Consider the following 144179-nt stretch of genomic DNA (forward strand, 5'->3'; position numbering starts at 1 on the left):
AAGGGGGATATCCATGAGTCTTATGGAGACTCTGAGGGAGAAAGGAGGAAGAATGGTTCTTTGCAGTAAGACGTTTCCTGAACAAAAAAAGGAGGGCATTTTTAGCCTTGGGTGATCCCAGGAGCAGAACTCAAGTTAACAGCTTTATGTTATCAATGTCAATCATTTTTCCCTTGTGCTATTTTTCACAAAATACAGTCAAAACCTCTAGCCAACTCACAACATACTTGCAAACAATTAAGAAGTGAAAATAATATAAGCTCTTTTAAATCAATTAAACAAGGAGGCCATTAGACTGAGTTGGCTCTGATGACTTGGCAGCCTATGTGAGCAAACCAGAATCTAAGCCAGTAAGTGTCTCGAGCTTTTGAAATTGAAATCAAAGGACAACCAGTAATAAACAGCCAAGTAGGCTTTAAGCTGTGGTTCATCAATAATGTCCTTACGTGGCTTCTACCCTTTCTGTAATAGTCTTTCCCCGGCTCCTGTCGGGGTAGTGCTCCTAACCACTTCCTGTTTGGTACTTCAGATTGCTTTTTACTCAAGTAAACTAAAAAATTTAATATGTCTTAGTTTATCTTTTAATAGCTCAAATGTTGAGCATCTTTTCAGGTCCAACACACTTAATCCTCCAACTACTGAGAAGTCTTAACTGTCAAGACTTGTTCCTAAGTCGGTGTATTCAGGACAAATTACTCTGTATCCTTAGGCCATATATTTGTGCCATGCTGTCCAAAGACTTGCTTTCTGAGGGTAAGAGAGAAGGCTTTTCACCAAATATTTTAGGTACTCAAACAAATGACAATTTAATTAGTTTTAGAAATGTTTATAAATCTTGCTTATTTACTGATCTGAGATAAGCTTTTATTCAATTAGTTTGAATTGCACCACTTGACCACACTGGAAGGATGTCTGTATCACAGGATTGTTTGAGAGCAATTAACCAGTCAAGTAAAATAGGCTGTCTAAAAAGTTAATGGACTTTATATTTTTAACTTATTCTCTGAATCAGGCTGCATTCAAGTTGGAGAAATACTATTTGACAGCATGTGCATTCTGAATATTCTAGATATCTCCAGAAGGGAAATTTAGAGAAAAGCTGGGAGAATTAAAGCGAAACGGAGGACAAGAAAGAGAAGAAAGGAAATCAGAACAATTCCTTCCACATTCAGAAATAACAGCAGTAACAATAAATAATTGTTTATCAGCTCTAAGGTGCTTAATTTGTGCCTGGCCCTTGTCCCAGAACTTCATATAGCACTTCATTATCTAAACTTTCTTTGCTTTTCTGGTCTAAGTTATAGGACACTGGACTGCTGGTGGCCGCCAAGCATTTTCTCTTCCAGTCCAGAAAACAAAAAGAGACTCTCCTGTCCAACTTTAAAATTCCTAGGGAAGCTAGTCAGTGATATGACTATATATGTCTTCCCCTGGACATGCCAACCAGTGATTAGGATTTGGGATATTATGCAAAGATGATTTGCACCTGCAAATCTCACGCCCATTATTAAATGAGCCTACTCTTAAAGAGTTGCTTTGTTACATAGTTGCTTTAGTTATAACCTTCAGTATAGTAAAAATAAAATTAAAAGCCATTTCCTTATAAATTCCAGTGGGATGTGTGGGAGAGAGAGAAAGAGAGAGAAAAGGAAGAAAAAAATAAATAACTGCACATGCAGTACATCTCTCTCACTAGTAGAATTAAACTTTTCACTGGCACTCATTGTTTGCAGTATGATACATTAAATGTTTGTCCTTGTTTTTTTCTGTCTTTTGTTTCATTAAAAATTGATATTAAGATTGATATTGTTGATCGCTTCCTCAGAAAAAGTGAATTATTGAAGGGTCGTTATTGAAAAAGTCATTATTGAAGCTCGTAACATGTTAAACATACAATTTTAAATGGATTATCTCAACATATGTTCACAGTCCAAAGAAGCCTATTACATCCTATGGCTGCAGGAACTTATAGCCAAAGTTAACTCTTCTGAATCATTTTGGAAGATTTATTCTGAGAAGAACTGCTTTTCTTTCTCTTTCTTTTAAAAAAGTTCAAATCACAATTTTAACTGTGAATTTCAAGTTCCAAATTTGATATAAAACAATATCTAATGAGCACCTGAAATAATGTCTTAGCCATTCAGAACTCTAAAACAAATTGTTATTTGAATATAATACCATTTCATAATTCTAAGATTGGAAAGGAAACAGGTATAGTAAAATTTGAAATTAAAAGACAACTTAAGGTAACATATTTTATCATTTAATTGAAAAAGAAACATTGTGAAATTTTATAATTATCCATGTATCCATGGTTCTACCATTTTTTTTACAGCCTATTTTTTTTCTCATTCCTACTCCAGTACTCTTGCCAACACACATTCTATTCCTTGTGTAAAATTAAACTCTCAAGTAACCTACAACATAAAAAATGCCAAAGGTCAGTATATGATAACTATCAAATCATTACATAGCATTCTTCAGAATGAAATAAATTCTTATTGTTGCTTGCCCTTCGAAACAAAAGTAACTAACTCTGAAAAGTGTCTAGAGAAATAAAGAAAATAAAGAATCAAGGAGGAAAAATGAAAAAGTATAAATAGGAAGTATGTCACTCTTTATTTTCCATTTGGATATTAGGTTTAGGTCCAAGTATTGGGACATATACTATAAATAAATATTATAATAGCTACAGAAAAAAGAAAGCAAATAACTTTGGCAATTCAATTGTTGCAATGATGGAGAATCTAAAACAACATAAATGAATTTCCTAAAATGTATTGCTACACAGACTACCTTAACATCTTAAAAAGAATCTTGATTTTTAAATTTTTTTTTATTTCTTTGCAAAGGATGGGTCAAATGATAATGCATGATAAATGGGATAAATGTTTTTATCCCAACAGAAGCAAATGATAAGTGTTGAGGGAGAAGATATTGGGTGGAATGGTTGAGGGCAAGTGCAGAGGCTGTGTGAGGATACACAAGAAGCCTTGTAGCACAAATTGGAGGACTAAGAACAGATAAACTTGAATGAGTAGACTGGCTGGATTCATTCCTTATATATTTCTTACCTTCTGTTTTTGACTTTCTAGAAGTCATTTAATAAACCCTTCCCCTCAATATTACAACTCTATTTGCTAAAAGTACATTCTTAAGTTTTATCATTAATCCACATCCAAACTGAACAGAAAGTGTGGAAAAACTTATCTGAAGAGAAAAATTATAATATATAGGTATTCAGTTTGTTATTTACAATTTTTTTTAAATTTAAATCAATTGTCATTTACAATAATAAGTTAGGATCGCACACAAAGTTCTGAAACTTAGATGGCTAATAAAATTAGTAATAAGCAATTTACGTTAGCTTTCTCACTTAAATTTCATCATAGTTTTATTGAACAAATGAAGGAAACAGGATTTCAGGGAGGTCATATAACCAATCAAAATAACATAGGGAAAAGAAAGCTTAGAATTTAAATCAAGAATGGTCTGACCATAAAAGTTAGGCTGTTATCTGTGAAACTTAGATGCTGTGTCCATCATCACTAACCGGTTTTTCACTATCCGAGGAGATCAATAGAAAAAGACTATGGATAACAGAATTCTATCAAAATTCTATCAAAGCAGTTATTAATTTGTACTTATAGCCACCAAAGTATTACCTTCCCATTGTATAGGTTAAAAGAAAAAGATTAAATAAGCATAAGTGCTTACTCAACAACATATAAAATAGTAAATAACTGATTCTAGACAGGGACCTCATCTTCTAACATGTAAGTTAATGTATTACCACAGCACTAATCTAAAGTTATACTTGCCTTAGGCATGGCTTATCTGAATTTTTTTTGAAAGATTGTTTTTCAAAAATATTTCTTCTGTACATTATTTCCTACTTCTTCAGAAAGCTTTCAGTAGATGGAAACACGGTCCACAATTCATTCACTTAACAGAAAATAACCAATTACTTATTAAGTGCAACGTACTTGATATAACTTTTACCATGTAATCACAAGTGTAAACCCATGATGCAGGTAGTATGTTATCCAATTGTATTGCTCAGAACACTGAGGCTCAGAAGGTTTGTGCAAAATATTCATTACCCACAGTTAAAAGTAATCAATTAGATATTTAAACTATTTCTTTTGAATATTAAAGCAGAAACACTTAGACTCTGTTCCAGGGAAGACTGCAGGTAGGAAGACTAATCAGGAGATTTTTGATGCAGTTCACGTGACAGGAGAGAGTTTTCCGAACGAGGACATTCGTCATAAGTAACCAAGAGCCCAAATAATGTTTAGGACATAAAGGCACAAAAATTTGCAAAATGGATGTGAGGATTTAGGGAAAGACAACAGTAAGACTTTTGTTAGATATGAAACTGACTGGATGGTAGTGTTGACAGTATTTAGAGTATGAAACAAGAATAAAAATCTATAAAGGAAATTTCATATTTTCATAGTTTAAATTTGGGATTCCAGAGTGAGAGTGTTTCCATAATCATGGAGGTGATCTAGGATGAAAATAGTAATGTGCAAATTATTAGCACATAGTCATTAGATTATAGCATGGGTTTAGTTGAGATCACCTAGGGAGATGATAGAATGAAAAATCATTTGACTTTGGATGGCATTCTATAAAAAAAAATATGTGGTAAGCCAAGATGTAGTACATGTAGCAGACAAAGAAGGGTCAGTTAGAGAAAATTTTACAGTATGTTACAAGCAAGGGAAGTAGAGGTTCTCAATAAGAAGGATTGAGCACAGGTGTCAAATGAAGCAGAAAATTAAGACCTAAAAATATCCTTGGTATTTGACATGCACTTCTTCAGTAAATATATACTGAAGATCTATGTGCTATGTACTACTAACACAGAGGTGGGGGAAAAAAAAACAGATATGTTCTTTTTCACCATGGTAATTATAGTCTAGTGGGAAAGAAAATCATAAAATAAAAATTATTACTCTAAATCATGATGAGTGCTTATTAGAAAAAGAAGAGTCAGGGCAGAGAATAAGAGGATTTCCTTAATTATGTTGAAAGTTAAGACAGGCTTCTCTGAGACAGTGACATTTAAATTGAGATCTATAAAATGGCAGCTTAAAAGTGACCCTAGGGATTATATGTTCAAGGAGACCTTAGGGTACATTTCAGATTGCAGTGGGTTGAAAAATTAATGTTACATGAAGAATTCAATTCAATTCAAAGAACAGTGAAAACAGAAGAAAAGTTAAACTTAGTAAAGGTGATCTGGAATGTCAGGAATATTTGGAGGAAGAACCTTCTAAAAGAGGGACTGTTTTGAGCTTAAGCCCTCAGTTAAAGTATGTGTTGGACGAACACCATAGAGGTTGAGTGCAGCTAGAGTATAAGACACTGAGAAGGGATGGAGAGAGAGGAACAGTAAAGGAGGCAGTGATTCAAGGAGGAGGAGGAAATAAGGCAAGGCTTTATAAATCATTGTAAGGACCTCAGGTTTTACTCTGGGGAAATGAGGAGTCTAAAGATTTTGAGCAAAGTGGCATAATCTTATTGAAATTTAGAAAGACTATGTTGCATGCTATTTTGGGGATAGGCTGTAGAGGGCAAAGGTAGAGGGAGAAGACCTATTTTTCGTATATATATATTTTTTTTATTGAAGTATAGTCAATTTACAATGTTGTGTCAATTTCTGGTGTACAGCATAATGCTTCAGTCATACATGAACATACATATGTTTGTTTCAAATTCTTTTTCACCAGAAGTTACTACAAGATACTGAATATAGTTCCCTGTGCTATACAGCATAAACTTGTTTATATATTTAATGTATATATATTAGTATCTGCAAATCTTGAACTCCCAGTTTATCTCTTCTCACTCTCTTCCCCCCTGGTAATCCTAAGTCTGTTTTCTATGTCTGTAAGTCTGTTGCTGTTTTGTAAATAAGTTATCTTTTTTTTTTTTTTTTAGATTCCACATATAAGTGACATCATATGGTATTTTTCTTTCTCTTTCTGGCTTACTTCGCCTAGAATGACAATCTGAGAAGACCTTTTAGGAAGCTAAGTGCAAGACAGCTAATAGCTTGTACTGGAACAATAATAGTGGAGGTGATGAGAAGTGACCGTATTCTCCTTACATTATGAAGACAGATTCAACCAAATGTTCTAATGTAGAGGATTTGAGAAACAGAAGAATTAAATATAATTCCAAGATTTTAGACCTGAGCCATTAGGAAGATGTAGTCTCCATTAAATGAAACATGGATTGAAGAAGTAGAGTTCAGATTTAAACATATTAGGCTTAAGATATCTTATTAAACAAGACCTTTTATATATGAAACTGGAGCTTGAGAAAGAGATTTAGGCTAGAGATATAAATTTGTATGTGGTAAGCGAACAGATGTCACTTAAATGGATGAAACACGATGAAAACATTTAGGGAGAATGCTTGTCCAGAAAAGAAAACCCAGGGTAGAACCCGTGGTATCTCCCATACCCAAGAGACCAATCAGAGTTGACTGAGATCAAGCAACTATTGAGGTAAGGGGAGAAACAGCAATGACAACAGAAAGCCAAAAGAAAGCACATCTAGGTGGAGGAGGAGATACCACTTTGTCAGATGCTGCTTGTTAAGTCTAGTAAGATGAGGGCCAAAAATAAAGCTTTAGATTCTGCCACACATAAGTCACTGATGATCTTGATGGGAGAATTTTCAATGAGGTGATGGGGGCAAAAACCTTTCCGGGAGTGGATTTAAGAGAATATTGGAGACAGGAAATTTAGGGGAAAAAAAGTCTCAAGATGCTCAGAGTAATAGGACAAAAATCATCAAGCGAGGTGGAGTCAATAATATTTGTATGTGTTTTTAAAGATGAGAGAAATGTGTTAATAAAGATGAGAGAAATTGCTGACATTAATGACTGGAGAGGAATAGTAACAAAAAAAAATGTTGTGTGTCAGAGAATTATTAGATGAATGTCTTTGAGAAAGTCAGAGGAAGGAATCCAGTGATCAAGTGGAGGATCTGGTTTTAAAAGGACCGTATATACTTTGATTTAATTTTTATAGTGGACACAGTTTACATGGTGGAAAAGTGGAGTAAAGTATGTGGAACCAAATGCTGAGAGAAAAAAGTGAATTCAGTGAGTATAGAGACCAGGTTTTGCTAAACTACAGACTGTGTGTCACACCAGCTCACCATCTGGTTTTGTAAATAAAGTATTATTGGAACAAAGCTGTTCCTTTACGTATTGCCTATTGTTGCTTTCACATAATAACAGAAGACTTGAGTAGTTGTAGTAAAGACGGTGTGGACTAATGCCTAAATACTTACTGTCTAGCCCTTTCCTAAAAAAGTGTGCTAACTCCTGGTATAAACTATTCTTTCTAGAAGCTGTACTTTGCTGTGGGAAAATAAATTTTATACTAAGTGGGGATGACACGAGGTCCAGTTTTTTTTTTCCTTTTGTTTGTTTTAAAGGACAAGGTATCAAGTTTATAGGTTGAAAAAAGGAAGAAGTGAGAGGAAGAAATTGAAATGATATAGAGAGAATTAATAAAAAGGAGAAAAGATAAAACTCTGAAGGAGCCCACATAAACCAGATTTTTAAAGGAAAAACAGATTTTTAAAGGACAAATGTCAGCAGCAGATAGACTTTGTTAAAACAATGAAGGAGAGGAAACCCATGCATGCCTCAGTGAGGGAACAGATTTTTCCCTCATGTCATGTAAGGTCATTTCCATTATAAATATCCAGCTGATTTTTTCCATTGATTTATGTATTGTTTCAAAGCTGAGTATTTGTTAGTGTGCTTTTTAAGGTAAAATTATATTTATGTTACCTGTTTGTGTGCATATTTGGAACAATCCTCATCTTCCAGCCTCATTTTTTGAGGAAATTAGTTCAATACATAATACCCATCAGCTTCAGATAACTTCTTTATAGGCTCAGAATAGAATTGATTAGAAATTTGAAAAGAAAAATTGCTCATTTGTTAAAAGGAAGTATCCAGAGAACAGGAAAAATGAACAAATCCCCCCCAAAGCATATTTATTCCCAAATAGGAGAATACAGAATGTCTTTGAACCAGCCAGACTGAATGGCACTGCTTCCCTCCTGAGAAGCCATGCCTGTCCTTTCATCTCCAGTGGATACCTGTGACACTGGGTTACCCCTCTTGGACCACTCTGTCAACCTGCTGATAGATTTTTGACCCTTGGTTCACTCTGAACATCTCCAACTCATGTTCATCGAGAACAGGTATCTGGCTTCCCATCGTCTTTGTGGACTCTCCTCTGACCTGCTTTCCATGTATGTCAGTGCTCTGACATTACTTATCACACTATAGAGTGTGTCGCTTCCTTTATCTTAGACCCTGGCTGGCATGACCTTTGTACTTGTACTGACAGATCACAAAGGTCAGAGTGTATCATCTATCAACTCAACACCTGATTTTAAAAGAATAATATCCATATCTTTGCAGTAATTTAAGCAGTGGAAAAATGCTGAACTGAGCTTGTGATACTGTTACAGTAAGAAGGTCTAGGAATATTTAATAACATTAGAATAACAAGTAATGAGGGAGAAAGGAGACAGTGATTTTGTGCACACAAGAGAAACTGTAGAATTGATCAGCTTTTTCTTCCTGCTAATTATTTTCTTACATTAGCAAGTCTCCTTTTGGGCCATCCTATTCTGATCCTTGTTCCTGTACTCTCCATCTGTGTCATGTGATGGTACTTCCAAATAGAAAATGCTTAGTTTAATTCACTCTCTTTCATTAAAGCACTGTACTGAACACCAGCTAAGGCCCCCAATTGGGCTTTTCTTTTTCAACTTAAAGCTGAAAAATGTCCGCAGTTCCTATAAACATAATCTAGAAATTCTACTTTTATCTAAGTTGTAGATTTTATATTCAGGTTTGAACTCTTGTTACGAACCATCTTAGAAAAGGTTCACTACCTAAATATTTCATTATCTTGATTAAGATTTTTAAAGAAATATATAGAGTTTCACAGATGCATTTTGTTTGACTCATCATGGGTTTGGATTTGTGGTTCTTATTATGACTGCTTTGAATTGTTACCCTACTTTTTTATCAGAATACTGCATGCTAAATACTGTTTTGTCTTGAAAATAGGTCCAAACGTCATCCATCGTAGAGCTCGCATTCCTTCTCAGAAACATAAGGTAAAGCAAGAATGACCATCCACTTTGGATTCTTGTGTTCTGTACAGTGCCCAACAAAGTGTATTTTTCATCCACTCATCCAGAAATCTCATTTACATTAGCTCCTTGGTTCCTACGTTTCTTGACAAGCAAAACATGTTAAATGAAGAGCTCCCAGGGTAAAAGATGGTCTTCTGACATGTGTTTAACAAAATGACAAAATATACACTGGCATTTGGAATACTTGATAATATTTAATCTGTGTTTTACATGGTCTTCTGTAAATGTGTTGTTAATCAAATTTCATCTCAAAATGCCAGCATTTTTTTGTATTCAATGTTCTGTTAATTGTACTCTCAATAATTTAATAAGTTTATTTTATATAAAAGAAACCTCACAAAAGTCATGCAGTTATCACTCTTAAAATTTTATTGTTTTACTGACATCTTATGTGCATTTTTTAATAAAATATAAATGCTTTGATATTGCTGATATTTGAGGGTAAAATTAAGAATGATAGTAAGCTATATTGATTTTGATTTTTTTTAAGTTTTTAAGAGCAAATAAAAATAAGTCATATATAATCTCATGAAACAAAATTGGTGGAATACATAAATTGACTCATTACTTTCCTTTAGTCCTTAGAATCTGAACTCACAAATATTTCATGAACTGATTCATAAAAATTTAGTCTTGGAATATACTTTACAGCTCCTCCCATCTAATACTTCCTCTTTCAGATGAAGACAAATTCAGAAAAATTAACTTGTCTAAGGTCACAGAGTTGAATCAGCCAGATTTCCTGATTCCAGTTCATAAAGAAACACTACTGTTTGTCTTTAGAGATAAATGGATTAATGTTTCTTTTTTATTTTTTTAGTTGACATATAGTTGATGTACAATATTATATATTTGAGGTACACATAGTGATTCATAATTTTAAAAGTTATATTTCATTTATAATGATTATAAAAATTGGCTACATTATTTATATTGTACACTACATCCTCATAGCTTATTTATTTTACATATAGTAGTTTGTATCCCTTAATCCCCTACCCCTATCTTGCCACTCTCCTCTTCCCTCTTCCCACTGGTAACCACTAGTTTGTTCTCTGTATTTGTGAGTTTGTTTCTTTTTTGTTATATTCACTTGTTTTTTGTATTTTTTAGATTATACATATAAGTGATATTGTACAGTATTTGTCTTTTTCTGTCTGACTTATTTCACTTAGCATAATGCCCTCCAAGTCCCCATGTTGTTGCAAATGGCAAAATTTCATTCCTTTTATGGCTAAGTAGTGTTTCATTTTATATATATATCACATATTCTTTATCCATTCGTCTGTTGATGGACACTTGGGTTGCTTCCATATCTTGGCAGTTATAAAAATGCTTTTGTGAACATTGGGGTGCATGTAACTTTTCAAATAAGTGTTTTGGGGTTTTTTTGGATATATACTCAGGAGTGGAACTGCTGGGTCATAATTGTAGTTCTATTTTTAGTTTTTTTGAGAGACCCCCATACTATTTTCCACAATGACTGTACCAATTTACATTCCCACCAACAGTGTATGAAGGTTTCCTTTTCTCCACATCCTCACCAACATTTATTATTTGTGTTCTTTTTGATGATAGTCATTCTGACGGATGCGTGGTAATATCTCATTGTGATTTTAAGTCGCATTTCTCTGATGATTAGTGTTGTTGAGCATCTTTTTATATGCCTGTTGGCCTTCTGAATGTTTTCTTTGGAAGAAATATCTATTCAGGTCTTTTGCCCGTTTTTAATTGGGTTGTTTGTTATTTTGCTGTTGAGTTTTATAAGCTGTTTATGTATTTTGAGTATTAACCCATTATCAGTCATATCATTTGCAAATATTTTCTTCCATTCAATAGGCTGCCTTTCGTTTTGCTGTGCAAAGCTTTTAACTTTAATCAGGTCCCATTTGTCTAATTTTGTTTTTATTTTCTTTGTTTAGGAGACAGATCCCAAAAAAATACTGCTACAATTTATGTCAAAAGTGTTCCGCCAGTGTTTTCTTTTAGGAGTTTAATGATTTCTCGTCTTACATTTAGATCTTTAATCCAGTTTGAGTTTATTTTTGAATATGGTGTTAGAGAATGTTCTAATTTCATTATTTTACATGTAGCTGTCCAGTAAATAAATTAGTATTTTTTAATTGATTTTAAATAAAGCAATTCATGCATAAATAGACTAAAAGCCTAACGACTTTTATTTATTTACAGCTTTTGATCAGATTTTATACTTCCAAAAATTTTAATAAATAAATTTGGAGAAGCAATCAAAATATCTTGATATTGAAGATAACTTCACTTCTTATTAAATTCTCTATAAGTGATGCAATATTAACTATGAATCAACAGAGATCTTTATAATAGATTATTGGCTAGTAAGAGCCGAATAATATTATTTGTTGAGTTGATTTTTAGTTTTAAGTCTCTAATGTTTCTATTAAAAAAGAGTTTTAAGTAAGCACATGTTCTTCTGAGGCTTTGCTGTGTATAAATAACAGTCTTTTAACTCGCAGATGGGGTGTGTAGAACACACCCATACGGGTATATATGTACTGTGAGTAGTCAAAGACATGGAATTATTTATTTTACAGGTCTCATAATTCCAATTATTTATCATGATTGGAACTTGTTAAATAAATGTAGGTCATCATAATTTTAATGTGTATCTTGATTGTTTTGTCTTTTTTATTTTTGCTAGGTAAGTGTCCCCTCCCTGTCACTAGTATTACAGATTTGCTTAAAACTGAAAAGGAAATTATTTACAAACAACACATATGAAATAATAGTATTATTTTGCCTCTAGTTTTCTCTAAACTACTCAAGAGTCACTACCCCTTAGTCAGTGGATTTCCTGTGAAGTTGAGCATAGTGACTTGGATACAGTACATACGTAATAAATATCCACTGAATTGCTTGGCGAGCCAGAGGGACATGGGGTACACTTCAGAAATAGTGAATTAGCCATCCTACTTGATAGTCTGAGGTATAAAAAAGAAGTTGTACTCCTTCATCAAGGCTATAAATTTAATTGTGTAATTCAGAAGAGTTTATTTCTACAACCTCTTTATTGTTCTAAATTATGCTGAAGTAAATAGCCCAACTTCTTTGGTTTAACAAACATAACAGTATTAGAAGTATTAAAACTTATGGAGGAAATATTTCTGGAATACACTCATGCCTTATTCATTGATTAATGATCATTATATCTGATGATTTGTGGTGAAGATTTTATACATTAAAACATGTGTAAATAAGAGTAAATCATTCAACACTGGTTTAATTTTTCTTTCATAAACTTTTTGAAAGTAAAAATATAATACAGAAAAATTCATAATCATAAGTATGCATACTGATTACACACACACACACACACACACACACACACACACACCCTTTTGCCTTTTCCCAGCCACTAACTTCTCCTCATTTGCCTCTTCCTGAACTTTATATAAATTCGATATTTTGTATCTGGCTTCTTTCTTTCAATGTGATCCTTGTAAGATTCTTCATACAACTTAGTTTAGCTGTATTTCATTCATTTTTGTGTTGTATACTTTCCCATTGTATAAATATACCAGAAGTTATTTTATTTATGCTGTTGTTGGATATTTGGTTATTTCTTATTTTTTGGACATTACTAATATCTCTGCTATGAACATTTTGAACATATCTGCACATAGTTATTGGGTATGTACCAGGAGTGGATTTTCTGGTACATATGCTATGCATAGGGCCAACGTTAGTATCCATTACCTCCAAATTCTCCAAAGCAGTCGTGTCATCTGACACTCCTAAAAAAAGTGCATGAAAGTTCTAATTATTCCACATCCCTAATTAAATGTAGTATGATCAGTCTTTTAAATATTCAACTATTTTGTTGTTTGTATAGTGTTATGTAAGTCCTAATCCTTTTACCAGATTTATCTACATATTTTTGCCTTTCCTTGGGTTTAAAGGAAGCTCTGCTCATATAGATTAATTCATCCTTGTAGTTTGGAGATCATCTCTTAGTTATTTTTAAGAATATTCTAACCATTTCCAAGAAAATGTGGAGGCTGATAGAACTAGGAGTCATATTTGCTATTTCTAAGATATTCCCCACTTAAAAAGAAAAAGTAAGAATAGAGTATTCCTGTGTCCATTCTCAAAACCTGAGCACTAATTGCTCAGTAAGGGAAAAAAAAAAAAATACTAGGGAATGGCTGTCAAAGAACTGCAGGTCACAGTAATACAGGCAAGATCAGAGAATCCAGCTAAGGAAAGAAGAGGTTGTCAGGAAAAAACATATGCAAGTAAGCAAGGATTTATTTGAGGAAAATAAGCAAAGATAGAAAGGACTAAGAAGAGAATGCTAAGAAACCAAAGGCCTGGAACCTAAGACAGAATTTTGGTATCCAAGAGTCAGAGTAATAATGAAAACGCCATTTAAAACTTTGACCCTGAGCTAACTAGCCATGAACCTGGTTAATCTCTAAGCGTGACGGTGCAAAGTTTGACAAGTACATACATCTTATTCGAGGTGAGGGTGCTAGGGAAGGAGCCTGACAACAGGCGTTCTTAGCCGCCAATCAAAACACAGGAAGGAAGAGCCATGTGGATACACACTACTATAGAAATAAGCCATGACTTAGTCATCAAAGGTAGAACTCCATTTCTTCTGCAAGTTTATAGAATCCTAGTTTCCAGCCAGGCTTATTATGGTTCTCCTTCAACTTGATGAGTCAATTAGAAGGTTTAACTTTGCAGAAAGCCAAAAGCTCAGCAAAGTTCGATTTTAACTACACTGAGTTGCCCTTGAAAGTTTTCTAATAACAGAAATGGTGTCTCATTCATGGGAATTAATGCAGCAAATGATTTTTAACACGCAATAACAAAGTAAACAGTGGCAGGTAAGAAAAGGCTTTATTCTTCTTTCACTAACATGTCCACTGGGGTAAATTTGAAATTCTTTTATAGCAAGATCCCCACTTCAGAAAATAGAACAAAACTGAATGTTTATGTTTTAGAAGATTTCAGCAGCATCTCCCAAGTTAGTTCTTTAAAGCCCAGTTTGGAAACTGAAGGAGAATTTTAAAGTTTCGAAGGTTAAAGTCTATATATATTTTTAAAATTCTTTGAATATTACCTCTGTGTAAGGAATATGATGGCACCTGAGTATTTTCATTATCTAAAAATTACAAAAAAAACACTAATTTCTAAGAAAATCATGCCATTCATGGCATATAGTCACATTTATAAACCAGTTTACAAAATTAAATGACAATTATATAGATTAAAAATAAAATTTTTTAAAATTATCTGGAAATTTTGCAGTTTTTTATTTCAGGTATTAAAAACATGTATGCATTTATTTACACTCATATACATGCACACATGGTATGTAAATACATATATATATATTTAACACATATATTTTCAAAAATGATAAAATCCTCGATTAACTTAGATATTAAAAAGTAATGTTTTATATTTCCCCTGTGTATAGGTAGGATAATTTAAGCTGAGTGACAGAAGCCCAAGATAGATGTTTACTTCTCTTCAGTGTAAAAGTCCGGGTCAGTGGTCCATAGCTGGTGTTTGCTCTACAATGTTAGGGACTACATTCTTTTGATGTCATTTTTTCTTTGTGTGCAGTGTCCGTCCCCAAGTAGTTCAAAATGGCCTTTCCAGCTCCAGTTACTAAAAGTTCTATTGATGTTGACAAGAAGACAAAACAGAGAGAAGAAAGGCCCTTTCTTGCTAAGACATTTCTGAGAGTTTGCACTCAGTTTCTACTGATACTCTTCTTGTCACAATTTAAACTTAAGCTCATGTTCTGAAAAAGAGGCTGAAAATACATTCTTGATTCTGAATGGTCAGAGGTATAGGTGAGCACGCTACTGTTGTGAGAGTGGGTCATTAAGGAACATTTTGCAGGCTGAGCTACAGCCTGCATTGGTGATGTTGGCAAGTGTATCTACATATATTTTAGTGTGATATTATACCAGAAGCATGTGAAAAATATATACAGTATGTATCACCCAAAGTAGAAAATAAACATTGTTCTGTTGTTGAAGTTATTGAATTAGAAGACTGATACTTTAATTGATTATATTAGAAATGTATGTATGCACTTGGGGCAAAAGTAACACTAAGAATTTTTTTTTTAAGGCAACATTAATCCTTGAAAGCCAACTTTAAAAGGATAAAAAACAAAACAAAGCAAGACAAAACTAGTGACATTTAAATGACACTCTGGAGGCTAACATTGTTTCAATGTCACTTTCAATGTTGACTTCGGCTTCAGATGAAGATACAACTTTTAAGAGTCATTTGGGTATTATAATGAGAAAAAGACAAGTAAAGCTCTATAAAAAGCCTCTAAACTAAACACTTAATTAAGAATAGAAGGAGAGACGAGACTCTTACTGTTTTACAACGTAAAAATTTACAACATCAAAGCCAAATATATTTGTTCACAAAATTTTGATCCAGAACTTACACTTTTATGAATGTAAGCACAAAGGTAGACCCACCACAGTGCCCTTTATAACACTGTTTATAATATCAAAACATTTTTAGTAAGTTAAATGATGTATAGCAGTCAACTGATTGAATAAATTATAGTTCATCTGAAAATAATACATTAATCATAAAAATAAAGTTGTTAATGTACATCTGTTGGTATAGAAATATATTTAGACAATGATACAATGTGAATGGAAAGAGTATAAAACATTATATGTAATATGAATCAAATTTGGTAATACATGTGTGTAATATAATATGGATTCACATGTATTGACATGTCTAGAAAAAATAGAACAAATATCGACAGCACTATCTCTATGTAGATTTTGATAATCAAGATTTTGTATTTTTTCAGGCTATGAGACTGACATTCTGCCTGCTGTGTTAAAAAGACGCTAAGATTTTTCTATTTTTTTCAACACTTAGTATGTATTATCTGAAAATTATTACAAAAAGCACAAGATATAAAGGAGTCAGTAGGATAATTTTAATGAAGTAGGAAATATTTAAGACATCCATTTAATTGAAAGGCAGATTATATACAAACATGCGTGTATGAATCCTCTTTAATAAAAATAATGTAATGTGTGTTATGATGAATCTATAGTATGTACAACAAATATTATCTATGGTCAGTTTTGAGATTAAGACCCATAGATGATTTTTCTAATGAAAATAATACTATATATTTTAAAACCCAGCTATATTATTAAGCATCACTTTATGATTGTTAAGATGTATGAGTTCTACAGTTTCTGCTAGAATTAAAAAAAAAAAAAAGGTCCATTCATGTTCCTTCTTGTTCTTACCATCTTCTCATACTTGACCATGAGGGCTTAAGAGAAGGCTGTTTCTGCCCGCACAATTACCTGACTGCTGACAGGGAAGTCCTAGGTAATTGACCTAAGCCTGAAAAGCAGCTCTGGAGGCAGGAACCAGCATGGCGCTCCCTGCGCTCTGAAGCCTGTGCGGGCTGTCGGTCCCTCCAGAGAGCAGTGCTGGTCCCCTCCTTCCCTGCCCCGCACACTGTTGTAAGAGGGGTCAAAACCCTCTTTACAATGTTACAGTTTGGCCAGGAGCCGAGGCATAAATTCAAGTAGCCACTAGAAATGGTTTCTGGCTGCTGAGCTTGTTAATGATCAAACTATTTACATTTGGAAATTTTATTTTGAAATGATACTGCATTAGTATTTGCCGAAAGCTAGTCGTAGAACCCGTAGGGAAAAATGAAAGGGAAATCTTCTGGTTCACCTGATCAAACTATGGGAAGTGCCTAGGTACAGTTCGTTTCAGGGACCTGTGGATTCAGGATCTCAAATGACCTGTCTCTGTTTCTCTGTCAATCTATCAGTCGCTCTCTTTCTCCCCTTTTTTCCCACCCTACGTCCCCTTATTTCTGGTTGGTGCTAATTAATTCTCTCCAACTGTTAGTAAAATTTCACCACGTCCGTAGGATCCTTTCAGAACCTTTCTCTCAGCTTTGATACGTACCATATAAAATTTCTGGGGAGGATGCAATCTACACATCCACAGCCTCACACGCCCCACACGTGAATTTTATCCTCCAGACACTGCCTGACTATGTCAGCCTCTGTGCACTTCTACCATTCCCACTTGGGTCAGCTGTTGTCATCCCTTGCCTGGTTTCCTGCAGTAGTTTCTAAATGTTCAGCCTCCCTCATCCCCACCCCGCCATGCCATCAATACAGGTCGCTAAATAATTCCAGATTTGTACTCACTCCCCAGAATCCCCCCCTGCACACATAATCATTCTTCAGAGTGAAGTTAGAGACATATTTCAAATTACAAGTCTAATCACACCCTATTCACATAGTCTCCTATTAAAGTGCATCCATGGCCTTCCAGAATCCTGACCTTGGCCTGCATTGCCCTTTGGTATATGGCCACTGCTTCCCACTCCCATTTCTTCTTTTGGACTGCTTTCCTTATCTTTCCAGTGACCTTCCTCCTCAGTAGACACTGTCTCTTACAAATGGATCTTCTCCCTCTGCATGCACTTTTCTTTCCTCTTCTCTTTGGCAAATTAATTCTGATTAAGTTTTTTAGATCTTAGATAAATATATTAGTTTCCTATTGCCACTTAACATTACCACAAACTCAGAGGCTAAAAACAACATAAATGCATTCATTACCTTACAATTCTGGAGGGCAGAAATCTGTATCAGTCTCAAGGGGTTAATATCAAGATATTTCGGGGTTGGTTCCTGCTGGAGGCTCTAGGAAGGATCTGTTTTGTTGGCTTTTCCAGGTTCTAGAGGTTGCCTGGATTCCTGGGTTCATGGCCCCTTCTCCATCTCCAAAGCCCACAGACTAATGTCCTCAAATCTCTCTCTCTAACTGAACCTTCTCTTCTGTCATGTCATCGTCTCCTGTGAATTTGATTCTTCTGCCACTTTTTATGATGACTCTTACAGTTATGCTAGGCATACCCTGATGATCCAGGATAATCTGCCCATTTCAAAATTCTTAATCCAATAATGTCTGCAAAGCCCTTTTTGCCATATTGACGCTGCTGGAGATTAGGAAATGGTCACCTTTGAGGGAGCATTATTCTGTCTACTTCAGTAACATCATTTCTTTCTGTGGAAAATATCTTAGACCTCATTTATTTGATGAAAACTCCCTAATATGTATTATCAATCTTCATTTACTTGTATCCTTCCTAAATGTAGACTCTTGGTGAACAAATTAATTTGTCCAGTTAGTGTCACCTAATATTTGATCTTATTGCCACAGCCACTGACAGGCAGCACTATTGGCTTATCTTAAGTCACATGCCCACCTATAGAGTTGGGTGCATCGAATCTGTTACCAGAAGGGTGAGGAGGAGGTTGGCGTTCACAGACATAAGCTACTATATTGTCATTTTGTATTCTGTCTTCTAATTTGCTAGCATTAATACAACTCTCTAGATTCAAAGAAGGCCAACAGTACTGAAAAGGGGAAACTGAAAGTTGACTTACCAATAAGTATGGACTAGAAATTTCAAGAGTTATTCCACCTTTAGGAAAATTCTTAGAAGCTCTTCCAGGACAGGTTCTGGGAGGGAATACATATAGGGATACTAGCTGGTAGTTCTTAGAGACAATTTGATCAAATATTCAAAACTATCCCATCTATGGGGACTGAACTTGGGAGTCTCAATGTTGGGTACAGCTAGGTAGAATATGGAATTACAAGCAGAATGACAGCTATGTCCTTTATTCTTAGGATAGAAGGGTACATTTTAAATCGGAGCTTTAGTGTCACAGTGATTCTTGATAAAACCAATCCTTGTTGCTTATCTATTTTATATATAGTAGTGTGTATATGTTAATCCCTCCCCCAGTCCCTTTACTCTCCTGTAACCAAAAATTTGTTTTCTTTGTCTGTAAGTCTATTTCTGTTTTGTATGTAGATTTATTGTATTATTGTTTAGATTGTACATGTAAGTTATATCATATAATATTTATCTTTCTCTGTCTGATTTACTTCACTCAGTATGATAATCTCTTAGTCCATCTATGTTACTGCAACTGGCAACATTTCATTCTTTTTATGGCTGAGTAATATACCTTTGTGTGTATATACAACATCTTCTTAAACCAATTGTTGATGGGTACTTGGGTTGTTTCTGTATCTTGGCTACTGCAAATAGTGCTGCTATGAACATTGGAGTGCATGTATCTTTTCAAAGCAGAGTTTTCATTTTTTCAGATATATGCCCAGGACTGGGATTGCTGGATTATATGGTTAGTCTACTTTTAGTTTCTTTAAGCAACCTCCATCAATGTTCTCCACAGTGGCTGCACCAATTTACATTCCCACCAACAGTGTAGGGAGGGTTCCTTTTTCTTAACACCTTCTCAAGCATTTGTTATTTGTAGACTATCTGATGATAGCCATTCTGACAAGTGTAAGGTGATGCTTCATTGTGGTTTTGATTTGCATTTCTCTAATAATTAGCAATATTGAGCAAATTTTCATGTGCCTGTTGGCCTTCTGTATGTCTTCTTTGGATAATATTTTTTTAGGTGTTCTGCCCATTTTTTGATTGGGCTGTTGTTGGGTTTTTTTATTGTTGTTGTTATTGAATTGTATAAGCGGTTTCTGTATTTTGGATGTTAACCCCTTGTCAGTCTATTGTTTGTAAATATTTTCTCCTATTCCATGGGTTAACTTTCTGCTTTGTTGATGGTTTCCTTTGCTGTGCAAAAGCTTTTAAGTTGATTGGCCCCACTTGTTTATTTTTGTTTTTATTTCTTTTGCTTTGGGAGGCAGATCTAAGAAAATAATGCTATGATTTATGTCCGAGAATGCTTTGCCTATGTTCTCTTCTAGAAGTTTTATGATGTCATATCCTATTTTTAGGTCTTTAAACCATTTTGAGTTTATTTTTGTATATGGTATGAGGGAATGTTCTAACTTCATTGATTTACATGTAGCTGTCCTGCTTTCCCAACAACACTTGCTAAAGAAACTATCTTTTTTCCATTGTGTATTCTTTCCTCCTTTGTAGTACTTACTTGACTAGGAGTGTGGTTTTATTTCTGACCTCTCTATTCTGTTTCTTTGAGCTATTTCTGTTTTTGTGCCTTTACCATGCTGTTTTGATTACTGTAGCTTTATAGTATCAAAGTCTGGAAGCATTATGCCTCCAGCTTTGTTGTTTTTCCTCAGGATTGTTTTATTCACATGTCCACAGAAGTATCACTGCTTCTAGCTGTACAGTGTTGAAGAAAGCGTATTTTTCAAAATACGTGTGGTTTGCCTCATGACTCTGCCTCAAATCTATTTAACTTAATTGTTTATGTCATTTAATTTGGATCAATACGCAAGTAAATCCCAAACAGAATTAAAGTAAATCTATGACACTTCAAACACAAATGACTCTTTTTTGAGACTAAGGATTAACCATTCTTATCGTTAGAAGAATTGTCCCACACAAGATATAAGTTGTATCCTGAAGGTGGTGATGATGCCACCCCTGATTAGAGGGACAAGAAATGAGCTACAGCATTATTCATTAGTTTAACTCTGGGCCAATCAGAGCTTGGGGCCAGGTAAATCATTTGACCCCTACTGCACATCCAGTAAAGGTCTCAAATTTAGATTTATCAAGTTACATATAAATGAGTTGTGTATAGATAATCACAGACTGTTGGATTTAAATAGGATGTTTCTCATACAACTTTAAATTTATATACCATTACTAGATTTACCACCTAGAGCCACAATTATTAATTTTATTTAAAATTTATCTAGTTAAGGAAAAACTGTACTGTATTTTTAGTGCATATGCATTAAACATATTTCTAACTGCATAAATTCCAAAAGATATTAGGGAAATCCTAGTTTAAAATAAATAATGATCATTTCTAAATAGCAAAGGACATTAGGGAACACCCTCAGGCAGAACTGGGCCAGGAACTGGCCCAGAAAAAGAGAGATTGAGAGAGAGAGAGAGAGATTGATTACCCTTCCACTTACAGATATAATAGCAAGATTTGCTTCCTGGAAAAGCAAAAATGGGGACGAAAAAAACAAGGGAGAATTTGAGCTTAGATTTGGATTTATGTTGTAACGATTATGTATGGAATCCCAAGCATAAGAGCCAAAAAGGTCAGAAAGACTTTAGACTACATTGATATAGTTAAAATAATAATTTTAGAGAATTTGTGAAAAGGCAGGTGGAGTAAGTAAATTCAGGTTTTAAAAGACATGCTAAGGGGTTAATGTTAACACTTTTACTCTTAAAATTCAGAATTGAGCTAATGGCGACTTTTACCAAATCTTATATTGGTATTTTATAAGTTCTCAGTTAAATGATCAAAGAAGTTGGTTTGTAGTTATATTTTAAAGCTGGGATTTCTAAGATATAACTTTTATTGTCTTCTCATCCTGTGTTTATTTGTGCCAAGAGTTTTCTAAGGACATGGTCTGTATCTGGAAATGTTCTTGGAGTCTTCTTGTGTCTGGTTGTATAGCTTCCTATGTACAAGTTAGCAGAAGGAGGGTCTAGACAGAGAGGTTGGGGTGGAAACCACAGATAAGATATATATTTAAATAAGGAATACTGTACTTTATTATTCTGAAGTTGAAATGATGTAAATTGTACGAGAATAATGCATTTTTATTGAATATTTCATTTTATTTTATGTCATGCTACACCTATAAATATGTCAATGGTGATTACAGTATGGGGGTACTTTTATACCTACATATGAAGATACTAGACTTCTTGAAGGCATGATATCAAGTTTTTTATCGTATTCAGATTACTTGAATTATGTTCCAAGAATATAGGTTGAGATTTTCCGGGGCTGAAACTCAGAAATAAGTATTTTTTTTAACAGTAAAAGCAGCAGTCCATTCGAATGAGATCATAATGCTAGACATAAATTGTCACTATTAAGCAATGGTTGAGCTTCTCAAAATCACACTGTTATAATTCAAAATGTAAGTTTAAAAATCAAAATTCCAAATTGAAATTCAAACAATTTCCATCCATGAGAGCATCGTTTATATAAAGCACTATTTTGAAAGAAATTCTGGAAAAAAAATTTAGTGTGTTAAAAATAAAACAAGAGGAACCACCAAAAAAAAAAAAAATCTAAAATTGGTGTATGACCCAATCAGATAAGTAATAGTTAAGTAAAACTTGGACAAATTTGTCAAAATGATTTTTTGATACTAATCATCTATTTTAAATGAGAAGCTGTTGGCCAAATTACTTCTATAAAAATTAAAGTAATATTATACAGTAAGATTAAAAAGGTGAAACATATGTGGTAAAGAGAAACAGAGACTAAGATGTTCCAAAATCTAAAAACAAACAAAAAAAGAAGTTCCAGTATCTGACAATGGGTACATCTTACGAATCTATACAAGCAAACGTGAAATACAGATTATAATCCCCTGACTCCTAGAACAATTTACTAAAATTTAACTTTTCTTTTTGGCATTGATTTATTGTAGTAAAAAAAATAATAGCTCACAGCAAAAAAAAAAAAAAAATTTGACAATGAATATATGTATGTTCATGTATAACTGAAAAATTGTGCTCTACACTGGAATTTGACACAATGTTGTAAAATGACTATAACTCAATAAAAATGTTTAAAAACAAAAACAAAAACAAAATTTAGCTTCTTAATCATTGTTAAACATACTGTTCAGTATTATTAGTGCATTCACATTGTTGTGAAACATTTGCAGAACTTTTTCATCATGCAAAACTGAAACTCTATGTCTATTCCACAACCTCCTTTTCCCTCCCCATTCCCCAGATCCTGGAAACCACCATTCACTCTCTGTTTCTATGAATTCGACTACTTTAGTATTTCATATAAGTGGAATCATACAGTATTTGTCTTTTTTGCAATTGGCTTAATCTACTTAGCACAAAATGTGGTTTACACATATAAGTAGAATATTAAAAGGAAGGAAATCCTATCACATGCTATAATAATCAGCCTTTACTTTTATATTAAACTCTAAAGTCCTTGACTTTATACTTATAAATTTGATATTTTTGTATTGGCTTAAATGGACATCTCAATAAATACATTTTAAGAGGGAAAAACACAGGACAACCTAATCTGAAATTCAGTGTCACTAATATCCTATATAAGTCATCCTCACTTTATCATACACTGCCATAAATAGAACAAAGCATAGATAGATAAATAGATAGACAGACTGAGCCATCAATAAATCACTGGTTTGGACATTTCATAGAAGGTAAAGATGATATTTTGCATCGCTTTTCAGTCACCTTCAGAAGTTAGCACAGTGTTCTTGAGACATTAAGTACAAATGCAGTGGATCAAATGTCATTCCAACACCCTAACTCCAGTGCATTTGCTTATATGAAACAGAAGGATATTGAACCTTGAAGTAAACAAAGCATCGCCTATGATGATATATATTTTAGCATAAATGCAACTTATACGTTTGAGCACAAGCCCACTTGTTGAAAGTCACTTTGGGAAATGAACTTTAGAATATGCTACTTCAAAATCCACTCTGTTTAGTTGATAGTCCATAAATTCTCTTTTGGAGATATTATGGTCTACAGTGGATTCTGCTTAATTGGCACATCTCAGTGGAAATTGAAATATGCCAATTAGACAATGATTGTCTCATTTAAATACATAATTGCTTATATGAACTATCAGATACATTTGAAATTAGAAAGGATGTTTGAAATGCAAAACATTGACCAAATTGTATATGTACATAATTAAGACAAATTAGACATGCACATGTTGGGCATGATAAAAAGCATTATCATCAAGGCATGGTCCCATTTTTTGTTCAGCAGTTTAATGAGTATTATAATCTGTTTGGTCATTGCAAACCCAAAATATACCTAGTAACTCACTCTGGTCAATAACTGAATTTTAAGTCTGTGTTTAATACTCTGTACTAATATTATTTCAGAAATCCACCAAAGCCAAAACCTGCAGAGTTGCTGCTCTTTCATACTTAAATGTTGTTAATTAAGGCATTGTTTTAGAGTGAACTTCTTATTCCAGGGACAAAATAATTTTTTTTACTTTCAGAAGAATTTTTACAGAGTGTTAAGTCCATAGGATGCTCCTCTAATGTAGGAACCTGTTACTAAGATAATGAATATGGCAACGGTATTTTATGAAAAAATTTCCTATTTGCTGAAATGGATCTTTACATCCTGGAGAACATCAAGAAATTCATGAAGGGGAAGATATTGAGAGCTTTTCCTAATTGTTAGTAAGGCACTGATAATGATTTAGCAAGAATTTTGCCCTTAATTCACTCCACAACTGGAAATTTTTGTGTGGCTCTGTATATATATTTGTGTGGCTATAGTATACATATCTATACTACAAGTACCCCATGAATATATATGTATATGTATTCATAGACTAGTCGTAGTATACAATAAATTAATTTTTCATGCAATTGCTTAGAGATATATGTGTATTTTATGCAATACCTACAGCCAAAGTGTCTTATTAAAAAATCCTAACAAGTAATGTTATAGTATTTTCAAATGTTAAAATTTAGAAAACAACCAAAAGAATTTAAACAAATGGCCATTAATACCACCAAATAGGACAGTTATTTACCAGCATTTTCCTTGTGTTAATTAATATCCACATTGACTACTCTCATTTTTTCTGTTAGTATTAATCAAATATTGAAAATATTGAAAATATGATTTTCATTACTGTGTGGAGCTAAAAATAAACTATATAATCAATCAAATATCCTTCTACAGTTTTTTTAATCTTATTTATATTAGGAAAGAATGAGTTCCACAGAAGACTATTTCTTCAGAATAAATCTTAAGTATAAAATTGTGGATCAAATGATATGAAAAGTTGAAGAGTTTTGATACAAATTTAATTACAGATGTTTAAAATCAATTTATAATCCATAACAAGTAAATAAGTATTCCTGTTTTCCTAATCCCTGATCATTGCTGTAGGCAAAATTCTAAAATGGCCCAGAACAGTCCTGCCCCCTGGTGTTCAACTCTTGTATAACCGGGACACTTGGGAGCCCATGGAGCCTGCGGCAATGCTGGGATTGTGGCTCCACTGACTAGGTTGTTATAAGGCAAATGGTGATGGGATAGTTATTCCCTTAGATAAGATCCTGTAGCTGACTGGAGGTGAAGGAGTAGTCAGAGAGAAGGGATCCTGCTGGCACAGAAAAAAGCAAATAGTCATCCTGGGAACTACCCATGGGGGTGGGAGCCACATAGCAAAGAACTGAGGGCAGCCTTTGAGAGATAAAGGTGGTCTCCACCTGAGAGATAGCATGGAAACAGGAACCTCAGTCCTACATCTGCAGGAAACTAAATTCTGCCAAGAACCACACGAGCTTGAAAGGGGACCCTGCCCCTCCCCTGGCCCTGGGCTCCAGAAAGGAACATCGGCCAAGCAACAACTTGATTCAGCTTTACGAGATCCCAAACAGAACCCAGCTAATCCATGCCCGGAATCTTTCCATCTAGTCCAATTGCTCATGCACTTTCATTCAAGTCCATGTTAACTGCAGAAATTCACTGCATAAAGATACCAGTATTTCTGGCCACAGTGCCCTCAGTTTGAGGACCTAAGTGCACCTCAACCTCATCAGGACCAACAGTACATTACCCCCTCCAACTACATCTTGTCAGCCCGCCCCTGCCTTTACTTTCCTCCTATTCAACTCCGACTCAAAGTTGAGTCATTTAATAACACCTGTAAAGGCTGTTTTCATTTTCAATTGCTTTCTAATAAGTTACCACAAACTTAAAGACTTCAAATGAAATTCATTTATTATCCCATGTCCAGGAGCCCAGGCACAGTTCATGTAGCTCCTCTGCTCAGGCTGTCATAAGGTGCAACGTGACGTCATCTGAAGCCCAGGGTCCTCTTCCCCACTTATGAAATTATTGGCAGGCAGAATTCATTTCTTTGCACCTACAGAAGTCATAGTAGCTTGCGTCTTTAAGGCCAACAGGAAAGCATCTTTAAATGCAGGGAAGGCCTGCTTAAGTCCTCTTTTATAGAGATAAACAGACTGAGCAAGTAGGTTAATCTACCTTTAACTCAGTGTCCAGCCAATTAAGATCTTAATTATATCTGAAAAAACCCTCAAATCTTTGCAACCTAGTCACAGCCGCACCAGAGGTGGGACTCCTGGGGGCCACCTTAGAATGTTGCTTACCACAAAATGGGTCGGCAATTATGTGTCTATTTCTTTGACCCTCTATCCTTTCCATTTTATGCCCCTAGCAAAAGAACAACCCTGAGTGAACTGAAACATCTCACTTCACCTAAAAGCACTGTGCTAGCTCAAGTGAACTTGGCTGCTTCATATTACACACCTTCAACCCAGATACTTCTTTTGGGTCATATATATATATACTGCCTTTTTATACCTCTTCCTAAACATCTTAGTGACACTTTATATTTAGCATGTATACACCTAATTCATGTGCACTCTTTTTAACACCTGATCCAACTCTAGTCCCCTCTCACAAACCCTGCTTTCATTGTAAAACACCCAGGTGCTCAAACCAGATATCTGGGAGTCATTCCCGAAATGCCATAGTCCCTCAGTCCCACATCCTCTCAGTTATCAAGATCTAATAATATTATCTAATTAGTATATTTTAAAATTACACATTCTGTCCAGGAACTGCTACTTTGGGCTGTTTATCAGCAAGAGATAAGCTTCTGATGTGTGAAGCATAGATATTTGGAGCTTTTACTATGATAGTTAGCATACCGTGAGCAATGCAGCTAGAGATTCCTTGGGGTGGGGGGTTGCAGTAATGAAGCAATTAAATTATATAACATTGGCTTAATAGGAAAGTTGTAGCTGGACAAAGCAACTAATATAGGAAGTCTGAAGTTTGGAGAAGTATTAATGCTATGGCAACCTTTAGTAAAAAATCAAACTCCCAAAATAAATGGAACTGGTTGTCTATAATTACTTAAAAGGTAGAATGCCCAGAAGAAGAGACTGCAAAAGAAAATCATGGATATGTGTGTTTGGTCATTCCTGGCAATATTGAACAAGGTACTAGAAGAAAGAGATGAGCTCATGAAAAGACTAAATGGTTTGAAAAGAGAAATGAAAGAAAAGAGTAATGGCATTTAATAATGGAGGCTTGCATGTTTGGTGAAGCTTCTGCTTCTAGACACCAAATAATTTGAAATAACATTGAAAAACTTGTAAGCACAAAAGTCCATTAAGATTTGCTATCAAATTAAGTGTGTAGATTTCCTACCAAAGTAATGCCATTAAATAGTGGAGGGGACATTGAGACTGAAAAAAAAAAATAAGTTAATGACTATTGAGAATTATATGTGGCTAATGAATTTGGTGTAATAATCTACATGTTACTGACTGGAGACAAATGAATCAGAAATGCTCATCTGTAGATTTCCTGACCTTGAGGAGGTGGAGCATAACCCTTCACTCCTTAAGTATGGGATGCCCATTGTCACTTACTTCCCTAGAATACAGTATGAAGATAAGGCAGGAGCAACTTTCAGGTGGAGAGATGTAGCACTAATTCAGCCATGTAGCCAAGGTCAACAGCAGTAATGTTATGTTGATGGTATGCACCCTTGATACAGTGTGATTAAAATGGTACTTAAGACCTTTATGGTCTTTCTTCTCAGAACTCAAAACCACATCTTATCTTGAGGAAAACACCAGCTAAAGCCTTATTGACAAATATACAACAAAAAAAAACCTAATTGAAACTTAAAACTCAAGGTCGTCAAAAGTAAAGAAAGTCAGAAGTTGTCAGAGCTTAGAGAAAACTTCACGGCTGAGAGAGTCTTCTCTCTCTCTCCTCTCTCTCGCCTCTCTCTCTCTCTATGTGTGTGTGTGTGTGTGTGTGTGTGTATATATATATACACTTTACCCCTTTTCACAGTACTGATGTCTGTAAATGTGAGAGGATTCTATAGTTTTGATCATGTGGGGAAAAGACTACCATGTTTTTCCATTATGAAAAAACTATCTCTAAATTTGGTAATCTGGTAGATTTTTTTTTTTTTGATAACTTCTGTGTCCTAAGTTCAGGGTAATCTAGTTATTCTAAAGAATGGAGTCTCTTAAAAACAGAAACATGTTATAATACTTTGATTTTTTTGTCCATGAGTTTTCTTTAGAAATGGAGATCCACTGAGATGTATAGGTAGTCTCACATCCATGAGCCAACTGAGCTGTGCTGCCCAAGAAGTACACCTAACATATCTCTGCAATCCAGGCCCACCATGATATATGAGTCAATAATTTCCCATTATTGTATAGGCTAGAATGCATTATGTTCTCATTTTCCACTGAGAGAGAGCTAACTGATAGACCAATAACAAAGATTGCATCTTTAATGACATTTTCTGGGTATTTGAATAAATGTTTACTAAGGTTATTCAAAATAATAGGTATGGTTTACTGAAATTTAAATCTGTGAGATCATTTGTACATAAAACATGTTGCTGTTTTACACTGAGAATACTGTATTAGAATGCAGAATCTAAAACAAGCTTTTTGGAATGAAGGATTATTCTGAAAATGACAGCTTTCCACATTCATCCAAGCAGTTGAATGTCAGGATGAAGCAGGAAGAAAAGGTCTACACAGATTGTAGATTTGAAGCTCTATCATGTCAAGAGGTTTTAGAGCAGTAAAAATATCTGCAATTTTTGTGTTTTTCCATTGGTAAATCATTTAAGTATCTCACTTTTTCTTTTTTATAAAGTATCTTCAGATCTCTGAGTTATTTTTAAATTAACAAAAACATATGGAAATGGTTTAGTGACATCAGCAGAGGTGAGCGGACTAGAACAGAAGAGATAGTGCTTGATTATTCTTCTGTGCCTTAACCTAGATTAAGTTCTCAGATGAACAGGGTTGGTAGGAGGAGGCTGGCTGTTTTAGCTGCAGAAGTACAAGTTAATTTGCTGCAATCCAACTGAGTATGCGATAGAGAAGAAAAAAATGTTTTAAATAGGTTGTGAGGTCAAAATATTTTAATAATTATATACATAGAGTTACAATTTATCCAAATTACTAAATCAGGAATTTATTTTAGACAATCAGGAATTAATATAGTGAGCATTGTGATTCAATGTTCACTTTTTGAATCTTAGCAAATTCTAAGTTAATCTTCATATAAGGCATAGCTTATTCTTTGACTATCACTACATAGTTTAGCAATTAAATGTAGTATAATTTAAGTTTTGAAACATATTTTAAGACAGACCATTTGATTACTATTAGATGCTTTCATTTTCTAGTCCAGTTGTTCAGGGTAAAACGCTGGAATCATCTTTAATCCCTCTGTCTTTCTCAGTCCCCGTGTTCACCCTCAACTCTTGTTGACTCTGTTCAAAACTTGTCTAGAATACAATTACTTATATTCACATCTTGCATCATCACTCTGCCAACATCCACTGTCATATAGACTCCAACATGGTAACCCATTTTTGCCATTCACAGACCATCGACAGCATGACAGTGAAAGTAATTATTTTAACATATAAGCAAAGTTATATGATTTTTCCACTCATCAGCAATGGCTTCCCATCTCACAATCAAAGCCAAATATCCTACAGTCGTGTAAAGTGTCCTGTATGACCTACACCCTTATTATTTCTTGGCCTTCATCTCACCCTCCATCATTCCTCTCCAGTCATTCAATCTTACAGGTGTTTCTGAAATATCCCAGGCGATTTCACAGCTTGGAAGTGTTCTCTTTCACCTTTATATTTTTCCCTAACATGTAAACATACAACTTGCTCCCTGACCACATTCAAAGTCATTATGCTTATGTCACCTTAGCCACAGATGAATATTCTATTTGAAACGTAACCTGCTTCCTGCTAACATCTCATTCCTCTCTAACTTATTTGTTCTCCGTGGTATTCACTATGTAAAATACTATGTTTTACTTTTTTAACTCTCTCCCCTACTAGAATGTCTTACTTTTTTTGTTTATTAATTCCCTTTCCTGCTAGAATGTCTTGTGCATTTCAAGATGGCTGCATTTCTTGTTTTATTTACTGTATCCCAGCATGTAGAATCTGCCACATAATAGATGTTTATTTGATATTTTTGAGTGTGTTGATAAACATAAGTCTAACAAATGTAATGATTTTTTTAAACTATAAAACTAAAACCAATTTAATATATGATAAATTGTCCTTAGGATATACCTTTTATATATTGCCTATGGTTTCTAATTAAACCCATATAAATAATGTAAACTAGAGCTCAGGGGATCTTAGTATTAATTGTGCTTTTAAAAGCCATGTAAAAGAAGAGAGTGAAGTTAAAAAAAAAAGTCAGAGCCAAGTAATTATTCCAGTCAGTTAATTGGTATATATCAAATGCATGAATTGTCTGCTAATGAAATTCTCTTCATTATGCTCATCATTAATATTTTCTTTAATCCTTAAGGTCACTGGCTGAATATTCTCTGCTCTCTACATTCTTTTACACAATCTCCCCATGTCATGCCTAGAAGGTCACCAAGTTAATTGGCTGTTGAGTACTTAAAGTAGCTAATTCCATCTTATAAGTTATCTGATTTTTAATTTTAAAGTTCTTTGGTCAAGGTTACAAGATTAGCATAACCTCAAATCAAGAACATGTTACCGGGCAGGGCAATGCTTCTCTAGTCAGTAGCTCAGTGAAACTATTGATGTTGATATAATTGCATGAAAATTCAGCCGCATTTACTCAAATTGGAGAGTATGACATGCTTTTCCTTATAATTTTTATGTTAGGCTTATAACAGTTTTCAAGGTGTTGTGACTGGGTAGTGAAGAATCGAAGGGTTTTGAGTAAGTACATATCATAAGTTAGGAGTTTTTCAGTGCTTAATTTATGTCAGTAAATAAGCTTATGTAGTTAGTCATGTTGGTTTGTTATGAAGTGGTCCTCTCCATCTGTACCTCTAAGTACAATTTTTTCAGAATATATTTACTTCCCCTCTTTATCTCCATTACCTAGAAAAAAAAATCAAAGATCACCCTTTAAGTACTTGTCTTTCTCCAGCTGCTATAACCTCTTACGAACTGTGCTGGCTGTTGTTTTGTGGAGAAACTGAGGAAGACAGTATTTCTAGAATTTTGTTTGGGCTGCCAGCAAGTTTAAAAGCACCAGACAGAAAGCAGCAGTCCTCTTCAGGGGAGATTACAGCAGATTGCCTGGCACCCTTTCCTCCACTGCTTTGTTCTTCCCCATAGCACATGTGCACCTCTGATACTCTATATGCTCTATATAAATGTCTCCCCTTCTCCCAGCACCACCACAATTGAAAAAAATTTCGTGGGGGCAGTATCTTGTCAGTTTTGTTCAGTGTACTCTCCTCAGTATCTAGAACAGTTCCTGCTACAAGAGTAGGCACTGAGAAAATGTCTCCAGAATGGATGAGTGAATTCCTGGAACTGATTCAGAAATGATAAAAAGCTGTGGTTTTACTGATGTAGCTAAGATTGCCATTGGACTAGACCCACAGCAACATCAGCCCTTCTTGTGCTTTCTGGCTGGCTTGGCTGCCCTCTAGATTTTGGGCTTGGCAGCCCCCACAACTGCCTGAGGCCAATCCTAAGAGTCTCTTTCTCTCTCTGTCTTCTCCACCAACACAGACAGGTACAGACACGCACACACACTATTAGTGCTGTTTCTGTTTCTCTGGAGACCCCCAGCTAATCAATATTTGGATATGAGGAAACTTAAACTGATTTTTTTTTTCTTATTAACTTGCAACACAGTGCCCCTTTCTCCTGCTCCTAGTGGGGTTTCAATTATGGGAATTCAACTTAAACATCATCAAAGCCATTATTGAGAATCCGAAGGCTTCCAATAATGAAGAAACTAATTGGATCCTATTGGGAAACCAGCCTAACCCCATCCCCGGAAAACTAAAAATAACAACAGCAACAACAAAGACCAGCCAGTCTGGAGTACACGCTGGATCCTCACTGAGATCATGAGAGGCGGTATCTGTCTCAGTGACTGTGCCATGAAAAATTTGTAATTAAACCGTTACCTGAATATGTTAACCCAATAAGAGGTGTTTACATTGCCAGTGACAAGATCACAAGTATCAGTCAAAAAACTTTACCCTTGTGAAACCCTTGTAAACCGTAAGAATGACTGAATCTCTGGTGTTTTTCACCAGCCTCAGCCACAGCATTTCAGGAATCCATAACCTGCTTGTCTGCCTTAATTCTAGTGTGTTATAATCCTTCTTCCCCCACTCCTGACCCCTGCCCAGACATCAACAATCTTCGTAGCATTACTCCAGTAGATATAAAAACCAATGACCCTATGAGTATCGAAGCATGCTATTCACAGCAGAAGGCAGTTACATGATGGGACCAGAGCCGACTAATCAGTGAGTGATTTAATATGTGGTGACTTGACTTTATGAGAGTCCAGTCCTTTTTTTTTTCAAACATCTGAACCCTCAAACTAGAAACAAGATAAGCAAAGGAGAAATCTCAGGATTATGAAGCAAATACATTTTTTGAGCATTGTGTGCTGTCCCTTCAGTAGAGACCACAAAAAGAGGACCACTGAGCAGATGACCTTTCATTTAAGTAGTGCATCAATGAAAGAATATCAAGAGCTCATCACACTTGAAAATTTGTAGATTTTCCTTTTTAGCCACATCTGAAGATAAGCTATATCAAGTGGCCAAAATAAAGCAATAGCTACACATACCAACCCCTGGGTTAAGATCCAGAATGAGCCATCACGTACAAGTGTGTCACTGACTTACTGATAAGAGCTCTACTTTTTTCCATAATCCCATCTTTGAGGTCAACATAGTTTATTAAGAATGTTAAATGTACTTTACTATGTCTTTGAACATAGTGGAATGATATTCCCAAATCCTGCCTTTTATGTGTCCCAGACACAGTTTCAAAAATCACTATTCACTGACATACTGAGTACTCTGTGACATTACTATGACATTTATAATCAATCTAATCTCACCCATAATTTCTGTTAGGATATGGCCTCGTTAGTAATATCCCTGTCATCTCTGTGGTTTGCCTCAGCAAATTCATCTCATTTTATCAAAGAAATGTTATGTCTCCAGAAACTATTTTATCACCAACAGTCATTGTAGGTTTTATTATGATACTGAAAAAAAAATTGTTCAAAACTGTCCCTGTCTGTAGCTGCCTGTCCATTAACCATCACTCATAGTCCAATTGCTATATAGAAATATCAAGTGGACCTTGGGAAAATGTCTACACTATTACAGCTCTGTTAGGATTAAATCGAAAACTACCAACCCCACATCTTCTCTGGCCATGACAATGTTTTCTATGGCAATTCACTGTATATACTCCCACTCATGAAACACCACTCCATGATAAATGTACTTTCTATCCTGCCACTTTTCTGTAACAAGATTGCAACAAAACATCAATGTTCAATCAGTACCTCAGTGATATTGAGTGAGAGTGGGACACACAGAAAGAGCAACAGGACATCTGACAATATGTCAAGAAAGTTACCTGTTATATGCTGATAGAAATTGAAATCTCCGAGATAAGATGTGATTTCCAAATGCGACCTGGCCTTCCATTTGACACATTCATACCACTTGCTTCTGATGAAAATGGAAAGATTGCTTGCTAGGGCTGGTCAACATTATCAAGTCAATCAAATACGCTGCCTCCTATTCAGTTGCCTTGAAAATACAAATCATTTCCATGTTCCTTGGTCACATGCTACTCCTAAGTGCCCTAAACCCTGTGTTGCCTTCCATTTTCATCATCTGAGCTCTCCAACATGGACATAGTAATTAACCCTAGAAATTTGACCATGAAAACCTGCTGAAGTTGAAGTAATTGTTCGAGGACACTCCACCCCACCTACCCTTTCCCAACTTGTCTGCCATTATGTTTTTTAAGCTAACTTGAAAATACTTAGCTCTATGACTCTGATGTTAAACTTTCCTTTAGTGATTTGAAATTGTTTGCATTAGATCTCAATGGTATCTGAATTTTGATTTGGCCTAATTGATTCTGACTTTGCTTATGGCTCTATTCTGGGTTAAAAGAGTGTGATATGTCCCTGTTTTTCTGAGCCTTACTTGGAGGAAAAAAAGAGAAGCAGTATCTTAAATGATTGAGCCATTCATGGACTACAGCAAGAATAAATATGATTCTTATACTGAGAGGCCTTGGAAAGATCATCCTAGTAGTGGTCCTGTCCTTTTAGCCATTTTTTATGAGTTATAGATAAAGGAATCTATTTGTGGTGTCTCTAAGAAAGAAATATTTAATTTCCATATTCTGAATTATTTTTATTAAGTTTTTTATCTTAACTTCAAACCTGCCTGTCATTTTCAGCAATTTACAAGAGTGCTTGAGGGACAATGAGAATTTGGGAAACATGCTAGTAATGACAATTTTCCATGATTGCCTGGAGAGTTTTTGGAAGAGGACTTGATGAAGATTTTGATATTGAAAGTAGTCGGTCTGCTGAGGCCGATGAAGGAAGGAAAATTAGAGCAGGATATTCAGTCAACTTGTGCTGTCATCTATATTGACTACACTTGCTGTTGAAGAGATCAGATTAATTACAATGTAATATCTGTCCATCAGCTTATATGTTTTGCAGATACAGCATTTATATTTGTGCCCAACAAACATTGGTGGTAATTACAGTCTATCTGTAGAATAACTGATATTATCAAAATATGAGGACATTATCAGTCACTGTCTGTTTCTACCTATATGTGTTTTTCCTAGGAATTCTGAAGCAAATGACCACATATACTAATTCATAAAGATCAAATGAGAATTAATTTGCTAATTACTCGAAACTTTCAGGGTGTGAAAACAGCCTTATTTTCTTTTTCTCCTAAGTTTTAGGGCTGATTAAATTAAATAGTTCTTCAAGAGTGGCTTTACCTAAATAATTAATGTGATGATTTTTAAAGTATTTACCTCTAGGTTAGCCTGCCCCATAAGCTTAGGGATACCTATGTCTTACTTTGTAGATAAACGTTTAGAGCAGAAATCCGTTAAGACTAATCAAACCTGAGGCATTGTTGCAGGACGTTAATTTACCCAAACCTATTAATTCTTGTCTGTTTTCAAACCATATTTACTTAAACAAGGGTCAGGAAACTGAGATAAAACCAGTGCAAAATGCATATAAAATGGCACATAACTTCATATGTATATGTGTATACAAATATTTGTTAGGAGTTTAAATCGAATGTAGATTTACCTGCAAATAAATGTTAAAAAGTGTTTTGTTATGATCTCAGAAATTTATGGTATTTTTGGTAATCTGTTACATGTACATTTGCTCCAAATGTAAAATGAGGATTTAACCAATTTGTTCATATGTTAACAATGTAAGTGCCACCTAAAAACAAACTGTTCTACATAAGATCTGGCAGTTCTCTGTAGCACCCATTTGCATACTAAATATGAAATCTAAATGCTGGCATTTCCCATATACATTAAGAGCAGGGATGGGCCTGCAAATGATGCATTTATTTTATTTACTTTCCGATGCAGAAAGTATTAACTGTTGGTATATGATCAAGGTCAACTGAATCCAATTTCAGTTCTTGACTTTCTTTTTTGAGTACTTGTGACTCTTTGTAAGCATTGTTACTTCACCATTTTTATTCTTTCTTCGAGATTTTCAAAAAAATAACTAAATTTTTAAATGAAATTTAAAACTTACTCCACATTATAATTGCCATGTGGTCTCATGGATGATCTTGTAAATCTAAGATACATTATAAAAAACTGGAATATTAATTTTTCTAACTATTAAAAATTTGATGTGTAATTATCCTAAGAATTAGTTACTTATTACTCAGCAATTATTCAAACTATGCTAAAAAAGGGACTACAATAATATGAAAAGGGAAGAATGATAGAATTGCCCAGAAGATGATATAGTGCTGAAATAATCAGTTTTCAATATTCTTAACTTTTCTTACTGCGTTGCCAAAAATTTTGCATCATCTTTCAAAAAATGTATAAAGGGACTCTGGAGACATTATTTGTAGTATTATTTAACTTTTTTTTTTTTTAGGCTTCATTAAACTTAGGTGAGAATTCAGAATTTTCGTTTTCTTCCATAATCACAAAGAGAAGAAAATTGGCAGAGGAAGATTTATCGCAGTTATTAGACAAATTATAAGATGAATGCAAAGGGACAGAGAGCTGTACCCTAACCTCTAATGATGGTGGTAAAACCGATCATATAAACACAATCTCAGAGTAGGACTTTTTATATGATACTATCTTAATTGATGTTTTTATACTTGAGTTACTTAAATGAACAATGCATTTCTAAGAAAAAATCTTACTCAGTTAGCTATGCAATAGGAAGAACTCCATTATATATTTGCAGAATGACTCTGAATGATTGTTATGCCAAAAAAAAATGTGAAAATTAACTTTTATAATAACCAAAATTGACTTGACACTATTCATAAGTGGGCAAATGGTGAAGGCAGGTACGTGCACGGAAGTGATCTGGAAATAAATAGATGATATAGAAGTGAAAAAACAATTTATTAAGATCAGTTTGATAAATATGAAATACAATTTTTTGCAATTATAGACCAAAGAAACTGGTTCATTGATGGGCTGTCTAAAATGGAAAAGATAAGGAAATAGATTCACCTCTACAACCACAAAAAAGAAATACAGTACCTCCAACACATTGATTTTAACTAAGTGAGTGAGTTGTTTTAAGCCATTATGTTTGTGGTAATTTGTTATGCAGCAGTAAAACGTACATGCAGTATATGAAGGTGGTTTTCTCAGATCATGTAACTCCATGTTCTAGAGTTTAACAAAACTGAGACTACCGACGTGAGAAGAGAGGGTGTACGTCAAGGGCAAAGCAAGTGGAAGACAATGATTTGGACAGCGTTCTCCTTCTTTGACTTGGTAACACACCACAGCTTTATGACTTATTTAATGATTCCTTAAACAACACTTAGCTCTAAACTGCATTGCATATGGGCCATTAATTGTCTTTTACAATTCTGCATGCTTTTCAGATAGTTTCCCAAATCCATCTGTCCTCTTTTAAATCCTTCTAAGCACAGTCTTTCAGTTTGTGAATCACATCAAGAAGCAAATTCACAGCATTTTATGTTTATGCCCATTTTTATATATGTTCTTTGTTTAAATAGTGTGGGCATAATTCATCATTAATTAACCTTAGAGCATGATACTTGATGTATTTCCTTCAGATCAGGGCTATTCTTCCAAATGTACATGACTAGTTTTTTTTCAAATATTTAAAGCTTGCAGAGAACCAATGGTGATTTTTTTCTGTGGAAAGCAATATAGTGAACTCTGAAGAACTCACTGATAAACAGATTATGTGTGAAGGTGATTCATTATGGAAAAAGCTGAGAAAAATGACTGTGTTTGTGAAGGCCTGCAATTCTGTATGATAGGAGGAAAATTAACTGTTCTTTTATTAATTGTACAAACATATTTTAACCGCCTACAGTATTTAAAACACAGTTGTATACTCAGGGATGCAGAATGATCCAGGGGAGCCTGGTTCAGTCCTGGGGAAGCTATACTAGGAGATACTTAAGTAAGTTTTCTACATATATTAACCTCTTATACACAGTATACATTGTCTTAGGATTCTAAAATCTGAAACTTGATTTTACAGATCCAAAGCACTGCTCCTCCACTTGCTACCTTGAACAGTTAGTTTCACTATTTAAACATCAGTTCCTTCACTTACAAAAATAAAAACAATTCTAACTGTACTTACCTGGCAGGAAGGGGGTGAAATTCAGAGGTTAGAGTGTTCATCAAACATGCAGCACAGACATAATTGAGCTAATATTCTGCACAATTGTCTTCCCACCTCTGTATGCTGGAAAAACTCAAACTTGTCAATTAATGCCCCATTCCTTTCTGGTACACAGTTTCCTTTGAGTTGTCACACATACCTTAGAAGAAATTCTTAGTCTTTGAGAGAAAATAGTGTGTGCTGAGACCATCTGGACTGAATATGTGACTGCACCCAGTTAAATAAACTTTTAAGATTCCTGCAGGTGAGTGCCAGGATCCACCTGTCTTTTGGCCACCAAAGACAAGCCTGGTATGTAAGTTCCTTGGCTTTTTAACCCTGCCACCTACCCATCTGGAGTGATCTGCTTCTTTCTTTGTACTATGTTTGCCCTCCATGTACAGAGGCCAGTTTCAGATTTCAGCCTGGGAAGCTCCCAAAATGCAAACCAACAATTGACAAGTCAGGTTAGAGAATGAGATCGTTGTTGAAAAAGAGGCATTTGCAGGGGAAATCTTCAGTTAACCATCTACTTCTGTGTGAGGAGAGCTGGCCTGTGTGTTAGATGTTTGTGGACCACTGTGTGACTACTGAGATGCTTCAAAAACTCAGGCTGGTTTGATGCACTTATTTGAGGAACTGTGCAGAATGCCCTGCGGCAAAGAAGGGGGATGAATTGCCTGGGTAGTGGGCTGGCCTCTACTGTGGGCAGGTTCACTCTCTGCTCATGCCCAACCGGAGGTGAAGTTCAATTCCAGTTAGAAAGTTGGAAGAAGAGCTGCGGTTAGGGAAGGGCCTGCAGGTGTCCACCACTCTGCTAGCTTCGGGCTGGCAGACAAGGTTGGAGAGCAGGATGATAAATTGGAGACCTTAGCCTGAAGTTGCAAAAGCTAGGAGTGTTACTGACCCTCCGGAGTTGGTCCTCAGCAGGTTCCTCCCACTGGGGGTTGCTCACGCCAATAGAATGTGACCAAGTTTGGTTCAGAAGCAAAGGAAAGCTTTACTCTTTGATCAAAGGATGAAGAGGTGCCAGCTCTTGCTCTAGAACACGAGGTCTCCCTGACGAGCCATGGGCGGGGCTGCTGTATGGGGTTCCTGCGGGCGGGAGGGGGCGGAGCGCTCTCAGTGCGGGTGCAGGCGCAGCTGCGCGGCTCACGCAGGCAGTGCCGTTGCCGTGTCTCTGCACATGGCCTGCTGGGCTGAAGTGTCCATGCAGCCGTTTTGCATTATGGATGATGAAAGGCCAGGTGGAAGCAAGTGACGACTAAGCACAAAGGATAAGGAAAAAAAAAAAAAAGGTTAGATTTGTATTTTATAACCTAGATTCTATTTTTATTTCCCAGTAATTGTTAATGGGTTTTGCTGGTGATAAATCCCTCCTCTGTCTTTTGTCCTGCCCCTCATTCTTGAAGGGCTCTGAGGGGTGCAAGTCCATATTCTGTAACTTCTTCCTGCTGATTTGGGGCATCATCGTAACCCCAGGTAGAGGAGCAGAGCTTCCTCCAGCCGCCTTTAGATGTGTTTGTCACAAGGCCTCAGCCCTGAGTGTTTGTGTCCCTGAGTGACCACCGTTTGTCTAACCCTTTGGAGACAAAGGATACTAGACAGTGGCCCAACTATTATCAGGACAATGATGGTCACATATCGACTTTTTCCAAAAAATGAAGGCATCTAGGACTTTACCTGCAGGAAAAGTGTGCCCTGATGTCAAGGCTCACTGCCACGGCCTGAATCTCCCTGGTCACATTTCAGTTGTTTTTCAGAAGAGAAGCTTCAGATCAGAGAGAGGTTCGCACAACTAGTCAAGGGGCCGTTGCCCCAGGTTGTCCCCGGAGTTTGGGGCTCGGGGGGCCCTCTTCACTTGAGTGTGATTTCCCACGGTGCAATCTCCTGCAGCTTCAGGGCAGCGCAGCTGGTCGGGATCGCCAAGTGGGGTCTGTTCTACTTATGAGTGAGCTGAATCTGTGGGCTGGTGGTTTTCCAGGATTTGGGGTGTACCTGGTCTCCAGGCCGGGAGGGGTGGAAGGCCTGTCAGCGGGGGCAGGCAGCACCTGGTAACCATATTCCCTGAGAGCTTTCATGGTTTCTCCTACCTGGAAGGCACACTTGAATTGTTCCATTTCAGAGGACTAAGATACCCCTTCTCTCAGGCTTGGAGAATGGGTCTACCCTACGTGAGTTCAAATGCACTTAAACTTATCGCTTGGGGCTAACTGCATACAGAGCAGGGAAATTGCGGTTTCCTGACACATAGCTTGGCCAAAGCCTGTTTCAAGGTCTAATTGGATCTCTCTACTTTCCCAGTGATTCAGCTGCTTTTTCAGTTCTAGTGAGGAATGCTTCTATCTACCAAGAAAATGTGTCCATTAGCACCAAGAGACACCTGAAGTTGCCCAGTACTCTTGGCATGACAGTGAAATGAATCTGGAGTGTGCTCCAGGATATGTCTTTCTGATCTGAACGGGACGTATCTGGGTGCCGCTGGGGACTCTGGTATTGGGATTGTCATTGTGCAGAAAAGGCAGGTCTCATCTATCTGACTGATTATACTTTTCATGCAGAAGTTGCTGTGACCTCAACCAAGTAACTATACAGGGCTTCCCTCCCATAGTGAGTTCCTTGTGAGCCTTCCTGATGGCTTGACAAGCCGCAGTTCGGGGAAGGAAGTATTTGTGTAGACTGAGGAATAATTGGATGGATCTGGCCCTGGAGGTGAAGGAATAGCTGCCAAGTTACTGGTTCTAGGTCCACCCTTTTGGCAGTTGTGTCCTCCTTGTTTCCCTGTATTACCTCCACATCCCCCTTTTGAGGACCCCTTGATGAATCACTGGCACGTTTTTTGGAAGCTGTACTGCTTCTAAGAACTTTAATATGCTTCAGCCATGTTTCGCCTGTTTATTCTGCACAATAAGCACACCTCTTTCCTTTCACATAGCCCCGTATGTGTGTGTAGGATGGCATATGCATACTGCAAATCTGTAAACATTTAAGATTTTCCCTGTCCTGAGCTCTAAGTCTGGGGTGAGGGCTACCAGCACCACTTTTTGGATGGAAGTCCCTGAGGGTAGGCTTCTTGCTTCCATGACGTGGGTCTGGGGTCTGGGAGGTTACTGCATATCTTGCCAGCCTTTTTCCTTCTCTCATAGAATTATTCTCATCTGTCAACCCTTCCTCTTCAGCATTTGGGAGAGGCTCACTTCCTTGGTCAGAGTGGCTGAAATAGATTATGTCTACAATTTCTATATGGTCGTGCTCCAGGAGCCCTATTCCCGTGGGTAGCAGGGTGGCAGGATTTAGCTGTGACAGTTTTGTATGGTAGCCACTGGGTTATCTAAAAAGCATAGCCTGAGCTTGAGTCAACCTTCTGTGGGATAGCCATTCTGTTCTCTTAGAACTAACTAAGGCCTGAACCTGGTGGGGAGTCCATATAGTGATTGACTGGCCAGATGTTAACTTTTCAGCCTCCTTTCGCAGGGTTGAAGTAGCTGCTACTGCCTGTAGGCAAGGAGGCCATCCCTCACTGGCTTGACCTAATTGTTTAGATAAATAAGCAACCACCTGAGTAAGGGGTCCCAGTTTTTGAACTAATACCCCAAGGATGATTCCCCTTCTCCAGAGCTAGGGATCCAGATGCAGCAGAACGCAGCCATCCCCAGGAAACCCCTAAGCTGTCCTCGAGTTTTAGGAGGGATGAGGCTGCAAATGGCTGCTTTCCTGTCCTGGGGTAGGTTCTTTGACCTTCTGTGAGAATGAAGTCTAAGCAGGCCACCCTGGTTTGTAGTATCTGAGCCTTTTTCCTTGGATACTTTGTGTCATATACTGGTTAGGTGGTTCAGAGTAGCTACAGCATTTCTGTCAGAGGCCTCCTTAGCAGGACCGGCAATCGGAATGTTGTCTACATAATGGGAGAGGCTTCTCTCCTCCAGATGTAGATTTTTTTTAGGTCTTATCTAAATTTTCCCCAAAGATAGTAGGGGAATTTTGAACCCTCAGGGCAGGATTATCCATCAGTATTGTTTTTGTCCCATGTTTTGGTCCTGCCACTCAAAAGCAAAGATTTCTTGTGACCCTGGGGCTAATGGGATACAGAAGAAGGTGTATTTTAAATCTAATACTGAATACCAGGTGCTGGTAGATGATAGAGTGGCCAGCAGGATGTAAGGATTAAGGATTATAGAGTGTATGTCCTGCCGGCTTCAGTGACTGCCCTGAGATCCTGTTCCATCTGGTGTCTTTATGGGCAGAATGGGGGGTATTACAGGCTGATAGGCATGGTCTAACAAGGCCTGGCCAGTTAGGCCCTGCACAGTGGGAACAATGCCCAACGAGGCTTCCCGACAGGGCGGGCAGTGTTTTCTACTGTGCCATGCAGGTCAGAGTTTTAGATGGACCACTGTGGGACTGGCTTCTACAGATCGTCCCACCCATCACTGTGCCCAGACCTCAGGATTTACTCTGGGGTGATACCTGAAAACTTCAGTTCTGCAGGATGCACCCTAATGGGCTGTCCTTCAGTGTGGTGGATGTTTTGGTTCCATTCAGACATGTTCTGGTTTTGGATTTGTTTCTAAACACCAAAGTGGGGCAGATGGAGTAATTTGTTGGCACACAAATGCCACAAGATTTGACCCAGATAAGATTTCTGGTTTGGAAAATTTGCATTCCTCCAAAGACCAAAATAAGAGGCATCCAAATGGTGTGGAGACGTATAACTGGGGGGTCCCCCTTGAATCTGTAAGGTTTATGCCTGAGACAGGCCTCGTCAGTCAGTATGTCCCACAGGATCTTAGACAGGACGGCGTCCAGGCCAGAGCAGCTTAGCTGCGTCAGTTCCTGATCAGCTTGCTCTGTTAGGGCGGGCACACTGTCTGAGGCAGGGTCTTCTCTTTCTTAGTTTCAGCCAAAAAGCAGGAGGTTTTGGACGTCCCAGTGGGTGAGAGCAAAAGCTCGACGGGCTCCCACAGGGTACTCCTCAGAGCCCTGGGGCAGAGGATTTCCTGTGCTAACACAGGGCGGCGAGCCTGTGGATCCTCGGTTGGTAAAGAATCACTCAGAGTACACCTCTGGAGCAGAGAGGGGAGGAGAGGTTGCATGGTGGGTGTTTCCTGGTCTTGTAAGCAGCTCATGGGGCTCCCCAGCCCACTTCAGAGAAACTAGCACTGACCAGAAGTGGTCAGGTCGCCTGTTGCACATCTGCCTTGGGATCCTTTCCCCCTCTAGTGTCCTAGTGCCTTTTCCCGAATTCAGATTGAGTGACTTTCTGTTTTGTTGAGTGGTGCTTATCACCTGGGCCTTTTCCCAGTCCCCCCTCTTGGCTCTCGGGGCTGGCCACCTTCCTTTAACAAACCAAAAGTGACTATGGAGAATGCTAGTGTTGACCCCTGGAGGTCAGCAAGGAGGGCAGAAAGCCCTGTTGCAGTCTCTACTGCCTTGTACAGGGCGGGTCAAGAGCCTGGTGCTACTGGCAAAACAGTGCAAGACTGCTGTGGCTCCCTCTTGTCCATAGGTCCCCACTGTCCCCAGGTGTCCAGTACCATTGGAAGGCCAGCCAGAGGCAGCAGACAGAAATGTGTAAGTTTCAGTCTCCAATCCCCAGTGATGCCACAGTATGATCCCCTCAAGGAGGTGCAGTCCAGATTATTCTGGGGGCTACCCTGTGTGTGCACCACACCCAGGTATCAAGCAGGGTGCTGAGCAGGGTTGCTCTGAATTCAACTGAAGCCTGCTCCATCCTACTCTGTCAGAGTGTACTCAACTATCAGAATCACTCATCCTCTTACAAACCTCCCAAAGCTTCCTCTGTCTTCTTGCTGGAGCCAGGGTGAGCCCAGAGCCTAGTGGATAGGTGCAGTGAAAAGGCCATGGTACATCCCACCTGGGTTGCCATAACTCTATTATTAACCCTCTCAAGTTGGTCCCCAACTCTTGTTGCCTTCTGCCTGGCATCATTGGAGCCAATAGAACAAGACCGAGTTGGGTTCAGAAGCGAAGGAAAGCTTTACTCTTTGATCAGAGAGTGGAGAGGTGTAGGCTCATGCTCTGAAGTGCACACTTTCCTGCAAAGGCCCTTGGTGGGATTGCCTTATGGAGTCCTGCTGGTGGGAGAATTCTTGAGGTCCTGATGCAGCCGTGCTGCTCAGGGCGCTCCAGATCGAAGGCCTGGGTGCAGCGTCTCTGCACAAAATGCACTGTAGCCACCTTGAATTGAAGTGTCCTATGCAGCGCTGCTGCACAAAGCCTGCCAAGCTGGTGTCAGGAGCAGCCACTACACACTAGGAATTCTGGTCTGAAGTAGTAGGGGGCAAGGACCCTGCACAAGGCACCCTGTGAGCAAGTGAAACTAGACTGAGTGCAAAGGAAAAGGGGCAAAAAAATGTTAGATCATTCTACTACCCAGATTCTATTTTTATTTCTCGAGAATTGTTAATGGGCTTTGCCAGTGACAGGAGGACACAACCTGCTGCAGATTAAGGTCTTTAAGGTTGCAGCACTTATGACAAAGCCCGACTGAGACACTAAGGGGTGGGATCCCTGTGAAACTGAGAAGAGCCAAGAGGAGGTTGTTGTGGTGATTGACAGTGAGACAGACGAAACACATGAAATGTAGGTGCCCTCAGCCCACATTACAAAGGAAGGCAAAGCACAGCAACAACCCTAGCCGTGGTCCCTCCTCCAATTCAGGAAACGTTCATGATGAGAGAATATATTCCCACCAAGTTTACTGATATGGCTGCCGAGTCGGAATAAATGATAACCAACAAAGCCTGTCCTTACTGAACACTAAAATATCTCTAATGAGATAGATTGTCGATGGCTTTGGACATTATTAGTGCTACTCCAGGAGGCACCTGTGCCATTATCCAAACAGAATGTTACATGTTTATACCTGATGTATCATCTTTATTAAATCCTGTGAGGACACAGGTGAACATCCTGAGTGATCTGACCGCCCAGCTTAGGGAACGTAGTAAAGCAGTGCTTTGGATCATGGACTCCTGGTGGAAAAAAATTGTTACTTATTTAGGAAATCGTCTTAATCTGTATTCCTCTTACATGTGCCTATATTGCTGTGGTGTCTGCCTCCAGTGCAGCCAGATAACTACCTCCATGCTAGTGAAACCCCCAGCTGGCCTCTCAGTGCACATTGTGCAAGAAAGGAAACATGTAAGATTTTAAGAGCAAGTTAGGAGGGTTGGAGAAGGTTATCTAGAGGACATGACCGAAGATTGATCCTCAAGCTGGACCCGGGTAATCAGCTCCACCCTCCACCCCCCCGTCGTTGGAATGTACATTCCACCCACCATTCCCACAGTGGGAGTCGTTTTCAAGGACACAGCCTCAAGAGAGTGCGTGTTGTTGTGACCATCTAGGTGGCATACGTGACTGAACCCGGTTGAGGCCTCTCTTATATAGAAAATTTTGCTGGGCTGTTGTGGAGATCTACTCATCTGGCAGCCAAGACAAGCCTTGTAAGTCAGTCCCCTTGCTTATTAACTCTACCAGTCAGAGTGATCTGCCTCTTTCTTCTCTTCTTGCCCTCCAGGTATAGGGGCCAGTTTCAGATCACACCTGGGAAACCCCGGAGGTTTCAAACCAGCCGTATATTATATTTACATGCTCGTATAAGTATAATGTGTACCTTAGCCCAAACGGTTATTATTCTAGTTTTACAGGTGAGTGATGTAAGGGGACAGTGCTCCATGAATAGTTGGACATTTCTGCAAACTTGGGCATTTTTTGAGCAAAGAGCATTGGCATCAAATTTACAAGGAGAGAAAAATTTACAAGTTTTAGCAAAATGCAAGTACAAATTACTTCAGGTGAAAAGAGGCTACCCTCATTTGAGAAGCAGAAAGGTAGCTGACGTGGTTGAAGAATAAAGATCTCTGGGAAGCTTATAAGGTGGAGTCAGAGGTAGGCAGACGGTGCAGGGCTGAGAGATGTGGCAACAAGATGAAAGTGTTGGTGCAGTGGGAAGCCATTTGATTTTTAAGTAAGAAAGAAATACTTGGTTTTCGTTGTGTGAGGAGCTCCCTGGTAGATACTGTTAGAAGGGGGAAAATGGCAACCGAGAAAAAACAACTAGAAGACTTTCTGCAGTAGCTCAGGTTAGGAAGTTTTAAGTTGCCCCATTTAGCCCACTAAATATTTTGCAACTTCTGTGAGCAAATTTATATTTGCAAAACATTGTTTTAAAGTCAAATAACCCTAGATGACTTTTCTACAAGAAAATTGCAGCTTTCTGCCTCCTTTTATCCCTTTATTACATTGCTGCTGTTTCATGTGATGTTCCACAGCTTAAATACAATGTATAATTTGGAATATGAGGGTTTGGGGCTCTTTCCTCATCCTGTTTTCTCTTCTTCTCACCCAACACTAAAACAAGATTTCATGTTTTTCATCACCTGGATTTACCGTAAAATAGGCCAGAACTTGAAACTCAAATGCCTAGCAAGCAGCTGGGTATTTTACTTTTTATATCACTTGGGTTTATTTTCTTTTTAGGCATGTTTGTTTGCTTGTTTTGGTCTAAATGTTTTCATTCTGATAAACAAGTACCTAAATTATAACAATTTAAAACTGCTCTGAAATTAAGTCATGCTTAGGAGACAAGTGCTTCTCTTTGTCACACAATATTTGCATTACATTTACTATTACTTCATTATTTTATATTTCTTTAAGTATAATTTACTGAACAGTTATTTTATTTGTCTTGCTTGGTAAAACTCATGTATAAAATGACATCAGAAAACGAAAACATGTCACTTTTTTTTAAAGTCAAATTATAAATTAATCTATATATATTAAAGAGTTGTAATGACTTCCTACAGATGTCACATATCATCAGGAAACACTATGAATTGTCTAATATGGAAATCTGATGGTGATATTTCCCGACTTAGAAATCTTCATTGACATCTCTTGCGTGGGAGGGGCAGGAAGAAAAGAAGCCTTGCATCACTTTTCTGGTGCCTAAATTTTAAAATTCTTCGTAAGCCATTTCCAAACCTTCCTTCCCACTGTGCTCCTGCCGCTAATGGTTGTACTTTTCAGAATATGCCATTGTGTGTTTACTTCACGTTTTTGCGTATGCAAAGCGTGTTGTCTCAAATGCTGTTCTCCACTTTGTGACCAATCAGTATCTATCCAAATATGAAGCCCTCATTGAACATTTCTGACCTGTAAAGCTTTTGACAATATTTTGGAAACAAGTTCAGCATTTTTGTACCATCAGATATCTTAAATGTGACCCCACTGTAGCACTTAAAATGGCTACCATGATCAATGTTTCATCTCTTCGTCTGCAGTTCATGACTGAATTCCTAAAGGGCAGTTATGATAATATTTCATTCACTTTTGCATACACAGGTCTTCGCTCTGATAAAGACTTTGTTTCAGGGAGAAATGTTTAATGACTAACTGATTGAAAAAATAGATTGATTAAACAATGTTGATCCTTTCTTGAGGAATACATCTGTGTAATAATCTACTTTGCTTCAGAGAGGTAGCCATACTTAAGGAATTACTAAGAAAATTTAAATATACAATAGAAATATTTTTGAAAAGACAATTTTATAACATTTTATAACCTTATTTTTATAACTTTATTTTTTCTTATATCTTTAATGTACATATGTGTATTTATACACATAATTTATAACTTAATGTGTAACTTTATTTTATAACTTTATGTGTATATGTATTTTCCCCTTAGCAAATTCTTAAAAAAATGTGAAAATCAGATTTTATTTCACTCATCTTTTTGACAAATTGCTTACTTTAAAAAATTTTGTTTCTGAGGTGAAACTTTATTTTATCCGTGAAAAGTGCAACAACCACATTGCTTGACTAACCTCATGGTAGACTGTGAAAAGCAAAGAAGCAAAGACTTTATTTTTATCCTTTTATCTTTGCCTTTGCCTCATACCTTTTCATGAATTAATCACTTTGAGATAAATTGTGCAGTCATTATTCCTCTTGGAAAAACTTCTAACTGAAGTCAATTAATGAATCAGCTGAGAAAGCTGTAGTTTTACTAATTCTTACAGTGTTTAATCAGAAGGAAAATCTGTTTTAATTTTATTTTATTTGGTCAGGGGGTCAGAATCAAGCAAATATGCCAATCTCTGGACAGTTTCTGAATCAAATAACTATTAACTTGAATTAATAAGAAGTTAAATCAGAAAAGAACATCAACTAGAAAAATGAACAATATTGCTTTGGTGATAGACTTCATAATTGAGAAAAAAAAGTATCTTTCCTGAGGCTGGTTGAAGGCAGGAACTCTCCCTTACATGTCTATTATATATTAGCCCCTGGACTAGACACTACAATTTTTCATATTAAATTCCTTAAGTCTCCCTTAAAGAGAAAATTGCAAATCCTGATGAAAGGTTAAGAAGTTTAAATACAAACAGAAAAAGCAAACGTGGTATTATTACATGTGAAATTTATTTTAAGAGTCTTACATTATTTATGACCTCATAACTAATGTAAATAAATAAAATAATTATGAAATATGTTATGCCTTCTAGAAATCACATTTCCAAACAATAATAAGTTCAAACATCACCTCCTCTACCATCAATTATCTAATGGTATATAAGTCATCTCAAAAGTTAGAGGATTAAAATATCAACCATTAATTTACCTCACATGTTAATGGTAGGCTCTTAGGCTGGGTTCAGCTGGCTGGTTTTGCTAATCTGGATCACACTTGGCTAATATCAGCTGGTCTCTGTGTGTGTCTAAAGTCACAAAGTAGTTTGTTTGGCTTGAAACAGAGTATGAAAGTATGCAAGATATCTTGAGTCCTACACTCAAAATCAGAAAAGTATTGCTTCTGCCTCATTTGATTGGTCTAACTTAATCCCAGCTAAATCAGATTTAGGGGACAGAGAAAGGAGGTGTTGTAAAATCACACGTAATGAAAAGGCATTCATACAAGGAGGAATTGATTTGTGGCCGTTTTCACAATCTACAATACAATATCCTCCTTAAAGCTTTTGATAATCCCTAAGGTCTATTGTCTTCTGCCTCTTAACTTCCGTATCACTCGTGACATTATAACTGGGATGATGCCTTTATAAAAAATGAAAAACATAATGATATTATAGTGTTTTTTATTAAAATCTTTTGCACATAGGTGTTATTTTCTCTTTTTAGGCAATTATCTAGAATGCATAGACTTCATTTTTATGCATTGGATTCATCAGGGTTCACCAGAGAAACAGAAACAAGAGGATGTGTGTGTGCACACATGGGTGTATATGTGTTTGTGCACACACACACGTGTGTGTATGTGTGTCTTGGTTGGGGGGTGATTTCAATAACATGGCTCACACTGTTATGGAAGCTAGCAGGCTGGAGGTGCAGGAAAGAATTTATTTTGCAGCTCAAATCTGAAGCAGACTGCAGGTAAAATTTTCTTCTCTGGGGAGTCAATCTTTTTTCTCTTAAGGCCTTCAAGACTTCAGCTGATTAGATGAAGTCCACCCACTGCATGGAGTGTAATCTGCTTTAATCAAAATCTACTAATTTCAATGTTAATCTCATTTAGAAATACTTCACAGCAACATCTATACTAGCATTTGGCTAGTGAACATCTTAGTACCATGGTCTAACCAATTTGACACATAAAATTAACCTTCACACTTATCATCTACTATTCTCCACAGAATTTCCAAATATTAGCATTTTAACTACAAATAATATTTCTAATAAATGCTACTTAAATAAATAAAGCAATAAGTGAATGAATGAAAATGGTATCTAAGCAAATAAGAATAATTTCCAATTCAATGGAGGTAGAGTTAAAAAGGCACTATCCTTCTTCTCTTTCGAATATTATTCCTTAATAACAAGCTTGGTTAGAAATGCAAACTTAATTTCCATCGTCAATGATAATATGAATCATGGTATTTAAAAAGGGCTGCCAATGCAGTGAAGATCAAACCAGGGTGACAAAAATTGCCTAGAGAGGACAGCCTCTCTACACATCAAGCAGAGCCAGTAGAGCTCAGTTCTCCAAAGCAGACACCACACTAGGTAGGAGGAGAACAAACAAGCCCTTATTTGGAACCACTGGAAAGGAGTGCACAAGTTGGCATCATGATTCTCTTGGACCCTGTCACTAGTGAAGAGAAGGTGAAGACACATCAAAAGAGGAAAAGTAGACATGCCATCTGCCAAAAGCAATCTATCAGTGAGACTGAGTAAAGATAAGAGAGGGAGGGAAGGAGGGAGAGAGGAAGAGAGAGCGAGAAACACACACACACACACACACACACACACACACACACACACACACACACACACACATACATACACATGGAGACTGAGATTACATTTTAAGTAACCAGTTAGCTACTGACCTCTGTTGGCTGAAGAATAAAAGCAGATACACACACACACCCACACACACACGCGCGCACACACACACCCACACACGTGCTTAAGTGAGAACAGGCAGAATTTTTCTGTTAAACGTTGTGTTGGCTCCTTTATTCACTTTAGACATTCTACAAATGGCTTGGCAAAAAAAAAAAAAAATTATTTAATCCAAATCAGAGTAAATAAGAATAAAAGGATGCAACAGCAGATCTATACACAAACATCATGAAAAAAGAAGAAAAGATAACAATAAAGTGGTAGATGATGATCACTCATTGAAAAAATAGTGCTGTCCTTGGGCAGGTAAAACTTATGACCTAACATATTGCCATGAAGCCAGGGAAATAAATGAGTAAGCAATATGATTTCAGCCTACCCACTTCCAAAACAATGTGAGCCAGTTTCTTGAAAACAGTCTCTCTCTCTCAACATATAATTGACTCAACAGCCCCCACCACTGTAATAAAGCATCATGTCTATGGAAAACCATAAAACTGCAAACAAATTCCAAGGCTATCAATAAGCAAATGATTCATTTTTCAGTAGCATTGTTTTCACTTGATAAACTTTATAAAATTTTAGCCTTTGTATCCTTCTCCCAGGCTGCCTGATATCATCTGCCCAGCACCCCCATATTGTGCCTTGCCTGGGGATGGTGTTGGGGAGGGTGGGGAAGGAAATTATACCTATAGAGTTTGTAGACCTACACCAGGAGTGGGGCCAACATCTCACCCCACCAGTTGGGTCTGGCCAGGGCATGGGGCAGCTCCCAACATCCCTGAGACCCAGAGGCTATGACCAAGAGCTCCCATCCCCCATACCCACTCAAGACTTGGGGAAGAGGGGGATGGGGAGCATACCAAGATCCCCAGAGGCAGCTACAGGAGAGCAGGTCTTGCCAGGGAGAAGGCAAAGAACCAGTGAGATTTCTCGAGGTGCCTTTGTTTCCAGCCAAGGCTCCTTGCCCTCTCCCTGAGATAGTGCCAACTACCTCCCTCTCCTAGTTGCCAAGCCCGGAACTGGGGCACCCTGCCCCTTCCCACCAGCCAACAAGAAACAAAAGCACTGAAAACACCAGGCTTTGCTGCTAGCTTGTAGCTGTATCTAGTTGTAGCTAGACAGTAGCGTTTTCCTACTTGGGGGAAAAAAAGGAAAGTGATGTCTACCCTACCTCCTAGAGAAATAAACTCAGGAGGAATGAAAGTTTTGAACACTAAAAATAAAATCCCAAAGGGATTAGTAGAAAATGTGAGAATCTTTTATGTAAACTACTAGTGGGGAAGGATTTTCTGAGGATGTCTTTAAAATTACAAGGAAAAAGGAAACCAATAATTAACATACATACACACATTTCATGGACATATATACATGCATATTTATATACATATATGTATACATATATACATAATTCCTAGAAAAATCACTAAAAAACATGTTTTAAAAGTTTTTGTGGTAAAACCATCAAAGGCAATTCAAAATAAAATAAAAATATAGGAAAATTATCTTTGCTATGGACTAATTTTCTTAAAACATACATTTATACTTATCCACATTTGTTCACAGTATATGTATGTAATTTAAAAGTGTATATAATATATAATTATATATAATTCTATCATGTTTCAGCATATCATTACACTCTGTTTCGTATTAAGGGAATCTACAGATTAAAATTAAAATTTTAAATTAAATGGCTTGCTTTTTCAGATCCATAAAATATTCTCCAACAAATATTGCCTATTAAAATTTATCAGATAAATAACTTCATCTAATACTTACAGAGCCACAGAGAACAACTTCAGTGATTGCTATTTAAAATAATTCTTTTCCAATTTGTTATTTTCACATAGGAAACTATTTATACAAACGTTTATGTCTTTAGATATTTCATGATTCCTTATTCATCATATGCATTTAGAAAGATTAAAATTAAATTAATCTGTCTTGATTTGGGAGATAATATTTTCACTTTATAAAAAATGGTCCTATTTTGATTCATCTTTGTACCAGCTTGATAATTTGGCCTTGATATGATGTTATGAACTATGAAGAGAATCTTCTGATTAAAATGCTATCCTATGAACTTGATTTTGTTGTAATAAACTGTAAATGCTGATGGCTCTTTAAGTAGTTAATTAAAATTTTAAATGATTGATCTACTGAAAAAACAAAGTAGGTTAGATATTTTTCTAGCGACAAAGAGCCACTTAAAATAATTCTTACATTGTTTTTTTCCTTTGCTCTTACTCCTCACATGAACATTTTCTTTTAAAAACAAATCTTCTTTATCATTAGCCATAACCTCTCTTTATTTTCTCATTAACAAAATAGTATTAAAAAAATGAGTGTATCTTGGCCTAATCCATTCTTGAGTCAGTTTTGTTATGTTTTAATTGGAAATATGAATCTAAGGTAGCCTCCTAAATTGAAAGATAATCTTTTTGATTGTGCCACTGATAATCATCTGTAGAGTAAAATATATTCATGCCTAACCCTGGTCAAATATGTATCTTTACAGAAGAAAAATCAATGTAGTGGGAAGATTTTTAAATTGCATAAGGCTACTTTTTGTAATATGGCATTTCAAAATACAACCTACTTTTATGTCAGGAGTATTCGTTTTGTATTGCTAGCATTTGACCTCGATCATTTGTTCTTGGATTAGGTGTTCATACTGTGGTTTTGTGGGACTTTTATGGAATTACATTTAAATGAGTGCAAATTCTGTTTTATCATGAATTAGTTGTGACCTTGATTAAGTAATTTTTTTAAACAGTCACAAGAGATTTCTGTCTAATATTTTCTAATTAAACATATTTATGAAACTTTTAAAACTTCTTTTTTTTTTTTGCCTTAAATTTTATTTGAGCTGTTATTCTTTATTGTCACCATAAATACTTTCAGAAACAAAATGGGAAATAAGAAGCATAGAAAGGAAAGGACAATGAAAGAGAGGCAGGAAGAAAAGAAAAAGGGTAAGGAGAAAGGATGGAAGGGAAGTTAATTTGTGCACACATTTTCTGCTTAATTTCTGGACATCTGTGCGAATTTGCTAGATCTGTATATCTTATTATTCACCATGGTAGAGCCTACATTTAAAAAAAATACCAAAATGTAAAAGGGAAACCAAATAATTTCTTACAGAAAACTCTTCCACATTCATCTATATTTTGGAAAGGGAGAGTAGTTTCATAACAGTGAATCAAAATCTTGAAAGAATAATATGACTGATAAATTTGATTGCAATGAAAATGTGTTGGTAAGTCATATCTCTTGTGTGTGTGAGTATGTAAATCATATCACAGGTGAAAATCTAGTAGATATAGTGTGGAGAGTGTTCTAAAAGTCAATTAAAAAGAGCAGAACACTTATAGAAGAACAGACAAATTAGGGCAGTCCACAGAAAAATGAATTTGGTTACATGTCATTTAAACTTAGGAAAAATACTTGAACTCATGTAAGTGTGAATGTAATTTAAATTTAAACTGAGATCTCATTTTTGGCTCAGTTTTGTAAACTAAAGATTTGAAAAAAAATCCAAAAGTTTGTCAACACATGCCATTTTGAGACTGCGAGGATTCATACACTCTTAGGCTGGAGGCAAATGGTACAGCCCAGAGACAAAAATAACAATATCTAATGAAATACATGTCAACCAGAACTTTGACTCACAAGTTGTCTTTCAGCATTCCAGCTCAGTTATGAACCAGCAAATATGCAAAGTGACATATGCATAAAATAATACTTTTAATTGCAAATGACTGGAAAGAACTGAAATGTCCTAAAATTGTATATTGGTTGAGTAAACTATGAAATAACACGATGAAATACAAATGCAGCCCCCAAAACATTTACACTTTCAAACTGTTTCATCGTGAATCATAATTTATGTGACTTACCTATATGTTAGAAACGAATCCTCATTAGGAAAATAGCCACCCCAAAAGTGTATATGTCATTTTTTTTTCTGCACTATTTTTAGACAAGTTAAAGATCATGTAAGGAAGTCTTTGGGGGAGAACCTGAGCTTTGAACTGAATACTAAGAAATGATGGTATTTTGGAAAGTGAAAAGTATAAAGAGGTAAATCCGCATAGGTGGAAGGTACAAGCTGTTCTTAGGGGAGAGAAAGCTCAATAATTTATAAATGATCATTTTATCCAAAGGCTTGGGGAGTAGCAGGTGGGCAGGCATATTCTAGAGACGCTGTTAGAAATGAAATGACCACTAGCAAATTAAATTTTATTGGGCACAAAGTATATTCAGTTGCCACTGTTGCAAGCACTTTAAAAATCTTTCATTGAATTTTCATAGCAATATTTATCCCCAAATTACATTTGTAGTGAAGGAAGATTGATGTGAAATCAAAGCCGGCTCTGGTCATGACTGCCAGTGGCTTAGCACGCTACTTTCTTTTGCTCTCAAGGCTACATTTTGAGCTGTTCTATTTGTTGAGGGAAATAGTGAAATCAATAAGAATACTGTCATAGTCTGTAAATGACTTATTGCGAATGAAAAGAATGGGGTTAATGTTCCTTTATCTGAACAACATCAAAAGAAATACACAAACAAAACAAACCAGAATAGCTTCTATAGATCCATTATTCATAACATCAGTGTTGCAAAATAGAAAAACGATTCCAACCTGCTTTCTGTCATTCTGAAAGAAATATATTTATTTGTGATGTGTTTTGTATTCTAATCCACAGTACCATTATGAAATCTATAGAAATCACTTAGCTAGTCAGTTATGTCAGAATTTTTATGGGAAATGTAGAACAGTGACGATAAAAGCTTTGGATGAAGTGCCCCAAATTTTTGGAAGCCAGTTGTGGTTTTCCAGTTGGCAGAGGGTCTGCAGGGAATTTCCTAGTTTTTTCCATAAATTGGCTAAGATAGGATACTCACAGGACAGCTCTCATATAACCTTTCATCCACATTCAGTACTGAGAGCTTTAATTCCTGGGTTATTCAAAATTTGCACCTAGAGATTATGGCAAATTTTAGATAATTGCTGTTGTGGTTAATTTTATGGGTCAATTTGATTTGATTAAGTGAGCTCGTAAACATTATTTCTGGGTAAAGGTGTCTCTGGAAGAGATTAAAAGAGAAAAAGTAATTAAAGAAAAAAATTAGCATTGACTATATTTAGACTTCACTAGTAGATATACTTTTATTTAAACATTCTATCAATGTAGAAATTATTTCAATAATGGTATATGAGAATTATGTTCCAGATTCTTTCTCAGGTTCTGAAAATACAAGAAAAAATTGTACCTAATTTAGTGTAGCTTATAATGAGTTAATGAAAACTTTATATTACTGAAACTGTTGGAGATAGTTTTCATTCTTATAATATTAATAAAGTATGAGTCTGTAAGTAAAAGGAAGCATTGAACCAACAGTAATTTAACTACCACTTTTCTTATTTAACCAGGTGTTAGGGAAAATTAAGCTTCTTGCTTCTGATGTAACATGTTTGGAGGAAAATGACTCCCGAGAAGCTGGTCTGCTTTGTTGATAATTTGCAGGAATAAGGAAAGTGCTATAAAGATCTCAGCGTCGGTATATCACTAAACTGCTGCAGTTGGCACAAGCTGGTTCAGCTCTTCATGGCCTGGCCTTGCGTAGGTTAGAAGACAAGTGCGCTGCAGTTTTAAAGAGGGACTTTGATGACGTTTCCTGTCAGGCGTGTTCAGTCCACGTGGAAGAATGTCATGAGCTTGACAGGACTCTGTCCCAAGAACAGGGTTTAGAAAGTTGGATTGAGGGGCTTTGTTTCTGTCAATTCTTTTTTGATTCTCTACAAGCATTTATTATATTTTAGAGTATAGTGTGGATAATCTCAAATTTGAAGCGTGCTTTCAAGGCTAATGAAGATTTTAATAACCTGGTCCAAAAGTCTTTTGAAACAGTTTATCTTAGTGTCATCCAGTAGGATGACATTGAAGGAAATCAGTTGTTTTGTAACTGAAACTTAAGAGAATTAGAAAGCATGTGTATTAAGTGAGAGCTGTCAGTGATGAAAAGGAAAAAAAAGAAAAAACTGTCCCTCTAGGACTCACCAAGAGAAGTAGAAACACTTTGATGTGACTGAAAAAGAGGAGTAGCCCTTTAATTTATAGGAAGCTCAGTGTGAAAGAGGGGAGGACAAGATAGGAGTATAGATGAGGGTGCTTCTAGCTTCTCAATTAGAGAATTTACAGTATCTAAGATGTGCATCAGAAAACTTCAAAACATCTTTTTCATTTCTTAAAATTAGGAGTTGGTTCACATAATTTAAGAAGTTACAATGTTAGTGATGAAATTTCTCAAACTACAACTGTTTTAAATGAAGAAATTAACCACCGAACATATTGTCTTATAAAACTTATGGTCAGAAAGTGACATTGCATATTTCCTTATTAAAGAAGAAATTATCTTATAATTGACAAAATGACTTTTTAGAGATTTTAATATATGCTACATTGTGAAATTACAAACCTTCAGCTTCAGTTCATTATGAATTTGTTTCTAGATCAAATTTATGGTTTGTTCAGATATAGCTAGAGCCAAAGTACAATCACCTCTGAATTGTTTTTAACTTAGTGAAATGTCTGAAGTAATTGAGAACTGAAAAGTTTAAGGCTAACACTGAAAGCAAATCTAATTAACAACTATTTTTTTCTTAGTTTAGAATCTTATTTCTCAATGAAAGCATACATATGAAAATTATAGTGCTATATACTGAGACTTTAAAATTAATTTTACCTAGAGTGTTAGGAGAAAAAAAGGATTGAGATTAAAATGCTCACTCTGCAACAGTGTTTTGCCTTCTTAAATAAGTTCATAATATAAACATTTTATGATTCTAATTTTTAAATTCTAATCCAGTTATGCAATTTTCAATGTGTCATTTTTTTAAATGGAGTTTATTCAGCAACAGTTTATTCAGAAAATAAATATACCTACTTAATTTTAATAGACGTATTAAAAATAATAATTTTGTAAGTTATTATATTGAATTCCTGAGTTGATACCTTTTTTGTTATTTCTTGGCTTTCTTTATGGGGTCTTTTTTACACTTAGGAAAACTTTCCACTAAGAATGTGAAATTATGTCATAAGCATTTTATGTGTATGTATTTAATACATGGTGATTTGGATTTGGCTTTTACATCTTAATTAAATATATGAGTAGGCATATAGTGCCTTGTTCTAAACATTAAATTCATCTTTAAGTAAAGATATCATTGTTTGCTGAGTTACAAAGAATTGTGTACATCAGTTTGTCCTAATGTTCTCGAGAAGGGCTTATGTTTTGTCTTGTTTTTGTTTTCTCCTTCAAATACCCTTAACAGCCCCAGATTTTTTTTAAGGAAACTACTTTATCCACAATCGCTGTTGGACAAATCACCCAGCAATTCTTTATGCACTGGTGACCGTGTTGGTTGCCATGTAAATCATCTCCATAGTCACAGTTGAGTGGATTACAGGATAGATATCAATAAGGGACCAGGAGAAAAATCTTCCCAAAGATATCAGTAGATATTTGTGTCAAATGATATTCTTTATTGTGAGGACAGGAACTGACACCAAAGGATATACATACAGAAAAGGCAATACACAAATATCATGGACAATACAAGCCATGGTTAACAAAATTACATGTCATCAAAAGTTATGTAAGTGATAAGCAGCCATGAGGAATGAAATGGAATAAAGAATGAGGTTGTGTGTGGCCAGATTAGAGGAGCAAAAATTGACAGGTACTGAGGTATCAGGTGGAAATCCAAGAACACCAGCTGTTCAGGTACCAACAAGATGATCTGATTATATTATGTAGCATGTTGGAGACATGTGCGTGTTTGAAAGAGAGTTCCTATCAGAAACTAAAAACCATTTTAGAAATGGGGCTTAAAGAGTCAAATATTATGTATTATATAGTCTCTAAGACGCATCACTCAACTAGGAAATTAGTCTGTATTTCTAATTAATTAAAAACATTATTAAGTACTGAGGAAATTCTGTATGTTTGACATTTTAAATATAAAAACGTGAATTTTTTATATAACCATATTTCCATGGGGAAAAAAGTGTCTATATATGTATTGTTACTTATTTGGATTAATTTAGCAGAGTAGATCTCAAAATTTGATGTATGTCAAAATAACTGAGTAACTTGTTACATTAAAAAGAAAATGGCTGTGGCTGGCTCATTTCACTCATTAATGTCCTCCAGGTTCATCCCTGTTGTCACAAGTGGTGGAGTTTTCTCCTTTTTATAAGGCTGAATAACATTCCACTGTATGTATGTTCCACGTTTTCTTTATCCATTCACCTGTCAATAGACACTTGAGTTGTTTTCATATCTTGACTGTTGTCACTAATATTGCAATGAACATGGGAGTGCAGATGGCTCCTTCATATTCCTTTGGATTTTTACCCATTGATTCCACATACTTGGAAATCTAAGGTAGTCAAACTCTTAGAAGCAGAGAATACAGTACCAGTTGCCATAGGTAAGGTGTTGAGAGAAATAGGGTGTTATACTTCCATGGGTAAAAAATTTCTTACACTAGACAAATAATTTCTAGAGATCTGCTATAAAACATGCCTACAGTTACAACATGGTATTGTGCACTTCAAAATTTGTTAAGAGGGTAACTCTTTATGTTGTGTTCTTACCCAGAGACAAACAAAAAGCGAAGGATGCAGGAAACTCTGTGAGGTACTGGATGTGTCTACCACCTTGATTGCGGTGATGGTATCATGGGTGTTTACCTACGTGCAAACTCATCAGACTGTGCACATTAAACATGTACATTTATTTGTATATCAATTATATCTCAACAAAGCTGTTAAAAATAAAATGTGAATATGGCGGGGCTCCAACACAGAACCACTTAACTCAGAGCCTAAAGAGGTAGATCGAGGTCTGTTTTTTTATGCGACACTGGTAATTCATATACAGAGTCAACCTAAATTAAATATGATCTCATTAATTTTTCTTTAGGATTTGACTTAATAATTAAACTGTTAAAATATATTTGTTGATATATATCACAGAAAGAAATATTTTCATTTATAAATATGGTATGTAAATTATAATTTAGTATCCACATATTGAGGTATTACTTAATTCTTCTGAATCATCATTTATATTCAGAATTCTTACATTTCTTGAATCTAGAATGCCCAGTACGAAATTAATAGTTATTATCTTATCAATTTGTTGAAAGGTAAATTATATGTGCTTACTTTGTGGAGAAAGATAAGTATTATGGCACTCTTTCAGACATTCCATTAATAATCAAATCAAATCAAATCAATTACTTGCATTTTGCCTACATTGTAAGTCAGTAGGGCATAAGATTTAAGACTCAGGTTCTGCCCTTGAGATATTTTTGAATTGGGGGAAGATAAACAATTGAAAATGTATCTCTTCTTCCAGAGTTATCAGAAACCTCCCGATTTTTAATTCTAATGTGTGCTTCTTTTCCTGAGTTAACATCTTAAAACAGCATTTAATATAATTTCTCACTCCCCTTAAGTTGGAGAGATTTTTTTTTTTCTTTTCTTGGTACTCTCTTGGTTTTTCTCTTATATCATTGGCCATTTAAATATAGTTTTTGTTTGTTTGTTTTCACTCCTTCTCTTAAAACATTAGCGCTTTAAAAGCTCTTTCCAATCTATGTTCCCTCTCAAGGCTGATTTCAGTCTCTTCATTTTAAGTATCATATATGCATGGCACACATGCACACACACGTAAATGTTATATCTCCTGTTCACATCTCAAACCAAAATCATAGGAATCACAACCCTAATCCCTCTCTAGTCCTTCATGACCAGTCTGTCTTCAATTTGATTTCTTCTACCTCTAGAACATGGCCCTTATTACCCTATTACTCATTTTCATTCCCAAATTCTAGACAGAATTTCCCAAACCATGTACTGTGGAATGCTGTGCTCCATGGGAAAAAGAAAGTTGTAAGTAAATAATTTGGGGGAAACAATGTTCTGACTTTGAGTATATTAGCATATTGAATCACATTACCAATATTAAATATCAAGCATTTTAGCATATTAGAGACTCCAAAAAGATTTTCAGTAAATGCACATTTAAAAATGTATTTATCCCAATGTTTCATCAGTGTTTTTGACCATGGAACCATTTCATTTTACAACATAATTAAGTGTATTATAACCTATTAACCTTGAAACCCTGGGTAATGCAAAAATCTAAAGGTATTTTTTTAACTTATATGTGGCTATAGCCGTCATAGTCAGCAGGACAGGACTGAAGAGTTCTGCCTGTGTTCTTATTAATGATAAATAGCATCAATATCTTAAAAATATTTTCCAACTACCTCTACATACCGTTCACAAGTAAAGACATTTACTTAAGTTCTATAGTACAGTTCTCTAAGTACCAGCCTTTTAGAAGTTATACATCTCTAAGGAACTATGTCTCATCCCTGAAATTTGGTTTAAAAAATTAAAAACAATCAGCTTTGGATGGTTTAGGCATAGAACCCCTGAAAATGAGGAAACTAGGCATAAAAAAAAAAAAACTTGGCATGATTTCAATGCAGTGCATGACTTTTTTGGCCACAAATATGAGGCTCATAGAAGACAGTGGTAAATAACATGGGTTTGGAAGCTTAGAAAGTCTTCTGAATTTCTAGTTCCTATAATTTGATATGATCTCTGATAGGTTAACTTCTCTGTGCCTCAGTTGCCTCATCTACCAGATGGGAATTTTAATAGTACATTTCCTAGGATGTGAAAATTAAGTGAGACAATCCATCAAATGTTCTTGGAACAGTGCCTGGTTTATCATAAGTACTCAATAGATACTACATGATAATAATGGAGGATAACTTTAAAAATGTTTATTGGAAATAAGACTAGAAATTATAGTTTTGTTTTCATTTTAGCATATACATAGTGAACAACATCATTTGCCATGAATAAATTGGCAAATACATTCCAAGTAAATTACAATCGTCACTTCCGGGCACAGAGTGAGGAAAACAGCCATCTGCTTTAAAAGTGACACTAGCCATGTTAGAACTCAGTGCAAGAGATTGTAAGGCATTTACCAGTCTGCTTTAATTCAGTGTTAAGCTTAATAAGGTAAGAACTTAACACTTCGTGTTTCAGTAGAAATGGTATAGCACTGAATGTATATCTTTCAATATATCATAATGACTTCATCAAATAAAAAATCACTGAAATCATCCTGGGAGAGGACATAGATTAGGAAGAGCTTCTAAAGCTCTAATGTCTTACGAAGAGGAGTTAAAAACAAACAAACAAAAACTGGATATAAATGGCCACTGATATAAGAGAAAAACCAAGAGAATATCAAGAAAAGAAAAAATATATATATTGTCTCTGATATACAGAGATCACCTGTTATATAAAACGTTAAAATAATAAATATTACCCCTTCCTTCAAGAAACAATATCACTGTTGAAATAGTTGGGATACTTAAGCTTTGAACATAAATGTAGTCTGAGTTGGTGTGCAGTAGGGGATTACCAATTTAGCAAAAAGACTGAAATCAAGATAATGCTGCTTGGAGGATTCTATTGAACATTTTTCCTACCTTGATAATCAAGTTACATAATTTGCCATCTTTAACAGTTTTTTTTCTGAGAGAAATATTATACAATACTTTGAAGCTAATCTGTAAACCCTGAGGATTGTGTTTGTTTGCATGCTTGCTTTGTGATACTATGATACCCAAAGCAAATCACTGCTGTAGATACATTGTGTATAACAACCAGGCTTGTCACATTGGTACACTGGAGAGGATGACCTTGGAATTGAGTGGAGAAATCGTTTTCCTTTTCTATGTGCCAGTGAGTAAAAGAGTGGTTGTTAATAGGCAGGTTTGGTTAATAGTCCATATATGAACTTCTAACAGCATAAGAGTGCAAATCAGTTGTCAACAAAATATATTAGCTGTGTTACAGAGTAAGCAGGATGATACACAGCTTGCGAGATTTTAGCTTGTGTTACAAGATCAGTTCTTTTCAGTTTGAAAGAAAATATGTTATTGGAGTAAACATATTAAAATAAATAGGCACAAATAGAGATTAAAGAATCAGAAGGGTTATTTATTTTCCTCCAGGCATATGAATAACCACAGTTCTTGCTCTTATGATAGACGCCTGTTAATATTTTGGATCCCAAACGCTCGTGTGTTGTAAACACTTTTGGAGTTTTTTACAGATACTCATTTGAGGACCCCCACTGTCAGATTCCTATGCAGTAGCTCTTGATCGGGATCAAAGATATCTGATGTGTTTAAGAGCTGCTTAAGAATATGATGCTAACTAGCCCAAGGTTTAAATGCAGGCAATACCACTAATGAACAGAGGGTACAGAAAAAAAGCCTGAAAGATTCCAAAAGTATCCTGGGAAATTAAACCACTACAAGCAATGGGAAACACTTCTTTGCTGGAAACATATGTGTAAATGGAGAATTGGAACTCAGAGTGGCATCAGATCAAAAGACCAGTGGCATCTGCTCACCAGGAAGCATTTTGGAAATGCCCAGTCTCAGGCTCAACACCTGTCTTACTGTACCCAAATCTGAACTTTCATAATATCCTCAGGTAACCCATTAATGTTTAAGAAACACTACAGTAAAAGGAACAGAAGAGATATATCTGCTCTGTCATTCTACTTTTTATCTGGAAAAAATGTGGTCCTATAAGGTGATTTCTGCATAGAAATAAACCCTGCCATTATATGTGTGCCATTTTGGGTTTTGCTTGCTTGCTTGTTTGTTTATAGACAACATAGTTTATTCCTGAAACTTTTTTTTAACATTTGTGAATACATCAGAAAATAATTAATTCACATTTATCTTCAGGTGGAAAAAATAAAATATGCCTATCAATAAAGGGACAGTCTATCAAAATTTATAAGACCTAGATAGTGGAAAACTAAACTACTGCTCCCTCGATACTAGCTTTTCATTTGATAACTCAGTGTACTAAATGGTAAAAATCCATTGTTTTTACATCTATCAAATTTTAATTAGAACTCATGTAGCCTTAATGTGTAGGTCAAAAAGGTGGTAGACTGACTGTTGCCAGGAAGCAAAGGCCTAGAAATAGTGAAGATTGCTCTTTTGGATTTTTTTAGTCCTTTAGGTACATATTCCGCTCACGGAGAGATTTAACTTCCTAGAAAATTCCATCATGTTACAAAATGCCATTAACTCCTGATAGTCATAAACACATTAAATAACAACCATCGATGCTGCTTTGACAGCTCTAAAGGATTTGTATGCAGTTTTAATGATGGAGAACCTCACTCATCATAATTTCTGAGTGTTGAATTGATCCTTGGAAGAGAGGCTGATAATTTGATTGTTCTATAATGTGCTAGTGCATAATTTCAGAAAGAGAAATCATTTTATGAAGAAACTAATTACATGCAAATGACTCTCTTCGCAAGATGTTAATAAAATTAGAAATACTTCCCAAAAATGAAGAAAAAATAGTATAAAATAAAATGCCTTGAAGAGGTAAATGGTTAAAGAATACTACAGAGATATTATCCTGGGAAAGTGCATGAAGGAATCTATACCAAGGAGAGGAAACTTGTGCTGTTTCATTTTTCACTGTGTCAAGAATATCCTCTTGTCCTTTACTTAACCTTCTAAACCCTAAGTGATAATATGAATTGTGAAAATTTCAATTCATATTGGAATTAAATTGGTCTTCATGGGAGATATATTACAGAAGTCTCTCCAAATAGAAAAAGAATTCATATCTTACCTAATAAAGGAGCAGTGAAGGGACATGCCCATCTTACAGTGCTTGTTTATGTCTTGTTGAAAAGCATTATCAAAAATAAGCCAATTTATTCTGAAATTTTAGAAACCCCTTTAAAGAAAAATAAGTTGGACTTGATTTGACTGTAATAAAATAATATTTTATCTTAATTATCACTAATTTTTTCTATATACCCTATTTTTTATTTCTCTTTCTGAACTATTGAAGCCTTTCTTTGAATAAAGGAATTGAGGTGGACTGTAGGTGATCCAGGTTTATAGTATTCTAAACTATGTAGTCCTAATATTTATCTCAGACATCAAAAAATTGTCATGTGAATATTTAAAGATGTGAAAATCAAAGCCAGACCAAAAAAAAAAATGCACTTTGGAATCCTTACTTTGCAATTAATAGCATTTTTTTTTGTTTATTGATTAATTTATCTTATTCTTAGTCTTCTCCTTAGCAAAACAGGGTTCTTTCATATAAACTACCATACTTTTGCTCTCAATAGCTTTCCATGTTTACTTATCTGCTTTCATAGAATCCTATCCTTTCTTGGCTTTCTATACACCCATGCTAATTTTTTCCCCTTTTCTCTCTCTTTCTAAAAAATTTTCCAAGGTATTGAGCCTTAAGATATATTTTAGAGAATCCTGAGTTGCCTAACTCATAGAAAATGTTCAGTAAATATATTTTTAAATTAACTAAATTTGGTTCAAAGCCATTTCTCTCTCTCTCTCTCATCCATTCTATGCAAATTTAGGTGCCCATGTCTTTTTCTCTTTCAGAACTAGTGTCCTGCCCAACAGACACATGCGCCTGTACACAATTCCACCTCTGATAAATGCTATGAAGCAGTTTATTTTGCTGTTCTACTTTAGGGATGTTTGTCTTTATAAATGAGGTCAAGTGGTGCTTCCCTGAGAAATGGGAATTGTAGATATGATTAGCCAACTATCAGAGAGATTTCCCAGAAAAACTCTTTCAATAAAAAGATTAAAAGGAGTATTGACTATTACATTTAGTAAGAATTAAGTTTTCTATGGCTTTGACCAGTAAGTTTACAACAGACTGGGGAGATGCACATGTGATTGACTGGAATAAAGAGATGATAAAACATGGGAATTTAAGGGTCATGCATTTATATAGCTCCCGTTAGGAGTTTTGCTCTGGAAGAGATCATGAAGATTCGGGGGAAGGAATGGAGGAATACACAGGATCAAGGATGAGTTTTCCCTTTGTCCATCAGTGTGTTTTAAAATGATAGTTACTGAAGCATGTTCATTTGATGATAGAAGTGGTACAATATAAAGGGAACGAATCATAACGCCAGTGAGCAGGAGAATTGTGTGGGTTTAAAGAATGGTGAATGCGGTTTGATTAAAAAATGGAGAGGTTGGCCTCAGCGAGATGTGGAGAGGAATTCATTTACTAAAATTCATTTACTAAAAGGAAATGGAATGTTTATGGGTATGGTTGCATATACAAGTATTTGATGTTGGAAAGAAAAAATGAAGGAAATGCTTTTCATTTGATGAATTTATTTGTTCAATGAAACATGATTTAATATCTTCAAGATTGAATAGTGTTGTGAGGCTGAGGAGAAGAAATAGTATTACTGCAGGAAGAATTACTGCAGGAGGTTAATACTATTGAGGGACAGTTTGAAAGCTGGTGAGGAGTAGGCAGAGCACTGGAGTTCATTGGGTTTGGAATTTTCCAGATGACCTCACTGGGAAAGATAAAGGAAAGGGAATTAAATGTGTAAGCTGGTAAGCATTTCCACTTATTGACAAAGTAATCTAAGGATGGTAAAGAAAGAATTAAAGACATGACAGAAATAATAGACAACATAAATAGTGATGGTGTCCGTATATCACTGAGATACCTAGGTAAGTCAAAGGATTTTTGAGCCAGGGGACCTAGAGTAAACGAGGTAGGGTGATTCCGAGTGGTAGTCAAGGAGTGGATGGTTTGAAATAAATTCTGTGAAGGGGATGTGACTTTGATAATATAAAATCTAGTTAAAAGCCAATGTTTTAAACACTTTGTTGCCTTCAGGAAGATTTTAGATACAGACCAAACTTCTTTCTTTGCCCACAACTAACTTCCTGCTGTGGTCTGACACATCCATACATTTCCAACCCTGTTTAGGTGGAGAAAGAAATTATTTTATAGGATCTCCTTATTAAATCCTACTTCTGCTTTACCTCTCAGCAATTCTCAGCTTTAAATTTAAATGTTTCTGAAATGCAAGATTAACCAGACAGAGAACAGGTTGGGGATCCTGGGTCTGTTCCCTCCCCATGCCCTATGTTTACCTGAAAGCACCGTCTATTCCCTGAAATTCCAGTTGTCTCTCTTACATGTCTTTGGGCCTTTGAGTCTCCTTCACAATCAGGTAACTGTACTCGAGTATTTAGCACGGTGAGGAGAGCATAATATGCTGCCAATAATTGGGTTTTTGAGACAAACATGCTTAAATTTCAACTTGCGAAATAACAGACATCTTCCTTTCTCTTGACCTGCTATGTGGCATAGTTTTGTACCCTAAGTAATCAGAAATTTCACTGCAGAAACTAAATTTGAGAGACTTCTAGATCCCCTTATCTTCTTTAAAAATAAATGGTATTTTATAAGACGTTGTTTCACACTTTTAAAATATGACATATTTGTTCTTAGCCCAAAGGACAAGCAGTTGACAGGGCTGCTGTTGAAGGTATTATTTTAATTTAATAGAACATAAAATAGAGATAGGTTGATTCTAAATATCTTCGAAACCACAATATTCTATAACATCAAAGAAATGTTATAAGTTGGGATGCTGAGAAAATTATTCTGCCTCTCTATACCCACACACAAACACACACATAAAAGGATCATGGAGATTTTGACAATAAATGCACATATATGTATGTGTGTAGTACCAAATATCTACACAGCACAGATAGAAATTTTAAATATTCCTATTTTTAAAAATCATATTTAGGCAATATACAAATTGTTGATTTCTGTTTTTATCAGGCTTTAAAAACAGAAGTTAATTTTCCCTATGCATGTTGATGTCTTAACTGGTGTTAGCATGACATACATTTTAAGCAAATATATCAGTTATTATTTTTTCTAATTTCTGAAAATCCATCCATGCATCATAAGGGCTCAAGACTTAAATGACATGTAAGAAACTTCCTTTAAAATGTTACATTTTTTTAATCCTATGTAATGTAATATCTAGGTTCATGTTGGTTTCTTTATAGAAATTTAAAAAATAAATGTATTTTCCAGATATAATCTTAGTGTATCTCCTCCTGGTAGAAAAATGATATTTAGAACTACTAGTGTTTATTTTTGATAATTAGGCTATTACTAAATATCCTGGGGATCATACTTAAAATACAAGATCAATGTATTCTAAGCACATCGAATTCATGGAATATGATATGAATATTTCTCCGGTCTCCATAGATTCTAATGATTAGGAGCCAAGAAGCACATGTTTTGTACACTTTCCAACTAATGCCACCTCCTTACTCTCTCAGATTCTGTGACCTTCTTTTAAATAAGATATATTTTGGAGAAGTTTCATATAATCTAAGTAGTTTTATCAGCTTTTCCCAATAGGCAACTAAGCTTGAATTTTAATTTGATTATTTGCATTATTTTTTATATTTTAATGGCCCTGGAATATCTAAAAGAAAAAAATAGACATTCAGACCACTTTAGTAACCTGCCTTAACTCACATGAAGAGTATGATTGAATTTTTCAAGACCATTTGCAATCTGGATAGATACAATATTGTAATCTGGTTGATCTAGCTATATTTAAGGAAATATAGCTCCTATCAGATAGGTAATAAATTAAGCCACATCCACATAAGGAAATGAAATAGTGCCTCATATATTAAATCGATGGTACAAGTTGCACCCTAACTTCAAAGAGGGTAATAAGAAAGAACCAAAAGCAGTGGTAATACCATTCCATCCTTTATCATATCATGTACAGTATCTTATTTTGTTGAGAAATATTCGAGATGATATGAATAAAATAGAAAAGTGAAATTTGTGAATAATGTATTTTACTGTTGAAAGTTGTTTTAAAATTGCTAAATAATATCTTAGTACAGGTAAAGAATTCAGATATTCTTGTATTTTCAGGATCTTCCTAATGTCAATAAGTATTTAAATAAAGGTCTTTAATATGAAAATTAAATATTTAAAAATTTTAAAAGATGATTTTAAAAGATACAAAGCAACTCAATTGTAGGGGAAAAGTGGACGTATAATATTGTAAGTGAGCAAACGAGGCACCACGTGCTAGGTAATACATGAATTAAATGGACATATTACGCCTCAGGAGTCCGGAGCTGTCAGTCTCCATTTCTCCTGTCTTTTTTTCCAGCCCTTTTCTTGCATTTACTACCCCATGCATTGATTTTTTACTACTTCTTTCTCCAATAAACTATCAAATCTTCTATTCTGTCTGTTTTACATTTCATGTGGCTCACCTTTGTATCTGCAGTGGCTAGTCAACTGCATAGTACATAATGTTTTTTCAATCAGTGTGTGGTAGGACACATCAGTTTAGAAGTGAGAGCTGGAAAAGTTTTATTAAATTTTAGAGGCACCGTGGTTTATGTTATTCAAAAAGGAGAGAGATGGAGCACATCTGAGGTCCATAGAGGTATCTGTGTAGAGAATGGGATAACAGGTAGAAAAGCAAATATGTCAGTTGGCTTAAAGGTGAAATTCATGTGTAGATTACCAGGAGGTAAACTGGAAATGACTTGTTAAACCAATGTGGATCACTGTAAATCTAGGTTATGGGGTTTGGATTATATCCAGCAATGATAAATATACAAATAGGGAAAATATATCTGGCATGAGTAATACACTGTTTCCAATGTAAAATCTCCTCTTAAAGATGTATTTTCAATAAAAATATTTAAATTTGAATTATGTTTTAAGTAAACAAATTGGGAGTGCAGTGATTTGTTAGGTTGAGCTTATGACTGAGCTAGTTTTTGTTTACTTCTTGTTTTATTTTTTTTAATCTAACTTCCTGGCTAAGCATCCTATTTAGATTTGCTTATACAGCTAACTACCACTGTGAATAACTTCCAGAATGGGAAATTAGCCTGGCTAATTTAACCACCAGGATTCTAGTCTAATCCTGTTGATGTATTCCTGATAATTAACAATCTGTGAGCAGCTGCAATGTCCAATATCCAAAATACAGCACAAGGTAAATGATCATTTGTACATTGTGAGTTTCATGGACTAAATGAAAAAGCACTTTTTTTTTTATTAATAGCTGCACTTTTCATAAATTTTATGAGTTAATAGGGTTCAATTAATGTTGCCAAGTAGTGTGCTTCATGCATATGTCTCTGGGGTTTTGTGAAGTTGAGGAGAATGTATAATGAATGGTTGAGCAGTTATATTGGTACCCTAGTAATTAGAGAACGAGTAATTAATGTGCATCTGTGTTAGGCTCCTGGGTACTGTCAACGACCCTGTAGTGTGCAAAAAAAAGAGAAATTATGTGCTTGGCAAGAGATTACAGCTTTTCTCTTTTTCTTAAATTTTAGATCTACGTCTGTGTTTAATTAGAAGAAGAAATGAATTCCCATTAACACCATTAGGCAACACGCTATGATTGGTTAAAGCCTACATGGACTGTGAAACTGATCTAGAAAGCTCAGGAGATTACAATGGAATTTTTTTTAATCTTAGGAGAATTTATCTGTACTAAAATAAGGATGCTGAATAGTCCCCACTTGTCTCTCTGTAGAATACCTTCTGCCTTTTACTTTTGGCCGCTTTCTATAACTGAGCAATCTAAGCAAAAATCTATTGAGCAAAAGTAACTTACCATACCCACAAGTGGACTTTTTCCTAGCTGTAAGGAGTGAGATGCAATAGCGTCACCTTGTAATCGGCTCAATATACAAAAATCGTCCCATATATTAATGACAGTGTAACATAGTTTACTGACAGGTAATAGTCACGGATGTCACAGCTGACTAGCTGTGCTGATGTTTTCGTTTCCAGAGAGATTCAAATTAAATTGCTTTTATCTCCTGAAGCAAAAAAACATTTCATATTCCACATGATGATAATAAAATGTATCCTTAGGGCAAGTAGAATGCTCTACTTCTAAAATGAAACAGCCATGATTTAATTAGTATGCAAGAACACAAGACGAAATTTTAAGAGAAAGATGATTCTCCTGAGTGTTCTTATTCAGTGGCCCTCTAAAATTCTGCTTTTTGAGAGACTACTGAGTGGCTGTATTTGTAATTAAACATTGCCTTTACTTAAAGTGTTGGTAATACTCTGCCAAATATCCCACTGAGATATTAACTTGAAATTATGACATTCGCTCTTACATATATAATTATGCTAGAAACTTGCTGTGCACTATTGAGTACAAAGTTGGAATTTGAGGAAAAAAAAGTTCAGTATTGGACATCAGCAAACAAATTATGTAAGCAGGTTAATGGTGGGTAATTTTACCCACAGGAAAGTTCAATATTTGCATTTAGATGTTAGCTTTAGAGCAAGGTTTGAATTATTTGCTACATCGTATTTAAAGCTATATATTTAAGGAACATATACATTTAAATCCTTTCTCCAAAATATTGCTAAAGTAGAATAATGTATAATTGAATGTTATTAAGGTAATTTAAAAGTATAATCTCTATTTTCTTCTTGCTCTAATATTTGATGTTTCACTTAAGATTTGAAAAGGAATTTTTTAATTGAAATGTTGAAATTCCAATTGCATTTTAGTTTTCTCAATTATTTGAGTATTGTACTTCATAAGCTCTGGAGTCAACAGGTCTAAGATAAAACTTTCCCTCTCTGTTTACTAGATAATATGACCTTTATTAAGCCACTTAGCTTCTATAATTTTCCTTTCTTACCTAGAGAAACTGAAAATAATAATATCTGTATCAAGGGTCAGTACAATGTGGAATGATGATAAATATGCATCATGATCATGGTGATGGTGATGGTGATGACAGCTGGTGTTGGTAAAGATTATTGCATGGCAATAATTATCACAAGTGAAGTATATTGAAGGTGGCCTTAAATTTTTTGCTGCTCTTCCCATCAACAAATAAAGTTGACTTCACCTCTGCTTATATGTGGACTGGCCTTTGTAATTAGTCTGACCAAAGAAATGCAGCAAAAGTGGAGTTCTGGGACTCCCGAGGTAGGGCTGTAAGCAGCCTTGCAGCTTCCATCAGGCCTCCTAGGAGGGTGCTCACTCTCAAGACGTTTTCTTCTGAGGTCCACCTGCCCTCCCCATGCCACGTAGAGAAGCTATATATGTAGTCACTCTGTTGAGAAACACCAAGTGAGCCTCAGATGACAGTCAGCACCAACTGTCAGCCCTGTGTGTGGTCATGTAGCAAGTCCAGCCCTTTCAAGCCTGCAGATGCTTCAGCCCCAGCTGACACTTGACTGTATCTGCATAAGTAACTCCACATGGTAGCTATCCGTTTGAGACTATTCAATATGTAGGACAGCAAGAGTTAACGAATTGTCATTTTAAGATTTGCATAGCGACAGCTAACTGAAACAAGAAGAATACCATTAGGTAAGCATTTTAGTATGCCATTTTGCTTATTATGAAATCATATCTTAATGAAGTCCAGTAATTTGCCTCAAGTTACACAGTTAAAAGAAAGTAATATACATATATATTTTTTTCAGCATTTAGTATATGTCAAACACTGTCCAATGCGTTTTGCTTATCTTAACTCATTCAGTCATCATAAGGTTAGTTCTTTTACTTTCATGATCTGTTTCCTTTTCTAGATAAAGAAATTGGGAAGCAGAAGAGTTAAGTAATGTGGCCAAGAAATGATGGAATGGGAATGTTAATCTAGGCAGATTAGTGTGAGATGTTCTCTACGACTACTGTGCTGTCTCTCAAATAGTTTAAGTAGGGTTTGAACCCATGTGTGGTTGATTTTAAACCCCAATAAATGCTTTGTTTATATCTTCTTTTCCCTATCTCTCATATCCCTTCTAGGATTATAGTCCATGTCAGCTAATCTGGATGATAAACTATAAAATCCACAAGCATAAAAACTCTCTCTCACTTGCTCACCTTTGAATCTCCAGTGCCTAACAAATTGCCTGGCACAGACAGGGTCTTCAATAAGGATTACTGGAATGAATACCTACAAGGAGATCATGGCTACCTTAAGAGATATTGAGTATGAATATTGAACTCTCCTTGAAGGGTCAACCCTGCAGCCAGAGCAGCTTTTCCAGCCCCTACCCTGGCTTCCTTAAATGCCTCCTTCTCTACAAATCCAGCAACCCTAAACAAGAAAACCCCAGAGAAATCATTACTGCATTATTATCAACCTAACAAAACAATCCATTCTCATAATGTTAATATATGAAAAATGTTTATGATAATAATGTTCATAGCTATCAGAGGCAGTTTGAATTACTTTTTGTGTACTGATAAAATAACAGACCTCAATTGCTACAGAGATGGCTGGATGAGACAAGGTTTCATTAATTCAGTTTCAAGCACCATTGACACAGAGTCTTTCTAAAAAAAATAATAAATTTGGATATATGCAGTTTGTATTGAAAACTGGCAGAGAGGTTACTATCAAATAGAAGTCATCCCTTAACTTTCTTCATTCCTTTCCATCTAAGGCATTTAAAGCTAAATAAATTTAGAAAAGGTAGATTATTAAACAGTCCTCAGCAAGCAAAACACAGGTAACTATTTCGAGGCAAGCATGATTTGTAGGCTGGTTCTGAGTTGTCATTCAGAGCCCCAGCAGCCAAAGACTGCCAGTTCATTGTTTTTTCTCTCTTGTGCCATTGGAAACCAGTTTCCTCTTGCTATATTTTGTTTCACTTTAAAATTATTACACAAAATTGAAAAATGCTCAGACAAATTGTAATCAAATAATTCTGTGCACTTGCTTTATGTCAAGGGATATATAAGTTAATAAAAAGATACTGTTTGTATGTGGCACCGTAATATCTCCATCATTCTGAAATTTGGTGTAATGGTCAGCATTATAATGAAATTGCAGTTTTTCATTTTTTTCTACAATACTTCATGGGCGAGAAAAAATCATCACAAGCTAGAGTTGAATTTGTGAATTCTACAGAAGTCAGTTTGTGTGTGCGTATGTGTGTGTGTGAGAGACAAATTAAGGGGTAAAATGTTGTGAACATTTCTAAAAGAACTTCATTGTGCCTTAATTTTTTTAACTTCAGTGAGTTTTAAAATGCCTTGATCAGAATGACATGAAGCAAAAGTAATTTATGAGGTGTATCTTTACTGAAAATTCCATAATAATTGGAGGGATATATGTTTTTGTTAATATTCTATTGTATTTCCATTTTAGAATAACTTAGCTATCATATTTTACATGTTTGTTTGAAAATAGTTGCTTCTCTCGGAAATGTGTTTTAATTTATTTTTAGTCACAAGATTTTTTTTAATTTCAAGTATTTTTAAAGACCATGATTATATTTTATATTCATTAAAGAGAGCACAGGTTTCTAAGATTGGGAAAGAGCAGTTTGAAAAAAAAAAAAACCACAAGAGAAATTTTATGCCAGCTATTACATTTTATTTAGTACTTGAGTATGTGCCTAGAAATAATATAGTCAAAGGAAATGTCTGATAAAGACAATTGAAAGTCAAAAAGAGCTATCCATTGAATTAGTTCAAATTTTCTAAACAGTGTCTGCCAGTGATTTGGTTAAAAAACAAAATTCAATTGTATCAGGAGGATTGAAACCTTGGTTTTCCATACTCTTCTATAACTCCCTGGTGTCCAGAATTCTTTGACATGTATTGCTTCTCACAATTTAGGATGTATTACTTCTTTTCCACTCTGTTCTATTCCATTTATCCTCAAGTCAGAGTTTCCCTGTAACATTGTTATTCTTAAAATAGAGAAGGGATTTTTAAAATTATTTCTTGCATGATTACATCTTCTTATTGCCCTGTGGAAGCTTTGAGCTATGTAGTTGTATGGCCATTCAAATGGCTGTTCTCTTGCTCTCTGGACATCCCCTGCTTAACCAATGCCTTCCTCCCTGCACCCTGCTCACAAGTCTGACCTTCCTACATACTTGCCCAGATTCCAGCTAATGGACGAGGCAGATAGAAAAACAAATGCCAAAACTCTGAGGAAAGAGCATGCCCTACTTCTGTGAGGTCATAAATCATGTCATTTGGTTTGAGAGGAGTGAGCACATGCTCACTGTAGCCCGTGATCAGACCTACAGTTTAATTGTATCTCTCAGGCTGCTCTGTTGGAAAATGACTGAGAATTGTAAAGAGGAGAGAGCAAGTGAAGGCAGAAGTCTGTTGTAGTGATCCACACCTGAAATGATGGTATCTTGGATACTAGTACTGGTGGTGGTCAAAGTCTGGATTCCATGAGTAGAGCTGAAAGGATTTCTTGACTGATTAGGTAAGTAGTACTTGATAAACAGAGAAGTTAAAGATGACTCCAAGTCTTGTGGACTGAACATTGAATGGCATAGAGTAACATGAGAGGGACCTTTACTTTTAAGTATGTCATGTTTGAGAAGCTAGGTAGATGGACAAGTGGAGGCTGCATATACTCTGTTTAATACCATTCTTGAGTTCACAGAAGATGATGGAATAGGAGAGAAAAACACTGGAGTCATCAGGGTGAAAATAGTATTTAAAACCACAGGAATGGATAAAATCCCCTAGGAAGTGAGTAAGAAAAGAGATATAAAACCTGAGCCCTAGGCCAGCCTGTTACTTTAAAGGAGAAGATGAGGAAGATGGCACTAGTAGGAGTGAGAGTGAGAGGCAGTGAGGAAGCAGAAGAACTAAATTAGAGTGAAGTCTAGTGCCTGCCATTAGAGGAGAAGGAGGGAAGAAGAGAGGAGGGATAAGTAAGAGGACAAAGCAGAAGCATCTCATGAAAGAGAAATCAACGTTTGTGATAGTTACATAAGGACTGAACATTGAATTAGCAAAGTACAAAGTAGGAAGTTTCTATAGATTTTCTCAGCAAAATAAGAAGCTGAATTTTCAGCTGAAAATGTGGAAGGAGAAAATGGTGTTTATGTTTTGAGGAGAGAAAAGACTGAAATGATCCTTTAAAAACTCAAAGTGTGAGTCATGCAAGGCTAAGCAGTAGAAGAAAGGAAGAGCAGTTTTCCTCGTCGCTCTCAGCAGGACTGAACACTTCCTTCCAAGGCACTGTGCCCATGATTTCATGAACATGCTTAGCACTTTTAATTATTAAGGTTATTCACTTTTCTGTCTCTTCTGCTAGGCTGTAAGCTCTTCAAAAAATGACCAGTTGATAGATTCCTAACATGCATGTTTTCCATGGAACCACATTAAAGAATGTTAAACAAGTGAAAAAGAGATTCAGATTTAAGTGGCACCGTTAGGGCAGGCGGAGACTAAAGAACCCCAAATTTTAACATCCTCAAATTATAAATACATTGAGAAGTATCATCGAACATTGGAGAATTAGTGCATGGATATTAGGCAGCACAGAGATAGAGATCCTAGTGCAACCGTGTTAAAAAAAAATTCATAATGATGTATGCAGAGAACAACAGATCTAAGAGGATTTAAATGAAGGTTAGGATAAGAGCAACATGGAAGATGTTTTATACTGAATTTGCTACCTTTGATAGAACTTTTTACCTCATTCTTGCCTAGTTTGAAAATTATTCCAAGAGTGTCCTAAAGTGGAAGCAAATAAGGTCTTCTGGTTAAGGTGACTCTTTCTGGTATAGATTACATAAGCTGACCACTCAAATAATGTTTTCATTGTTATCTGAAACAAAGTGAGAGTACCCTAAGACGATACTGAAAAAAACTTGACATAATTAGTATAGACATCTAAATATAAATCTATTCAAAATAATTAAACACACTGTAGCCAGTCCAGGCCTAAGAATGAGAAATGATGAGAATAATAGTGACAATTTTTCATTGACGAGGATGTGCTGAATCCTGTTTAGATATTATTTCTCTGGATTTACGTGACGCTGGTTTTTCGCTCCGTGCTGCTGATGACCTGTCAGGATGACTGGACATAGAGACTTCTAATATGACTTCTTCTTTATGAGCTTCATCACCAATACATAGTAGTGACCTTGTTGTCCTGGCACTGTCTGGTGGTCCTCTATAGCACCTGACCCTTTTCTTCATGTCACTTGTGGAAACAGCTGTCAATGCCTTGGGACATGCTTCTTGCCCCTGTTGTCTCTGAAGCCCAAGACTCTGAAGCATTCACTCACTGTATGTTTCAGCAAACTCATCCCACATCCACCCTTCAATGGGACCTGCAAGACCGAAAGACAAGGAAAGGGTGTGAGTGTTGCTGGCACAAGCCTTAGAGACTGCCACTGATATCTTGAGATCTGGTTTCCCTTTCCCTGGCAACTACCCAAAAAAGCAGAATGCCTAGAAGTGCCTGAAATGGCACCCTATGGAGTAAACTTTGACCAATGGGAGATGAAAGCAAATAATTAGACTTTCTTCCTACTCTGAACACAGTGTTCCACAAAGCAGTAGGTTATATTAGAAGATATCCTGCAAAGCAGAATAATCAGCTACACTTGTTACGATTTCAGATCAATGATGGACTCTTATCTTTGCTTCTCTTCTTTCCTTGTCTCAGTTGACTATACCTCACAATGCAGTGTAAGTCCATAAATTCCACTTAAATTCTGTTTTCCTTGGAACCTAGTCTAAAATGAGATTTATGCATGCATTTAAATCATTTTTAGGATAAGATCTATTTGTTAAAGTCTGTATGAAGAATAAAAGCAAGTTTTGTTGCAGTTTTTTTTCTTTATTTGGTCAAAATAAATATCTTTTAATAATGAGGACTTTTCTTAAAAGTAAAGTGTAAGAAACACTTTATTAAATTAACAGATTGAAGTAAATAGTGGTGTTATTCTAATGAGACACTTTATTTCCAGAGGAGTAAGAGAGAAAGAAAGAAAGAAATCTTTGACTATTTGCATGAATAGAGAGATTGCAGTAGAGGTGTTAAAAATGTTAAAATTCTGAAAGTAGGGTCAATAGGCTTTTCTAAACAGTTGAGATGTGTGAGAAAAAGGGAAGACTCATTCCAAGAACAATTGCAAAAATGTACTTTCTTTTCACTTAGAAGGGGAAGGTGATGGGTATTTTGGGTGAGGGAGGGTAAAAAGATCAGGAGTGCAATTTCAAACATAGTGAGTGTAAGGTCTTTATTAAGTATGCAAATGAAGGTTCTAAGTAATTTGTTGAGTATACAAGTCTGCTGTTCAGAAGAGGAGTTTGGACTGGAAAGATTATTTGGGAGATTTGAGCATATAGTTGGTATTTAATGTTATAACACCAGATGACACAAAGAGGAAACTAGGTGTAGATAACAGGGTAAAGATATTGCTAAAGATGAACGATGTAAGTTTAGAGGAGAGAAAACTTCAGAGGTGACAGAAAAGAAGTGTTCAGAGAGGAAGGAGAAAAGCAAGCTAAGAGTATCTGGACTCCTAGATCAATTTAAAAACAAACAAGCAAACAAAAAACCAAAAAACAAATGTTAAAGGAAGCTAAAAATCTGCCATGTCAAATACTGCTGCTAAATCAATAAAAGTGAGGAATTAAAATTCACAATTGAATTTAGCAACATGTATATAATAGTTGACCTTGACAGGGGAAATTTCATCTAAGTACTGAGTATAATCATGATTAGAGTGGGTTTAAAAGAGAATGAGAGAGAAAAATTAGAAACAATGAGTAAAGATAAAAATTTCATGAAGTTTTATTAGAAAGAAGTACAAATAAATGGGTTAGCTGGTAAGAGGAATAGATCAAGAAACTTTTTGAAAGATGAGTACTGATTCCCGGGCAGAGGTGACATTTTTGATCTGTGGCAGATAGACCCTGAGTGCCCACAAATACGCCTGCTGTCTGGCACCTCTGCCCTACCCTCCCCGAAAGTGTGGGCACAACTTGTGATTTGCTTTAAATCAATAGAAGACAGCAAAGATGACAGGATGTCACTTTCATGATTACATTACATAAACTTTTAACTTCTGTCTTGCTAGTAAATTCTATTGATTCTCTTTCTTGCTGGCTTTGATGACATACACCATCATATAGTGAGGCCCAGGTGAAAAAACTAAAGGTGGCTTGGAACTGACAGCCAGCAAGGAGCCGAGGCCCTCACGCTGAGAACCCTCAAGAAACTAGATCCTGCCAACAATCGTGTGAGCTTGGAAGAGGATCTCTCCCCGGTAAAGCCTTAGATGACACCTCAGGCCTGACTGACACGGTGAATGTAACCTCATGAGAGACCCTGAAGCGAATTATCCAGCTAACCCACACCCAGATTCTGACCTGCCAAAAAACTATGAGATAATGTAGGTTCATGGTTTTAAGGCGCTAAGTTTTTAGTAATTTATTACACAGCAATAAGAGATTAATGCTTAGTCTTTGAAGATTCTCCTTTGATTTCTTCAGCTGTTCTAGCAACTAGAAGTGAACGTGAGGAGGAGGTGTGTGGTGCTTGAAGAAAGGAGGAGACGCAAAGTAGTCATCTCGGAGGTTGAAGAGAGAATGGACTAAGAACATACACTGCGACAGCATAGCAGCGTGAAGAGTTCCCTCAAAGTTCTTGGCCACTGCTTTTCATCTGACAATATTCAGTTTGATTAATCTATTTTTCTCCAGCTCCAGTTTAGGTTTGGAGTGGTGCCACACTGAAGACAATGAGCTGGAAAGATAATGAGTTGTTGTCTGGGAGTGGAATGCATGAAACTGACATCAGGGTAATAAGTAATGACAAAGTCTAGGTCATGATCATGGAAGCAAGTAGCTGAGAAATGCAGAAGGCACGAACAATGGAAAAGAGTCATTCAAGAGACTGAGACCACAGTTTTGAGGAAAAGCATCTACGTGAATATGAAAGTAGCCAAAAATAAAAACAGACATATTGAAAATGGTGACAGTGAGCCAAGGAATAAATCTGTGTAAAAAGAGTAGGAATGATATTCAGGGGTTGGCAGATGATGGTGGCAGTGAGATAGGTATGGTGGATGAGATAATCCCATGGCACGTGATACAAAACTGGAGGAGAGTAATGGGGGTGGGAAGAAGAATTGTCTGAAAGGGACAAGAGGGAGCAACAAGGACATTTTTCCAATTCTAGGCTCAATGATATGAAAACTGAGGAAGAAGAAACAGCCAACACTTGAGGGATTTGCAGAGGTGGTACTCTCAAGAGAGAGTATGAATTTAGAATTTCGGTTCAGCTCAAGGATGGTTCAGAGAAGATGTTGAGGATATAGCAGATGCTGCTTCTGATGGATATTGAAGTTCAGAGGGCTCCATCAATATCCTTCAGCCAAAGATCACAAGGAACACACATGTAATTCAATCAAGTTGGGTTTATTGACTTGTCGAAAACTATTGCAGCATAATGCAACATTGGATATTTCAGTGAGAGGATGGTAGAAGGGATTTATTATAGGATTTGGCCTTGTGTTAGATTACTTGATAGAAAAAAACAAAGGGGGGTAAATTTTGCTCTGGATTTGATGCTGTAAAGAAGTAGGGTAATTCTTTGAGTGTTTTAATAATTCTTACTGAGAAGATCAGAACAGAAAGCGCTTAATCTGATCAGGAAGGAAGCACAAAGCACTGGTCACTCCTATTGGCCAGTGTAAGAGAATTCTTAGTCATTTTGGTATTTTCCTTTGTCTTCCTTTTGTCTGTGTTCAGACATGATTATGACATTGTCTGGGTGGTTTTTATCCATCCAGTCAGTGTTTTTGTCTGATGTTGGTGTGCTGTGCGGTTTTATGCTCGGTGGGAGAATGCCATGCCCTCTCTGTGAGCTCTAGGCCATGCCCCTCTTATCAGGGCATGGATTTCCCTTTCCCAGCCAGGGGACTGGTCTTAGATGTTGGAAGGAGTGTGAAGAACAGAGTAACTTGTTTGCATAGCCTTACAGGAATTGAAGTGTAAGAAATGAGGGTGGGTATCAGAGTCTAAAGCTTTTTGTGATGACTGTTATGAATAGGGATGATTAAGGGGCATGATTAAGCATAGTATAGTTATTAACTCAGTCAAGAGAATATTTTGTAACTGTTGATTGTGCTAATAATAAAAATAATCTTTTAGATTTTAGAGGCTATCATCTGTTTAGTGCTTATTTTCATCAAATGTTTTGCTAAATATATTATGTATAATTTAATAGTTTATTTTATTATCACCAAGTAGTTTTATTTTTATTTTTTAATGAGAAAATCAAGACCTAAAAGTTTTAAGCATCAAGATCACATTCTTAATCTTGAATCCAAAGTTCTTAATCACTGTCATGCTGTCACGTCTACTAACAATATTATGTCCAGTAAAAGTACAGACTGGAGAATTTCAATTATGCTGAGGTTGCAGTAATATGCAATTAATACTTACAAATATAAGCAAACTGGAAGAAAATTTGGGAACAAAATAACAAAATCTTTGATTGATGGAGCAGTGGATTTATTTATCCACCAGGGTGACTTATTTTTATTTCTAATGTTGCTATAATATTTTTTGTGAAATTAATAATAATAATATGTTTACCTAACATTACTTGTCAGAATAAAAGTTATTTTAAATAAAAAATATTCAGTTGAATTCCCCAAGTTTCTGAGCAATAATAATCCCTTGAGATAATTACACTAGAACCTAGAATAATTTTCTCCAAATTTCACTGGCTACTGTGAATCATTTCAGCTTAAATCATGGAGCTTATTTTCCAAAAGATTTATTTAAATGCCTAAATATTTACAGTTAAACAGTGAAGAGTGTAGTGTACTTCTTTGCTTATCAGATAACTTAAAGATGAGTATGTGCACATATATTTAAATTCTTGCAATATATTACTTGAGGGAATTTAAATCCAGTTGCTGTGTTTTCAATCATTATTTTTTTCAAGTGTGTGTTAGTTTAGTTTTGTTTTGTTTTAAATAATTGGGAGCCAAAGATCTATAGAAAAATATTCAAGGACAAAGTGTAATCATTTCAATTAGGGAATCCATTTTGGACATTATATATTATATAAATTAAGTACAGTTTGCTTATAGATGTCATAATAACTATATGACTTGAAATTAATCAACTATAACTTATAGGAATCTTAGAAGAACAAAAGTTTGTGGTAATACTGTATGAGAAATAACCTGGTTTCCTCATCAAATAGTTTAAAGACATGAGAAAGGAAAATTAAAAACATGAGAAATAGAGGGAAAAGATATGAGTATATACATGTATATACATGTGCATATATATGTAAAGAGCCTAAAGAGACATCAATCAACAGCAATGTTTAGACTTTATTTCGACCCTGATTCAAATTAATAACTATAAAGGCACTTGACATTCTAAGACAACTGCATATTTGAGTAAGAGATATTTTATAGTTAAGTTATTATTACTTTTTAATCATGACAATGTTAACATGGTTACTTTTTTAAAGTTCTTAACTTTTAGAGACACCTGGTGAAATATTTATGAATGGAATGATACAATATTGGAGAATGTAGTGGGTGAGGTATAGATTAAACTCTATTAATGTTGCATTGATGACTGTTAAAGCTGAGTAACAGAAATGAGAAAATTTGTATACTGTTTTATTTTTATGTTTATTGCTTGAAAATTTCTATTCTCAAAATGAAGAAAAATATATCTAAGTCATTACATATAAAACAATAACAGAAGCATTGACTACACAGAAATCAGAGAGGAGTATTTAAGGTAACAACTTCATAGATAATTGTTTTTCTTTTATACCAACTGTATAACTAATACTGGCTTGATTAATTTTGTTAGTATTATATTTTTCTGTATCTCCTTATTTGGTCTAACCTTTCTCCATGTCTAATTAGTTCATAAGTGCATATTAACTCTAATCACATAATTACTCAACTGTCAAATATTTGAATGTCAGTATCAAAATATTCCAAAGAATATTTTGGAAGCAATATGAGACCAGAAATCACTTATTAAGCTGCTTTCCTTAAAAAAAAAATTGTGGATCTTGCATCTTGTGCTCCCTTTAATTAGCATTTTCATTCAGCATTTTCATTCATTCAGGATTTTAGTAGAAGCTCAGCCAATCAATGTCTGATGACTAACTGTTAGGATGAGTGCATAATGGGATAGATTACTTACTCATGGAATAACATGGAGTAATATTTTTAGATGGTGCGTTTATTCTGGGAAACCAAACACAAGAAGAGGCATTTTATTTATCTGCAAATATTTGAGGCTTTCCATTTTAGAATTGAGAATAGACATGTACTTCTTTCAGATGGATGCTGCTTGTATGAGAGTTATAGGACCATGGTTGCTTCAACATAAGAAGAAATTAAATATTTAGGGATGGATAGTAATGAATATGCTGCTTCTTCGACTAGTATGCTACACTGAATTATTGAAAAAAATTACTTCCGTCAAAGTCGCTATGCAGATAATTTATGTACTTCCATTGTGAAGCCTAATAAAGACAATCAAGTTTTAGTTCAGCTCTACAATCCTATATTTTAAGTTACTACAAAAGAAATTATAAAGCATAAATATGTATTTATTTATTCAGAAAATGACTTAATATTGTTAAATCTTGAATTTGAGTACTGCTTATTTTGTAGCTTGTCCTGGGAAATTAGTGACAAAAAGTCAATTATCTTCCAAATGTCAGTAAAGAATATTAATGTTTGGATCTTGAAACATGTTTCCACTGAAGTATATGTAGAAAGCCCCTGATTCTAAGCCATGATATACTACACCTCACAAACCTGTAAGTTATTGCATGGAGTCCTGTTTGCCACATTTATACCAAACTGCCATTAGATTGGATAATTTGCATCACACACACATACTTCTACTTTTTATTGTTGACTTTCATTGAATTTGCTTTTAAACAAACATTAATATATAATTTATATACCATATAATTGATGCATTTAGAATTCAATTCAGTGGTTCTTAGTATATCTGTGTCCTGTCAATACAGTCAATTTTAGGACATTTCATCAAGTCAGAAACAAACTCTGGACCCAATAGTGGTGATTCCACCATTGCCCTAGGCAATCGTTAATATACTTTATATGTCTCTTTATATTTTATACTTTTATTCGATATTTTAGATAAATAAGAATCACACAAATGTGATCTTTTGTAACCGGCTTGTTTCACTTAGTAAAGTTTTCAAGATTCATCCATGTTGTATCATGTATTGTATTAATATGCTTCATTGTATTTATCTATTCATCAGTGGATGGACATTTTTGCTGTTTCCATTTCTGTTATTATGAATAATAATGCTGTGAACCTTAACACACAAGTTTTTTTTGGAGAAATGTTTTCATTTCTTTTAGTTATTTACCTAGAAATACAGTTGCTGGTCACATGGTTACTCTGTATTTAGCATCTTGCCAGACTGTTTTCCAAAGCAATTGAACTATTTCACGTTCCCACCACAGAGTACTAGCATGTGTGAAGTGGTGTCTCATCGTAACTCAGATTTGCATTTTCCTGAAGATGTGAATCATTTTTTTTTCATTTGTCTATTAGCCATTTGTCTAATTAATTTGGCAAAATGGCAATTCAGATCCTTTGCCTGTGTTCTTATTGAGTCATGAGATTTCTTTATATAGTCCATATGTAAATCCGTTATGCAATATAGGATTAACAAATATTTTTTTCCCATTCTGATGATTGTCTTTCACCTTCATGTCATTCACTGTCATTCACTTTTTTTTTTTTAACAATTATGATCACCTTTTTTTTGGGGGGGGTGGGTGAGGGGAGATAATTAGGTTTATTTGTTTATTTATTTTTAGATGAGGTACTGGGGATTGAACCCAGGACCTCATGCATACTAAGCATGCACTCTTCTGCTTGAGCTATACCCTCCCCCTTGTCATTCACTTTCATAATGGTATCCTTTTGTACTGCAAAAATTGATCACTTTGATGAAGTTCAAGTTATCTATTATTTCTTTTGTCATTGTGATTTTTGTATCTTTTTAAAGAAATCTTGCTTAATCCAGCGTCTTTTCATATCTTCTTGTGTGTATGATTTTAGTCTCAATATCAAAACCAAACTTTAGGTGGGTGACCATAGTGCTTTGGTAGAGTGGCTGCATCACCCTAAAAATGGAATCTTAATTTTTTTTTTAATGTTGGAATGGTATTTGTAAACAAAGATCTGGAAACTCAAACTATATTTAGAGAGATATATGTTTTCAGCCCAGAAGGCCTTCTATTTCTCATTTGGAAAACAGAGTTATATTTTAATTTTCTCTATCTGGTTGGCCACCTCCACCATGCTATGGAGATTGGTGCCTAACATAGCAAAAATAAATAAATAAATAAAAAGACGATTTCTTAAAAATGGAAATGTCCGTTCAAGTTCTTTGCCCACTTTTTAATTTAATTGAGTTTTTTCTTTTCTTTTTTTGCTATTGAGTTGTAGATATTCTTGAATTATTTGGAAATTAACCCTCTATCTATGATTTGCAAATGTTTCTCTCATTCTATAGAGAGAATATTTGTGTTCTGTTACTTTTTTTACTCCTGTGCTGTGCAGAAACTTTTAGCCTTGATGTAGTTCCATTTTTACTTGTTTTGTTTATATTTTTGGTGTCATATCCATGAAATCATTGTCAAGACTAATATAAAGAAGCTTTTCCATTACATTTTCTTCTAAAAGTTTTTGCAGTTTCAGGTCTTATGTTTAAGGCCCTTAATCTATTTTGAGTTGATTTTTATGAATAATGTAAGGTAGGGGTTCACTTTCTTTTTTTTTTTTTTTTTTTTTTTTGGATGTGGACATCTAGTTTTCTCAGCATTATTGGTTGAAGAGAGTATCTTTTCCTCATTGTGTGTTCTTGGTTACTTGGTCAAAGATTACTTGACCACATATGTGAGGGTTTATTTATGGACTCTCAATTCTATTTTACTGATCTTCATGTCTGTCTTTATGCCAGTACCATACTGTTTTGATTTCTGTAGCTTTGTAATATATTTTGAAATCAAGAAGGGTGATGCCTCCTGATTTGTTCTTACTGCTCAAATTCACTTTGTCCACTCTGGGATTTTTGTGGTTTTATAAGAATTTTAATTTTTTTTCTATTTCTGTAAAAAAAATGCCATTTAAATATTCATAGGGAGAGCATTAAGTCTTTAGATCACCTTGGGTATAATGAACATTTAAACAATATTAGTTCCTTCAATCCATGAACATGGGACATCTTTCCATTCATTTGTGTCTCCTTTAATTTCTCTCATCAGTGTTTTGCAGTTCCCAGTGTATATCAGATATTTCTCCAAAGAAAATAAGCAAATGGCCAACAGATATACTAAAAGATGCACAGCATCATTAATTATCAGGAAAATACAAGTCAAAACCATGATATTTTATTTCACCTGTTTGGATAGCTATTATTTTTTTTTTAAAGATAAGAACTGTAGGCAAGATTGTAGAGAAATTGGAACCCTTATATACTGTTGAATATAAAATGGTGCAACAGCTATGGAAAACTATCGTTTTCCTCAAAAAATTAAAAATACATCTACCATATGATCTAGCATTCCCACTCCAGGACATATATTCAAGAGAACCTAAATCAGAATCTTTACGAAACAGCTGCAGTTGCATGTTTGTTGCAGCACTCTTCACAATAGCCAAGATATGTAAATAATTTGAGTGTCCATCAACAGATACATGGATAAAGATAATTTGGTATATACATACAATGGGATATTATTCAGCCGTAAATGAAAGAAGTAAATTCTGTTCTTCACAACTGTATGGATGGACCTAGAGGCCATTATGCTAAGCGAAATAAGCCAGACACATACAAATACTGCATGATCCCACTTTATGAGGTATCTAAAATGGTCAAACTCTTAGAAGCAGGGGATACTGTACTGGTTGCCAGATGCTGGAGGGTGGGGGAGGTAGAGAATTGTTTCCATTAGTATAAACTTTCAGTCTTGCAAAGTGAATAGATTCTAGAGATCTTCTATGTAACATTGTGTTTGTAGCTAACAGTACAGTTTTCAAAATATGCTAAGATGATAGATCACAGGCTGAGTGTTCTCACCTACAAATAAACAAAAAGAAAAAGACACAGGTAACTCCGAAGTGTATCAGCCATGTCTATTACCTTGATTTTGGTGATAGTATCACAGGTGTCTGCATATATCAAACTCATCAAATTGTACACATTATATATATATACACTTCTTTGTATATAAATTATGCTTCAATAAATCTGTTCGTTTTAAAAGAACTATTAAATTAACCTTTTTATTTTTTTGTTTTTTGGGTTTTTTTGAGTCAGAATACAAACATATTGAACATGGTTTCAAGAATCTTCCTGGGAGCCCTCTCACTGCAGAAACCCAAATACTGGCTTTTGAGCCAATCAAACTCTGGCTGTCAGTGGTGTCACAGACCCTGCACACCTCCCATTCCCCAAATTCAACTGGATTAGGCATATAGCTTACGTTATAATCCTTTGCTCTGAGCCAAACTCAAAGCCAAGGCTAGTGGTACAAGGAGGTCGGGATTGTTAGTTTTAAATCTTTGTTTACTTTTCAACAACATTTTTCTTCTGGGTGATGATCGAAGTTCTACAGGTGAACAGAGCATCCAAGATGTAGAATGGTCCAGAACCAAGAGCCTGGAAAATGGTTCTCCCCAGCCCTATACTTTTGCAAGGTGAACTCTGTGGTTGCCCAGGGGTCAGTCTCAAGCAGGGTAGAAACCCACAGCCCTGGCATGGGCAGGCAGTGTGGCAATCACCTTGGTTTTTTTTTCCCCTATTATTATGGTAATATCTAAAAGGCTGAAGAAGGTTTAGGAACCGTTAAAGAGCTGAGATCAGGATTTAAAGAAAAAAGAGAGAGAGAGAAAGAGAGAAAGAAAGAGAGAAAGAAAGGGAAAGAAAGGAAGGAAGGAAGAAAGAGAGGGAGGAAGGAAGGAAGGAAGAAAGGAAGAAAGGAGGAAAGAAAGAGAAAACTCTTCCCTTTAAGAGTTTCTTTTTCAAGTTGACTCCCCTTAGCAATCTGTCAGCTTTTGTTCACATTTTTAAAGCTTTATTTTTGTGTTTTTGTCTTAAGTTTTAAATTGTGGTTGGTTGGAAGGATGTGTTCTTTTGGGCTTAGACTACCATGCTGAAACAAGAAGGAAGTCTGTTTCTTTACCTGTGAATTCATTCTCCATTAAGATATTAGGGGTTTTGTTTGTCTGTTTTTGTTAATAGCATGTATTTGGAGAAGCATCAGAAGCTTGACCTGTAAGGCTCTTCCTTCTGTCTTCTCTCTCTTCTCCCTAGTGAAGGCTTTCCTCCTACATCACACCTACATAGGTCCGGGGTGCTGAGGGGTAGAGAATGAAATGGACACTGTCAGACCTGCCTTTTCTTGTGATTATTGACTCTATATACCAGGTGACTGGAATTTTGGGCCACTCAGTTATAATCTGAAGTGTGACTCTGGTAGCATTAATTTTCTGCCCTGGAGTGGCTAGTGGACAATAATCTGCTCAGGAGAATGTGTCTGTGTCTGTGAAGAAAAAGCCTCAATATCCACCTGATATCTTAATTGTCCCTCACTCAAATCCAGAGACTGACCCTGCTCAGCTCTGTACTGCCAGTTCTTTTCCTTGTTAGGTCAAAATGCCTTCTCTTTTCTCACGTGTTTTCCACTGGTTTTATTACAACTTCACAGTCTTACATTTTCCTCTGACCTCCAGAACATCCCTATGACTGGACTAGGAGCTTGTGTTCGTTTTCCAACTTGTCAGCAATAAGCATCTAAAGACTTACTTTTCATTATGTGATAAAGATATTGCAATAAATGTGACAAAGTTCAAGTAGTAAAGCAAAATTAGTTTGTTGGAAAAATACTCAGGTGATCATTACATGTTAGCTTTAATGAGGTACTCTATTCTTTGAGACCCAATTGTTTTTACAGTTAGAAAACATCACGGCACTTTACTTTCTGTTAATTACAAAGAATTTAGTTTTGGAGATGAATACACCAAAAGCAGAATTCATAATTATCATAGTAAAATCTCCAGAGAATTTAAATAGGATATATTTCTAGACAAAATATTTCTCTTTAAATTAAAGTTTAAAATTCAATCTTTGATTCCGAGAGAAATGTCTGACTGGGCTTTTATGTAAATAATTTTAAAGTATTGTTGGTAGAACAAAGTTAACTATGGGCTTTTAGATCTCTGTGCCATTAGCAACAAAATGGGTAGTTAAATTTTGGCTACTCCCGAAATAACTAGTAATAATTATAAAGGCTAAAAAGATCAGGAAAAAAACAACAAAGGAAATATGATATTTTAATAATATAATACATTTCAAGTTAAAATTTTTATGAGCATAGTTATATAATGAAAAAAAATGAAATTACATTCAAACTGTAACTTGTTAAATAAACTATGACCTTGAAAATTTCCTATATAAAAGTTAATATTTTGAATTTTTATTCAAAGGATGGCAGCATATTTAAAATTATAAAAATAAGATTCCATGAGAATCAGAGTGAAACATTACAACATATACATGTATATACCATTTTGTGTGATTAGATCACATTTCATTCTGAGAACTAACTGAATTGAAGAATGCTTCCCATCAAAGACACATATAAGTCAACTTTAGATTCTTTTTAAAAGTAGTGTATTTTAAACAAGTATGTCACATTTGCAATGCTGTTTTCCTTATTATCTAAGCTTTTTCTTGCTTTTTAAGTTCATATCATTAGCTTGCACTCAGTGTTCAGTTGACCCTATTGAAAGCTATTTGGAGCTATGTCAGATATACCTTACATCTTAAATTTTACATTTCATTAAGTGATAAATATGAAAAAAGCATTTTTCCTTTTCATAACTCCATGTTAAGCTTTCACATTATTCCTTTTCTTCCCTTCATCTCTGGCTATATAGTAGCTATACACTAGACTACCAGAATGCCAGATTTGCTCACTGTATGCCTAAAAAAAACACAAAGATATCTTGTTTCAGAACTGTTTTAATCAGCACTATGTAAGCTCTCTGAATAATGCATGATTTCTCTATGGGGTCTCAATCCTTATCAGATCTCTTCAAGTATAGCACATTAGGTAACTTGCACTGGGTCTTATTAATTATATTCTTAATTTTTTATTGAAGTATAGTCAGTTTACAATGTTGTTTAATTTCTGATGTACAGCATAGTGATTCAAATATGTATATATATATATATTCCTTTCCATATTCTTTTACCTTATAGGCTATTACAAGGTATTGAATATTATTCTCTGAGCTATATGGTATGACCTTGTTGTTTATCTATTTAACAGTAGTAGTTAGTATCTGTAAATACTGAACTCCCAATTTATCCCTCCAGCCCTGCCTTTTCCCCCTGGTAACCATAAGTTTGTTTTCTATGTCTGTGAGTCTGTTTCTGTTTTATAAATGAGTTCATTTGTGTCTGTCTTTTTTACTTTTTTTTTTTTTCTTTTTTTTAAGATTCCACAGAGGAGTGATATCATATGGTATTTTTCTTTCTCTTTTTGGCTTCCTTCACTTAGAATGACAGTCTCCAGATCGATCCATGTTGCTGCAAATGGCATTATGTCATTATTTTATTCTTTTTTACAGCTGAGTAGTATTCCATTGTATAAATATACCACAACTTCTTTATCCATTCATCTGTAGATGGACCTTTAGGTTTCTACCATGTCTTGGCTATTGTAAATAGTGCTATTATGAACATTGGGGTGCATGTATCTTTCTGAATTAGAGTTCCCGCCAGATAAATGCCCTGGAGTGGGATTGCTGAATCTTATGGTAAGTCTAATTAGTTTTTTGAGGAATCTCCATACTGTTTTCCATAATGGCTGTACCAAACTGCATTCCCACCAATAATGTAGGAGGGTTCCCTTTTCTCCACACCCTCTCCAGCATTTATCATTCATGGACTTTTGAATGATGGCCATTCTGACTGGTGTGAGGTGATACCTCACTGTAGTTTTGATTTGCATTTCTCTGATAATTAGCAATATTGAGCATTTTTTCATGCACCTATTGGCCATTTGTATGTCTTCATTAAAGAAATGTTTATTTAGGCCTTCTGCCAATTTTTAGATTGGGTTATTTGTTTTTTTGTTACTGAGTTGTATGAGCTGTTTATATAGTTTAGAAATTAAGACCTTGTCAGTCTCAATGTTTACAAATATTTTCTTCCATGCTATTGGTTGTCTTTTAAGTACATTCTTTAAATGTCACTTTTCAAAAGTTGAATAAGAAAGCATTTTCACTACAATATCATAAAATGAGCAAATATAGTAAGTACAAGAACATACAAATTTGATTCACTTTCATTATTGTTAAGAAAAGTCATTTAAAATATTACATGAGATAAAAGTTAAACATCATGTCTTTTCAATTTCATACTAGGGCACTCTAAAGGATTACTTAATTATATTAATTCAAGAATATATTTTTATTTGATTTGCTATTTACTATTCAGTTAGAGCCAAAACACAATAAAGTTACATGTGTTCTACATCTTATCTAGCAGCGTTGCAAAAGATACCATCAAAGGCTACCTGATTTTTTGTTTATTTGTTTGTTTGTTATTCTTGTTTTGTTGAATTTTGGGTTTTGTTTGTTTCTAACTGGCATGTATAATTGTAACTATAGCAACAGTTTTGGATAATTGCAAGAGTTCATAAGATTCTCGAGAACATATTCAAGTCTTGTAATAAAGGCAAACAATACAGGGCAGCAAAAGAAGGAGAGTTCAGCAAACTTTGGACGTGGTCCAGGAGACATCAAGGCTTATGCTCCCTGAGGTCCCTCTTATTTACACAAAGATATGCACAGCCTTTGGATTGAAATTTCAAGATTTGTGTAATGAACCTTACTCTCAGAGAACTTCACACAGATGTTGCCAGCAGTGTCTTTTATGTCTCTCTGGTCACTTAGCTAAGCCAAGTTGTTTAATCTGTTACTCCAGAAGAAAGTCATCCTTAAACAAATCCTCCTTATGCCAGGGGAGCTTCAGACTTTAAACAGGAGTATATCACAAATTATTAGTTAGTAAAGTAGGCCTATTTCAGCTAAGAATCAAACCAGATATCCCAGTATCTCCAGAGATAAGCATAGAGGTTTTCCTAGCTAACTATAAAATAACTCTATCCTGCATAAGAACATTAAACAGTTATAACCAACCCAGAAATCTTATTTTTACAATGTCTTAATCCCTATAAATACCTATAAATACCGAAAGCTCAAAATATTCTTTATAACAGCTTTTCAGAATTGTAGTTTCCTCATTTATATGTTGATAATCTATGGCATGCACTTAATATTTTTATGTCACACATTTAAATTTTTAAAAATTAAATATGGAATTATATTTTATTTCAAAATCTTTTTTCCTTTGCCTGTCATTTTTTTTTCCTTCTTTCACTGCTTTTGATCTGCTTTATCAGATTTGCTTTATGTCATTTGATTAAGAGAAAGAGGTTCTCAGACTGTGTGTGATCCAAGCTCTCAGGTCCTTTATGAATGAGTTTCCAAATTATTTTTATAGAATATAATTACAAGAGGGAACTCAGTTTATTGAGGTTATTTCCTGGCCCTTGAGTAATTATGCTTCCATGAGACTGAGAATATTCTCCTCTACATTATCTAGAAGCAGAATTTCATAGGCATTGCATAAAACACACTGACAAAGTCTCTTACAAATTGCTTACAGCAGTTGCACTCATTTTTTTTTTTTCATCTTCAGTGTTAATCCCTATGCTATTCCAAGTGAATGACTTAAGAACTGAGGCAACCATAATCCTTTTTTTCCACTTTAGCTTACTAGCCAGCACTGAGATGCTTACAGTGAGGACTTCTTTCTTTACTCAAAATCTCTCAAAGGACTGGGATTTTTCTTTACTTATTTACTGTTATTTTTCAACTATTAAGTAGGTGGGATATGGAGGTTAGTAGGCTCAGTGCTTTAAACTGATATGAAATATAGTATATTTATTTGTTACATAAAGTGGGTTTGGTTTTAGACCATTAAAATGTATCATTTTTGAATGGTTTTTTTTTTTTAGGATATGTTGAAAAATACAAAGTACATGAATAGACTGTGACCAAGAGATAAAAAATTTTTAAATTAAACAATTTTTTCAGTGTCTCCTACATATAAGACATTCTTTTGGAGGCTTTGGACATAATATTGAACAAAACACATAAAAGCTTTGCTCTCATAAAGCCCATAGCTACATGATAGGAAACAGAAAATGTATAGAGAAATAAATGTTTTTATTCAACTAAGGGTTATGAGGAAACATATTCCAGAGTAGGGAGGATAAAATACGTACATAGGAAGGGAAGGTACTGTGGTTTTTTGTGGGCTAGTAAATGAAGGTCTGTCTCAACGATGTGACATTTGAGCAGAGACCTGAAGGAAGGGATGGTAATATCCTTGGAATTACCTCAGAGAAGAGATTCCAACCAGAAGGAAGTGTAAACACCCTGATGCCAGAGCATACTTGGCATGAGGCATGAACAAGGAGCAGTAAGGCAGCAAATAGCTAAGGCAGAGCACACAAGACAAAGGCTGGTAGGGGATCAGATCAGCGGAACAACAAAGAACTGAACACGTAGAGCCAATAGGCCAGTTTCAGAGATGGAAAGCCCCTGGAGAGTATAGAGTAGGGTAATTTACTTGGCTAACATGTGGAGAATGAACAGAAGAGGGTGAGGACAAAAGGAGAACAGTTTGGGTATTACTATAAGCAATGAGACAAATGGTAACTTGAACAAGAAGGCTGTTGGTGCATTTGGTGAGAAGTAGTTGGGATCAAAATATACTGGAAAGATGGAGCCACAAAAATTTGCTTATAATTTGAGTGTAGGATATGAAACAAGATCAGCATAGAAAGATAAGTTTAGAATTTTGTGTTTGAGAAATCTGAAGGATTAAGCTTCCGTTTACTGAAACTGTTGGAGAAAATTTGAGCAGGTAGAGGGTGGATCAGAAGTATGCTTTTGTATAAGTATTAATCAGATTAATATCTCAGTGATATATATTTTAATTTTTTATTTTAATTCTTTTTTTTTTTTTTCTTTCAGGGAGAATGAGAGACAAAGGGAGAGAAGGAGAGTGAAAGGAAAGGAAGTAGTATGAGAGAAAGAGTCATTGCTGAAAATGGGGATTCATGAAATAGTTTAAGTTAGAAGGATGATAGAAGTCAATCAAATTATTTTCCTACATCAGTATTTCTGGATAATCATGGGAAATTAGCTGATTTATTTGATTTATACAGAGACTTCTTTTTTGTAGGACTGAATACATTTTTTCTTTTTACAATTTTTGGCAATATCTTTAAGATCCACTTGACTATTTTAATTTAATAACACATTTCATGGATCAAAAGAAATTTGGAAAAATCCATTTAATATTTACAATGGTAGCTGGGCTTGATCTTAGATTTCATTTTATAAGCTCATCTTTGCTTTGGGTAAAACTCATTTTCAGAGAAGAAGTGGTGGAAAGGAGATGATAATAATACAGAGATATTTCCTGTAAACTTCTATGGATGTCTTCACTGTTATTGATGAAAGCAAAGCTCTGATATTTGAGGTTATGAGTTTCTGAATTTATACACCGGGAAACCAATCTCCAAAGAACTACATTTTTACTAACATCCTTTGCAAAATAACACACACATTCACATAAAGGATTCCAGCTGCTTTGCTGAATTTTCCAACATCAGCTAAGTCAAGCACCCCACGAGTCACAGGTGACAGATAATGCTTGAACATCTGCTTGCTAACAATATAATCTGGCTCATTTACTATCACCAGTTTCCTGGTATTGTGCCCACAGGAGATGTTCAATAAATACTGAATGAAATGCTTCTACCTGTTGAGAAGAATAAATAAACCTATGAGGTGGGGGAGTAATAATGCCATGGCCTTTCTTTTTTCTTTTAGAAGAAACAGTGCAGGCCTTGTGAAATTTGTGAAATACATTGTGTTTTGATAATTTTGATAGCATGGTCTGAGTTTAGGATGAAGTCTAGTGCAGTTTACCCAGGAAATCTAAAATAGGTCAATGCCCCTGAGAAAGTTTCTTGGATTTGGAAGGACGATAATTTCAATTTCTGCTCAGTTTGTTTCCAGAGTAAGCAGTGATCCAAATGATTAAACTTCTACCACTGGGGATAGTTAGAATTCAGTTTCAGCTAGCTGTGAATGAGTCAACAAATTGCAAGCTGTTTGGCGTATTGCCCATAAGAACAGTTAGTTTTAAATGTTCTTAGATAAGGCTCTGAAAATTCAATAAAATGAGGTGTATTATTTTTTCAAAGATGTAGCAAAACAGATTTTACGTTAAAATGTATAATCTTAAAGTGTTGTCGTTATATTTCAAAACCTTATTTTGCATAATCTAATATAAATCTTTATTTAAAAATCCTCCAAAATATTTTAATTATCTGTATCTTAACTTAAAAGTATAGGTAAAAATTACAGTAACATAACATGCACTTTCTTTTCTAACCTTTTTCTGTTGTACCTTTAATACATATTAACTTCTCTCAGGCAATTATTTCCTAACTCTCCTTTCTCCAACACGCCACACACATACAGACTCCCTCTCATTCAGTTCTCTCTTTCTCAGGATTATCCTGCTTCTTGTTTAACCAAGAAAATAGAAGCTAATAGAAGTGAATGTTCATATTCTTCCATTATATTATCTAATAATCTACCTACATCTGTACCCATAATCCCTGCTTTCCCTCCTCTCAAGGTCTTACTGCTCATTAGTGCAATAGCCAACATTTGTATCATCATGTCATCCATGTCTCTGATTCGGCAATGATCTGTTCTTTCATTCATCATCAGTAGTACTCAGTAAGAATAAGAACAGATGGCAACATCTTCTGTGATAAAAAATCTTTCCTAAACCCTAAACCCCTCCCATCACCCACTCAACTATAATCCCATCATCTGTTCTTTAGGGTAAAATTGCACCAAATATCTGCCTGTATGTGTTCTTTCTTGAGCACATTCCTATCCAATTTTGCCTCTTGAAATTTTTCTTACTGGGTCATCACTGACCTAATTAGGACATCCGAGAGTCAATTTTTACTCCTTATTTTACTCAACTATTTAACAGAATTTGATATAATTGACTTTTCATCTTTAAATATTTTACACACTGTGGTTTCTGGGATATAGCAATTTTTTGGTTTACCTATTCCCTCACTTTTCTGTTTTGACCTGCAAATAGGTATTGGAATACATTTTTGAGAAACCTTCTACAGGTGGCAACTTCAGCTTTAGAAAAGATGAGGTGGTTTAATGATTCTGAGTACAAGAAAAGGGAGCTCTGAAAATAAGTTTGGTAATAAAATATAATTTAAAAAATTTGAGATATGGACTGAAAAATTGCATTGGATTTTAAAACTAGAAGCTTGAGAACTTAGGGAACCCTGATACAGAAGATTGGTGCCTACAGAGTTTAGCGTGCTGAGGAAGAAAGTTCAGTCAGTAGTCTGTCTAGTAGTTCCCAGCATTAATGTGCATATAAATTACCATAGGGCATAGGTAAAGATTTTGATTTCATGGGTCCAGGTCAGCCTCCAGAATGCATATTTCTGAGAAGCTCCCAGATAATGATGATGCTGTAGTGTCTACGGACCACACTTGCATACCTCCTTAAACCATACTTAATATCCAAATAAAGACAATGAAATATTATAATTTCACTTGAGATGATTCAAATATCCTGCATGTAACCAAAAACATGCTTCCTTTCCCCAAAGTCCTGAGGGATTTTTACTCTTCTGCTTGATATCCTGTAACTTACATACTGCAATGTAAAGCTAACTGTTATTAATATTTCTTATGTTATATGGTAAGGAAATAAGAGAAGAAAACAAAATTGTTTATACACCCACACAGAACCATGTTCAAAACAAAAAAAGGGTGAACTATTACAATTCTCATTTATGCATCTGGTCATGTAGTCATAGTCATAAAACGTAGTCATAGTTTTAACTTCCTTCTTCCACTACCTATTCTATATTCCTCTCAGCAAGCACATCAGCTTGTCATGGTTCTTTGCCTGATAAGGTGATCCAGAACTTCATTCCTGCAGGGCCACTAGCAGTCCTGCCTGAATTCGACTGTTGCAGATTTCCACTGACTATAACCCCGGGGTGTGGTAGCACTAAGGGACTCTCCTCCTTAGCATGAGGAGCCCAAAGTGGCTGAGTGGCAGTCTTCACTTCTATAGACTCATTGTTGTGTCTCCCAGTGGAAGCATTCTTCCCTTTGGGACTAAGACCTCTACATCAACATAAAATAAGGTCATGGGGATAATAAGCAAAAATGTGCTAGTGGAAAACCAGGAGTAATAGTGAGAGATGCCACTCCCATTTCTACACCGCGATTCCTGTACCTGTGAATCTGGCTGTTGGGAAAAGTAGCATTATATATTGCCCACTGATTTAGAGCATATAGCCTCCAAGAGAGCATTGCCCCAGCGCTACCAGCTATAGCCAACTACTTAGCATTGCAACCAAGTCTTCAATATGCTATTCCACAACTCAGTTAAGCCAGCTGCTTCAGAATAGTGGGCAACAAGGTAAGACCAGTGAATTCCATGAATGTGAGCCCTCTGTAACACATTGTTTGCTGTGAAATGAATTACCTGATCAGAAGCAATGCTGTGTAGAGTACCAAAATGGTGTATTAAACATTCTATAAGTCTATGGATGGCAGTCTGGGGATAAACACTGCATGTGGGGAAAATATTTATATCCAGAGTAAGTGTCCACTCCAGCAAGAACTAAATGTGGCTCCTTCCATGATGAAAATGGTCCGATATAATCAACTTGCTGTTAGTTAGCTGGTTGATCACCTTGGGGAATGGTGCCATATCAGGGACTGTGTTGACACTTACTGCTGGCAAACTGGTTAGGAAGTGGATGTTGCCAGATCATCCTTGGTAAGTGGAAGTCCATGTTGCTGGGCCCATATATAACTCCTGTCCCTGTCATCATGACTACCTTGTTCGTAAGATCATTGGGCAGTAACAGGAGTAGCTGGGGGAAGACACTGACTGGTATCCACAAAATTGGTAATCCTATCCACTTAAATATAAGATCCTCCTTTTCCAAAGTCACACAAATGGCGCACAAATGGGGCAAAAATGTTTTCACATTATTTGCTCATTCAAAGAGGTCTGCCTACATATCTGTCTCTTCCCCACACTGCCTTGTCACCAGATTTTCAAACATATTTCTTCCAAATCCAAGACCATCGAGCCAAACCATTGGTCACAGTTTATGGAATGATATAGATGCATACCCATGGTCGTTTCTCCTTCCAAGCAAGATGAATATCCAGTTTAACTGCTTGATTTGGCTCACTTAGAGGTTTTCCCTTCAAGATTGTCTCAGAAAGAGTCTCCAGTGCTGTAGTGCTGGAATTTCTTCTTCTTCAGGGAAACTGCAGTTCTAGGGTTAAATCCTTTCAACTGATTGGATCAGGCCCATCCAGATGATCTACTTTAGTCCCCTTTACGTAGAATCCGTTGATTGTAGGTGTTAACCACTTACACAAAATGGTTTCACAGCGATGCCTAGATTAGTGAATACCTGGAGGCTATATCCTAGCCAATTACAGGGGGTAAATTCGGGAAGGAATTTCTTAGAGAAACAGATGATTGGTGAAATGTAGAAAGAAAAGGAGCCTAATTTGGGGGATGAAAAACTAAGAGAGAAAGTTAAGAATTTGTTTTTTAAAAAATAGGTCAATTTTTAAGGGAAAATGGAAATCCAGAAAGTGCATACCTATTAGTTCTTATGGTTTATATGGAGTAAGTGAATTTTATCTGTTGAGCATAAAGTATGTAAAAATGGAAAAGGAAACTAAGAGGGGAAATATGTGTTTTATATATATACAATCTACTTTTTGAAATTAAAATAATTAGTTGGCAGATACTTCTCCAGTGTCGTAGAAAAACCACATGCAGTGATTGAGATGTTACTGGCCAAATAGCCTTCTGTTTTTAAATTTCCTAATCTTCCCTTTATCATGCTATCCAAAAAAATGTACATTGGGAATGGTATCATCTATATTTCGCTTGATCTCATGTAAAGATATTTTAGTTTTTAAAAGTAGTTTGAAAAAATAAAATTCAGTTGGTGGGAAGAGATAATGAAATATTAAACACTCTTCTTGGGCTTTTTACCCCCCTTTTTTTTGCTTTACAGAGATGCTAAAAAATCAGTACATACAATTTCAGATTTAGAATGTTATTACTCTCCTAGAGGAAAAGTTTCTTTTCTGAGCTGAAATTTTTCAAATGGTTAAAGATTAATTTATAATCCCTGTATGCAGCAATGTCGGTAATTCTTTTGAATGCCTTTTTGATATGTCATAGTCTGCAAAACGAAACTTTCACTGGAAAACATTTATTATTTATGTTCTTTGTTCTTCACTAACAGATGGGGACTCTCTAATAGAATCTTTTTAAAAATCATTAATGCATTTTAAAACACAAGCGGGATCTATGATGAGTGCCCAAATCTTTGCTTAAAATGCTAATTTTGTAATTTGTTAACTAGCAAGAAAAAAATCCATTTAAATATTCTAGTTCACTTTGAAGTTTTTGTGTATCAACTAGATATACAAAATTCTTATGCCAATTAGTTGATCCAAAATGCAGATCTATTTAGTGCTTGGCTTGGTAGCTAGTCTAGCAATTAAAATTTTTCCATTATTTTCTAGTTGTAACATTGTTACTGGATTATCTTACTTTGAATACATTTGGATAAGAGTCTTCTAATAGCCAGCATAAAATTATTAAATAATGTGCTAAAAATAATTATTCATCAAGCTTTGTGAATTATCAATCATTAAGAATTCAATTAAATATACTTGAAGTGCCTATCATATTTTAGAACATAAAGATCTTTTGTTATTAAATTGAGATACAAACCAAATACAACATATTTTTTCTCTTATAAAAATCTGATTAAAACAATATAGCTGACTTTGTTTATAATAAAGTCATCTTTCTTAGAAATTCTCATATATCAAAGATAATTTCAACAGTTAAAGCTAAATTTCTAGAACCCTTTTAAATAATGAACCAGGAATTCATTAAAAGTAAGCTAACAGTACAAATAAAATAAATGACTAATTTTAATGTTTGAAAAGGACCATAATCAGTAGTTGAAATAATATCTTTCTGAAACGTTCTCACTTCTAGTTTAGCATCTCTCTCGTTAAAATTGACCTTATGTGTGGATTGTTTCTCTCTGCATCCTTTTCATACTTCTATCTCTATGCTTTTCCCTTCCAATTCATCCCCCCAAATATTGCCAGGTATACTTCTAAAACCTACATGTGATCATAAAATCACCTAGCTGTTAATAGTCAATAGCAATATATGTGCAAAGATAACAGCTTAACAACCAAGGTCAAGAACAAATAGCAAAATATCAAATATCAAAATATTTTTAAAGCTGTAAAATCATCTTAGTTTTATTTAATTACCATTTGAAACATGACACAAATAACCATTTTATTTTAAAGGAATTAGTCAAATAGAGAACAATGTAACAAATATAACTAAACAATGATAATTATAACTTGCATGTAGCTATATTTAAGGAGATTTTAAGAATTTCAGTTAAAATTACTAAGTATACAGGAGCATACTTACATACTTTTTAAAATCTAACAAAAAGGAAAAGAAATGTGGAGGCTTCCAACCCAAGGGGCAAAAACATGATATAGCCCAATTTCCATTATAAAATATTATCTAAGTTATAGTTGTACAGAAGTCAGGAAAGTTGTATGTGAAGTTGTACAAAACTTTTGAGTTATGGTGAATGGTTAGGAAGCCATTTAGAAGTGCAGGTAAAAAAGTCCTAATATATAAGGCAGAGAACTAAATTAAAATTTTTAGGTAACTATGTAATCCAGGACAATCTTTTTCTATCAAGTCGGTGTTCCATAATTCCTTCAACTTTGCCAGAGGCTTAGGAAAGTTACTCAAGAGGAAGGACTTCTGAAGACAAAGGATTGTAAAACAGAGAGGCTTAAAATATGCAAAGATCATTGATCTTAAGTTCACTGGGAAGCTACACACTTCAAATGTAACCATTAGAAGAATTTTCACTCCAAAGTCTGATTCAGCCTTTTCCAATGCTTATCCCAAGGAACGTTATATTAAACATGTCAGTTATATGAAGGATAAAAATCTCATTGCATCAGTATTTGGGGAAATGCTGCCCACTCCCCCACCCCCTGAAACACACACACACAGAGAACTGCTTATAGCTGAAGTGTGCTGTGAACCTCCAGTAGAAAACCTTACTATGAACATTTCTCATAATCACCTGCCTTTCTTGATTTGAAGGTATCCTCAGATAACCTTCCTTTTGATTAACCCAGAGTTGCCTGATTAGACTCCAATCAAGTGAGGGATGGCTCATCATGTTCCTTACACCAGGGGGCTGGAGTCTTGGGAGCCATCATGGACCTTGCTTTCCACGGTGGAAGCATCTTTGCTATTTTGTTTGTACTTTCATCCCTGGCACCTTTGTGCCATTATACGCTACAGTTCTGAGGCATTATTAACTTCAGCAACAATTGAAGATGGTGTAAACAAATAAAATAGTCATATTAAAATGATTGTTTTGATCACATGAAGCTGTTTCTTTTGAAGTGTTGATTTGTATAAACTCTCAAAAAACATCGTTAAGATGAAGGTGTTTAAAGCAGAGCCATTACCTGTGTTTCTTTGAAGTGACTTAATTTTTCTTACAAGTGATGAAAAATCACCATTTTAATCATATTATAAGAATCAAATGAATAAAAGAATACTGTTAACCTTTACAACACTTGATGTTGGTGTTTTCATCTATAATATATTCATTTTCCTTTCTTAAAGGGATACTAATGGCTTAACCTGATTTTCTTTTGTAAATTCATAATGTGGTAAAAACGAATAATTATCTTTTTAAGGATTATCATTCTCTTTTAAAGTCAGATGAACAAATATATCTTAAAAGATTATGACAAATAAGAATCAGATTCCCTCGTTACATTCTTCTCTGGGTTTCTAGAGAATTTTATATGTCAAAATAGGTGTCATTTGGCAAGCACATGCCTGAAACTTATATGTGCTCACCAGAAGTTGTCTTTGAAAAATTTTTGTGAGTGCAGAGGGAAAGTCACTTGTTCTGGACAGCTTTTGTGCCCTAAGATCATGCTAGTTAGCAAATCATACATAAAGGGCACTAATGAGGTTAATAAGAAGAATGCCTTTAAGCTTCTCACTAAGGAATATGCTTAGAAAAATAAGAATGAGTAAGGTACAGCGTACTTGGACTTTCACAAGACTAAAAGGAGATTAGTTACCATGTTTCAAAGTGCAAGCAATTATTTTAAAGTAATCCTATTTATTTCCATTTCTGCTTTTCCTTTAAATCCGTGTATCTTTTGCTTTTACCATGTAGAATTGTTATTTAGCCTCATATAATTTTGCAAAATCTGCACTGGCCCAAAATGACATTCACTGAAAATGAAAATACTCATAAAAATTTTCTGTTGGCCCATGTTTAAGTCAGTCAATAAATGTGTATTTTCAAAATACAGAATATGTTTATAAGAAAAACAGTTCTAAGTGTTACTCTCTTTGAAGAGTATATCAATTCTGATATACAGGACTAGTGCAAAAATGTTATAAGACAAAACTAATGGGTAATGATAATTTTAATATGTTTACAGCACTTAATTCACATAGAATAGTTCCAAGCATAATTTAAATAAGTTCATATAATTCTGCAGGTCCCTTCCAAATTCGAAGATTCAGACAATGGAAATTATAATACAATTTATAATTTCAGTGATTCATGAAATTTAAACATGTTTTTTGATCTCCAAACAAAAGCTTATCTGTGTAAGAACCCAGAACATTTCTTTGACCAAATGGATACTCATTAATATTACTGATGTTGAAAAACACAAATGAAATGGAAAAATGATTAATCTTAATAATGCTTTAATTCTAATCAATTGATAATCTCAATGATTTATTTAGCCATAAAGTGTATGCTCTCTTTAAGAAAGATTCTAGAAGTAACAAAGTTAAAATTCTGATATTCCCTGAATAGTTACATTTGTCTGTATCTGTTTATAAATATTACATGTCAATTTTGTATTTATTGATACTTTAATATTGATTAGATGACAGTTCAGAGAAAAAGCAATATTTAAGAATCATACTACTCTTTAGAACATTTATTTATGTCATATGACATCAGTATTCTTTGTAACACTCCTAGCACCAGGGACAAGATACCTGTAAGTGAAGCTTATAAAATTTACTATTATCTTTTGAGAGAATGTTTTTGTTCCAGTTCTCAGCTAATGATATGCATTTGATATCACGAGGTTTCTACATGGCAGGCCAAGAGATTGTGAAACAAATCTAGTCCTTATCGTGCTCTGAACACATAGCATCAGACTTAGACTGCTAAGGAGTGAATATTTCCTGAATGTAAATTGCTTTCAGATGGAGAAAAATACTATTTTTTTCTAGATGAACAACTTTTCCTTTCCAGACTTTGGCTAACTGGGCTTCTGTTATCATATAGTTTTTCAGATGGAGTATAAAATCATGATTGAAATTTCTAACAAAATCTGGAGATTGGAAGACTCAAAGTTAAAAACATCAATACTGACTTACACAAAGTCCATTTTATTGGAAATATAAGTAAATATTAGAAAAATAATTTTAAGTAGAAAGTCTGTAGAAAATTCTATCAGTAATAACAGGTACTATTTATGTAGCATTTACTGTTTGCCAGTCTCCAAGGATTTCACACAGATTTACTCAAGGATTCCTCACAAGTCTGTGAAGTAAATACTACGATATACTCATTTTACACATGAAGGGATTGAGACACGAAGAGGGATGGTAATTCAGATAAAGACAAAACTAGATTTTCACTCAGACTCAACAGGCTCTTAGATACTATCATAAGAATTGTTGTTATTATTACTTACTATTATTATTACTATAACTTAAGATAGCAAAGGAAAGATCAAGTCACTAATAACCAGAAAGGTTTTTTGTTTTTGTTTTTGTTTTTGTTTTTCCAAATCTAGGTTGCTTTCAGGTAAAGAGATCAAAGATCAAGGACAGTTTTACTCTCAATCAGAGCAGGATCGAGTTTAGGCAATGTTATTCATCATGTAACATATTTTTAAAAGTCCACTAGTACAATGAAAACATCTTTTGTTTCCTTTGGAGAATTGCTCCTTGTACAACAGTTTCTTGAGGAACATGACAATCTTTGAATCCCTTAAAATATTACCAGACAATTCATAAATTTGCTCCAGCTATATGTCACAACATGCCTTCATATATCCACTGATCTCTAGGTCTATTAACTACTTGATAGCTTCCAAGCATGCAAACATACTCTTTTTCTTCTCTTCCCATTTACGTGAGATGATTCCTGTTTTGGGGAAGGTTCTTCCAGCATTTCTGTGCCTTAGAACTTTTCTATAACATATGAGATCATAGAGGTGCCCTTCTGTCCCTAACTTGATGGTGGATTTTTCATATTGTGTTACAGTGAACTCAACTGATATTTATTGTGTCATTAACCTAGACTGGATGCTGGAGGTAAGGTTAAAAGAAATAATTCCATTTCTTAAACTTAAAATCTAATAGGGTGAATAAGAAAGTAAGCAGACCATTTCAGGTTAAATGACTACTCCAGTTAACTTGACATTTATAGGATTCATGTGGCAATGGATCCATTAAATGGTCAAAGATTGATTAGTAATGCAGTAAGATCACCCTACTAACTCCTTTTATTCAGAGACCACTCTGCTGTCATGATACAATTTTCTCTGCTGTACGTCAATCAGTCTCTTAATTAAAGCTGACCTTTTGTTTAGTCTTTAATATAAGAAGCTAATGTACTGACTTGGTAACGACAGTGTTAGGCCACCTTACCCAGCAGGTGTGGCCAGGTACAGGGTGAAAGTCAAGTCTTTTAACTTGGTATTTGTCATAAATAAGGTGCTATTTTGTTATTTTTCAACTTATTCAGGACCTGGACAAGGAAGAGGAATGATATTTATTAGGACTCCTAAAAAGTCCCAATACTAATGCAAGGAAAATAAAAATGAGTTGTTTTTGTAAGTGGTCATGCTGATGAATTTATAGAAGAAAAACAAATGTGTGGATAAGCTTTTGGTGAGGTTGGCTATTTGACCCTGAAACTTGGACTTCTGTGGGACAGTGAGGCATTTTCAGCTTGGTACAGTGTAGGGACCAGGTCGATTGGGTTTTTACGATTGAATTGAGGCATAGGAAAGAGACTTTAAACCTTTGGGTACCTAGCATTTCGACTTTGGCTTTATCCACAGCTGAGTGGTTGTTTTTATGGAGCAGTGGTTCCCTAGGTTAGCACCATTAGGGCATTCTCAAGTTGGCTGCAGTTAGGATCACCTGGGGGCATCTCAGACATAATTGTTGAGGGTAAGACCCTCAACATCTTGATTCCAAGATGCAGACAACGTTGGGAACCTTTAAGCAAAGATGAGGACGTTTGGCAATTTGCAAATTTTGGCAACCTCGGCAATACCTAAGATGCCTGTGTGTGGGGAGCAGGGGCAAGAAGCATACGTGAAATCCAGAACAGCATGTCAGTTACAAGCTGTTGGGTTCAAAGTGCAATGGACTGGATGTGTGTGCCCTCCCCAAAATTATATGTGGAAATCCTAACCCCCAGTATGATGGTATTTGAGGGCGGGGCCTTTGGGAGGTAATTAGTTCACAAGTGTGGAGCCCTCATGAATGGAACTAATGCCTATCAGCCAAGGGAGGCTGGAGAGGGATTTGAGGAGAGCTATGCAACTGGAAGGCGTGAGGAGCCGACATAATGCACGAGCAGCCGAAATGGAGCAAAACAGCACTTTACTGCAGTGCAAGCGGGTGGCGCACGCGGCGGGCAGCCCCCGGGTGTATGCACTTGTCCTTTTATAATGCAAGTGGCGCATGCGTAGTGTCCGTAATGCCGACTCCGGCTACTGGCGCATGCGTGGTGTTTATAATGCTTATTCATGCTACTGGCGCATGCGTACATTTACCTCTTTCCAGGTGCAAGCTATTGTGAACTTTGTCCTGGGCCCCGCGGCATACTCACTTAAGGCTGCCAACACTCCCCCTAGGTCATGGGGACCCTGGCCCATATTGCGGAGCCCTGTGAAAATAGCACATGTGCCGCCTTGGTTTGCAGTGAGAATATCTAATGCCATCCTGTTTTGTAAGATCACCTTCCATACTTGGGTGGCCTCATCTAATAATTCCTCTGTGGCTTTCCTAGTAACATTTAATGCTGATATGTGCTGAGCTAAAGCTTCTATCTGCAACTCTACACTGATGGGCCCGGCACCAGGCAGGAACAGGGCCATGAAATAAAACCACCAAGCTGCATGCTTTTCACAGTGCCACTGGGTGTGCTGCAGATCCCAGTTCATGGGGCGCTCTGTTAAAGTGGGCCGATGTTCCCAGGCAAGTAAGCTTTACCCCAAGTACAGCACCCTCTCCACTCAGCCGGGAGATATGACCATCCGTGGGTGCCACATACCCATAGATACCCTGGCAGCAGGAAATCGGTGGGTTTCGTGCCAGTCAGACACCGTCCATCCCACCAAGTGGAGGCATTTACATTGTGAGTGAGGTTGGCACATAGTCCTTTGGGGAGCGACCCCACTGTGCAGTTTGGGGCCTCGCATTCAAACCGCTGCTCAATACAGAAGGGGCTTAAACTTGTCAATTTTATATGAACAAGTACTGCCATAGAGAAGGTTCCTCTGCCTTCTAAGTACTGCCATGGAGTAGGTTCCCCTGCAATAACTTCTCTAGTGGGCTCATACCAGAAGGCTTCAGTGACAGTGCTACTGCAACCTAATTGAGCAGACCGCCCTTGCAAGAATAATCTGTATACCAAGCAGTTCCCCAGGGGTGGCTTTTCCCCTTTGTGAAAGGGACTAGGTGCGGAGTCCACCCCCCCGATATGGGAGTGTCTGTACAACAGGCGCAACAAACTCCACAGACCCTAACACCTGCTGCAATTCTGCAGCCAAGAGGCTGGTGGCGTACTAGGCCCTCTGTTCTAAATAAGCACCCCACTTCATAAGAGTTGGGATCTGTGCAGTCCCCTATCGGGGTTGCCTTGCCCACGTGTGTATCTGTCTTGCAATGGGGTATGTGGTCTGTACCTGGACCTCTTGCTTCCCTGTCAGGGGTTCAGTGGCTATCAAGGATGCATACACTGCTAACAATTGTTTCTCAATTAAAGAATAATGATACTCAGCCCTTTCCACAACTGAGACCAGAACCCTATAGGCACCTTTCATTGCCCATGTTTTTGCCATAAGCCCGAACCATATCCATCATCGTCCACACGGACTTTTAACCAGAAAGGGAGGCTGGATCTATAGTGCACAGTGCTTGTGCTACTGCCCTCTTAGTTTCTACAAATGCACGTTTGGCCTCATCTGTCCAATCCCAGACTTCTCCCTTCGTAATCAATTTATAAAGGGGTTTAGCTATTTGGGCCAAGTGAGGAATAAATGCCCGCCAGTATCCTAGAAGACCTAAGTAAGTCTGTAACTGTTTAACCATCTTGGGGCGGGAATCTGCCTGGATCTTGTCTATTACCACCGCAGGCAGCACTTCATCTTACCCGACCAGACAACACCAAAGGATTTGACAGAATATCCAGGTCCTCGCACTTTGTCCTCATTCACAGCCCACCCCCAGCCCGCCAGGACTTCTCGCAGTGCTGTGGCACTGGCTTCCAAATCTGAAAGAGAATCAGAGGTTAACATTATGTCATCTATATAATTGAACAAACGAACAGTATCTGGTTTGCTCCATGTAGCCAGGTCCTGGGCGACCAGGCCATGGCACAGAGTGGGGCTGTGCAGCTATCCCTGCAGCAACACAACAAATGTCCACTGTCTGCCTTCCCAGGTGAAGGCAAACTGTTCTTGGCTCTCAGTGGCTTTATCTATAGAGAAGAATGCATTAGCCAGGCCAACCACATAGTGACAAGTACCCAGTTCATGGGACAGCTGGTCCATTAAATCTGTTATATTCAGCACAGCCGCATGCATGGTGGGGTGACTTTGTTCAGTTCTCGATAGTCCACTGTCATCCTCCAGGAGCCGTCTGGCTTCTGCACTGGCCACACTTGAGAGTTTTATGGGCTATGCGTTGCCCGAATAATACCGGCTTCCTCAAGCTTTAAAATAATCCAAACTATCTCTTTGTGGCCTCCAGGCAACCAATATTGCTGAATATTCACCACTCGAGCAGCCTGTGGAAGAATCAGAGGTGCATGATGAGGGTGACCCCGTATGACTGTTTTCACTACGCGAACTCTCGGGTGAAATTCCCCTTGAGTCGCCTGTATTTGCAATCCTTGCGAAATGTCTATCCCTAGGATATACTCACTACTGGGGATATATGTACTTCACATGCAGCAGGGGACAAAAGCGGCCAATACCCAAAGTCAGAGTCACTTGTTTAACTCGCATTTGCTTGCTTCCATATCCCTCTATATCAACCCATGTTCCCCGAAAGCCATCTGGATTTCCATGCAGTAATGTAATTTCAGCTCCTGTATCTATTGATGCTAATACCCGCTGTTTGTTCGTGGGGGACCAGTGGATAGTCAGTCCAACGTGTGGCCTCCAGTTACCTGGGTTCCCCACGTCCTGGACGCCTTGGCCTTCCCCCTAGTCCGGGAGGAAGTCAGTAGGGCCATTTCTCGGGCCCATAGGGAGGTTGGCAATGGAGTATATTGTTGCTCGGGCCGTGATTTCTTCCATAGGGCCATCAGGACCTCCAGTTTCACCAGCTGCTGCACCACGGGTCGTACACTCAGCAGACCAGGGGGACTGGGCTTACTACTCTCAATAGGTGGTGGAACTGGACCCATGCAGGCATCCTTACTGTTATACTGAGTCTCTGCTCGAATTCCTCTTCCTTGTGCTGCAACTGCTCCACTTGTATCTGTAATTCATCCGAGCTTCCCCGTCAGAAGAAGGGGGAACAGAAGGGGCACTCACTTCATCCTGCCGGCTGTGCCAAGTGTCCGCTGAGGGAGGCTGGAGAGGGGTTAGAGGAGGTGAGCTGCCCAACTGGAAAAGGCGCTAGGAGTCAACATAATGCTCGAGGAGTCAACATAATGCTCGAGGAGCCGACGTGGAACAAAACAGCACTTTACTGCAGTACAAGCGAGTGGTGCGTGCGGCGGGCAGCCCTCAGGTGCATGCACTTGTCCTTTTAGAATGCTAGTGGCGCATGCGTAGTGTTCATAATGCTGACTCACACTACTGGCGCATGCGTGGTGTTCATAATGCGTAGTCATGCTACTTGCGCGTGCGTACATTTACCTCTCATCAGGTGCAAGCTATTGTGAACTTCGGCCTGGGCCCCAGGCCTACTCACTTATGGCTGCGGACAGCGCCCTTGTAAAACAGGCCCCAGTGAGCGCTCTTGTTCTCTTTCCACCATGAGGGGTATTGTGGAGAAGTCGGCAGTCTGCAGCGTGGAAGAAGGCTCTCACCGGAACTGACCATGCTGACACGCTAATCTTAGACTTTCAGCCTCCAAAACCGTAAGAAATTCATTTGTGTTGTTTATAAGCCAGTTTTCAGTGTTCTGTTGTAGCCCCACTGAGACTCGTAGATAACTAGGGACTGCTGGAGGTATATTCAGCAGAGGCACCTTGGCTAGCTCAGGCTTCCAAGTGCAGGCTAGCACAGTTCAATACTCAGATACAGTGTTTCCGTAGTGATAGACGTGGTTCAGGTGATAATTCAGTTATAAAGTAAAGTGTTCATGTTTCTCTACATTTTGCTGTTTGACTTAAAACTTCAAGGCACTCCTTTCAGCATGTATTACTCCTTACCTGTGTAGGGTTACCAGGTTTAGCAAATAAACACAATATACCATTTACATTAGAGTATTACTTAAAAATAAATACTATTTTAGTATAGGTAAATAAGTATGTGTCCCAGTTATTGCATGGGGACCTACTTACACTAAAAAAAAAGTGTTGTTTATCTGAATTTCAAATTTAACTGGGTTTCCTGTATTTTATCTGACAACCATATATTCGTGTGATTTAATAGGTGTTTTAGGCCTATGTTGGTAAAATTATATTAGCTGTTCCAAATTCTTTTTTGCATTAAGGGCTAAGGGGGAAATTGAAGTAAACTGTCTAGTACATGTAGCTTGTCTGTGAAATTAGGTTATTGAAAACATTCAAAGAATTGCTTAGTGAGCTTATGGTAGGCAGGTTTGTAGATGCTGCTTGTTCCTTAAGAAAATATATTTAAGAAATGTGTGGAAGTCCAAAACAAGTGTTTTGCCTAGCATATGACTGAAGTATAAATCCATACTAGGCTTCTAGTGCCACATATATCATTCGAGATTTTAATTCAAGAATCTGAGTGATTTTCCAACTGAAATGAACATGGAATGATAAACATAGCTTTCAAAATACAAAACCATGACATTCATACAAGTGCAAAGTGAATGTATTTCAATGATGTAAGTTAACTCATTCATGAGAAAACCATTAAGATGTTAAAACTAACTTAAAGAAAATATGAAGGACACACAGACATATATGAAGAAGGCTGAAATCTGCTAATAGAGCCAAAACTAGTTAATATAATATACATAGGGCAATAAAATATAATACTTGGGCTCGTATTTTTTACAGGACAGAAATCAACTTTTTTTCTGTGAACAAAAGTTGTTTGCATTTACATTTACCTTACTATCGTATTTTCACCACTTAACTTCTACACCTAAGAGTTGTGAAATAGAATAATCAATAGAAAGACAGCCGGAAGTACAGAACCCTATACTGACCCAACAGTCACTGAAAAAACACCCAGTAATATCTGTGGTCAAGTTCGAAGTCTTTGAAAAACATTCCTGACAATGATAAGGCAAAAACTTTTTTTTTTTTTTTTTTTTCCGGCTTGGGTAGGGGAACTTTCCTTAGCAGGTATATTCCTCAGGCCCTGGGGCTTTGAAAATGCCTTCTCACAGAGGTAAGGATGCTTTGTCACCAGGTAGAATATATTCAATCCTCATTACCTCTAATTTTAGGCTGAAATGATTATATCTCTCAGTGTAATAATTGTTCCTGTTTCTTCTCTATTTTCTTCTTGCACTATAATTTTTGCTTTTGTTTTATTTTCCCCTATGGTATTTTCAAGCTATCTACTCAAGTTTGCAATAGATGTAACTGCCTTTATTTTTCAATATTTCAACCTTATCCCTATTTCAATTTTACTTTGCATAGCAGTGGAAACAAGCTATAAAAAATAAATTTCAGCAATTCAGTGATTAAGTTATGTTTACACTGTATTTTCTGCCATCAGTCAATACTTTCTGTTCTCCAGCCCCTACATCTAAATTGTGTCTAATGTGCTAGCATGGCTTTTGGGGAAGGCATACGGACGTGTTCAATGTATTTCTCCATTGAGATGTATTTTAACTTCCATTGAACATGTCATTCCTCCACACTGGCACTTCTGAGATATGATCTTTCCCGAGTGGTCCCCAACCGAACAATCTATGATTGATGTACTGATGGTATCACTTTGTCAAAGCTTCAAGCTCTTTCTTTGTTAGCCTGGTCTTAGTATTACATTTGTGTCAGATTTAACCATGTAAGTTTGGTGTCCCAGCAAACACTGGGGAGTTATAAGCAAGTCTATGAGGCTGCCTCTAACCCATCAACCTAGGCATACCAAATCTCAAAATCCAGTCTCCTTTGCCATGAAAACAAAGGATTTTTAGAAGCTTGTGCCTCCTGTAGACATACAGTGGAAGTAGTGCATAGCTTCTTTCTGTTCGAGAACCTCAACCCATCAGAAGGATCTTTCTCCATCCCCGTGCTGCTGCACAGGGCTCAGCCAGTGACGGAGGTGGAATATATATCCGCAGCAGCACACCGGTCTCTGATCTGTTGATTCCCTTTTAGACATTCCTTCTTATCCTAAGCCAATGGGATCTTCCTCTGGTCTGGGCAAGTGGGAGAAATCTGCCTTTTCTCTGTGATACACATTGAAGTATTCCAGGGGTCGTCTTTCATAAAAAGCAAAAAGCCTTGTCTGAGGACTATATTCCTCAATGTCAATTTTAAAGTCAAAAGCTGAAAATTCCTTTTTTTCCCCCCACTATATCTCTGCAGTGACCACTGCAGAACATTTCAGATCTAAGCCTTGGGTTTCCTAGCTACCTCTCCTAGGCTGAAGCACAAAGAAATTATGTGTAGGGGGGAAGAGTAGGGAGGTAGCGTAATCTGATTTCTGCACATGTAATCAAGAAACTCTAATAACCCCTGTAGTAAATGCTGAGATGCACTCTCCCCCTCCCCCAGATTCCAACTTTAGGGAAAAAGCACTCTTTCCCCTGGCTACCGGGAGTGTGGCTGGCCAAAGCTTTCTCTCAGCTTAAAGAACCTCCTCATCTAAGGTTGGACCAGCTCCCCAAGAGCAGCCTGTATTCAAGGACACAGAGGAGAACAAAGGCCCAGCCCTTTGCCTCAATAAATACTTCTGAAGACCATTCCAGCTCCAGAGCTTCCTCAGGGATCTGCTGAGGTCTTTGTTATGAATGCATTGCACTTTAAACCTTTCCCTCTGCCCAACACTGATTCCCTCACTTCTTCAGTGTGATTCTGAAGAGCACTCCCCAATAAGCCTTCTGAATGCAGATCTCTATTACAGGGAAATCTGAGTTACAAAAAACACCCTAAATTAAAAAAATATATATATATACATATATATGTATGTATGTGTGTATCTCCTGGCTAACCAATAATTATCTATTTGTCATAAAAAGAAAAATCAACAGACAGTAGTCCCCAGATTTAAAAAAAAAAAAAATCTTTTCCTTCCTTCCAGTCAACGTTTTTTTGTTTTGTTTTGTTTCCATTTTTCCTTCTGTCTTAACTCTTAGGTACCACTCTGATGTATAAGTCTGATCATGGGGAAGAGGAGTGTGGAAGGGCCCTAGAGCCCCACTTTGATTCCCCTCTTTTACGCTACAAGGACAATTGTAGAGGACTCCAAGGAGTCCCAAGGCTTTGGGAAACACCTTTACAATATCCCCTGCTTCGGCTACTTTAGGAAGCAGAGATCTTGCCATCCTACCGGGTCAATGGTTCACACACTGAGCTGTTATACCCACATATGCACATTGCTTCAGCATGGTTTTAAGCACGTGTTTTTATTTTAATAAATGTTTATTAACTTAGTGAATTTATAATCCACTTCCCAATCACTTAAATTTTATTTAAGTACCTCTCTAATCCTATTAGTAATTATAAGATCAAAATAATTACAGAACATTGCTGTTAGAGCTAAGACATAATCCTGGGCATTTGGTAAAATCTGTAAATATTGTAATCAAAGGCCTTTGAGAAAAGGAAAAATGTGTTTTTGTTGAAATGAATATCTGTTATTTGTTGGCCATCTTTCGGGAATAAAGAGGAAAATCCCTAGCCACCCAGCAGCCTTATTTATGTAAAAATAAATGCATTATATCCTATGTTTTTAACTTTTCATCATCATACAAAAAGGATTCTGAAGAGAGTTCCATATTCTAGAAGTCAGGAAGGTTGATTAACTTTTTAGGAGGAGTTTTATTATTATAATAAGAAATATGGAGAAACTGAGAAGATGTTGATAAACACATTATCAAGACACTCATGTCTTGCCATGGTCCTATGGCTTCCACATTTAGACTTTGTGGTAGACACAATTGTTTGCTGCTTAAAAGCCATATGCAAAATCATTCTTGTCAACAGAAACCCAGTCAGTTCACCATCACACAGCTGAAACCATCCATCAAGAGTGACTGCCCTCCTGCCTAGCTCCATGGAGGGAATCTTGATGGGTACAAGCCAAACCTAGTAATCTCATTCTCACTGCCTAAAATTAGTCAAGGTGTAGGCATGTGATAAAATGCTAGCCAAAAAGAACTGAGTGAGAATTTGTTCTGGGTGGATATAGGATATTTCTCTTCACACACATGTGCACACACACAAGCCTAGAATCTACCTCCTCTGGACGTTTTTGAATGAAGACATAGATACTTAGAATTACGATATCTATCTTGCAACAGTGATGGTAAAATCAGTGGAATTTTACAGAATTTTAACAGATCTGATACTCCTAAGCCACTAAAACAATCCTGGCAATTTACTCCATGGGAAAAAATCTCATAGAAAAGAATACGGCTTTCCTTATTTAAGCCCACCTTAACTGGGTGCTCTGTAACCAGAGTCATGAGTATCCTAACATATATTTCACAAGCACAGACATTGAGGGCAGTTTGAATCTCCTTCACAAAGCCCCTGGAGCTCTCCTACTGACTTGAGAAACCTTAATATATCCAGCCAACTTTTTTACTTTTGTGAGATTATTCCACATTCAGCAAACATTTGTTGGGTATTTATCACATGTATGTACACTGTTTACTTCTGTTGCTTGTATAATTGTAAGCCTCTGAAGGATTTTAAACAAGGGAATGTATTAGTTTCCTAAGGCTGCATAACAAATTACCTTGAATTGGGTGGTTTACAATGACAGAAATAGAGCCTCTCACAACTCTAGAGGCTAGAAATATGACATCAAGCCATACTTCCTATGGAAACTCCAGGGAGGTGTCTTTCCTTGCATCCTCCGAGCTTTTAGTGGTTGCTTGCATTCCTTGGCTGCATCGCTCCAGTTTCTGCCATTGTCTTCAGCCCAGCTAATCCAGTATGACCTCATCTTAACTTGATTACATCTGCAGACACCCTATTTTCAAATAAGATCACATTCACAAGTTCTGGGAAGACAAGAAGTTTAGGGGAACACTAGTCAATCCAGAATAGGAGTGATGTGATCTAATATTTGAGTTTCAAAAGATTGCTCTCAGTGCACAGTGTACCACTTTCCTGTTTCTCTAATATTCTATTTTTCTAACTTAATGTAGGGCTGGGAACCTGATCACTAAATAAATTAGAATTATATGTAATAATTCCTATGACAAGGACAAAAATCATCATTACTCAGAAAGCATTTACATTAGATAACGTATCTGTCTCTTAGGCTTCTTTGTGACTACTGTGCTCTTACTTTCAGATTCTACCTACTTTCTCGGTGGGTGAAGTTGCCCATGTGTTTTTCAGATAGATGAGCTATTACTGGCTATATACAATTTATGTGTTATATCAATATTCATTCAAAAATACTTATTTCCAGGTACTGTCATAGGCTCTGGGAATACAGCAGTGAATAACAGTAACAGCAAAAATAAGAAAATAAAGTCATTGCTCAAATGGAGCTTAAATTCTAAAGGGAAAGTGGGAAAGCTGGACATTAAGCAAATATCTAAAATATAGGTAAATAAAATAATGGTGGGTAATGCCAATGGTACGAAGGAAAATAAAAGAACATGAAAGAGAATTAGAGGATATTTCATTTTGGATCCAGTGGTCAGGGAAGACATCTCAGAGGACGTGACATTTGGCGGAGATGTGAATGATAGAATTAAAAGCCGTTAATGACCCCGTATTTTCCTCGAGATACAATCAAAACCTCACATTCTTAGAAAGGCCCTTTGACATCTTGTCATTGATGAATTCCTCAGCTTCATCTCTTTCACTGGGTAACAAAGGGTTTGTTTTTTTTTAAGTATCTCTTACTAAGATCAACTTGTTTTCCATCAGTAAATCTTAGAATATGATTTGTGTTCACAGAGTTAAAGCAATTTAACCTTAGAACACAGACATGTACACATAGTATTTAATGTTTTCATACAGTGAAAACTTACCACGTTTCAAATTATGAGCAACTTTTTTTAATTGCACTATAGTTGATTTACAATATTGTGTTAGTTTCAGGTGCACAGCATAGTGACTCAGTTACACTTACATATTATTTTTCATACCCTTTTTAATTACAGGCTATCAGAAGCTTTTAAATGTAGTTTCCTGTGCTATACATAAGGACCTTGTTTTTTTATCTATTTTGTATGTAGCAGTTTGTATCTGCTAATTCCAAATTCCTAATGTATCCTTCCCCCCACTTTCCCCTGTGGTAACCATAAGTTTGTTTTCTGTGTCTGAGTCTCTTTCTGTTTTGTTAATAAGCTTATCTGTATCTTTTTTTAAGATTCCACATATAAGTGATGTATGGTATTTGTCTTTCTCTGTCTGGCTTACTTGAGCAACTTCTAATTATTTTTAAACCTATCTTTTAAAACCTATCATATTTAAAACCTATCTTTTATGCAAACCCATAATTTTGTTTGGCCTTTTTACACATATAACTTATAAATTTATGTGTTGAGTTACTCTTAATAACCAAATTCATTTAAGCTATTAAATTTAATATTTTGAAATTCTTTGTGTGTTTATTTTTCTCACATCTCATAACACAAACTATAGTTAGTATTTCAACTTTTACATATCTCAGAAGAGCAGATCCTTTTGCATTCAATTACAAGTGATGATACAGGTAACAATGACAAAAAATTTCATATGGAGAAACTATGAAAATTGATCAACATAATTCAGATGGAAACTGAATCTCTGTAATAGCCATTGGACAAAATAACTTACTATATCCTCCTAGACAAGGGTCTTAAAAATCAATTAAATTAAAATGTTTCTAATGAAAATAGTTAATTCTAGTCACCTCTTAGGCACATATGTTCTCAATTATTTGAGACAAAATTAGCAAGTATAGAATTATTGTACGTAAGTCAAACTCTGCTGACAAAGTAAATGCAAAACAAAAAAATGCAAAACAAATATCTTCAGTAGCACCATCTTAAATTACAACATTGCGTGACTGTAATGGGACAAACTACCAGCAGAGGGATGGCTTTGAACAACCACTTTAGTACTAATTTAAGACTGAAATAAATAGGAGCCCCAAACACAGGCCAAACAAAATGTAATTAATATGAGGCCTTCATGAGAGTCAATTTGCACAATTACAGGTGCAGTGAGTATTAAAATATTGAACTACAATATGTGTGTCATGGTTGATAGAATAGTATATGACAGAATTAATTGCAATGTGTGAAAATTATTTAATATTCCATCGCATACACATGACTCATCTAACACACAGAACCTATTCTATAATTCTAGTTTGGAGATTGCAGCACAGATTTTGGGATGTATCTTGCTGTGGGGTTAGGGGTACAGGGCTGCGAGTGCTGCATAAATTTTAATTATGTTAGATGTGAAGAGTTGCCTCTAGGTTGAAAGGTCTTGGATGGAGAGTGAGGGTGTTCCACAAAGCGGAGGAAGGCACATTGTGTATCTGTTCACACAAACACAAAAATGCTTAGCCCTGTATGGGCTCAGGCCCTAGCTGTGGAGGACCCAAGGAGATTGAAAATTTATTGTGCAGAGTGCACATGTGTGGAGACTTAATTCCTTAGATACATTTTAGGTTCTTTGCTTATTTGTAAACTATCCCTTTGTGGTGGTGTCAAGGACAGGTGGGGGCCCTTTTGGCTTCTTGTGATAAGATCTGTGCAGAGAGAAACAGTCCATTTTATCCATAACAGGGTATGTACACCAACATGGTCCATTTTATCCATGTTATCGGAGTACATACACCAACATGGGCCATATTATCCATGTTAGCAGGGTACATACATACATCCTTTCTTTCTTACCTCTTCCTGCAAGGCCAAGGAGCCTCCCTCCAACTCCCCAACTCCCTTTCCCCTGCCTGCTTGCTGCAGTGCCCTGGAACAGTTTTTTCAAGAGAACCCTTGAGTGTTGACTCAGTCTGTCAGTAATCACCACTTAAACTTTCTTTGGTATCTCTTCCCTTTTTCTTCTCCTTTGTTTTACTCTAGTTTAACAACAGAGCCTCAGCCAACAACTGCCTCCGTGCAGGGAACCAGCTGTTACTGAGTCGGTCTGTGCAAGGCACACAGCTGTCCTACTCCCTTGATTGAGTCAGGCTAAAGGAGTCAACTCCTGTGTCTGGAAGCTAGCTCAGTATATGCCCACCCACATGCCTCTCATGACTTCCTCCTTAATTGATCCGAGTGCTCCTCACCCTCACTGTAGGCATGTAACCAGTGTCCAGATTAGAGGATGCTCACTTGGTCGAGGGAAAAGGATAGTGAGAAAGGAGTGAAAGCATGCAGGGCAGTGGGAAGACTAAGATGGGAGGGAGTGTCTTCAGTGTCGTTTGGCATCTGTCAGATACCCTGTCACTAATTATGTCATTTAATGGTGAAGTCTTTGAAGAGATTAATATGGCTCCTTATAGCTGCATAGCCATAGCTGTATCACAGGGAAGAGTCAAACCGTAACTTCTATAAATCAGTAGATGGCTGAAAATTATTAGAATAAATTAGACTAAATTGATTAATTTATGCCATAACTTAAGTCACATGTTATACACTTTTCAAAAATATAGTTTAAATTATTTCAATAACAAAAGGTATGTTACATGGCAATTCACATTTATATTGCAGTATTGATTATGCAGTATCCTGAATATTAACCAAGTACCTAAATGAGCATTTTTAAAAGTTTCTGACTTGGATCTAGATATGTTAACAATTTTGAAAAGCACAGAAAATTGAAATGGCTGCAAGTGTCTCAGTTATTGTGTATAAATTTGAAATTCTTCCAATAATCTTGGAATGGCCAGGTTACAAGTAAACTAATATTATTTAACTATATAATGAGTTTCTATGTAACTATATGCTTCTAGTTTACTCTATTGCAGATGATAATAACTTAATAATACTATTTTCCTTATGAAATGATAAGTATGAGCATCAGTATATTAACTGATGTCAACTGAACTTATAAAAACGCTTTTCTCAGGGCAGAGCACATAATCAACAGATTTTAATTTCTGTAGACATGGGAAAGATATGTATAAGCAAAGAATGAAAGTAATTTGTCACCAGCTTTGGCTTTGTTTACTCTTTTTATATTGTTATCTTTTTGTTCTCATTTCTGGTTTTATATGGTAGATTTTAAAACTGAAAGAGACAGAAAAATAAATTGATATAGCTGTGACCAGGTATGGAAGGTCTATTATCTAGAGAGTTTTAGAATGGGATGTTACTTGCATTTATCTGTATCTCCATTTTTCTTTTAACTTCAAAGTTTCATAAAGGAGAGGTCGATTCTTGACTTAATACTTTTCTGAAATTTGTTGGTCTGAGGTCATCCATTGTTCAGGGATTCCTAAAGAATTTATTCTTGTCTGATAGGAAGTCTTGTTCTCTTTTTTATGGTAAAGGAACCACATTTCATCTCACAGCAGACATAGGCTTGCTTTCCTGGACTAATTCCTCACCCCATGATTTTGCTTCTTGCCACTTTTATCTCAAGACCAGGGAAACTGAGCAATCCCCGGATGGGCTTTCTCAGTAACAGACCCTTTCATGTTCTCCACGCCTCACTGAAAGAAAAACTTCAGTCTCCTGAACCCAGCGGAGTTTCAGAAGGTCTGGCTCAAGGGTTAATGATTAGAGGAATGAGAACATTCAGAGACAAAGAACAGCAGTCAGACAGGAGAACTGGTAACAATTTAAACAAAAGGTCAGCCATACACTAGAGCCACAGGACTTCAGTTCATCCCTGAAGGACATAGATAGCACCATCTGACACACATTCCTAAGTTGTTCTTACGGAAACCAGTCTCCCACCAGATGAAAACTGCTGACTGCAGGCATGTAGAACTCAGTCTGGTTAGAACCAGAAGGTTGATGATTGAGATTCCTGAAACATCACCCCGTTACCTCACCATCCACCAATCAGACAACTGAGCACAAGCTGATCTTACACCCTGCTACTCTTCTCCTCACAGTCTTTCAAAGCCCTAACATAGAGCTGTTGGAGAGTTCATGGCTTTTGAGCACAAGCTACCCATTCTCTTTGCTTGGCACTTTGCAGTAAACACTGTGATTCCTTTCACCACAACCTGGTGTCAGTAATTTGGCTTTGCTATGCATTGGGCAAGCTGACCCAAGTTTGGTTTGGTAACACCAGGATAGGTTATTTGGTCGATGCTGACATAAGACTTTGTCCTCTCTCTTTTTTCTTCTAGAGCACTTAAATTGTTTAGCATGGTTATTTGTTTAGTGTTTGATCCACCCACCAAAGTGAAGTCAGTGTTTGTGATGTGAAATTCTCAGTACTAAGCATTTTATATTTGTTAACTAACTCATTTAATCCCATGAAGTGGTAATTTCAACAGATGAGGAAACAGAGGAAAGAAGCTACTAGCCCACGGTCATGGAACTAAGTGGTGGACTTGGGTTGGCTTTTCCAGAGCCAACAATGTTAGTCTACAGGCTACACAGGCTCTGATCTTGAATAGTTAGCTTCAAGGGACAAGGCCCCCCTATTCTTGCCTGCGCTATATCCTAGTGTATAGCACAGCGTGTACATTTAAAATGCAATCAAACAGCTGTTAAATGAGTTAATTAATAGTATTTTCACACTTTACTAGGATAAAGACAACCATTATTAAACATTGTGAGCTCCTAGGGAAAATCATGTGGGGCAGTCTAGAAAAGTAGTTAAGACCAGGGGTCATATCAGTCACCAGTCATGTGATCTTATGTGGCTTGCCTAACTATGTCTAATGTCTCATATGTAATATTGATATGAGGATATAAATAGAATTTACATCATAGAATTGTAGAGAGAATAATAACATGCAGTGTCTGGTACAGAATTTGTTCCCAGTTAATGTTAAATATCTGTTAATACCATAAAAGTTCATGGTTTGTTGCGGTAAAAGGATTCAATAAAATATTTACATATATAAGACTTAGATCTGTCTTTAAGTCATGGGAAAAGGCAAAGTGTCTTTCAGTATTACAGCAAAGTGAAATTTCCTTCCAGAGAATTCATTTGTGGGTATTCAGTGCAATCTTTTATCCATTAGATCTACAGATATTTATTGAGCACTAGTTACAATTATAGGCATTTTGATTGTTACTGAGATACCGGAGAGAGAAAAACATTTTTCATGGATCATACAGTCTAATGAGAAGAAAGGTGAATACTCATTACAAAGTCAGACATAGGACATAAGACATACAGAGCAGTGTGGAAGCAGTAAATGATGTTTTAGATGACTAAAAATATACTGAAACAATAGCATACATCTATTGGTTTCTAGAATGTAACAGAAAAAAAAGAGGAAGAACAATTCAAAATAAAGATTTAGATGAAGGGCCTGATCATTGGGCTCTTGTCATTCATGTGAGCATTCTTGACAGTTATTTCAAATCCTCAGACACTGCTTAACCATGCTAAGTCAGGGAGGAAACTGTGATAAACTGCAAAACATCATACTTGACCTGGATCCCATCTTAATGTTAGGTTCATCCCATTAACAGAGAAAAACCAAATAAGCTCTAACTTTATAAACTGAAAATGAAGTATAGCCACGTTTCTGTAACTTGTCCATTGTCTTTTACTTAAAAGGTATAATTTGAATATAATATGTTTTCAAACAACTGTATAAGTAGGTCTACATGCCTGCACTATTTTCTACACCTTCCGAATCTGTTATGTTACGTGCACCAGTAAATGGACCTCAGCCACTTCCTATTTTGCAAGTGCTCAGCATTTCAGTCTCCAGTTCCCCAAGCAACGTCGCCAATCCAAATTCTCATGGCTGCATTATGGATCAAGCTTCCTTGTATTTTGACTTCTTAATTCAGTGTCCATTGTTCAGTGGTATATTCTTCCTCATGATTTCTCCCACTGCAAGCCCAGTTGTTTCCTGGATTTGTTACACAGAGCAGTTTTGCTCTGCTCCAGTATCTCCTTTAAAAACTTGCATATCTGTAGCCATCACTCCACTCAGCAAAGAAAGAGCCCCCTTGTTTCTCGAACTGACCCCTTAGAAACTAGTGCAAGTTATGTCACAATTATAAATACACACACACAGACTCACAGACAACACAGATCTGACTTGATTGTTAGCCAAAACAGATGGATTATATATAATTATCAAATATTATCTGTTTTCTTGTTAATAGAATGATCTTTATTTTTTCCTTATAATTATTTGAAATATTACATTTACATTAGCTTTATATTTTAACTTGGAAACAGTTATAATTTTTTATAACTCTTGGAACACCTTAACATAAATATTTGTGAGAAGAGATTTGTTTAAGCTTCTGTACCACAAGTGCTCAAGAGTAGCTGCAGGAATTGCACACAGACAACTAGATAGATACTACTCTGGAAGAGCCCTTGGCGACAATGGACTAATTAGTCTAATTACGCTCTTCTAAATAGTTTGTTTTGGACCTATCTTATGGATACAGATTCTTGTTAAAGCATTTCAAAGAAGGCTTGTTTTCTTCAAGTTTCATGAAGTGTTTCATTACGTTAATAAGAACCTTAGAGTATTAAAAAAAAAAAAAGTGCAGCTTTCATCTGAGTCATGAAAAGGAATACATAGCATTACCTATAAAGCAGATGGCCCGTTAACCTAAACAACGATCATTCCAGGTACCCAGAGACAATTGTCTTTACAATTATTTCAGAAACATCAAATTTTGAAATTTACTCAATTTACAGTAAAAGCAAAAATGAGATACACGTTTCCCCGAGGAAGCCCAGAGCTTGTGAACATTTTTATTTTTATCATTAACTGTAATACAGAGAGCATACAAAACAGCAGTAAACAATTGTGAGCGATCTTTTTTCTTTGGAAAATAAAAATGCTCATATTGCTTTTGTCATTAAGCAGACAAAAAACCAGAAACCTTGATTAAGCCCTTCTGTCCTCAGCTAATGTCACATTATTTCCTTGAACTCTAAGCTTTGTAATGGTGTATCGTACTGAAACTTTCTTTTTTATTAATCTTCCCATTCACCCCTGAATTTACTACTACTGATTTTTTTTTTTAAATTCTAGTGGTTATTGTCAAATTCAGTAGATAGTTTTGCTCTTTGTGTTATTGATGTCTTTCTGAAAATTTTAGTGTTAATTCATTTCTTTTTCCTTGAAACACTCCCTTATGGTACAACTTTCTTCTGGTCATTTTCTTCTATCTCTAGCTTCTCTTTTTCATTATACTCCTTATTTTACTTTTTTCCCATAACTTTTTAGTAATTCCATAAAAATCAGTCCTTGGTCAACTGTTCTTATTCTACAGTCTCCCAAAGGAAATGACTCAACTGCCACTCATATTAATCCCCAGGTCCTCTGGGGATACAGACTTTTACATTCAGTGCAACAGCAGCCACACCCTAATTTAGACAACTTCAGCCATTTCTCTAAGTATATACCCACCACTGTAGTCACTCCAGTCCATTCTCCATCAAACCATAAGAGAATTGTTTTGTAAATTGCAAATCAATTGTTCAAAATTCTTTTAATTTCATACTTTTCAGGAAAGATTGCAAACTCCTTACTTTTGTGCATATGAAATACAGCCCCCTTTTCACCAATTCTATATAATTTTTTTTTATCATAAGCTGTTTAAGTAAATCACATGAAGTTTTCCACTGATTGTAAAACACTGCTCTCTTCAGCTTGAATTGAGGAGCAACTGTTTGCCAAGCACCTTCCGTAGGCACTGGACCTACAAAGAGAAATAAGACATAAATTCTTCTGCTTGGGAGCTCTCAGTCTACTTGAGTGACGATGCCAAACAAGATAATTACAATAAAGAGTTTTAAGTGTTATAATAATGGAGAGATGTACATATTATTTAAGAGGAGAAAGACAGGTGTGGCTTCCAAGAAGAGAAAATACATATATTGAGTCTTAAAGAATGCAAAAAGTTTAGGTGAAAAACAAGATAAAAATGAGATACTTAAGGATAGGCATCATTTAAAAAAAATTTTATCTAGCTAGCTAGCTAGCTGTGTATGTCAATCAAACTTTTATCTGTAACCTGGTACTTTCTCTGGGCTATGACTTTTGTTTTAGCTCTCAGTATCTCCACTTGATGTCTGATATCTACTATTGTCGTCAATATTTAATATTGACTAATGTCTAGTATTAATCTCTAAAACCAATGGTCTCCAAATGTTCCTGTGTCTTCCTTACAACTTTCTACATTCACACTGCCCACTTCTCAGAAAATGGGAGCTCCATTCTTCTAGTTGCGTAGGCCAAAAACTTTTAAATCACCTTGATTCCAATCTATTTGCTCTTTTCTCCATCTGGAAAATACTTTCCCCATCTCACTGTTTACTGCGTCATCTTCAGATTTTTCGCTCAAATGTCCTTGTTGTTTTTCTGAAACTTACCCTAATTATTTGATTTTTAAACTGCAGACACTTTCCCAGCCATCTTTGTTTCCCATTCCTGCTGTATTTACTTCTGAAGTACTTACCATGTGTTATGTTATATATTTACCATTTGTTTGCTTATTAAACATCTTCTTCCACTGAAATGTACACCCTGTGAGAACAGGCACTTTCGTCTGCTTGGTTCACTGCAGTATAGCTAGTAATCAGGGAGTTACCAGCACATATTAGGTATTTATGAAATATTTGATAATTGAGGCAGTAAATATGTGAATTCATTATCAGACCATATTGCTGTTTTGTAAATGGTAGGGCTATCTGAAAATATGAAGTTAAATGAACTGTACAGAAGTATTTTCCTACTGTGTTCTAAAATAACTAAATCAAACCTAAAATAGCTCCTCTGTTGATAGAAGGTCTTTTGGATCTTGTACTTTTTCATTGAAATAAATAATAAATGGTCTTTGTCACCATATACCTGTGCTTTTTAAAAATGTTTTAAAGAGGTACTCTGATAAATATTTTTTATGTATTGTTACATTTAATTCTTGCAACCAGCCTATGAGATAAAGTAGATTAGTTGACTCAGTTAAGATTTGGAGAGCTTATGAATGTGGCTGACTTGGCAAAGGAAAAGTTTGAATCCAGGTAGTCTTACCCCAGAGCACATTTAAGCTACTCTCCTCTATATAGCTTGATGAATGTAAAAGAACAGTGGTAATAAATAGAACTTAATTTGTCTCCATAAAATTAAATCACTTTGGATTCTTCCAAAGTCTCAATTCTGTAGAAAATATCTTGATAACCATATATTTTTTAAGCATAAGTCAACTTCTTATGGCATTAGGGAAAATGAAGACCAATGTTATATAGCCAAATCCTCTATATTTTATATACATATTTGCGCATATTTAGTAAAAATGTGTGTATGTAGTCATATTTCCTTTGCTTTCTTTGTTAACGTTGTATGAAGATTTGCTGTTTAACTATTAAAAGACACAATTTTTTAATCTAGGCAAACTATCTTCTTCATTCAGTTTTCCTCAGTAAATTATACCGGTTCTTTGCTACCACATCTCATGAGTTAAAAAAGCCTCTGGTCATGTTCAACGTCTAGTTTTTAGTTAAAAAGTTTTAATGGATTGAATTTAAAAATTACTCTAAAATATTCAACATCTCTTTCACCTTGTCTTTGTACTTCACCTTCAAAAAACACTTTGATAATCTCTGATGGTAAAGATCTGTGTAGATCTATTTATTTCTAACTGTTTCAAAGAGCTGAACTGGTAGTCTCCTCTGGCCCAGATTTAATTAAATACAGGTAGAATTTCTAATTTTCCATCAAGTTGATTTAGCAATATTATATTCCTCTAGAGCAGTTTGACTTTTTGTTGTTGTTGTTGTTTTTATTTGACAGCTTGTGTCAAAATCGATTCTGATTCCAAACAGATGGAATTTTCCCCTTTATTTAGCATTCTTAACTACTCAAAGACCTACACTAGACAAGATGCAGCTAACTCTTCCTTCTGATGATTCTTGTCTTAGGCATTTCAAACCTCAGAGTTCCCTCCTGAGAAAATAATGCTCAGTCACTATAACTTCTAAGTAAATGGATTTGTCTTCAGATGTGGTGGGATCTTTTTTTCTTCTTTGTGAACAGCAGATTATTCTCCTTTGTACTAAATTAATGTCTGAGGGAAATGAATATCAGAAGTTTGGCTCACACAATATTCCATTTCCTTGTCAGTGTCTACCAGGTCTTTTTGTCAGAAACAAAAAGGAATCACAAGCCACTTTGAATAAAATGTGCTATATTAATCAAAAGGAAACACCAACACATTAATTTCGCTTCCATAGTGTTAAAAGTATAGCCATGACAAAATATGGACTTAAAACACTGCTTTATAACAGTGTCTTCAATAAGCCCAGTGCTTTGCCAAAATGTTACACACCTCATGTTCGTAATTATGCTGCCATACTTGCACTGAGTTACTCCAAATTCTTTTTCATTTGTAGCAATACAGACTTTTGAGTTACATCTACTGAGTTTTCCTATAGGAAAAAAAAAAACAACCAACTAAAATCTGCAGGCAGATGGTCAAGCCTATTTTGGAAGCCAGACTAAGAGTGTTGAATCTCCCAAGTTTTCTGACTTTTTTTCCCTGCAGTATGTAGTGGTATACAACACATGTTCTGGTGGGAGGACAGGTTTGTCATCCCCTTGTGGACTAGCTCTATGTATGGACAAGTAGTGGCGGAGAGAGAATTTTCTTTTCACCTCACTAGCTTTCACTGTTAGTTCAGTTTAAGGCATCTTTTGAAGGTTTTAATCCATTGAAAAAAGGGGTTGTCTTTTCAAGGTAGGTAAGGTTTGAGTAATCCTTGCGGCGACCAGTACAGCAAGCTATGAACAAAATGCCCTCAATTCATGGATTTAACATAAATTCTGAATGTAGTTAATGAATAATTTCTCACTTGAATGGAAATGGGAAAACTGTCTGAATTGGCTCATCTTCTTTTAACTCTTTATCAATTAGCTTTTGAGACATATAACCACTTCAAAACTTAGTAGCTTAAAATAGTGCACATTCAGAGTACAATTCTGAGAGTCAGTAATTTGGGCTGGGCTTACCTGCGTGATGCAAATAGTCTCCACTTGGTTCTCTTTTTTGTGCAGTCAATCACCAGCCCTATTCATCTGGGATAGCCTCAAAGAATGACCACCCTCTACCCCCTGGATTTTCATCCAGCTGAGTGGTTTTGTTTATCTAATAATTCTGTTGTTGAGCAAAAAGAGTAAGCACCAAGATATAAACACTCTTCAAGCTTTGGGTTACATCACATCTGCCAATGTCTCCTTGGCCAAAGAAAGTCCTATGGCCAAATCATAGGAAGAATAGAGCCATATGAGCATTTCTATAATCTGTCAGTGACTCCCTGCCTTTATCAGTGCACTATAATCAGCTAAGCTGTCTATGACTTATAACCTTGCTCTTCTCCACAAGAAACTTGTATCAATTCCTTCAAAGATAATCCTATGACTAACTCTAGTCCTCCAAATACTGTAAGTATCCTTTCTAACAACCTTTGTGGTTGTTGTTACGCCCTATGGTTATCCTGAGGTGCATTTTCTCTTGTTGCTAAAATTTAATTGGTTGGACTAATGATATATTCCTGTTGTCTTTGATCAGTGAGCTTTATTAGCATATGTTGAGCCTCTGTCAAGTGTTAGACAATGTGCCGGATGATAGCATGCAAACATACGTAAGGAATGGTCTCCATCCTTGAGGATTTGATAGTCTACTTGGCAAGACTGTCCTAAAATTTAAATTATGAATACTATAACATGGGTGAAATGCTTTTGTGGTCCAAGAATGTGTGTTTTACAGGAGTTATTATTCAACCCTTAGCCAGTGAATTCTTAATGAGGATTTGACCCCTTCCTTATGAAGAAAAGAATCCAAAAAAGACATGGAATCAAGGAGCACTTTTACTTAAAAAAATATATATATATTGTCTACTGCCTCCTCCTGGTAGTATAATTTTACCAAAGAATCCACAGCAGAAGTTTTCCAGTTTTAGTGGATCCTCTCCCAAAAGAATTACTTTTTGCTTGTTTATTTCAGTTCTTCTATTTCTTTTATTTTTAAGTCTCTTTTTGGGGTGGAATAATTAGGTTTGTTTATTTATTTATTTTTAGAGGAGGTATTAGGGACTGAACCCAAGGCCTCATGCATGTTAAGCATGCACTCTACCACTTGAGCTGTACCCTCCTCTCCAAAAGCATTACTAGACCCATATAATTCAATTTACAGTCTCTTAATGCAGTAAATGGTAGCTAAAAGAATACAATTTCATATTCCAAGACTGAACATTTCCACTGTTTTATATCAAGAGATGACATTTTAAAACATAGTAGATAACTTAATGTTTTAAATTTCATATTTATTTGCAGAATGTCTATTTTCTTGTGTAATTTCTCTAAAGTTAGTATTTGGGGATATTGGATAATACTAAATGAAGATGCCACTAGAAAATAAACACACATTAAATTCTGTTCTCCATCACTACCTCTTTATGTACCTCTTTCTATAAAAATATCTTGTCTTCATTCATCTTATCATTCTTTTCAAGGCCCCAGAAGAAGAGACATTGCTCTTTCCTAAAACTGCCTTCCTTTTCTATTTCTCCTTTCTTCTCTCTGGACTGTCTTGGGTCATAGTCTATCAATTAGCCCCTTTTATTTATTTGTATTTTCAGTTTTTCCCTGCCTATGGGCCCTTTTCCCTTCTGGATACACTCCCCCCCAAAACAAAACAAAACAGACATTTTTAGATGTTGATGGCTTTGAGAAATCTTCCCTTGACTCCATTTCAAACTGTTGTTCTGTATTTCTTCTTCCTGTGTTTGATAAACGCAATTCTAGTAAGAATAAGCTTCACAGAAATCCTTCTTTCTTTATCTTTATCTTTATATTTACTACTTAAAAATTTAATGCCCTTACTTCATTAAAAATGGCTCTCTTTGAGACACAAAGTCTTGTTCATTTGGCCCCAGTCCTCAGAAATCACATACTATTCTGCAGGCTTCGGTGTTCTCCTTGCTGAGAGAAGGAGAAAGCGGTGGCTGTGGATGGTGGTAAGAGAGAGATTTAGTTTATCCTAGTCTTTAGTAGGGGAGATCTTTTATCTTCTCAGGTGATTCTAAGAGTATTCTCCTTCATATGAGTGTAGGTGACTTTAAAGGACATTCCACACTCACTTGATTCTTAACTTGTTTACTTTGAATCATTTTTGTGTGCATTTTCTCAAATTACTATCTTATATTAAGGAAGGGTTCATAATTTACACTGCTTTGTTTTTCTAGTCCTTAGCAGAGGGTCCTAAACTTTTAAGATGCTAAGTATTTGGGGAGGCTACTGATAAGTCAATGATCTCAACACCCTAGTGTGTAGAAGGTATTTATAGGACACTATGAAGTGGGAGACAGGCATAGAGATGGGAAGATGGAGTTTGTTAATTTTAATACTGTAGTATTTTCTTACTGTATCTATTTAGCTTTGTTCTAGAGAGAGAAAAGCAGCAAATATATTTTAGTTTATTCCTTCCGTTTTTTTTATTTCCTGCTAAATAACTGAGCTATGTGTGAACTAGAAGGATGCTGCATCTATCAAGTTCTTGCAGAAGCAAATCAGAGACACAGGAGGGAAAGAGAGGGGTTTGAGGACGTACTCCCTTTCCTTGAGTTCCTCAGTTATTTCCAAGCAGCCGAGAGTGCTTACCCTTCCTGTTGTTTTCAGTTCTGACATAGTCAAAGTCGATGCAATCTGAATAGAAATGGATGTCTTTAATGGAAGAATCAGGTTATAACAGAAATTAACCAAGGTTGTATTCTAAGTAAAATATTTTAATACCCTTGGATCCATTTTCTACAACATGTTCTTAAGCCCTTGGAAAGATTCAGCTGACAATCCAATTTCTGTTTCAAAACAGGCACAACAAAATTGTAGTGGAGAAAATCTGTGACTTGCCTAGATTGGTTCTTTAAAATCCAAATAAGCATGAAAGAAGACACATGAGTGCATGTGAAGAATATAATTTGTATTGGAATAATAATAATATAGATTTCATGCAAAGGTAATACCTGATAATATCTCTTGATTAAAAAGACATGTTTCATATCATTAAAATACTTTACATTCAGATACTATTTGAAATTAATCAGAAAAAAATGCAAAGTAAATATAAATAGGTTAATTTGTTAAATGTTGGAAATATGTACTGTAATAGAGTTAAAGTAGTAGGTGTGTTCAAAAAAATACAGCCCGTTCAGCATAAAGTGTGAATCTATGCACGTGTGGCAGAATTGCTAGTGGGTAAATCTGACCTGTTACTAGAAATAGCTGGTTTGAAAGCTAATACCAGAGCTTGGTAATGCTCTTTCCTCAAAGCATAATGCAGATTTATCATGCTTTTCCTCTGGGGTAGATGAAGTGCTGACGTAACGATTCTTTGTGAAAATCAGTGTGTTTAAATCCAAAAGGACAAACTACTTCAGAAACACTTTGCCTCTTTAAAAGCAATTTTCAGAGCTGTTGTTACCTAAGAACTTTGTCCAAACTATTTCCTCCTTTAAGAAAGCACTATAAATAAATCTGTCCTGTGACCTTCAGTTCTCGGCCCCTCCAGCATGTATAGCTTGTTATTAAAAGAGAAAAATAACTCCCTTCTTACTTAAGGTTGTATATATGTATACTATATCTACCTTATTATACTTTCTAATCAGTTGTCTAAAGTTGCTTTGCATATGACCTCTTTTTGGAAAACAGAGAAAAGAAACCATTTGTCTCTGTGTTCCTTGGAGAAAGTGAGATGATTTCAAAACTTTACACGCACACACGCATATATGTGTGCTTGTGGACACGCACGTGTGCGCACGCACAAACACACGCACAGTACTTTTACAGTAATTCACTCTGACATCGTCCCATGTGAGGCCAGCATTCCATTTCTCAACCATGAAGCAACTGACTTTGACTTTTTCCCTTGTCTTTACCAGCAGTTTAATTACTATCTTGAATTCTGTAAACCCAGCATTATATATTCTAGTCAAAATCCTGTCCAGTAGTTATTTTTGTACAGATACATTATGAGGGATATTCCTGGGTAGAAACATTTGCTATGGTAGCTACAGTTTGGTATTCTTTGACCCTGGCATTCATAAGCCGCCTTTCTCCCTTACGTATCTCCTAAAAAGGCAATGTTGCCTGGTTTTGCAGAGCTGAAGATCTGGAGCCTGGCTGGCTGCACCACAGCACAATTCTGACACTTACTTATCTGTGAGAATGTGGGCAACCTGTTCTATAGTCCTGGGCCTCAATTTTTCTGTCTCTTAAGTTAGGATAATAATTGCATTTTCCCTGTAGAGTTTTTACTATAACTAAATGAGTTAATAGAGGTGAAACACTTAAATGGCTCCTGGAACATTAAAAAATGCTGTATATGTGTATAATCCTATTTTATACACTGAACAAATTCATATTGCACTAGTTTATTTGCCCTAATTTCATTATACCTTGTTTTCTCCGGAATGTGGACATTTCTGTGTACTTGATTCAGGTACATACAAACGTACCTCGACATTTGCAGTCTCCTCTACTCCTTTTTACATGTAAAAAATAAAAATATTTTGCATGTTTCTAAGTATGTTCTATTCCATATACAGGAAAGTATGGTTTTAACATAAGGACTCCATCTAAGGAAACCCAGACAGGCATTTAGGGAATATTATGAAAACCACACTTCTTGATGACCTAATGGTGACGGTGGTAGATAACAAAATGAGAATAACTTTATAATGATTGCACCAGGAACCTTCTTTACCTCTTTGAAAAAAAATCTTTGAAATTTGTGTGTGTTAATGCAAATAAAATGTTAAATTATTGAGAAATATAACAATGATTAAATTTATAAAAAAATAACCTTCTGAAAAACTATAATGCATTGAGAAAGGAAGATCAAAGGATATAACACCAAAAAAAAACCAGGCCTACTAAGAAAATGACAAGAAACAAGTAAGAGAGACATTATAGCACAGGAGACCCATGCCTAGTTATGTAAAATATACATGATTAGCAAGATATAATCAGCTTGGAAAAGTGCAACTTCAGAAATATTTATTATACTTTTGAGTATTATAAAGCAATAGCACTAAGATTAAAAAGGCAGGGAGCAAATTCGCTTATAATTCATTGGTAGATAATTGTATGTGATTATTATGTGATAGGCTAGGAACTTATTGTTTATAGACTGTTTTGTAATGCACTGAACATATCTCATTTAAAATGTTTGTCTACTTTCATTAGGCTGTGAGTTCCTTAAATACTGCATCTTGCAATTTGTTGTTAATATGAGCGACTTCATGAAGAGTTGTTCAATTGATTGATTTTAGCCTTTTGGTTATAATGGATAAATTACCACTGCAATTCTATATAGGGCTACCAAGTACCTTTAGCTTTATAATCTTCAAAGAGGTCTCCACTCATAAATGATACCCGAGAAATTGAACTGCTGTACTGCTCAACAGCAAGACGGTGGGGCAAAATCTGGGTGGATATGAGGATATGAATGAGTGGCATCACCCTTTGCAAATTATGTATAAAATCTATTACCATCATTCAAAGAGTAAGTTAGCATTGTTTTCAAGGTTTCCATTAATTTTTGTTACCTTCTGATATTTTAAGAGGGCTTTTTAAATCTTGAATTGTTAACGCTGAGTGTCTGATTCATCTCTGAAATTTAGTGCTGTAACAAATGTTACAAAATGTATATATGAGAGAAAAATGAATCCCTTTCAATGGGGGAACTCTTTGTACTCACAGACTCACAGTTAATACCTGTTTAACTTCTTTTTTTTTTTTTTTTGGAAGTTTCCCTAACATTTAGCTGTCTACAGGACTTCCTATGTACTAAAATATTTAGACATTTCTGGCCTTGGATATTAATGTAAACCTAAATAGCCAAATCAGTTTTAAAAATAAGATTAAAATTTTCCACCAATTAGACAAAATCCAGCTTCCTTAAGACTTTTCATAATGGCATACATAGTAATAAATTTATTAGAACTTGATGGTAGTTGGCCATTCTTTTTAATCTTCTTTGAAGCGGAAAAAGACCCAAATCTCCCTGGATTAAGATAATGTCTTTTTATTTGTTGAGAAAAAAAGACATTTTTAATGAATTATTTGATTAGATAATCTTCATTTCTCTCGGAAAGTGTTTCTTATATATAAACTCAAAATCCCTCTTCTATGCTCATAGTACTGCAGATTGTGCAAAGGTTAGGTAAAATTCTTTTTGATTCCTAATTTAACTGAACATATCCTATTTTTCTAAGTGCAATGTTTTGAAGCCTAAAGAAGTGTTACATTCACAGGCCTTTTATTATATATATAAATTTAACATTTTGACAACAATATTGCATTTTGGGATAAGTTTAACATGCATGATCTATATCCTTGACAGATATCCAGGTTCTTTTTAATTGTGTTTAAAGTTTATGCATAAACATCATTGTATAACCAGTATTACTTTTTTTTTGATTATTGGAATAGATATTGACATTGCTTGTTTAAATCACAATTTTGTTATCTTACTTCTAGAGTCTAAGGAAGCAAAATTAGCCTGTATAATGTATCTTTGTTCACCTTTAGTAAAATTTTTCCCTTTTTATAGGCAGTTCTCTACTGTTAAACCCCAATGGATATATGATAAGACTATAATTTTTGATGGATGCTCCACTGTGGGTACAAATCTTGTCATTGTGTTAAATAATCTATGCACATTTTCTTTTCCATCAAATCTTCTTTGAAATTCAAAAAATATTTCAGATATTATGATGTTTCCAAACTGTCCTCAGGGATCACTGTTCTTATTGTCAACCTTTTCTGAAAAGGGAAAAGGAAATTCAATATGGAAAAGCTTTGCTAGCTGAGTGCTTTTATTTTGTCTTCTGTGTAGCAGAACATTGAACCTATCATTTCTAAGACTGTTCTGAGAATTTTGTAATTGCAGCACTTAGATTTAAGAGACATAATTTATCATCATTCTGTTTTCAATTGCTGTAGTATTTCAGTCAAATTCAAAAGTACTTTTCTAATTTTATTTCTGAAGGTTATGTTGACCTTTCCTTTATGTTGAATAAATAACCTAAGTTTCTCTTTTGCTTGGTAAATCTAGTTTGTGTTACAAAGAAAACTGTTTGCATTTTTCTTTCTTTTTAAAAATATATTAATATATTTACTTGTTGTTTGATAAAATATATTGTATTTATTACTCCTTTCAGCATGTTGCACAAGCATGAAAATAACCATTTCCTATGGTCCTTTTTACCCTCATATATTTTAGTAACTCTTAAAAACACTTTCAAATATAACAGAGCTAGATTTTAGTAAGCTTATGTTATCTGTACCTATCTAAGTAAATGTTTAGTTACATACATGGGAGCTGTCCCTATGGCTTTATACAAGTTAACCTCTGTTGCAGAGATTTACAAAGTTATTTGTTTCCATGTATAGTTATTATTGCATTTTCTTGCTGCATAACAGTATAGACTCAGATATGCTTGCAATTGTTGATGGACTGGTTCCCTTTCAAGCAGAAAGAGTAACATTGTTTAAGTCCTATTCTATATGTCTTCATGTACAATCATGCATTATGCCTTTTTTAATAATGATACACCTTATTAGCAAATTTGCATAGTTTACCCCAGTGCATTAAAAAAAACTTCCAAAACCATTTGGTTATCTGCTTATACTATTTATCAAATTCGTCCTTTCATTTTCATTTCGAATTTCAATATCCTTATTTCTACTTTATTGTTCCCCCCAGATGAATATCTCTTTTCTTCACCACTCCAATGGTTCCTATAAGATTAGCTATTATGAGTTCTTAAAATTAACCCCAATCATATGATTGCACTATTCAGAACATTAATATTATCAGTGCTTGCCATTTAAGAAATTCCATATTCTGTCACTATCCAACTTTATAAAACTGTAAGTCATTTATTTTCTATATATTCTCTACACCAGTCCCAAAGTAATGGTATCAAAGTGTTTATTACATGTACTTGAGATTAAAAAGCTTACACCAGAATCTAAATCAAAATGCTTTATAAAGCACATTCTAGTTAAGCTTCTAATACATTTTCAAAGCAAGATTTTCTTGATAAAGGAAGCAGTGCATTGCGTTACAGGCTAAAACAAACTCCCTTATTTCCTCATGATGTTCACAAACAATTCTTGGATCAGTCCCATTCCATGGATGACACTTTTAGTTATTCTGCTGGTACTCTAGATGTATACACGGTTACACAGGGCCTTTCTAATTTCCCTGGGAAAATTCTACATACACAACTTAGCTGATACTGTTTTCTTATATTTAAAAAAGGATCCACCTTTTGTTCAAAATGTATGGCTGATCTAACATGTCATTGAGAATTATTTTATTCCCTTGTTGAGGGATTTACTCATCCTACAGTTTCACTATTTTTATAATGTTTTTCCAAGAACATTGCTAAATTCAGGAGATACAGAAATAATTACTATATTTCTCTGGCTGAAAAATTCCACGTTTGTGTTTGTATCTCTGAGTATGAGTGAGCTCTAAATTTATGGAACCTTAAAATTATTATTAGCCAATAGAGAAATAGTTTTCATTACTTGAGTGTGCATATATGTAGTTGTTATTCTTGAGGACGTGACTGGACAGTCGTAATATTTTGACATAATGTTCCACATAAGGATCCATTGAGGAAGGAATCTGAATGTTTATTATTTTCTAATACTATCAAGAAACTACCAGCATGAATGTCTAGGCTTACAGAAAATCCAAGGGACAAATATGGAACACTGTTTTACGAACTATTGTATGAACCACGACCGTTATTTCACAGAAGATGATACTTTATAATAAAAACATGGGCAATAAATGGTGATTTTGAAAAGTGATTAAAAGTAGATCTCTGAATGTAAAGAAGTTTTAGGAACCCTGTAACAATTTATTCCACTAATACTTTTCTTTATATACAGAATTGGATAAACACTAACTGTATGCCAAAAACAGTTTGAAGGTATTTTATGCAATTTGACTAACTTAATCAGTACCTTTACCATAACTTCACAAGTTTTACAGATAGGAATGATGTGGAAAATGCATGCATTAATAAGTATAGGCTCCCAGAATAATATCTGACCTGTGTTAACTACTATGTTATTACATTTTTTTCCCAATTTAGGGATGAGGAGTCTGAAACAGTGAGGTTAATTAGCTCCCTAAGTTGCAGCTAGCTGATGGAAAACTTGACATTAGAGCCCAAAGATTCAAATTTTTAATTTCCATCCTGTACTGCCTTTTAGTCTTGAGTTACACAAATAGTCAATACTTTCCGGTGCAGGGGATAGATAACTCAACAAACATGATAAATGAAACATGTAAAGTAAAATATGCTTTAATAGTTTTGATAGAGGTGCATAGAATGTGCTGTTACATTTCTGAGAAGCGTCACTGTCACCAGACTTGGGTGAAGAGCAAGGATGGCTTCTGGTTGGAAGGAATGTCCAAGGCAGATTTTGAAACAGGAATAAAACTTAGATATAGGCTTGGTGTTGACAGTAATGGAAGAGGTTTTCTCAACAGCAGTCATCCTGTAACATTTTCCCACTTCCTTACCTCATTATAACTGCTCTGTCCACAAGCACGCTGGGCAGAATCCCACCGCGAGACCTTTGCACTAGTTCCCTCTGCCTAGAAAGCTCTTCCGCAAAATAGCCACATGGGTTAATCCTTTATCCACTTCAGATTTTTATTTAAAATTCTTACCTGTGAGGCCTTCCCTGGCTAATCTGTTAAAAATTGCAACTCACAACAACAATATTTCTATCTCCTTCCTCTATTTTTCTCCTTGCTATGTGTCACTATGTATTTTGCTTATTTTGTCAACCTCCTCCACTAAAACGTAAAGGAATAAGGGCAGATATTTTTGTCTTCTCTGCAGCAGTATTCCTAGTGCATGGTGGACCTGCACGTGGTTCATGTTGCTTGATAACAGGATGCTTATCGAGGTCTGGGGTGGGGGGAGTGGGTGGAGGTAATTTTAGGCAGGCAAAGACCATGGTAAGTTGTGCTTTACTAAAGTGTTTGAACTCAGTTGTCTTGGTGATGAATCTTAATTAAGATGGTGATGTAGTCCGTTTTTTAGATTAGAAATGTCTATTGAAGTCATTCTGAAAATAAATTGGAGAAGTATAAAGAAGGATTTGGACACCAGTTAGGTAATCATTGCTATAATCCGGGCCATTAAATTATAACAGTTCATGAGAACTATTTGAATTGGGGCTCTAGGTATTCCTCATAGTTCCAGTTGAACCTGATTTCTCACATTGCATGAGAAAGGGTTACGTTAGAGGAGTAGGTATAAGTCCTGTACCATTATGTAAATTCCTGCTCTGACCAGGGTACCCTTCTCGTGTTTGAGTGACTTTGAGTGACTTGGTTGAACTCTTAGTTAGCAAATTGCTTATAGTGACTTCAAGAGCGCACAATAGGTATTACAGTATTTAACTTTTGACTATTAGGAATAACTATCCTGTCAAGAACATCACATGTGGTAGTTGCATGCTTGATTTTCCAGCTGACAATCCTCTTTCTCTTGCAACCTTCTTTACAACAAAATTGTCTTTTACTATGTTTTATCCCATTTCTTTTACTCTGTTTTATCCCACTTTTTCCCAAACACAAACACAAGTTTTATCAAATGGATAGAGGGATTTTTTTCTCCTAAAGAAGAAAATGCTATGTTTTAGCACACTTGTATCTCTGAACTTCCCAGATTTGTTTTGCTTAATATAATTCACATATAAAGAAATTACCCTAAAGCCTCTTCTCATGCTTTCTTAAGATTCTTAATGACATATTTTTTTTGTATGTCGGGAGTTAGAAGTAAAATTTAGTGAGGCGAGCGTGTAGGCACTGATGTTTTAGAGAATAATCTCTTATACATTTGACATAGGACATGAAATACTTTGTACTGCTTGCTTGGGCCATCATATTTTTCTTAGCAATTTTTTTCTTTTTTGAGTAAAGGCAGATTTATTTAGAGAGATACATTGAAAGGCAAGAGAAAGGCCATGAGGTGTGCGGGTGGGGTGCTCAGATTAGAGTAAGAGGAGGTACACACTCCATAGACAGACTGCGGGCCGTCTCTGAAGAGGAGGAAGAGAGAGCGGCGGCAGTGCAAATTTTAACTTTTTATAACATTTGCCTGTACACTGCATGCGTGCGTAACATTTAAATCATTCAAAAAATTCTTGAACATTACTTAATTTTCTTTCATTTAATATGGATAATTAAATGATCTCAGACATAGTCTATAGCATTGATACGGGCCTAAGCCAATGAGCCAGTGATAGAAAGCAAAGAAATACCTCTGTGCATATATAGAAACTTGGTATTTGAGAGAAGGGACAGTGCAAAATGAATAGACTATTTATTATGAATAATCAATTTGATAAACGGTTGTGGGAGAATTGACAATAGGGAAAAAACAGTTTTTCTTCCTCCTTGTTTTTTAAAATAATTTTACTCCATATGTATGTAATATAAATATTTTGTGATTTTTACAACTTACATAGACAATATCTTACTCAACTATAAGGAAATATTTCTCCGGATTGGTCACTTATTAGCTAGGCTCCCAGGAATGAAACCAGCCTTCTGCATAGATGCATAAGAGCAAGTAGCCATGGCTGGTGACAAAGCTTGGACCACAGCCCCTTCCTAGCCTAGTCCCCATCATGAGGGAAGGGATGAGGGACAGAAGCTCTCCCAACCATAAGCAGAGATGTAGCCAATAATACCCCATCAAAAAGCTACAACATCAAATATGAGACCCCAGCCCCTGGATTGTGCCACTGTTTGGATTGGCAGAAAAGGGCGAGAGCCAAGACTCGGCATGTTATTTATTAGGACTGACTCCTGTTGACAACAGAAGTAGGTTCCCTAATCATGCAGCTTCAGAGACCTACAGTCAAAAGCTGAAGTTCCTTTTAAGTTCTCTTAAGTGTAGTTGGCCCTGCCAAATAGCTGTGCAACGTCTCAGAGGATGATGTGTGGTGGGTATCGTATGCACATGCTGTTGACACTGCCTCTGGGAGCTTTCCCCATTCCAGGCTGCACCAGCAGGCGTGGGCTCAGGACGGCTCAGTGCTTTGCTCTTGTTGCATGACACATACTATACGCAGGGAATTAAGGATTCATCACTTACATACTACAGATCACATTGGAAAGATACGATAATTGCAAGGAAATTTTAGTAAAAGTCATAATAGAGAAGAATATGTGATTTGAAGAGGCCAAAAAAAAGAAAGAAAGAAAGATGAGGGCAAATGGAGTTTCACACAAAGAGTTTAGCATCTATTTTATTGAAGTAAAAATAAATGGAAAATATGTATTCAGCTAAAATAGAAGTATATCTTAATCTGATATAAGGAAAAACTTTACAAATGTAAATTGGTAGGATTGCTTTAAAATAAAGTATACATTTTGGGAAACTAATTTAGCCTTGTATTCATCTAGTGACTTTTAATTAGGAATTCTGAGGTTTAACTTCAAACATATAGAAGAAAACAAATCGATGAGTAAGAAAAAGAATGATAGAAACAGATGAACCAGCCAGGCTTCCCTTATGCTAGTGTTCAGTTGCAAGCTGGAAAAGACATCGCTGAGGACCAGTAAATTTAGTTTAGCACTGGAACCTATCAATCGGAAGATTTCTCACCTCTTCATATATCCATTTAAAAGGAGTATTCTATGGAAATATAATGTCAGTATTTTAAACATTATCCTCCCCAAAATCTCACCATGTCTGTTATTTCTGCCCAAATCCCCTATGTCTGTCAGGCAGGTACAATCAAGACCCAGTTGTGCACCTGTAATTATTAGCATTTGGCAAATGGTAGAAAGCTAGTGTGAAATGGAAAATACCTTACAAATGTATTCTCCCTTCGAAATTTCACATGCTTTATGTGCCCTGTCCCAACAGCACTCATATTAATCCCATAATGCAAAAATGTCTAATTAGAACCAATTTGATAAGCAGTCAGTTATCTGCATTAAACATATGTGTTACTATTCATTGTACAAGTAAACCTATTATGTCCAAGAGAAATCAGAGTCATTAGATCAGAAAGGCTTACTAAAATTGAACACTGCTAAGCAAAATTAAGGATTTCTATTTTAGAAGAAAACATACATCTCATTTCAAAGTAAATGACACATTAATAGACATAATTAGCACTATAAAGTGTTCAAGAGTCTTGAGAAAATTAATATGAGTATTGAGTTTGAATGGGGTAGATTGCTTCAGAGGCCATCTACATATTCTATTATGAACAGGTTTTAAGCATATTAACGCTTTAAACAGGCTTAGGAAGTAATAGATATTCTTTGAAGCAAGAAACTGGAAAATGAATATAAAGAGAGAATTGAACTTCCCAAATTATCAGAGACCTTAATAAGTAAACTTCCTCCTTTTTGATCTTAGTGACAAATTACTGACTCATAAGATCAGAAAATAAATCCTCATCCGAAGCTGAACTCTGTAACTGTATTTTACTGCTTCTCAATTTCATGGGTGCTCGATGCTTTCTGTATTGTGCAGGGATTTACATTCCTGATTAGTAAGACTTCAATGGACTGATACAATTCCAGTCATAATTAGAACCCTTGTAGCAGTATTTGCACTTCCACTGATAGTTAATCGATACCATTTTAGCATCTTAATTGCTTCATGAAATAACTATTTTAAGAAATTTATTATCTTTATGAGGCTTAAAATAATGTTTCATTTTCAAACAGTGCAATTGCTGTCCATGAGGCTTTCAGGATAAAGTTCAAACTCATCAGACAAGCTACTACCTACAGTATTTCAGGATCACTGTCTTCATTTCTGTTGTAATTTCTTCTGTCTTTCCAGTGCTCAAGTCCCAGTCATTTCAGTGTTGGTGAAATTCTTACAAAGGGCTGCAGGGTTTGCTACCTCTCTGCCTTGTCCTTTCATCTTCATTTGATTTCCTTTCACTCATCCTGACAGATTCAACTCAGCCACATGTTCCAATATTTTATTTGGTCAAAGAACTCAAGAGCTCATTAGATGCCATTTCCTTGTTCTGATTTTACTCTCTGCTTATCCTGTGATGACACCCATCGTACCAGTGTAATTCCTACCTCTAGATTTCAAAATCTTCCAAGACCAGATAGGAGCTTATCTAACTTTGTACTCTCAATATGTAACATGGTTTTTGTTTTGATGTAGGTGTGCTGAATTTTTTAAAAAATGAAACTAAGTCATTATTCCTAGATCAATTATACGAAGGTGGTAAATGATGTCAACATAAGAGATCAAACCAGTTCCCACCTTCGACTTTGAAATAACAAAGTCATGCAGTTCACATCAGTGCCAGGCTTATTGACTGGTTTATTATTCATGTATTCAGTAAATGTTTACTGAGGGCCTGCTAGGTGCCTGGCACTTTGCGAGGCAGTATATAAGTTTGTTAAAGAATTCAGGCTTAGCTGACACATTACCCTAGTCATGTAAATAGTAATGAAAAACTAAATCATATAAATAAAAATGTTTGAATATGTTTAAATTTCCTATGAGTGAACTGTATGCTGTTGATCATCTGTGATCTGCCAGCAGCGTATTAGTAGTGTAGCGTTCCCAGGGAAGAGTGATAGAACTGGTCTCACGTATCTCTGCTGGAAATTTTCATTGAGTTAATTGCTTTGTGCATTGTTTTACCATTTCCCTGTAAGCCTTACTTTCCTCTGTTAGACCATACAACGATCTTTCTAGCAAGTTGCCTTAAACTTTGCACCAGGTAGTTTTGTCCATTTGTTGCATTCCTCCAAGCAGAAATTCTGCATCAGTTTCTTAAAGGACTAGATATGTCTTCAAGCACTTGAATAGATGTTTTAAATTATATTTGTTGAAAGAATAATCAGCTCACTAAAACAGAATAAACACTGGTAGGTGGTAGGTAGTGAAAGTATAGGTAATATTGTGTGACCTTAGTCAAGTCAGTGTTTCCAAGTCTCAGTTCATTCCTCTGTAAGATAGAGGAAAGTATCTGTTTCATAAGATACTGAACAGATTAAATGATGTAATACATATGAAGCTCTTACAGTAATTCCTGGCACATAGTAAATATTTCACAAGAGTAATTAGTATCAAACACACACATACACACACCCTGCTCACACTCACCTATTTATAATTAAGAATGTCTGAAGAGCAAAGGGGATATAAGAAAGGAAGAAGAGACCCAAAAAATATATTTTTTTTAGAATTATGTTAAAATATCCTGGGCTTAAGCTGTATGTTTACTCTTCTGTTCATTGTGAAATTATCGTGATACAAAAACAATTTTTCCTAAACTTAATCTTAATTTAGTACTAATTGCACTTCCCTCAGGATTCAAGTTTTGAACAACTAGGAAAATGAGTGACTATTAGATTTTGCATAAGATTTTTAATGAGCGTTACACTGATAAAAATGGGAAAAATGTTTTTAATATGCTACATTAATCTAGAAATCATCTTCCCAAAAAGTTGATAACATTTTTTTAAAATTAAAGAGATCAATGTAAGGCATGAAGGGTAAAATCAGTAACAGGAAAACATAAGTCTTGGAACATAGGCAGTTAAATCAGGTCATTAATTACAGTTTTGAAATATGCAAAGACTGAAATGTAAGAAATCTACTCAAATCAAAATATTTCTCTTAAAAGTAATAAATAAATAAAAACGTATATAGAATAAATATACTAAGAACATGTACCATTTTGATACTATCCTATTTCCCAGATATCATGGCTATTATATTATCAAAACCCCTCAAGAAAGGAAAAAAATGTAATATTGCCATAGAAAATGTCAGAATTCTTCACTTATTTGGAAAAGAGTGATGAAAGACTTTTGATAGGCCAGTTAATAAAACCAGATATTTACACAGTATCTCATTAACTATTCCTCCTTATGTTCCTCCTAGGTTTGGTAAAATTATTTCTATTATTGGATGTGAAACTTTGAATTGTATACTAAGCTGACCCTCTTTACCCAAGTACAAATTAAGCTTTACTGCCTCCCCCCACTATTAAAGTTATTCTATTACTTTTCTTAAACTTTTCTTAAATTTTTCTACATAAACCAAATCTATATGACTTCTGTATCTCCAAATGTAACAAGGCTTTGCTGATATTATGTTAAATGTCACATTAATAGTAACAGTATTAATCCACATTTTCAGTGTGAAGTTTGCCATTCCAAAAAATTAACCATGACAGCTAATAATTGGAATTTCTTATTTTTGATTTAGTAATTGTCATGCTAAAATATCAGTAAAATGTCAGTAAGCATTGTACCTGTCAAAATTTAATTTGAACTGAAACATATCACACATTATGCAGGTTGTCAGACCAGAGAATTTCTGAATTGGAACATGTAAAATATTTCCTTCAGTAAAGTTGATAACTTCAGAAAAAAAAATATTGTTTTCCAACTAATATCTAAAAGAACATTTCCCAAGAGTGAGGCAAAAAGTTAATATTGAAGAGGTTATACTTAATGCAATTGATAGTAGAATTGGCATTCAAAAATAAGAAAGATCAGCTTGTTTAGGATTTGTTTTTTAACATTTCCACTTTGTACTTTTTTATAATAGATTATTTTCTAAAGTAGTTTTAGGTTCGTGGAATTAATTTCATTATGGTTGAGACAGAAAAATGCCAGAATTACAAAACCAAGTCCAGAGTGAATATATAAAAATGTCAAGTTCATAGGTGACAAATTATCGTGTTTCTAAGTTGAGAAGTAAAAGATGTTGCCTATAAAGTGATTTGTAAAAACAATTCTAAGTAAACATGATATATTTCTGTATATATAGTCCATTTTATAAATGATTATTTTTTCCCTTTCCCAAAACCTATTGATTTTTCTTGTAGACAATTTCGGTATTATATTAAGAAAAAGAGGAGGTATTAGTTTTTGTTGCTTCTAATGCATGGAAAAAATACCAAAATGACAGCTAAAATATATACATTTTCATCAACATTTAACAATTCACTATGGGACATATGAAATCCAACGAAAATGCTTTTATTGTTTATTAATACTTCCTCGAGTATCAGGTAAATCTTCTAGCAAATGCCACTAGCATTTTCAAGTGACATTTATAATCAAAATTATCTAATATTTATCTACTTGTGTTGTTTATTTAAAAAATTGAAGATTATAACATAGTTACTCTCACTATCTTTTTGTTTCTTAAGGTTGGAAATTCGTCACACTTCAGAAAACTGGAATTTGACTTGTGACATATGAAAGTTGATTCTGAGAAACAGTTATTAAAATATTTTGCATGGCCATTTTATATATATTAGAATATGCTGGGCTTATTTTATGGTAGCACAGATACAATGAAGAAATAAAATGATGACATATTTATTCTGCAAACACCTTTTCTTTATTGACAACAATATTATCGTTGTCCCAGTTATTTTTAGGGCATCTATTATGTAAAAGTTACTGTGTTCTTACTGGTTCTTCATAGAAACACATAAAACACTGGAAAACATGATATGTGATAAAAAGGAAATATCTGAGGAAGTTGTTACGTTACACTTTAACTCTTTGGAGGAGTTAGAATTAAAAATGAATAGGAATATCATAATTGAAATGGGCAGGGAGAGTAAAGAGAGAAGACAGAATACATGCATGTGAATGGACAATCCTGGGTACATTCAGAACAAAAATGTGTTCCTCTTGGCTAGAACAGTGTTAGTCACTTTTATTTGTTTTTCTCTGCTCTACTTCTCCCAGAAACTTGATCCACTGATTTCTCCACCTGAAATCTCAGTCTAGTATTTTATCTAAT

The sequence above is a fragment of the Camelus ferus genome, chromosome 2 (genome assembly GCF_009834535.1).
Source record: "Camelus ferus isolate YT-003-E chromosome 2, BCGSAC_Cfer_1.0, whole genome shotgun sequence".
NCBI classification, from domain to species: Eukaryota; Metazoa; Chordata; class Mammalia; order Artiodactyla; family Camelidae; genus Camelus; species Camelus ferus.